This window comes from Dermacentor variabilis, chromosome 2 (genome assembly GCF_050947875.1).
Source record: "Dermacentor variabilis isolate Ectoservices chromosome 2, ASM5094787v1, whole genome shotgun sequence".
Lineage (NCBI taxonomy): Eukaryota > Metazoa > Arthropoda > Arachnida > Ixodida > Ixodidae > Dermacentor > Dermacentor variabilis.
The window spans coordinates 214119026-214261920 of record NC_134569.1 but is presented as its reverse complement, the minus strand read 5'-3'; the positions used below and the strand labels follow the sequence as shown (position 1 = coordinate 214261920).

The following is a 142895-nucleotide window of genomic DNA, read 5'->3' as shown; positions in this document are numbered from 1 at the left end:
GCATATCGCTTTCTTTCGGAGGACTTTAAGGACTTGAGGAATGGCGCGGCGGCGAGCAAGGCATCGTTCTTTGTGACACTTTCGCCGAGGAATTTCAGATCACATATCTCGGCAGGCGGTTTTTTATGCGCAAGAAATAAGAAAGTAAGATGAACTGAGACGACAGAGAAAGACCAGCAATGCAGTACGTGTTTGCAGGCGCGCTATATATAAGCTCTCTCTCTCTTAGCTGCACCACATTTTGAAAAATTACCTGTGGCAGATATCGCAATTCTTACCCTTGACCTAAATGACTTGATGAGGGAGAGAGAGAGAGAATCAACTTTTATACTGAGTCCTTAGCAAAGGTTGGTGCGCGCTGGCACCAGATGGCGTGGAACCTTCTTTTGAGGTTCCATATGCGTCCAACAGTTCCTGGCCCCTAGCCGCCAGCGCGAGCTGGGTCGGTAGGTCGGGGCTGGACAACAAGGTCTCCCATCGCTCGGGGGGGTTGGGGCTGGGGAGGGTTGGGGGTAGGGATGGTAGGAGCTTCTTGAGCTTAGTGCACTTTGCAAGGATGTGTGCTAGAGTGCCTTTTGATCGTCCGCAAAACAGGCAGGAAGTGTCATGCTCTGTTGGGAACATCTTGTGCAAGAGCACGGGATGCGCTAGCGACTCCGCTTGCGTGTGTCGCACGATCGTATGCTGCATTCGACTGAGTTGCGGGTGCGGACGGGGAAGCCTACATCTGCTGTTTCTGTAAATTTGGGTGATTTCTTTGTAACTTGTCACGGGGTGCGGTAGCTCTTGCTCGTCCTCGGCCCGGATTGACAGTTCTCGGTCATAGTGGTCGGCGAGTGCGTTGCCTTCCACTTGCGAGTGAGCCGGGACCCACGCGAGCTCAACGGCCCGTCCCGGTGATTTGCATTTGGTGAGGATCGCTAGTGCCGTGGGAGAGATGTTCCCCTTGCGGTAGCTTGCGTAGGCGGTCTGGGAATCTGTGACCACGGTCCTCACTCCCGGTTGTGCGAGTGCGAGGGCCAGGGCCACTTCTTCTGCTTCGGCTGTATTCGTCGTCCGTATCGACGCGCCTGTGACCAGTTTATCGATGGTGGCGACGACCGCCGTTGCTCTGGTTCCGTGTTTGGGAAGCGAGGCGTACGCGTAGAGAACCTCGGGGTCCTCTTCCAGCTGTCGAGCCAGTGCCTTGGCCCGCGCAGAGCGTCTCTCGTCGTTCTTCCCCGGCTGCATATTCAGGGGGAGGGGCTTTGTCTTAATAATGTCTCTCCACGTTGTGGGGAGCGGCTCCGTTGTCGGTTGCCGTTCAATTTGCCATCCTATCTTGCGTAGGACGGCCCGACCGTGCTCTGTCCGGCTCAGCCTTACTCTCTGGTGGGATACGTGTGCTTCCACTGCAGCTCTTCCACCGTGTTGTGGGCACCCATTTCCAGCAGCTTCTGCGTTGACGAGTAGACTGGGATGCCCATGGCGAGTTTGACTGCTTTCCTTACCGTCGTGTTCAGCGTCTCGCGTTTCACCTTCGCAAGCTGGAGGTACGGGGCGGAGTACGTTACGCGTGACGCGATGTTAGGGTTGGCGTCTGGCATCACGTGGCGAAAGGAATTTCATCCGACCATCTGCGTCGAAACGAAGCGTGACTTCCTAATTCGCCATATGACCGTTTCGAGTGTCTATCTGTGTGCCGGAAGCCCCGCAGTGTACAGGCCTCTTTTGTTTGATTGTTTGTGTGTGTGTGTGTGTGTGTGTGCGTGTGTGTGTGTGTGTGTGTGTGTGTGTGTGCGCCTGTGCGTGTGCGTGTGTGTGTGTGCGTGCGTGTGTGCGTGCGTGTGTGTGTGCGCGAGTTTATAGAGGCCCTTTCCTCGAATTGGACCTAGAAGAGAACTTGCACGAACCCGCAAAGCGCAGAAGAGGCGGACAGGCGTCTACAATTCCAGGAGGCGGGACGACTTGTGCCTTTCAGCAGGCTCGGTATAACCAGAGCAGGAGGGGCCCTCTTTCTGTGCAGGTCACGTGACATTGACGGAAGCAAGATCCCGCCCACGATTGTAGAGAGCCTATTTAAGGGGCTCCGAAATGTACTTTTAATCACTTCATGCTCTTCTCATTTTCTTTCACCTACCTTTGAATAAACCGTGCAAGTTTCGCACTAGAAATCGTCTCGCCCTTGCTTGGTCGCCATGGTCTACCGGATGCCTGCAGCCCACCGACAACGCCACGCTACCCAATAAGTAACGTCGGTCGAGTTCTGATAGGCAGGCGCCGCTACTTCTAGGCTGCAGTAGGATACGCTACCCTGGAGTACGCAACAACGACGAATGCCTGTACCAGTCACAGTGCGTCTTCTTCTTTGATTCCTCTGCTCCGGTTGGTGACTCTCCGGATCATGCTCAGGACCTGCTCTGATGTGGTCTTGATTTTGTTGACGGCTGCGTGCACCTTGCAGTCGCTGCGCAACAGCAGGCCCAGTATCCGGATCTGCTGCGTTGGCTTGATCTCTGTGCCGTCAATGGTGATAATTATGTTCGGCGGCGGCTCTTTCTTTGGTCTTCCGGGCTGTACCATGAGCAGCTCCGATTTCTGTGGAGCGCAGCTCAGGCCGCAGGTCGTGGCATACTCGTGGACGGTCGTTGCCGCTCTCTGCAGGGCTTCCTCCGCCCAGGCATCAGACCGCGCGCGGTTCATCCACACCGTTATATCGTCGGCATAGAACGCGTGGTCCGCGCCTTCGATTTGATTGAGCAGTTCTGGCAGGGGCAGGAGTGCCAGGTTGAAAAGCATAGGCGACAGGACCGACCCCTGCGGGGTACCCCTTGTTTGGATCCGACCTGCTGGTACGATCTGTTGGGAACTCGGCGCTGACGCCCGTGGTTGTACCTGGGTCGCAAGCCCCAAGGGTAGCGTTGGCCTGGCGGCCTGGGGTACAACTCGAAGCATCCGAAGGTCCCGGCAAAGCATGAGTCGACTGGTAACAACAAAACAACTTGTTTATTTTAACATCGCAAAGAGTTGGCGGTCAGGTTGACCGAAGTAGAGAGACGGGAGAGCACTTCACTCAACAGAAGAAATCGGAGCCCTGCTTTTGGCGTCCGGGGCAGCTGTTTTTATACTCTCGCAGTTGAGGGCAAGAAGGAACCCCTCAAAAGACGAGCACGTGAATGTACAATGGGCTAATGGTGACGCACACTGTCGTAGCGATGCCGTAGCACCATGTCGAGCACGATCTCGTAGCACCCTGTCGTGGCGCTGCCGGTCGGACACAATGACTGTAATGAGAGGGTGGTCCCTGCTTTGGCATCGCCTGTTTCGGGCACAATGACTGGAATGAGATCCCTGCTTTGGCATCGCCTGTTTCGGGCACAATGACTGGAATGCGAGGATGATCCCTAGGCGGTCGCATCGCCGCAGTCGCGCCTGGAAACACCTGGCGATGAGTGTTGCGGCGACGACGATCGGGCCAAAATGTCTGCCGCCCCGCCGCAGTCGCGCCGGCAAAACCACGTGTCGCAGGCGAAACGCAACAGACCGCCCCGCCGGGGGAAGGAGATCCCGATGGACAGGGGACTGCATCCGCTGTCCGGAGGGATGTCGCTCGATGATGCTCATAACCGAAGTCGGGCGTCCCTCGACGTTTCTTGAGCGCAGCGCACAGAGAAGGCCTCGTTCTCTTGTTCAGGTTCGCACGGGACACTGCAAAGTGACTTCGGGAGAGTTCACATTTTTGTTCTCGTTCCCGGCAAGCGTTAGAACTACGCTGAAACTCAACCGCTCAGTCAGCAAGCACGGCACAACCCTCACTAAGCCCTGCCAGGCTCTTTCCCCTTTTTATACCACTGCCTAGTTCCTTACAGTAGTCTAGCATCACTCAGAACGCGTCCACAAATTGAAAAATTGCACTAGAAAGCATATCATCACTTTGAAACACTAAACAAAAGCAATATGTTAAAAAAAATCCTGCCTCAGGAAGAAAAACATCAGTAACAAACAATTTTGAGGCTGATTCCTACGTTAGGGGCTTCGACTTAAGCCATCGGCGTTACCGTTGAGACTCCCCTTTTTGTAACGCACCTCAAAGGAATATTGTAGTAAAGCGAGGCTCCAGCGCAGGAGGCGGCCATTTTTGGGAGAGATGGTCTGCAGCCATTGGAGAGGGCAGTGATCCGTCTCAATGATAAACCTCGAGCCGGCTAGATAGCATGACAATTTCTGAACGGCCCACACGAGACACGCACACTCTTTCTCGGTGGCGCTATACGCCTGCTCACGACTGGTCAGCTTACGACTAGCATACAGGACGGGGTGTTCTACTTCTCCATTTTCCCGTTGGCACAGTACAACGCCCATGCCTCGCTCACTAGCATCGCACTGAACAATGAACCCTTTTGTATAGTCTGGCGATCGTAGCACAGGCTGGCTTGTTAGGGCACTCTTTAGGGCGCTAAAAGCTCTTTCCTTGGTCTCGTCCCAGACGACTGTTTGAGGCTCTGTCTTTCTTAGAGCATCCGTCAGGGGAGCCGCGATATCAGAGTACCTAGGGATGTACCTCTGATAGTAGCCGGCGACACCCAAGAACGACCGAATATCGGTCTTGGTGCGCGGTTGCGGAAAGTCTCGCACAGCGGCCACTTTTATTTCAGAGGGGCGGCGACGACCCTGACCAATCACGTGACCGAGGTAGACAACCTCGGCCTGTGCTAACTGGCACTTAGGAGCCTTGACTGTCAAGCCCGCTTCGCGCAGGCGGGTTAGCACTGCCCGCAAGTGTGCCATATGCTCAGACCAGGATGCGGAGAATATCGCTACGTCGTCTAGATACGGTAAAGCGAATTCTTGCTGTCCCCGCAACACTTTATCCATGAGGCTTGAAAAACAGTATGGCGCGTTCTTCAAACCAAAACTCAACACTTTAGGACGGAATGTTCCCATTGGTGAAATGAACGCCGCATACCTACTAGCCTCTTCTGTAAGTGGAACCTGCCAACAACCCCTGACAAGATCTAGGGTGGAAATAAACTGAGCGCTACTAACTTTCTCAAGGCGCTCCTCGATGTTAGGGATCGGATAAATTTGATCCTTAGTGATGGAATTAAGCCTGCGGTAGTCGACGCAAGGACGAGGTTCCTTGCCCGGTACCTCAACTAAAATCAAAGGGGAGGTATAATCACTCTCACCTGCCTCAATAACACCGAGCTGTAGCATTTTCTTTACCTCAGCCTCCATAATATCGCTCTGGCGGGGTGACACCCGATACGCCTTGGATCGTACTGGCTCTGGGGAGGTAAGTTCTATATCATGAGTAAGTACCGAAGTCCTACCAGGCCTCTCAGAGAACAGACCTTGAAACTCTTGTAATAGCTGGTGTAGTTCGGTTTTCTGCTCGGGCGACAGCGGTGCTTTACTGATAAGGTCACTAATGACTTGACCGGTGTCTTCCCTGTTCGTCACTGAGCCTAGTCCCGGAAGCTCGACCGGAAGCTCTTCAGGAACGTTTACCATCATGCACACCACTGCTTCCCTTTGTCTATAAGGTTTGAGCAGATTACAGTGGTAAACTTGCTGTGCTTTCCGCTTTCCTGGCAGACTTACCACGTAGTTAACGTCCGACAGTTTCTGAACAATTCGTGCTGGGCCCTCCCACTGCACGTCTAGTTTGTTGTTTAGCGATGTGCGCAATATCATGACCTCATCGCCAACCTCAAAACGACGGGCCCTGGCTGTCCGATCATAATAAACCTTGGCCCTCTGCTGGGCCTTTGTCATTGCTTCACCTGACAACTCCTGTGCCCTTCTTAAGCGTTCGAGGAGCTTAAGCACGTACTCCACCACGACTGGGTCGTCGCCCCTACCTTCCCATGAATCTCGAAGCATGCGAAGCGGAGATCGAAGCGAGCGACCGTACACCAGTTCAGCTGGCGAAAACCCCGTAGCCGCATGGGGCGCGGTCCTTAAAGCAAACATCACCCCAGGCAGACACAGCTCCCAGTCAGTTCGATGTTCAAAACACAACGCTCTCAACACGCGCTTCATGACGGAGTGGAGCTTCTCAACGGAATTCGACTGTGGGTGGTACACTGAGCTGTGTAGCAGCTTTACCCCACACCTTTCGAGAAAAGTTGTCGTCAAAGCGCTAGTAAACACTGTGCCCTGATCTGATTGAATTTCTGCAGGAAAACCAACTCGCGCAAATATGGACAGTAGTGCATTAACTATCTCAACTGAGCTGAGTTCTTTAAGCGGCACTGCTTCAGGGAACTTTGTCGCTGGGCAGATCACAGTCAAAATGTGTCTGTACCCCGTGGCTGTTACCGGCAGAGGTCCCACAGTATCAATAACGAGCCGTCTAAAAGGCTCCGTAATGATAGGTACCAATTTCAACGGCGCCCTCGATTTGTCCCCTGGTTTGCCCACCCGCTGACAAGTGTCACATGTCCTCACGAAATGGTCTGCGTCCCGAAAACACCCTGGCCAATAGTACTCTTGCAAGAGACGGTCCTTAGTTTTCTTAACTCCTAGGTGTCCGGACCACGAACCCCCATGTGACAAGCGCAACAGATCCTGACGATAGCATTGAGGCACGACCAGCTGATCGAACTCCACTCCTCGGCGGTCTAGATACTTCCGGTACAGGACTCCACCTCTTTCCACAAAACGCGCAGTTTTCCTGGCGATACCTTCTTTGACATTGCAGCGCACGTTTTCCAGGCTGCCATCCTTTTTTTGCTCGGCTATCAAAGCCGTCCGGCTGACTTTTAGCAACCTATCAAGTCCGTCTGACGTAGGCGCGATGAGCAAATCAGTAGATAGCTCTTCTAACTTTCCCGCGTCGGGCGTTTCCTCTCCAGTATCTGGCGCCTTTAACGTTACAGACTCAAGTTTATTCAGTTCGGGCGTGCTCGGAATATCAGCTTGCTGCGCCTCTGACCCTTTTTCGTTGTTTGATAACGTCGGCCCCGCAACTACCGCCTTTGCAGCGAGCTCCCGAACCTTCGATCTGGTTAAGGCCTGAACACTAGCTTCACCAAACAAAAGCCCCTTCTCGCGCAGGAGGTGATCGGACCTGTTTGAAAATAGGTACGGGTACTGGGGTGGCAGCATAGATGACACTGCCGCCTCTGTCTCAAGTGCTCCGAAAGGTCCTTCAATAAGCACCTTTGCTACTGGCAGACACACGCTATGAGCTTCCACGGCTTGCTTGATCCACGCGCACTCGCCCGTGAACATATGGGGTTCCACGTAAGACGGGTGAACTACATCCATCGTAGCTGCGGAATCGCGAAGCACTCGGCACTCTTTCCCGTTCACGAGGAGGTCTCGCATGTAAGGCTCGAGAAGCTTCATGTTCTCGTCAGTGCTGCCTATTGAAAAAAAAACAACTTTTGGTGTTGTTTCCGGACACTGCGCCGAAAAGTGAGCCGGCTTCTGGCACGTATAACACAAGCGCGCTCGCCTCATCTCGAACCGCTTTCTGCGTTTGGCTGCCGCCGTCTCTTTACGTTTGGTCGGACTGCTTTCGCTCGCATCCGCACTACGCGTGTCCCCCTTTGCTCTTATGGGTGTGAACTTCGGCCTCTCAAACTTCGAGCCAAATTCACCCTTTTGACCGTCCTTAGCTCCGCGAGCCCGACGCGTCACAAACTCCTCGGCTAGCTCAGCGGCTTTAGCCACCGTACAAACGTCTGGCCTATCCAAGACCCAGTATCGCACGTTCTCCGGTAACCGACTATAAAACTGTTCTAGCCCGAAACACTGCAGAACTTTATCGTGGTCACCAAACGCTTTCTCTTCTTTGAGCCACTCCTGCATGTTCGACATAAGCCTATACGCAAACTCTGTATATGACTCACTTCTGCCTTTCTCATTTTCCCGAAACTTCCGACGGAACGCCTCCGCAGACAGCCGGTACTTTTTTAGCAGACTCGATTTTACTTTGTCGAAATCCTCTGCTTCCTCTCTATCCAAGCGAGCGACTACGTCGGCCGCCTCGCCGGGTAACAAAGTGAGCAAGCGCTGTGGCCACGTTTCTCGAGAGAACCCCTGCTTCTCGCACGTTCGCTCAAAGTTAACCAGGAACAAACCAATGTCCTCTCCAAGCTTAAACGGCCGCATCAGGTCAGTCATTTTGAACAATACTCGTTCTCCTGCACCGTGTGCCTGACTTCCATTACGAGCGCGTTCCATCTCTACCTCGAGACGCTTCATTTCCAAAGCGTGTTGACGCTCTTCTTTTTCTTTCTGTTCTTTAAGTTCGCGCTCCTGTTTCTCTTTTTGCTCTTTAAGTTCGCGCTCATGTTTCTCTTTTTGCTCTTTAAGTTCGTGCTCCTGTCTTTTTGACCTCTCCTCAATAGTCTCAAGGCATTCCGACAGCTCGTCATCCTCCGCCTCTAACTCAAGAATAGCCTTTAGCAGTTCAGGTTTTCTTAGTTTGTCTGAGACTTCCAGACCCAACTCTCTTGCAAGCTCCAGCAATTTCGGTTTGCGCAACGACTTCAAATCCATGGCTGCTCTGAATGCTGCTTTCTCTACTGCTTACTATTGTCTTGCCGCAAACTAACCCGGCAGCAACGACAACCACAATTACCAGCTCTGTTTCTGACACTAACAAAAGCCTGGCAAAGCTCAGAAGAAGAAAGTCCCGCACTCACCAAACCTCGCAGGCAGGAATTCCGCGCAGTCGTTCCGCTGCAGGCAACCAGTCGTCACACAGGGCTCGTTGCACTGCTCCCGGATCGTCGTTGAGCTGCTCAGCATACAGTCAACTGCATCTCTTCGCTGCTGGCCTCCGTTGTCGCGATGTCACCGCTGGCAGACAGTTGTTTGAAGTCGGAGGTGATCTCACCGCTGCCAACCAGATGTTTGGATCCGACCTGCTGGTACGATCTGTTGGGAACTCGGCGCTGACGCCCGTGGTTGTACCTGGGTCGCAAGCCCCAAGGGTAGCGTTGGCCTGGCGGCCTGGGGTACAACTCGAAGCATCCGAAGGTCCCGGCAAAGCATGAGTCGACTGGTAACAACAAAACAACTTGTTTATTTTAACATCGCAAAGAGTTGGCGGTCAGGTTGACCGAAGTAGAGAGACGGGAGAGCACTTCACTCAACAGAAGAAATCGGAGCCCTGCTTTTGGCGTCCGGGGCAGCTGTTTTTATACTCTCGCAGTTGAGGGCAAGAAGGAACCCCTCAAAAGACGAGCACGTGAATGTACAATGGGCTAATGGTGACGCACACTGTCGTAGCGATGCCGTAGCACCATGTCGAGCACGATCTCGTAGCACCCTGTCGTGGCGCTGCCGGTCGGACACAATGACTGTAATGAGAGGGTGGTCCCTGCTTTGGCATCGCCTGTTTCGGGCACAATGACTGGAATGAGATCCCTGCTTTGGCATCGCCTGTTTCGGGCACAATGACTGGAATGCGAGGATGATCCCTAGGCGGTCGCATCGCCGCAGTCGCGCCTGGAAACACCTGGCGATGAGTGTTGCGGCGACGACGATCGGGCCAAAATGTCTGCCGCCCCGCCGCAGTCGCGCCGGCAAAACCACGTGTCGCAGGCGAAACGCAACACCCTGTCTCCGAGCTCCACAGGCTCTGACCGTTCCTTTCCTATCCGGATACTTGCCGTTCTATTGGTTAGGAAATCTTAATATAGCCGTAGGTCTTGCGGCCACACCCCGTCTTGCGCAGGTTCTCGAGCACGCCGGCGTGGGACACGTTGTCGAAGGCCTCCTTGAGCTCCAAAGCCAGTACACCCCGGGGCGCGTGCCTCGTTGCTCCTTTAATTACTAGTTCGTGTAATTGGATCAGGACGTCTTGGGTGCTCAGCTGCTGGCGGAATCCATACATGGTCGCCGGCATCTGATTCGTCTCGTCCAGGTGTGCTTGAAGTCTTCTGAGAACCATGCGTTCCATGTCCTTGCCCACACAGGACGTGAGCGAGATCGGGCGCATGTTCTCGATCGTCAGAGGTTTGCCGGGTTTCGGTATGAACCGTACCTCCGCCTCTTTCCATTCTGCGGGCAACTTCGAGCTTTCCTATGCAGGTTCTGTTGATGTGACCCAGGAGCCCGCGTACCGCCGCATCACTCATGTTATTGAGCAGCTTGTATGTAATATGGCGTCCGTTCCGGGTGCGCTCGTCTTATTACTTTCGTCTATGGCTGTTAATAACTCCGTGATGGTGAGCGGTTCATCTGATGCCGGATTTTCCGGTCCCCCGTACTCCTCCGGTATCGGAAATCGCCCTCTCTCCGTCTTGAGGTAGATCGCCGTGAGGTCTTCAATGAGCCTTTGGCCGTTGCCACCGTAAGCGTTCTGAACTTTGGTGAGGTTGCGGTTTGTTGCGGTCTTGCTGCTCAACGGGTTGGTCAGGTGTCTGAGCAGGCACCATGTCTTGCGCGCCAACAGCTTTCCCTGCAGCCCGTCGCACGTACTCATCCAGTTCTCACGGCACAGCTTGGTTGCGTATTCAGCGATCTGTTTGTTGAGGAGCGCGATGCGTTTGACGAGCCATTACTACTGCGGGAAATAAAAATGAGTGATTGAATATTTAACATAATTACGCTAACTAACTTTACAATTAATGAATTTACGGCTCATATTGAATCTATGAATTTATAGGCCGTGAGTTCGCAAGGCTTATCCACTTAGTACGAATTTTCAAGACTGCACTAGTTTCGAGTTATTAATTTTCAAAGTGTCCGACGAAATGCATTGGCGTTCCAGCAAGTTCTTTTTTCTTCAAGGAAAGCAATGTTTTATGCATTGAAGCACAAAAGTAACTGGAACACCAATGCATTCTGTCGGAGACATTGTAAATTCATGTATACAAACTGTTGCAGTGCAGATAATTCGCTCCAAGTGGATACCCCTTGCAACCTCTGCACTATGATTTGTAGATTGACATATTGCCATAAAGTAAATAATTAAAAAAGTTAATTAGGTTAATTATGTTAATTATTCAGCTGAGCTTTATTATTTCTCGTATAAGTAATGACCGCCTGATCAAGCCATTTAGATCGAGGGCTAGAATTGTGCTATCAGCGACAGGCAATATTTTAAAACTTGGAGCAGCTTAAAAAAGAAAACAACACGCACACTGCCCGCGCTCCCGGTTGCCACAACACCAGCGTTACGCGAAGCAGCGCAGGGGCGGCAAAGCAGGAGGCGAATGACGAGCGCGCGCGATGAAAGGTTCTTCGCGAAGCAACGCACAGCCGGCGTTCGTCGACGACGAGAGCGATGTCGACGGTACTGCAGCGCTTCGCGTTCGCTGCAGTTGCGTGTAGCGCGATGCGTCGAGAACAATAGCGGGGCGCTCGCGGGAGCAGACTCCCCCACAAAAGGTTGGCGACGGCGAAAACAACAGTCAGTTGAAGGATTGCGTGGCCCGGCATAACGATAATAGAAATCCGAGGACGAGAACTGCGCGTCGAGGCGGCAAGTCGTATAACCACTGAGCACGCCGTGCGAGGCCGAAGGAAAACGGTAGAAAGAAAGGGAAACGGCGCCGTTAGCTCAAGCATACGCGTGGACGTACCCTCTGTCTGTCTGTCTGTCTGTCTGTCTGTCTGTCTGTCTGTCTGTCTGTCTGTCTGTCTGTCTGTCTGTCTGTCTGTCTGTCTGTCTGTCTGTCTCTGTGTGTGTTTCTTTGCTACGATGCCTCCAGCAGTGTAGTGCGGAAGCCATTCAACAACGAAAGGCACATCTCACCTGTCCGCTTTGAGACAACATCTGTTTGGACTCGGGAAAGGTTGCACGAGTCGCCCAAAGCACATAAACAAACCCCCAAATGCGCGCCCTGCTCGCGCATTCACCACACGCTCCTCTAAAATGCCGTGCGAGAAGGCTTGATAGTTAAAGAAAACATACCTTGCTCAGATGTCTCGCTCCTGAAACGACGGTGCGAGAAGAGCAACGAGTCCCACGCGTCATTTTGCAGGAGCAAGTCGCGAATGTGTGCGCAGGGCGCACATTTGTGGGTTTTGTTTGTCTGCTTTGAGCGACTCGAGCAACCCTTTTTGATTCTGGACAGGCGTAGTGTCAAAACAGACAGATCTGCATCCTATCGTCACTAGACTACAGTGGAACATTTTGAGAAGCCCTCTGATAACTTGAATCGTCGACCTGGTTGGCACGCCTGCGAAATAAGCTTTGGGATTCAGCGTATACTCTCGGACCAGCTTCCTGCCGAGCGGTCTGGATGGCCACGGTTGCTTGGACGCGCTTCTGTAGCTCAGATATCGGCCGGCTCATCCACATGTGACATATTTTAGAACTGTGCGGCAGGACGGCGATGGGCGTAGACAGAGATAGAACTTAATCGCACAAGAGCAAACAGCTATATATAGCTGCCTATAACTGTCCACTCCGGCCTAGAAATACTAAAATGAAAGTCGATGTCTGTTTGAGTGATGATGACCTTCCATTCTGCCACCACGTCGTCGTCCTCCTGGTGACGAGTACGGGCTGCCTACAATAGATTGCGCAGTTGTGCATTGTATCTGAACGGTGATGACGACGGTACCTTGCGCCGACCAGTGTTGCTGGTAACGTCGATTTGTGCTTCTCTACAAAGATGGTTTCGCATCTAAATGGAGCACTCGACATGAGGAAGCTTGAACGTTTCACCAAGGATACGAATGAACTAACTAACCTGAGAACGTTCGCGATACTTTGGAAATAAGTTCGAAGACCAACAAGCCAAAAAAGGGAAAGAAAACGAAAAAAGAACGTGGTAGGCGAATGAGGACCTAACAGGAGCTATCTATAGAGCGGCCAAATCGGTCCGCACACATGTCTTCACATGACCGTTTCCCCTGCGGGCGCGTCCGTGGTTGCCCTCGGCTTCAACAACAACAACAACAAACACGCAATTTCGCCCGAAGTACGAAGCATTGAAAGCGTTAGGAACGGTTAGCTTTCCGCGGAAGCTCTTCGAACGGTGTCCAAGGGTTACGCGGGGGCGACATGGTGGCGCGACGTAGCACGTGAGGCGGCTGCTGATGCGCAGGAGAGACAGCGTCCTAGGAGTTACCAGGCTTCTCACTACGCTCGCATGATGAGGAGCGCCACCAGCGACATGGTAAGCGTTGCACCTCGATGGTGCACGAGAGAAGAGAAAAAAGCTTTATTTTCATGTTAGGTATGGTGTTGTGGAAAGGCCCTCTGTCCAGAGCCTCGCTTGCGGCATTCTTCAGTTCAGCACTGATAAATGCTACAAGGTACCATTGCTTGTCGGCGCTGGTGGCTTTTGTCAGCCAACCGACATAGGGATTAGGGAAAAATTGTGGCGGCAGGCAGGATAGGTGGGCGTGATCCGCGGGACCAGAGGAAATGTGAATGTGTTCGGATGTTCGCCACAGTCTCGGCACAGTGGGATATCCTACGCGAACTAAGCGGCGAGTACACAGCACACGCGAAGCTATCAGCACTCATTGCACTATGTCTCCATCGCAGATCGCTTTCTAGATAGGGCCCGCGCGACCGAGCCATACGCAGCCGCTGCCGGAGTACGGTTGGTAATGGTCGGACGCGGACGAATAAGGCGCCAAGGTGCTATAACGGCTCATAATTATCGGACCGTCATCAGTGCACCTGGCGCCGCCACATGCACTACTTTGCTTGCGTCATAAATTCACCTTGTGCCGCCGTCCGCAGCAGTTAATTCGTGTCGCCGCAGCACTGTCGTTTATACTGGTCGGATCAAGCTTCACGACATCGATACTGACACGGGGCTGCGTGGAGATGAGCAAGTTGCACAGTGCTTACGCATACTTAGACAACGCCCAGTGGAGTTTCTGCTTGCATTTCTACCCCCAAACATTTCCGTCGCGATGGCAGCGGCGCGCGCCGCTCGAAAAACAGAATTCGGGCATGGAAGTTTGCTCCTGCGGCGGCCTCCACGCCGCTTTTAGGCCAAGATCGCTTGCATGGGAAACAGGCTTGTATAGTTCAGTGGTGCGGGAGAGGAGAAAGAAGGAAAACCACCGGCGTTCGTATATAGCCGTGGATTCTAAATGTCCGTTCCGCTCAGACAACTAATTCAATTATGATGTGGAATGCACGCGGCAGCTCAGCGGGGAACGCTGGTATAGATTGCTTGTGGCGCGCAGAACGATCGTCCCAGCAGAACGCTGCACTCGCTTCGCTGCCGAGCCGATTGAGCGGAGCGCGACGCTCGTAGATTCGGATTCGAGGTTTTTTTTTTCGCCAATTTGAAAGGCACGGCGTGTCTCGCGTACCTGGAGACCTTCCCAACCTCCACGCGAGGGCAGCGCATGAGCCGAATACGGTGACAGCCCGACGGCGTCGGCGACGCCGCCTACGTCACGAACGCGCCTTCGGGTCCGTGCATGCCGTGATTTGCAGCGCCACGCACCGATGTGCGAAAAGAAAATAACGAAGGGTGACCGAAAGAAGGACAAACACGACCGACGTGTCTCTCTATGTATTTGGTATCGCCGTAAAATAAATGTGTACTCTTGAACAAGAGAAGATGTGAAAGGAGGTGAAGTCTAAAGTAGTCGCCTAGTGCAACCGCAAGGACTGCACATACGCAGTTCGTTCGGGCACGTGGCATGAAAACGATGAAAGTACTAAGAAATTGGGGTCTTCAGTCCCTAGTTCACTAAAGACGTTCAAATGAGAGGAACGACCATATGCAGACACTTCATTTCGAGAATTGAGCCAAAAGAATGTCAGATGCTCGAGAGTCGGTCGAAAAGACGGGTCTATCTCTCGCGAGACGTCTGCTGTTCCTGTATATGTGTCAGGTTTTATACCACTCGGGGCGCATTATTTCGATGACGACGGCAACCGGTAGTCCCCGTCCCGATGACGTCGCAACTACGGTGCACCACCCATCTGTATGCATCGCACGCGTTGCCCGATATCGATCAAGCTCTGTAGCTCTGAACAATAGCTCTGTATTGGAAGAAAGCCGGGATTTCACGCACAAATAAGTGCGCTCCAGCGTCCTGCAGGAACAATGATTGCTTGCAGCTGGAAAACGCGCAGTAGACTTCGCTGGAGATTTTTTATTACTCTCTCTCTCTCTCTCTCTCTCTCTCTCTATATATATATATATATATATATATATATATATATATATATATATATAATCTTTTTCGAGCACCTTGTTGGAGCTCTGCCGCTACGGCAAGAACCGCTCTCGGCCATCGTTCACACGCACCTTCTTGCGGCCTTTTCAGCGATCAACCTTTTTGAATGCGTCTCTCCAGGGTGCCGCTCATTTCAGTGCTCGTTTTGCGAGCGAAGCTGCTGTGTGGACGAAACCGAAAAGCATCTGCTGGTGTTCCGTGTGCGTCCAAAACTTGCAGGTTCTTGAATGCTTTTTTTTTTTCTTACGACTACGACGCGGAATTCTTCTTTTTATTTTTGCAGTTTTTTTTTTTCTCGTCTGACGGACTGTCGGCGGCGTTCGCTGCAGCCGCCGCTTCTTTTGTTTGCAATGAAAGGCCCATCATTCTCTCTAGCTGTGCCTCTTCATCATCGTTTTCTTTTTAGAGTTTCGCACGGCGGAATAATGTCGCCACCCGCGGTGTCGGAGACGCAGCGGCAGTGGCGAAGACTCGACGTTGTGGTTTAGCTTGTCTTTCGCGAACTCAAAGAAAGGGAAAAAAAAAAACGAAACAAAGCCAGAGAGACAGCGAGACGGAGAGAGAGGGCGCGAGAAAGAGAGAAAAGCAGAGAGATGGACGCGTTAGGTTACACGCACGCACACCCACACGCGCGCGCACACACACACTGTAGGATTTTAGGACGATCCCACCGCTGGCATACAGTTGTAGTTGTCGGACGATCTCGCCGCTGCCACCATTTACAAGGGTTGAAGGTCGTAGAGAGGAACTTAGGAGGAACTAGGTGAACAGCGTTTATTTACATATTAACATTTTGAACTAGAGATACATTTACACAGTCTATGCGACACGGTTTCCAAGAGAGAGATAATTTAAATGACAGAAGTCAGAGAGGTCGGCCTGAGCTAAGGCGTTCTAGCTATAGCCTGCTACTCTGCACAGGGGGAGGAGGAACGAGGACCTAAACGTGTGGTGAAGGATGATGATGACATAGCAAGAGGGATGCGCAAAGGTGAAGGCAAGTTCAACATTCTGATGATAAACATTCACAAATGTCATCCATGAAGGCACTATCAGGTTTCTTATCAAGTCTGTAGTCATCAATTTTAGTGAACTTAAAAATACAGGCGCTAGGACGAAGCTGGTGTGTGGGCCTGCCCTGCGTGAACAACACAAGCCCCAAACAAAAGCTTTATAGCACATAAAGAGCTGCGATAAGCGGCTCCAGTATGGCGAGCACTTGTAGGGCACCTTTAGCGGCCCGATTCTCGAAACCACTGAGAATCACGCGCATTGACTCTACCAGTTGGTTCAGCATTTTTTGTACACTCTCCTTCTCATTGTGCTCATCTCCTTGCTTGCCCGTAGTGTCACCGGTTTCATTGGCCCTATAATTCTTGGCTTCATGGCGCGGAGGACCACTAGGGCCCGCTGGCATGGCCGTGGGCCTAGAGGGCAGCAAAGGCCATTCCGTGTCTGTGTCAACCGGTGGAGGTGAATGTTTGCCGCGTGCTCTCGTCGACCTTGAATTATCAGTAGACGCCGTTACCGTCCTCGATGCATGCACGGGCAGAGGTGGTCGTGGTACCTGTGCCACGTTAAGTAGTTCTGAAATGCTTTTGTGATGCTTCTGTCACGAGCGTTGGCCACTTTGGCGAACAGATTGATCAGCCTTTTTACATGAAGATTGGTCTCTTGCCATTTTTCGAGGAATACGAGCCTCTTGTTTCATCTTCGGGCATTCCTTCGAAGTCGCTTCGTAATAGTACAGTTCAAACATTTAAATGAGGACGCCTCACACTCGGTGGTATCATGCTCTCCGTCGCAACGCGAGCAGCTGGCTTTGCTTCTACAAACAGCGCTCACGTGTCCTATCTTGTGACATTTCCGGCACTGAATAGGCCTCGGAACGAATGGTCGTACTCGGTGTATCATGTTGCCCACTTTGACAGACGCTGGTAATGTCGAAGAAGCAAACGTTAACTTGATACATCGGGAGTGCCCCAAGCGGTGAATCTCAAGAATGCGCACCGATGACCTCAAAAGACTCTTGAGGTCCGCATGCTTGATTTCAAGCTCCACGTCTGAAATCACTCCAGTTGTTGTCTCCTTCCCGTAAGTAATAAAGGAGCGGACGGGGATTGCGCTTAACTGTGGAATGGTCCTTAACTTCTCAAGTATTACGGAATTTTTCACATCTATTGTCAGGATGTTCTTGCGAGCGCTGATCCTGATCTCGTTGATTTGCCCAGGTGCCAGACTTTCAAAATATTCGGTTAGAAACTGCCTGCTGAGGGATTTCATGCTGTGTGACGTTGAGAGCGGCACGTAAGAAACCATGACGGATTCCTGCTCACTCTGATTCGATGAAGTCGCCTCAGTCGACATACGGCGCATCTCCTTCATACGGCGGCCCATGACTGCGGTGTATTCGCTGTCAGAGTCCATGGCTCCTGGCGTTGAGCTCTCCCTGGAATCGAGCTGGTCCGAGCTTCCAAAGGCACGTCGTCCTAAAATTAGCGTTGAAGTAGACGACTGATCTTGTTCAGGTGGTCGTGGGAACATCTTCTTGCACATCCTTGATGAAATAACTCTCACGAAAATGGCAAGAACGTAAAATAAATGCATAACAGCGAGAGGCCCAGTGCACCAGTGAGCCCTGGGCACTCCTTTCTCTTCCTCCACGGTTTCCAAAGCAACGCGCACGATTGTGAATGGAGAACGGAAATGCAACTATAGGAAAGAGCACTGCATCAGCGCGGGCAGCACTGGCAAGCCAACTCTCCCTGAAACCATTGCAGACTTGTACACGTTACTGAAAGAAAAGGAAACAGACTGCAATTAGAATTACTTAATTAAAATGTAATTGTTTAGAGGGTCCGATTAATACCCCACGAAAGGGATTGAACAATTAGTAAGAGATAATTGATTATTTTTACGTTACATTCCTACCAAGGTTTATCAACATTGGACAAATACAGTAAATGGCAAGAGCTGGCCTGGAATTTCTCTGCGTGCTTGCTTGCGTGCTCTGCAGCCCTTCACACGTTGTTGATCTTCACTAGTAGTTACGTTTAAAATATTTCGTAGATCATCTAGCGACTATAGTCGCTGGAGAAAAGGACGTTGTTGTAACGTATGCGAACTCCTTGCACGCAAGATTGTGCTATATATCTCAGTGCCGTAACGCTCACGTCTGGGTCCTGCGTGACGCCTAGTGCTTCCTTATCGCTGGGCCTTGGTGGAGGCATTCCTAATGGGGCCAACGAAAAGCTGAAAAAAAAAGCATCATCCACAGGTGATTTTCTGGCTTCAACGTACGTCGCTGGGAATAAGGAGCTTAGCATGGAGGATAAGCGCCAGTTCAATTCATCGGCCACGATCAGGTTAAGATGAAGAAGCAAATACCGAGCGCTCGGGGTTTGCCTGCATCAACGTGCGCATCTGTGAGGATACTTCACGGCACGTCCGCGGGCTTTCTCTGTAGTTATCGCCAAATTCGAGTGATCAAAGCTGTGTCGCCTGTTACAGCTTGTCTCGTCAAAAAATAACTGGTTGCATGTTCATGATTAGCGCCAGCGCAACTGTAATTGCATTAGAGAAAGCGTTACTGAGTAGAAAAGAAAATGTAATCGATCAATTACTAAATGGCCAAGAAATATAATTTATTAATGTAATCAATTACGTGTAATTCGTTACGTAAAAGTCTGTGCCATTTCCTGCGATTTTGTTCCCTCGAGAAGTCGGCCCACCTGATGACCTGTAAGATTCTGCGCATACATTGGCCGATAATGTTTGGTACACCATAGTATTTTAATCGGTGCGCATTCGTTCGGATGATCTGCCTGCGGAGCGATAGCGCTAAAGCCTACCGCGCGCTCTGGCGTGACGGATCACGTGTCGGACCGACTCATTTAGCTTCAGTCGTGTTGCACATTGCAGCCTCCTACTGCAGTTCTGCCTTCATCGTTAGCTGAGACGGGACGCAGCAGGGCGGATGGGTGCGTATCGTCTCCGATAGAGTGCGGGGCGGTGAGTCGCCACGACTGTGTGTTGACGGTCAGTCGCAAGAGGTTGGTGGCGCAACCCACCGCCCCGTTCCAAAGGGGGCGCTCATAACATCCATCCATCCATCCACGAAGTCGCATGTGGTTCCAGTTGATCCGAACAGTTATCTTGCATTATGCTTTCTTTCTTTCCCCATGAGACAATAAATCAGGGAGATTACGATGGGCTATATGCATACAGCCTGTGTTCTTTCTCCCACTCTTGCGTTCAGCACTCTTTTTCTCTCATCTTTATTTTGCACCAGAGTGCGACGAACAGGCATTCCGGCAGATTTTACGTTGCTCCTCCATTGCTGTGGTCCCTCAATGCGCTTAATATGAAGGGCCCCGCCGGTGTCGTGCGTGGCTGATGAACTGCCAAATTTCACGAAACGTTGCCTCTTGCGTGGGTAGGGCACAACCGCGCCAAAAAAATTACATAATCTTCAAGTTCCTGTTTTGTTTCGCACTTTCAATATTTCTCTCTGAGAAGACTTAACATAAAAGGCATGCGCTGTTGGTGTTTTGTTTTATGGCATTTGTTTTTGGGCTGTCATGTTGAAAATTCCGAAAACTAACCTTGTAAAGAATGAAAGACGTGGTATGTCAACTTTGGTGATAGAATGGTGTGGCAATGTAACCCGCATATACCGCAAGTCCTATAGCAAGGCGTGGCATATACATAAACCTAAATATATGCGGGAATTCTTGATCACGGGGACGCGCCGTCGGCGACATGGGACCTTTAACGCTGTCGCGTTAATTTTACGGTGGTTAAAGAAAATACCTTCATTTCGTTAACAAAATTCAGATGACTTTGGATTTTCAAGTCTGAACTAAACGGCAAGTTCTTCGTTTATTTATCACTACATTGTTGTTTTTCACATCAGTTATATCAGTTCGAGTTCCCAACGAGAACTTGAACTCCGGTAGCGACACCCTCGAATACTGAGAGTGGGAAGCATCGCAGGCGCCAAGCCTACTGCGCGCATTTAGGCTCGGGTCGGACTTGGTCGCAGCCGTATGCTCGTAGCCGAGATCGCTAAAATACGTGTTTACGGCTGTTGGATCTGGAGGACAATCTCACCACTGTCCCCCAGATATTGGACCTTGCCATTGAGGGCGGGAGTTAGCCGAGGTTGAGGAGGACTTTTAGATGAAATCTGAAGGTTTATTTACATTATTTACAGTAAAGATACGAGGAAATTAACAGTCATACGGTCATTGCTGGCCTGCAGAAACTCGGATGCCGCGGCCCGTGGCCAGTAACCCGAAAAGAGATGAATGAAGGAATGCTGGCTCTATGCTCTCGGTCTCTGCCTTTTGGCCCCTTCGGTTTTTTTTAATGACTTTTTTTAATGGCTAAGTTTTAATGGCCCCTTCGGTGTCTCGACGTCACGTCCTGTTCGGCCAATCGTCGAGCCCGCTCAGGTGTCGTCATTTTCGGCCAATGGTAGGCGCCCATGCGAGTGTAAGTCCCATTCGGCTCAGAGGGTCGCTCCATGGCCGTTACGGTCCGAGGGATCACTTGCCTCCGGTAGTGCCCTTCGGATCTACAACTGCCGTCACAATATGCGGATGGGGTTTCCGAGGGCTTCATGGTGACTTACTGCCGTCGTTTCCTCTTGGTTTGCAACTCAGCGGGGCGAAGCGGGTTGTTCTCGAGCGTCCTTTCAGAGCCACAAAGCAGCTTTGCTCGGGACCCAGGTTACCTGGAATCGTACCAGGCTCTCGCTTCACTTTCAGGAAGAGTCAAGCAGCGGGACAATAACTACCCATGCGGCGCATGAGGTGGGGGACGCCCACTTGTCTGGACGTGCTGCGCCTCGGGAACGTGGTAGATGTGCTTCTGCGCTCCTTAATTAGGTGTGACGGCGATTCGATGTGGTCTGATAAACTCGAAGGAGGCTCAGGAAAAGTGACTGCCGGGATTTATCGCTCACGGCCAACGCCGCGGACGCCGACGACACCGGCTTTTCTGCGACACGAGCTCCTTAACGCTGTCGCTTTAAAATGTGCCGTATCTAACACGGCTTAGCAGTCACAGGTGTCCAGCAGGTGGCTGCAGGTGCGACCGACCCCGCTCTGGCGTAGCTGTGCTTGCTACGCTAACACCGATTGGCACTAGCGTCGCGGTGACGACAGCGACGCTGATGCGAGGCAACGCTGCGGAAGGAGACAGAGCGCGAGAGAGTGAGGAGGGAAAAGGCAGGCGAGAGTCCCGTGCGCTACCATGAAATATCGTAAAGGGAAAAAGGAATAGCTGTGTGTAGTTGTGTGGTGCAGCACCGGAAGCAAAACGAATCTACGCGAGGGACGCCTGTTTCGACGTGGTAGGTGGACAGCAGGGCATGCAACGGCCTCGGGCATCTGCAGTAGAACGACTGTGCAGAGAGAGAGAGAGAAAATAATGCAGAGAAAGGCAGGGAGGTTAACCAGAGGTAGTTCCGGTTGGCTACCCTGCGCAGGGGGAAGGGTTAAGAGGGATAAAAAGAGAAAGAGAGTGGAAGGGGGAGATAGAAAGAAAGGGAGACAAGCACGAACAAAGCGCGTACACTACAGAACGGTAGGGGGCGACATTCTTAGAGTCTGTCGTGAAGACCCGTAGACCGCAAGAACGTTAATAGCGCGAATAAGGCCTTCAACGCGGATGTTCTTTCGGAGCATTGGCCTAAAGCTTTTAGTTCTGAAAGTGGACGATTGTCCAGCTTGTCCAGTACCCTGCACATCACTTGTCTCTCAGCACTGTATCGCGGGCAGACACAGATAATGTGTGCGAGCGTCTCGTCGATGTTACATGTGTCGCACGTGGGGCTGTCGGCCATTCCTATGAGGAAAGCATAGGCTTTTGTAAATGCAACGCCTAGCCACAGACGGTAAAGCATGGTCTGTTCACGTCGTGGTAATCCAGGCGGGAGGTGCATCCGTATGTCCGGAGACAACGAACGCAACCGACACATGGTGAAAACATTTGAGTCCCACAGGGGCAAAGTACACTCACGGGACATCAATCGCAGCCCAGCCGCAGCGTCTGTTCGCGAAAGCGGAATGAAGACTCGTTGACCACTTTCATGTGCCGATCGGGCGGCTTCGTCGGCTTGGTCATTCCCGCTGATGTTACAATGTCCTGGAAGCCACTGAAAGATTATGTTGTGTCCCTTATCATAGCTTTGATGATATATGTGCCGAATTTCTGAGGCCAGTTGTTCATTGGGTCCGTGGCGCATTGGGCTTCGTATGCACTGAAGGGCTGCCTTGGAGTCACTGAAGACTGTCCATTGTTGCGGTGGTTTCTGCTTAATGAAATCAAGTGCAGCACGGAGCGCCGCGAGTTCTGCACCCGTTGATGTGGTCACACATGAAGTTCTTAACTTGATTTCCTCAGATTGTGCCGGGATGATGACTGCAGCAGCAGCGCTGTTGAGTTTTACTGAGCCATCTGTGTATACATGTTTCCGGAATCTGTGCACGTTGTGAATGTGCTCCAAAGTTGCTTGCTTCAAAGATTGCAGTGGCGCTCCAGCTTTCTTTCTGACTCCTGGAATTGTCAGTTGCACTTGCGGCCGGTGCAGACACCACAATGGATCTGACAATCGTGAAGCGGGCGTAAATTCTGATGGCAAGTACGACTGATGTCTCACAATAGTTTTAGCAAAAGTTGAAAGTGGCCTTTTTGCTGGCAAGCAAGCAAGATGGTGTGAGGGAATCCGAGTCAGGTGTCGGATGTGCGCTCTCAGGACATCTGTATCAATGTAGACTGTCAAAGGCGCGTCTCTGGCTATGGCCACTGTCGCAATCGATGACGTTGTTTTGGGAAGACCGAGACAAGTCCTGAGTGCTTGGGCTTGCACGCTCTGGAGTTTGCGAATATTCGTAGTACAAGTATTACCTGTTACAGGTAAGCTGTACCGCAGGAAGCCCAAAAACAGTGCTCGATATAGTTGCAACATTGACGGTACTGTTGCGCCCCAGGACTTCCCGCCGAGAAACGCAAGAAGGTCCACAATGGCGGCCAAACGCTTCGTCATGTACGAGATGTGAGGGCTCCAAGACAAGTCTCTATCAATGATGACGCCAAGAAATCGGTGCGTTCGTCTATATCGTATGATTTGGTCATTAATCCGCAAAGCATACGGGGACATCGATTTACGAGTAAAAGCAACGACTGCACATTTCTCAGAAGAAAGCTCCAGGCCTTGTCTCCTTAGGTATCTTGACACAGCCGTTGAGGCTTTCTGAAGTCGTGCGCGGACTTGTACACGTGTCACGCCTGAAGCCCATATGCAAATGTCGTCTGCATATACGGAGAGCTGTACGGTTTGCGGTAACGAATCAGCGAGACCAACGAGCACCAGGTTGAAAAGGGTAGGGCTGAGTACTCCGCCTTGCGGTACACCACGACTGGTATAGCTAGATGGCGTTGGTCCGTCTTCAGTCAAAATAAAGAAAGATCTTCCATGCAAATAGTTGCATATCCAGCGAAAGGTGCGTCCACCAATCCCTACAGCTTCTAAGGCGTCCAGAATTGCCTGATGATCTACATTGTCGTACGCACCTTTAACATCAAGGAATAGGGCCGCAGTGATTCGTTTCAGATGTTTCTGGTGTTGTACGTATGTTACCAGGTCGATAACGCTATCTATTGACGAGCGGCCACGTCGAAAACCAGCCATTACCTCTGGATAGACGTTGTAGAATTCTAAGTACCATTCTAGCCGTGCAAGTATCATTCTTTCCATTACCTTGCCGACACAGCTGGCCAGTGCTATTGGACGGTAAGATGATAATTCCAACGGGGATTTGCCAGCCTTGAGGAGTGGAACAAGCCGGCTGGATTTCCACGTTGTAGGGACCAAGCCGTCACGCCATGATGCGTTGTATAGGCCAAGAAGGGCATCTCCGGCCTCTGGACCAAGGTTTACAAGCGCAGAGTATGTGATGCCATCGTGTCCTGGTGACGAAGATCGCCTGCAACCAGCAAGTGCGGCCTCCAGTTCTTCGATGGAGAAGGCAGTGTCCATACGAGGATCCCGGGAGCAAGGGGGCACAATGGGAATAGGTGCGCAAGGTGAATACGTGAGCGCCGTACCCGCAATCCTTGCGCAGTAATCTTCGGCTACCTCGACTTCTCGGCGTCCTTGATGTAGGGCTAGAGACTTAAATGGACGACGCTGTTGAGGAGCTGTTCGAAGACCACGGATTGTTCTCCAGACAACCGACAGAGGTTTACGTGGGTCGAGAGACTCACAAAACGACTTCCAGCGTTGATTGTGGAGTACAGCAAGGCGACGCTGAATTTTCTTTTGAATGCGTCTGGCCTCTCTAAGGTCGTAGAGTGATTTAGTCCGTCGGTACCGTCGCTCCGCTCGCCGGCGGATTGCACGGAGGCTCTGTATTTCCGAATCAAAATCCGTGTAGTTCTCTAATGGCCGAAATGAGCGCAAAGAATCCTGCATAGCCTTGGCGATCTCAAATTCTAGTGTGGACGAAATGCTTTCGTGGCATGCGTCTTCCATAAGGGATTTAAACACGGGCCAATCTATTGCTTGTTTAAAATTTGATGGAACGGATTTGGTGAGGCCTTTTATCTTCAGGTAGGTAGGAATGTGGTCGCTTCCGTGGGTTTCTATATCTGCGAACCAATGGACGCGGTGAGTGAGGCATCGCGAAACAAATGCTAAGTCTAAACAACTACTGTATGTCCGGCCGCGCAGAAACGTGGGACTGCCATCATTTAGACAACAAAGTTCATGGTCGCAAGCAAAGGACACGAGGTTTCTTCCTTTCGAATTTATCTTGTTGCTTCCCCAAAGAGAATGATGCGCGTTGAAGTCCCCAACAACAATCCATGGACCAGGTGTCGCATCTATAATGTCACTCAGTCTCTGCCTATCAAAACGACTTGATGGAGAAAGGTAAGCGCCCACTAAAGTAAACGCAAGGTTTTGTTGTTTCACGGTCAAACACACATACTGATTAATGTCATGTGGCCGCACTGGATGAACAACATAAGTCAATTCACACCGTATGTAGATGGTCACTTTGCTAATGTCAGTACAAGTCGATGACACATGAGGTTCATAGCCTGAGATCCGGACGGGTGTCTGTAGCTTCGGTTCACAGACGACAACAATGGGGAATCGATTGGTGAAAACGTAATGGCGAAAATCACTGCGGGATTTCAGGCCACGGGCATTCCATTGCATAATAGATGCTTCCTTGACTTGTCTGAAGAACGGCTGACGCGGTAGAGCCATTGTGCTTGCTACTCGAGGCTCGCAAGAACCGGATCCAGGCCGTCCAGCACTTGTAGTGCACCTCGAGCAGATGGCATGTCGTTTAACAACACGCGAATGACATTCATTAGAGATCTTATTATGGCGATTACTTGCTTCTCTTGACCTCGCCCATGGTCTGTGCCCTCATTGGTTCGTCGGTAGTCCACCGTCGACCTTTGTTGGGCTGGAGGATTTAATGTTGGAAGTGCAGGCCAGTCGTTTGCAGTAGAGGTATGCACTGCGTCATCAGACACCGTGTTGTTAGTGTGGGTGAGCGCCTGGGGAGCACCAGCCTCAGGAAGTATCGGCTGTCTCGCGACGGTATCAGCATTTCTTGTAGACGAGGATCGTCTACGGTGACGGCGGACACTACGCCGTCGCACTTTGGCGGCGGCCGCTCTGTGAGTTGAGTTGTCTCTCACCATTTGTTTGAGGACTTTCCGCTCTGTCTTGTGTCTCGGGCAGTCTTTCGACGATGCCTCATGGGGACCGGAGCAATTGGCACATTTGAAGTGAGTCGCACGGCAAGCATCTGCACTGTGCTGCTCAGAACATCTCGCGCACACGGTCGAATTTTTGCATATGCCGCTGACATGCCCGATCTTCAAACAATTACGACACTGAAGTGGTCTTGGAATGAACGGTCGCACTGGATGACGAAAAAATCCAACTTTCACGTGGGACGGCAAGCTACCTCCCTTGAAAGTTATCCTCACACAGCGTGAATCTCCTAGGCGACGGATTTCAATAATAGGAACATCTGCTGTGGCGGGTTTGACCAAAATAGGCAGATCGTTGTCGTCGATTGACTCATCGACATCATAAATCACACCTGATATAGTATTGCTGTCCTGTGGTATTATGGTGCGAACATTTATCTTGCCCAGCATTTTCACTGTACTCAAGATATCCAATGCTGCCCTGTTCTTGACATCAACCGCGAGAATGTTCTTACGGGTGTTAACTCTCATATCCGTGATCTCATTTGGAACAACAGCCTCTAGTGTTACAGATACGGCTTGCCTGTTTAGCCGATTCAGGTTGTCGGTCGGCGTCACGGGTAAGAAGAGGATGGTATGAGCCGTGTCATGGGCCTTTGCTGCCGCCGTCGTCCTTGTTGAAGACGAGGAGGCAGTGACGATTCTCCTCTTTCCTTTTTGCCTCACAACTGTCAAGTAGTCGCCGTCATCCGACAGATCTTCTTCGGAAGCAGAGTAGTACAGCAGGGTGTCCTCGCTGCCTGTGTCGCTCATCAGGTGATTGCGCTTCCTCGGAGCGCTCGACGCTGTGACGTCGGTCTCCTCCGGACGTCTAGCTGACTCCGCTTCCATCGCCGAAGGTCTCGGAAGCGGTGCCTCCCGAAAACACGCAAAAATACTCGCAAAAAGAGAACAGTAGAAAACGGGGTTCCACACAAGAGCCACTTCTTCGTCTTGTGCAGGAACGAGACATAGCTTAGCCAAACTTAACAGGTTATATTTACATGATCAACGTCGGAGACGAGAGAAGGAAAGTGGGTGCCGCTTGTTGCATACATTTATAGGCCCCCAAAACGCCCCTAGTTTTCTATAGGCAGGCTATAGTATGCCAATAATGTCGAAATCAGTTTCTTCGGTAGTGCGTTCGACGATTCCGTCAAGTACCGGAAAACCGGAAATGCGAAGCTTCTCGTTCGAACGGCAGCGGCGACAGCTTGACAGGCAGCATCAACGTCATCGATTGTTCACCTAACGCAGAGGCCCGTCAACAAGTGGTCTTGTGAGCGTCGCGGCGTGCGGCCGATGAAACGCAATCCAGAACGCGGGAGACGCACACCTTGGGTAGAACTACACTCCCTTTCATACATCAGGTGCAACGCTATGGATACGAGAGGTACTTTTTGCAGTGTCTGCGTTCGCATTTAGAAATAGTTTGGTGTTTCTCGACCCGATTTTTTGTGAAAATTTTCTTTATTTAAGCTCAGTACTGAATGAAAAGGAAAAGAATTCACCGATAGAAACAATTAACGTACTTATACGGCTGCTAACACGTTGTTCTAAATCAATTTGCTTTTCATTATTTTTTAATTGCAGCCCGTCGCGGCGGCTTCACGTGCATGCTCGAGCGAGCAAACTCAGCTGGTACGCTGCGAAGTATGGACGGAAACGCGTGGAGTAATAAATTTTGGTGACCGCACTTCTTGCGTAGCCTCCACAGCGTTCAACTTGATGTACGAAACGGAGTATAGGGGGCCTCGCTGTTACTTCTCCCCCGAGGGAGAAAGAACGCGTCGAGCCCGTCCCCCCCACCCCCCGCAAAGCTCTGCAGCTATGTTCCTTCTTGTAACGCCAACATTATGGAATCATTTAACATAGCGTCGATCAGTATATCCTCCCGTCACCAAAGTAGTTGTAAGCGCGAATGCCTATGGGACAAGTCGTAACGCGCTTTAGCGTGGTGCGGCTTTATTATCGAGATACCAGATGTGTGAAGCCTGGTCGAAAAACCGATGCCAGTAAACAAGCCGTGCGCGTGAGCAGAAACCAGCAGTGGTGCATATGGAACAAAAACATGCCATAATGTTAAAGCTACTGAGTGGCGGGCGAGGAGGACATCGAGGCACCCTAACGAAGACACAACCGCAGCGCCAATGGAGCAATTCGAGTGAACTTAGTCGGCAAATGAGTGTTCGGTATTGCGAGCCGACGTTGACAGGGGAGCGGTCTACCCAACCTGACCGAACCATAAAGCGTGATTTTCTGCGATCCAGCGGCACCGGAGAAGGCGCCAAAAGCTGTGACCCTAAGGCCAAATTACACTTACGCTTGCCGGCGCGCGCAAGCTGGCGCCCACGCGCCTTGCGTTTGGTGCGCCTCGCACGGAATGACGACTTGAACCTGCAGGACGTGCGCCAGCGCGCGCCAAAGAGGTTAAAAGAAACAGCTGGAGTGAAAGCTTCCGTAGCTTATTACCGGGTGAGGTGAAGCCAACGCTTGCCACTCTTTCAACTGTGAAATGGAGCCTTGCCGGGTGATGTCCACTTGCAGATTAAGTGATTTGCCTCTGTTATTGTAATGCTAGACTAATTAGAAAATAAAGACTGGTTGTTGCCAACGAAAATAGTAACTTCTTCTGAGTATTGAATACGTTGTCTGCAATTTGCCACGATATTCATATTTCATACTTGGCGCTCGCCCACTTGACTGAATATTTTCTCCTTGGTTGACGTCGTTTCGTATTTTTGTGAGGTAGCCAGAGCACCGATATACGCCTGGACAAGATATATTTGGTCGCGCCGCGCTTTCACGCGTACGATCTGTCCCGTACCATCTACGCAGGCGTATAATCGCGCGGGCGCGAGCTTTCGAGCTCCGGCATGCGTGCGTGGAGATTGGCCTTAGGTTCAGCTGCCATTGGCCGTCATGCAAGCAAGGCATTTTTGAGGTTTGCGATGTAAGGAACCAACAAAGACAACGGGGCAAAATGAATACGAAATCCGAACGCAAATGCGTCGCCGCGTGCCACATCTCGCACGCCCTCGCGACGGTAGCAAAAACGCGGCCTGTCACCGCAGCGGCCACTACTTGTCTGCCCTCACGCAAAGAGAACAAGACAAGGAAAAAAAAAAGGAAAGGCGTAAGGACGAAATCGCATAACAAGTAAAAAAGGGCGCCCGACGTCGACGCGTTTCATTTCGCGCGAGAAAAAGAGACGCGCCCACTCCCGCGCGAGCGATGCCTCGGCGAGCTAGCGAAGCGCACACACGCACGACGCGGGAGCGCGCTCGGAGGAACGCGAGAGCGGGGGGAGCGGGGGGCAAACAGGCGAGCGGCGTGTGCGTGCGTTGCGTGCCATCCGCCCGAAGCGGCAGCAGCCCCGCCGCCGCGCTCATTACCATCGCGGCGCCGCCGAAACGGGCGAGCCGCTCCGGCGAGTGCCGTCGAAAGCGCGCGCGGTCCGCTGAGCAGAAAAAGAAAGAAAAAGAGGAGGGCGGGTGGGAAAAAGAAAAGCGAGCGGGCGAAGAGCCGACGAGCGCCGCGGCGCACGCAGCACCCGCCGCGCCGCCGCGGCTCCCGAGAGCAGAGCCGAGCCGTCCTGCCACCCGAAATAAAAAAATGCACAGCGAAACGAGCGAAGAGGCGCTGAGCGGAGCGAGAGCGGCGGCCGCACCGGGTGCCCGCGAAGCCCGACAACCCCGAGGAGCGCGCGTCGTCCGCCGGCGCGCGCGCCCCAGCCTACGAGCAGGCTAGCCTGCGACCCCCCCTCCCAATCTCCCCCCACCCCGCGTCCTCCACCGCCACAGCTCCGTTCAGCGCACCACCCCTCGCTGCCGCCCGACCGACCGAGCCGCCGAAGGAGCGAGCGGCTCCGAGGCGACCAAAGATAAAAACGGTGCGCAACTCCCCCCTCCCACTCTGCCCCCCCCCCCTTACCGCGCCACAGCCACTCGCTCCTGCTCAATCCGCGAACGCGAAGTAAAAAAGGAAAAAGAAGGGAGCGACAGCAGAGCCGGAGGGGAGCGCAAAAACAAGTACTACGCGGCGCGACGCGCGAGCAGGGAAGCGCGCAGGCCGGCAAGCGAATGGTGGGATGTTGGGGGGTTCGGTAAAGGAGAGGGGGCGAAAAAGAGCGGCGCGCTCCGCGTTCTTGGCAAGCAAAGAACACAAAGAAGGAAAAGCAAAAAGCGAGAAAGAACGGGAGGCCCCGAGCGAGCAGCAAGCAAGCAAGCGGGCGCGCACGGCGGCTCGTCGGCGGCTGAAAGAGCGGCGGCGGCGGGGCGCGCGCGCGCGCGCGCGGACACTCCTCGCACAGCGCGAGCGGCACTTCTCTCCCTCTCTGCTCCCCACGGCGCTGCTCTCCGGGGCGGCAGCGTGCGTGCGCGCCCTCCTCCTCTCCAGGCTCGTATCACTTTTACCGCCGCCCGTTCCCAGCTCGCCCCGCGCCTCGGCGGCGCACACACAAACCACCAGCTCTGCTCCTCCGGTCATTCGACAGGGGAGACCCCGGCGTGTGCGGACGTCGCGACGAGAGCGCCTTCTCTCTCCTGTGCCGCGCCGTGCGCGCTTGCTCGGCGCTCTCACTACGCTCCGTTCGCGTTGCTCGCGCGAGCTTGTGTTGTGCGCGACTTCGGCGACTGGCTCGTGCTTTGGTTTTACCTACCCCTTGTCGTCGGTGTGTGATTTCGTTTTTTTTTCCTATATATGTTTTTTTCTTTGAACAACGCCCCATACGTGGATTAATGAGAGCAACGAGACCGGACGAAGCGGACCTCCGTCCTCTGCTGCTTCCGAGTCTTCTATGAGAGCCGCCTGGGACAACTGAAACCCTGTAAGTAATTCGCTGATTTTCTATTTCTTTCTTTATTCCCTCACACGGCCTTAATTCTAAACTTTAAGCGGGGCTACGGTGACGAAAGAAATGCGCAACTTCACTAAGAAACTACCTCTACCGCGTGTTTTTTTCTCAGCAACTCTTGTCAGCACCAGCGACGTAATAAAAAGTTTCTCAACTAGTTCTCGATACTTGTTGAAGTGCAAACTTCTATAAGGAGCTACGCGCGTTCGTGAGAGTCGCGCGCGGCGACGCTTTACTTCCAGTTGTGAAAACTACTTAGCAGATCCAGTTATTCCCAGTGCGGCATAGCGTTCCTTTTGTTTCGCTGTTCGAACTTTTGACGAAATCGGTGAGCACAATAAGTCACGGTGCTTGCGACAAACTTCGTTCGAGCTCTACCATCTAGAGCGTCAATCATCGAGGCTCGGGAAGTTTCGCGCACCATGGAGAACCTGCTATGTGGCGAAGCTGTACAGCTAAAACGAACACAAAGCAAATTAGCGTTAATGAGAGTTACTACTTCAGATGCGTTTGTCGAGTGTGGAAGCCGCTGTTGCGCTTTTCTGACGCCGTGCGCTGCCGTTGTGATCGTGACGAAGTTCGTAAACCGCTGGAGAAGTTCTTGCTGCGTGCACCCGCGTGTGCGACAAATGGTGTTCAAGGAACAACGCTGACATACCACTTGTTCTATTTGTCAAATGGAACGTTTAGGCGCCTTCAAAGGATGTATTCACTGCTTTCTTTCATTCCACGACGCGCTCAAGCTTCCGTCGCCGCGCGCGGCATCGCGCGCCTAGTTACATGTCGCGAAATGTAAATCTAGTCCGTATACAAAGACCTGACGTACCGCAATTCCTTGCTGTTTGTAATTTACGACGTTAGCGCGTTGACGTCTTTTTTTCTTTTTGCTTCCCGCACACCGCATGCGAGTAAAGGGTGTTCCTGCTTCACACGTGACCGATGCTTCTTAGCACTCATTCATTTCTACTTCACTAAGTGGCCCTTACTCTCAAGGAGTGTAAACCAAAACGCGAAGAGTTCTCGGGAAGTGCAGGCTTGTCTTCTGCGTTTCACACCACAGCGAGAGCCGCGCCCATACAGCGCGGTGCGCAAGACGCGCAGGTTGAATGCGTAAAGTTGGTTCCCCGCGATCTAATTTCTCATCAGCACTGACAAATAAATGTTACTTTATAACTAAGCAGTCTGCCGAACTCGTTCCTAAATTTGCTTTGCTTAATTACTGCGCGTTCTGGATATTTCGGCGTTTTTACGGAACCTTCGAGTGCCCGGAAAGCCGGCTTTCCCGCGGCGCCTGCGTAGCTTGTTGGCTTGGCGCTTCTCGGCCGGGATACTCCCACCGAGAAGTTGCATGTCAGTGTAGCTTAGGTGGTAAACGGTCGTTTTTAGCAGCAGTGGACGCTTTCGGCTCTTTCCGTAAGTGATAGTTATGCCTAAATGCTGGTGGTTTCTCCAAACTTTGCGGGGTGCTCGTCCCTTAGACAAAGTCTCCGCAATTGTAGGTTTCAGTTTAGGCTTAAGGATAGACCTTAGCTACGGTAAGCTTCAGTGTCTTTTCCAGTAAAGGATACCCTCCCCACTGAGTTTTCGGGAACTGAACAAAGAAGTTGTATCCGCGGACTTGCTGCTAGTTCCGTCTTTCTGTGGTAATTGTCACTGACTGGGCAAAATAAGTTTCATTGTTTCCGTTATCACCACTTCTAAGACATTACGAAATGAGGTATGAACGTTGCGGAGGGCTGCGCGACGAGAATAAGTTGAGCAATACCTGCGTGGCGACATGTTCGTCGCCTCCTAAAATCCGTATACGATGCGTGATATTTTAAAACCGCATGTGCTGCTCCAGCCGCAAAAGGTTGCTTATTATGAGCCGAGGCAGTTCATAGCGGTTTCTCACTTAGTGCTTCAAAGGCAGTGTGAGTTTCCATGCTGTAGAGGTGTTACCGGCTGGTTGGTAGGGCGTGGCATTTTCAGGCGACTATGCTTATTGTTTTTGTTACGGATCGCCGTTATCTTTACAACACTGAGTACAACTGAGCGCCGGATTCATTACACAACACTGAGTACAACGCTATCGTGTCGTCTGTCCCAGTGTTCTATGTCACTCAATCGCATTGCGGGAGCGCTTCGCGCACACATGCGCCATTTTTGTCATGAGCGAAAAATTAAAAGCGGATCTGCAATGACTCCCGCTGTGAAAGGACATTTGCAGAGAGAGAAGGGAAGAAGGAAAGGCAGGGAGGTTAACCAGACTGAGTCCAGCGTGCTACTCTACATGTTAGGTCTGTAACTGCTTAGTATAGCGGTGTCGAATTGTCCCAGTGTTCCTAGACGACAAGTCCAGATCACAGTGCTTCGGTAAGCGCAAGAATCGGCGTATAGCACATTTCACCCGTAAGGATAAAGTGTTCGACGAGCGAATGGTAACAGTAGGAACCTGCACAAGATAAGCAACAGGAAGATGGCGAGCTGTAGAAGCCGCATTTAAATGTAACCTTCGTTCCGCATGATACTGCCAGAACACGTGCCCAGATAGCCAATCATTTGTAATAGAAAGCATGTTTGTAGCAGCGTTTCAAGCTGTCTTCTGACGAGACCGCGTGACCACAAAATATTCATCGAATAGAGTCGGTACCCTTGACAGCGCAGCAACTGCGGAGTTTAGCTGTACGGACGGAACAGGTCTAGTACCCGGCCGCCGTTCACCGCCGGATGACGAAATGTGTATCGTAGGAAGAACTTGTCTACGCGAGGTTAGGCAAATTTGTTCGAACCCGGCGCTCCCTTGTCTCACTGCACAGGGTGCGGCGGCTTGTATTCGCAAAACTTTTTCATGCCACATTCAGTGCCGCCCACCAAGCCTCACGTTCATGCCGTCACGCCAAAGAAAAAATAAAAGATATACGAGAGCGGTTAAGGTAAAGACATTCAGGCGCCAGTATACGCACAGCTTGGCCCGAGTAATCGGAAACAATGCGCCGCGTACGTGGAAGTGGTGCTGTTGAGCCCATGCGCGAGGATGCTCGTAAATACAGTAGAAATTTCGGTGTGCATGGCGGGAAGGATCGACTTCTGCTTCAATATCCGTTCTCTCCGCATACTATCTGCTAGATAGGACTGACAATCGGCAGCGCCACATAGACATCAAACTAAATGAACAGGAACGCGACGAAAGCGCGGGCAAACACATTCGCACATAGGCACGTTGCCGTAGTACATGGCGTCTGCGGTAGTTATTTCTACAGGCCGGTACACTTTGTTCCTCCTTCTGTACGTAGCCAATTTTGACTGTAGTCACTGCGCTTCCTTCGCTAGGAGCCTCAGTAAAAACCACTGTCGGAGAGGAGTGTTTGTTGCTTGAGGTGCTTGTACGATGTTCTATGCATTTCTAGAGGCAACGATAAACAGGGCGGAAGGGGCGCCGTCATTCGTTCGCTTTGTAACAGGGAGCTAGAATCTCTATTGTTGAACGACTAGACAAACGGCCAGTTCCCGTGGTGATCTCTACCCGGAAGATATCCCGACTAAATCGTTTTCACGCAGCGCAGCCGCGATCGGGCAGCGATTGGACCGGGCCGAAACGCGGAATTTTTCCTCCCGTTTCGTTTGCAAGAATGCTGGAGGAAAGGACAGCGGGGTTGGGGTGCACGTGCGGTGTCTGTGCCAGATATTTCAGCGGGGCCTTATCCGCTCCCTCGAAATCCCGTGCGAACCGATGGCGCTGTCCGAACGTGGCGACGTCGTCGTACGAGTCTGCGACGCGCAGAAGAAAGCGACCCGCCCTGCGGGAACAAAATAAAAACCGAAAGAAAGAGAAGCCACTGTCGGGGCCGTCGTCGACAGTCCCCGGGATGGTGCGCTGATAAGGGGCGGTCGCCGCTTCGTTTTCCGGGGCGACCCGCATCGCTTCTCCCGGCGCTCGCCTTGTACGATCTCAGCCCGCGCACAGCCAGATTGTCCTTATCGCGCGCGGCCTGCCGCTTCTTTCTTCCTCGCGTGAGCTCCTCTCTCTCCCTCGATTTCGAAATTCCTGCGGCCGGGCGTCGACGCGCGCATCGCGCGGTTGTTTATCTTCGCGCCGGCATTCGAGGACGCGCCGCCCCTGTAATGTTCCCACAGGCGCTGTAGTCGTGGCCCGGCCGTCGTCCTATACAGGAGGATGTTAGCACATAGTGCGTACTACTTGTAATTGCGCATTACACTGTCCACGTAGAAGGAGAGAAACCTCGAATGGTTACGAATGAATGTGGACGAGTCATGCGTTGGCGCCGTTAGCCCAAGAACTCGGCGCCCGAGTTTCCTTTGTGCCTGTGTCAAGCGGGCACAGTGTTAGAACGTGGAAACTGCCGAGATAGCGCTCTCGCTTTGGTTCATTCGCTCGTGTTTCAACTTGCGCTTAAAGTGCGATCCAGTAATTCGCAGCGATCCACGGCGAGGGCGAGAGTCGCCGAAACACAACTTTCGCTAGCACGTTTGTAGAACTCTGGCCAAGCGATTGTTTAACATAATAATTTGTTAACCTGACTAAGAATTAGTCTCTGTTGCGCAGACCACGTGTGAAGCTCTGCATTGGTACCGCAGATACAAAAGCTATACAGCTCGGTTATCCGGTGCCGACGCTTCTGCTCTCTTGGGCCAACATAGGAAAGCTATCAAAACACCCGAAAACGCGAGCAATTAGCAAGATAAGTTGCCTGTTGCATGGAATGCGATCGAGCTTTAGTTCTTCAAAAGTGGCCCTTAATGTTTTTGAGAAGCCGGCGGCTAGTGGGCTCGATTGGTGTGACGGCTCGTTCAGGGCGGGGTATCTTCAAGCCGTGTGGCGGTCAGAAAACCAAGGTATGCCGCCTGTTATCTCAACAACACCAATAAAGCCTTTCGAAGCGCAATTCTTTTTCACTGGTCATATGTGTCGTAGATGAAGCAATAACGCGGCTACGTTTATATCTGTGCACGCTGGGAATGTGCTAAATTGTGAAGGTAAAACTTTTCGAGCAGAGCGAGCGCACGAGTTTACTATGTGGCGGTACAGGCTATGCGGCTTTTGTTCACGCCACGGCGTTTAATAGTTGTACGTTATGAGGGCAGAACGAAAAAAAAAGTTTGGAAATAGAGGGTTGGACTGCGTATGGGAACATTGCCTTTCGCGTATTTGACCGCAAGTGTCGGCCGCTACAGCCATATACGACAGCGAACCTTTCGTGTTATCGGACGTCACAAGCCGCGACCTCGGACTGCGTGGTGGGAAGGGTGGCGTATCCGCGTGTTACGCCGTCCCCACTTCCCGCATGTGCAGACGTTGTACCAAGTGGGCGAACTTTGGATTTACTTCCTATGGCCTTAGCTTAAGGGCCGAGAAGTACGAGTGCTCCTGATGTGGTTGGTTTGTGGTACTACTGCGTCACTATAAGCGCGCGATTGCCGCTGCGAGACACTAGAGGGCGGAGGGCTTTCTGCAGATTTCACAGCATTTCCTCGACCTCTCTGCCATCTTATGTTAAAAAAAACAAAAACTCTCTTTAACCGCATCTCCTGCGATTGGCCTACACCAGCTGCCAGTTAAGGTTTCCTGCTCCGCGCGGATACCGCCTAATATTTCGAGGAACATTCGAGTTGTCCACTAATGCGAAAGTGTAGAAAAGATTCCGCTCGGCGCAACGGATAAGCAGAGAATAGAATTTAGTGGAAAGAAGCGTTAAAGAAACGTTTAAAGAGAAGTGCGGCCCCTGCCTTTTGGAGCGAGCGTCACCGGTCGCGGACCGAGGACCACCGTGCGCCCCGATAAAAAGCGCCGCGGCCTCTCTCCGGCTCACGCGCCAGCGACGCGGCGCCACGGAGATAGCGAGCCCGCGATAAAGGCGGCTCGGCTCCCCTAGGGCTGGCGGTGTCGTGCTAGCGCGTGCGTGCGTCGCGTTCTCTCTGTCTCGCCCGCCGTATCAGCAGCGTCGAGGGTGGAGGCTGTGGGGGTGTCCTCCCAACGCCCGCACCGCCGCGAGCGACTGTTTACCGAGCTTCCGGCCTCGCGGCCGCGTTGCTGTCGTCTCGCGTCGATGGAAGCGGGCTGTCCAAAGGTCGCAGCCGCCAGCGCGGAAATTGCACCTCCTCGCTCCCTCCCCACCCCCCCTTCTCTCCCCCCCCCCGCTCCGGGACTGTGCTCGTCTCGACAGAACCGTACAGCGTTTTTGTGCAAACCGATCGGGAACCGAGTTAGCGGCTGTTTTCGGGAGACCGCAACCCTTGGTTATTTGGAAGACGACGCGTTACCGCCCAATCGCGATGGCCGTTGACACGCCGACGAAGCACCAGCCGATCGTAAACGATTCGCAGTCCTCTTTTGGATTAAGCAAGCTCGCGCTTCCGCTCCGCTGCACGCAACTGACGTAACGTCGAGTGTCGCTCGCGCGCAGCAGCGCTAGCCCTCGTTCCCCGCAGTCTCTTCCCGGGACGGCGCCCGGGTTGACTGTGGCTAGGCGGCGCGAGTACAGCTTCGTGCCCTCTGTTGCTCGCTCCCCTGCTTGTCAGCGGTCTCTTTCTCTCTCTCTCTCTCTTTCGGTGTTTTGGCTCTGCTGTGCGGTCGCCGTTTGATTGTCCCCTCGCCGTGCCTGCGGTAACGCTGCGGCGTCACGCGTCCCCCGCGCGAGCGCCGGTAATTACTCTGACGCTGGCCGTCCGCCTGGCTCCGTGGCCCGATATATCCCCGCCTGCCGGTCACCCGAGTGCGCGCTTGCTTCGCTGTAGCGTTTGCTCTGGATCCGTGGGGGTGCTGGAGATAGCGAAGCAATGAACTGAAAACAGGAAAAATAAAATAAAAGAAATATGGACGCGGTGTGCATACTTGTGCTGTGATGGTCTGTGCAGCGTGTCTTCCCACGGCCCCATTTAGTGCGTAGCGCGATGTAGTGCGCAGTGTGCGACTGCCCTTGGTTGGTTGCTCAACTGTATCGCCGTTGCCTCGGTGACCGAGCGCGAACGATTGCGATGCATCAGCATATGGAGACATTCGTCACAGTGGCTAATCACGCAGGATACGCGTGATTCTCAACTATTCCGCTGGAAGGAGCACGAAATATGGCGTACCTCGTCGGCCCGACCATTGCGTAGCTTATTTCAAGGGGACACCGCGCGCGAACGTATTCTCTACAGCCAATCCTGCCATGAACGCAATCCAAAGAAGAGAGTGAACGACACGCAAAAAAGTTTTCTTGGTAGTGTGAGTTACAGGCCATGTTTCTTAAGCACGCTAGGAACAAAAGACATTTACGTGTTTCTATTCATAGTTGCGAAAGTTGACTCCGAAACGCGCGTGACGTCGTGCAAAGATTTTTTGTTGTTGTTGTAGTCGAGCGCGATGAACTTCAGTAACTTCCAGAGGAAAGCTATGTTCGCGTCGGCGTGTCTTACCGAACGAAGGCCGCGGTCCGTCGTCGGCGACGGGAGAAAGCGACGCGTCACGGAGCAGCGGAGTCAGCGACGCGTACACAAGCGAGCGACCGACCGACCCGCGCCGGGAAAAGCCTCCCGCGGCGCCTCCGTTCGCTCGGCAGGGACGACGCGTGGCTGGCGTTGCTTTGCATCTTTTTTGCATGCGGCAACGGGGCGCGCACGAGCAGCGCGGGCGTGCGCGCGCGTTCCCCTCCTCTCGGCGCAAAGCAGCAGACAGCGTGTGGGAATCGCTGGAGCGGTGCCAGTGACCTTTCGCGCCGCTGCTTGCGCGCGTGCAAACGAAGACGGCACTGCGGCATCGAAAGACGAGAAAATGCGCAGCCGACCGACCCGCGGAGCCGTCGGCGGCGCCGCGCGTTTTTCAGGCCTCCAGGAGTTGCGCGGGAGACGCAGGAAAGTCGAAAGCGTGCGCGAGATGGTCGTGCAGACTGACGAACGGCAAGTGAACGGTCCTGGCGGCGAATGAAGGCGCGAACTGGAGATTGTGTTTCCACAGCTAAGAATGGCAGCGCGCAAACGGAAGTGACATACGTAGCAAATTAACCCATACGGGCGGTGGACGCACGGAAAGTTAAATTTTTTATAGTGTCATTCGTCTTCGGGGCCCGCATCGTGCCTTGCAGCGACAAATAAATTGCTGGTCGGAACGGTTTCATTTCTGTTGGCTTTTGTACTAAAGTGAGGAATATCGGCTGTCGCATGTCACACACGCAGCTGAGTACTGGTGCACGACAGGACGAGTGCCGTAATGCATCCTATTTTTACGCGACAGCGTTAAGGAGCTCGTGTCGCAGTAAAGCCGGTGTCCTCGGCGTCAGCGGCGTTGGCCGTGAGCGATAAATCCCGGAAGGCATTTCATAAATAAAAAAACATCTAGGAAGATGGGCTGGAGGGAATCGAACCAGGGTCTCCGGAGTGTGAGACGGAGACGCTACCACTCAGCCACGATTTTTTTCTTTTATTACCGGCTTGGCAAAAGAAAGTACAATGTGAATATTACGTGGCCATAAAAAACAACTTGTCAATGCCGGATCAGTGTGGTGTGATAAGAACGATGTAGGCTAGTCACTTTGTCCAAAGCACTTAGCCAATCAGGAGGATCACTCTGTGCACAGAAAAATTCGCGTATATATAACACACTTTCAATGAAGTATTCATGTGCTGGGGCCTGAACAATGCGCTCATGTCTAATATCCATACGCTTTCGCCACAAACTGTGCATGCACAGAAGCATTAACAGATCGACAGGCACTCCCTCTGTTTTCGCGCATGGCAGAAAGCGTATCCCGAAAGCACCTAACGGCAATTCCTTTTTAAAGCTAAGTTTTAGAATATCCCACAAAAGCACTGCGTCATGGCAGTCCAAAAAGATATGCTCAATCGTCTCCAGTTTTTTGCATATAAAGCAATTCACAGACCAAGGTATAACACGAGTTCAATCGTTCAAAGTGGTACAAAATCGCCTCTAGTGAATGCGGTGTTGCCTTAGAAATGTGCCGTAGAAAGTTATACTGCGGCGTATATCGGTAATTATGACCATGTAAATTACAGAAGTCGCAGTTTCACGAGTAGCGAAGTACGTTTCCGCTACATTTCTTCTGCGCTCTGCGCACACGCAGAGCCATCTTGCGGCAAACACAGAACACCCCCTCCTCGCGATGTACGGCGCTGCCCCGACACGTGGGGCGCCACTCGCCCATGATCGCGTCCGCCTTCATGGCGCGTCGCGGCCCGGCTGTCTGTGCCGATCGCGACGTTTGGCTCGCGTAGATCGTTTGAGTAGGCGGTGCGAACGGGGTGCGATAACGCTATCGCGTTCCACTCTTGAAGGCGAAGCTTAAGCGTCCTCCAATTTTTTCTCGTACACACTAGCCGGGTGACACGAAGTCGATGCGCCTTATGGATTTGGTTACCTCTACAGAAATGATTCGCTCTGTTTTAAGTCTACAGTGGGAGGAGAAATCTAACCCTATCCTGCAGGAAATATCCAGAGGCAAAACTTCCACAGCGTCGACACCGTGTAGCTAGGACAGGGTTCAGCGCTTTCACAGCTTTTGTACCTCGATCCAGAAAAGCCCTGCACGTCCCACCGATGCGTTGCGTTTTGTGTACGACACGCCGAATCTCCGAGCTCGAAACACGCTTGGGATTATGGCGCTGGCGGAAAACTGACGGTTTAAAGCGCGGTTTAACAAGGTACGCAAAAGCGCGTAGGCCTACGGTCAACACGTCCTTCAGATGAAACGGAGCGGCTGTAAGGCGGTGGATTGCACTATCTTTAATAAGGAAGTCTAACGCGCAGCTAGAACTCACTACTGTCCCTTTTTCTGCATGAGACTGCTAAACTGAGAGGTTACATCGATTCCGTCGAGAACGTGCAGTGTCATAGTGTAAGATGTTAATCGAATATCTCCGGTATGAAAGCCGCGCGCGCGCTCAGTGTCTCGCGACCCCGTTTCCGTGGACGCGCTGCTGTCGTCCTCTTGTTTCGGTTTGTCGTCTGCACCAAATATCGCGACGAGCAGCGGCACTTTGCTCCGCTGCTGCGCGCTATTTCGGCGACGGCTCCTTTTCCCGGCGGTGGCGGAGAATGGGCTTTGTTTTTTCGGCCGGACGAGCTGCGCCGCGCCCGTACTTGGGCGCTCCGCGTCGACGGCGGGCCCCATTGTTTTATTGTTCGGCTCTAGCGACCGGAGAGACACGACGCCGCTCTCTGTGCGCGTGTGTGTGCGCACCGACGCGCGACGCCGCTGGAAAGCGCGCAGGCGGCGGCTGGCTTCTTCGGCGTCACCCCTCCTCCCCCTCGCCGCCTGGCTTCTCTTGGCGCGGCAAGCGAGCGAGCCTTGTGTGTCAGCGCAAGCGACCGGCGACTACCCGCCCCGCAGCTATCTCCGGCGCCGTGTAGCTGGGGCCGTAACGATTGCGTGCGCACCCTCCCCTCTCCCGTCCCTTGGGTTCCCTGCCGCCTGACTCTGCGCCGCAGCCTTTGTGTGCTTTTTCTTTTCTCTTCCTTCAGAGCCGCTTCACGCACTCGTGCGAGCTTGAGCGTTGTGCGGTACACCCCGCGCCGGATGCTGAGGATAAGGTTCGCGGCAGCCCCGTTTGGTCGAAACAAAGGCGTCGTGAGAGTAGACGCTGCATATATCAAGCAGCTCCCGGGCTGGTCCTGCTCTTTCCCCGACCTCTTAGCGGGCGCGTTGGCTTTTCCTACGCAGGAAGGCCTTCCGCCTTGAATAAGGCCCCGGGCCTAAAGAGAGGCAAGTACCGGTGGGCGCGTAGATCCGGCAGTCTTTTGTTGTTTTATGATATTCTAGTAGTCCCAGTGTATCGTCCCAGCGATCTATGCGGCACGATTTCACGTAGCGCCCGCAATCCGTTTCGGAGTAAAAACGCGTACGATTGCGTGAATGATTAACCGCGTTGCATGGTTGCCAGATCAGCAGCTTTGACAACGAAATCCATGGAGGGGGGGGGGTGGAGGGGGATGCATCGTAAAGCCAAGCTGTAACGCGCGCCGGAACCGACTCTGTACACCTCTGCCCAGTATTCGCGATTGCGGTCGGTGTCCCAACCTCGTATTTCCTGACAGCTCTATGTGGGCCGCGCGAAAGCTGGACGTCGACGCCAGGCAAAAGAAGCGGCCCGCCGCGCGCCTGTCCCGAAGCGCCACGGGAGAAATAAGGTTTCCGGCCGCGGTGCCGCCCGTCAGTCCACTTCAGGCCCCCCTTTCGCGGTGATGATTCAAAGCCGTACGGCTCTGAAGAAACCGCCGTAGCGTGTAGTAAAAAAAAATAAAAAATAGACCGCCGCTCTTCCCTCCTCCCCGCACAACAGGACGTTACGCGGCGCCGTCATTGAGAACGGCGAAGCGGCGAGTTCCGCGGCCCGAGGAGCCCCGACCGGTCGCTCGGTCGGTCGCCCCCCCCCCCCCCCCCTAACGCCTTCTTTGCTTCCGGCCATTTTTCTTCGTTCTAGCGAAGGCCGGCGCGGCAAAAAAGGACATTTCTCTTCGCGTCTCACGCACCGTCCCGCCACGCTCAGGCCTGTCTGGGTCCGCCGAGCGGAGCCCCCGAAAAAGAAAATAGTAGTGGCGGCGGGTGGTTCTCGCGCGGTCCCCGTTTGAGGAAAACCGCGCCTTGCTCGACGCGAGAAAGGCCGCCGGCGATGACATGGGCGGCAGGCAGCGGCCCCGCGTTGTTGTGTGCCGGACGGTCCCGCGAGGCTGCGCACTCCCGTCTCTAATAGCGCGCGTGACACACTCTTGCAGTGAGAGCGCGCGCTCCAGTCGGAGAACGAGTTTTTTACTACGCGTAAGAAAAAGCGTAGGGGCAAAACAACAGACAAACAAGAGGCAGTACGAAGTGCTTTCTGGACAGGACACTCTGCTGTGCGCGGACAGAGGACAGCGCGCGGTGATTTCCGTCTTTGTTTTCCCCCGACGCTTTGTACGCGCTGTAACAATGCAACGAAGAACGCGTCGCCAACTAACATCCCCAGCAGGCATTACTGAACTAACATTATCGGCAAGTGCCAAACGGCAACTTTTTTTTTGGCCGGCGCGTTGTTTGCGAACGGCGATTGCTGATCGGTAAGCGGCGACTTGAGCACGCGAGGAGGAGTGCTGCGTGCGGATTGGCACACGCATTCTGCGACTTTCTTTTAACGACGCTGCTGCGGGCGGCACTTGTGCAACCACGCGGTCCGGGAACGACGTGACGCAGCAGTCGCACCGCGGCTTCTTTCGAAAAGCCTGTGCGTCGTCGTCGCTGTGGGCTGGCTGCACCGCGCGGCAGCCTCACGCGGACGAGGCCAACGGGGAAGACGCGGCCGGCCGCCCCCGTCTTCGTTGGTCTTTTTTTCCTTCCTGGAGGCGAGGTAAACGAAGAATGAGGAACGGAAGACAAAGCACACGCACGCAACGCAAGCAACCTGCCGTAGCCGGCCAGCCCCAGCCGACGCTGGCTTCTCCGGCGCGGCCTTGAATCCTGGCAAAAGAAAAAAAAAAGGAAGAAAAGAATGGTAAAGTAAAAAGAACATGCGAATCCCGGCGGTCCGGTCCCTTTCGCTTTAGTGCGAGAGTACGTGAAAGGAAAGACAGATGAGCTGACCGCCGCCCGAACATCTCACCCGCGCCGGTGGCGGTTGTGGTGCTGTTCTTCGCCGTTGTTCCCAGTGGAGCCCCCCCTCCGCCCTCCCCCAACCCAATTGTTGCGAGCGCGAGCTGAATGCGAGGAAGGTTGCGATGACGGAGAAGCAAAGCTTATGATTGCAGCTGCGTGATTGGGCTCTCTCTTGGTAGCGCCGTCTAAGGAGCGGGAGGGCTTTCACGTTGGAAAACGGCGTGGTAATCTTTTTTGGCACAAATCTGGGTGCCATGCCTTCCCCATCGCCGCGCTGTTGAGAAGAGTCATAGACACGGTCGCTGCCAAACGCAGCGTTTATTGCACATTTCAAAATTGTGACTGTCAGTACTTCCGCGTGCCTGTAACGGCACCTCAGTTCTGGAAATAACGTGTGAGAAACGAGATATTCACTCGGTAGCACTGCGGAGAAGCCAGCTGTGGAACCTTGCCGCTTTTTGTATCTCGCGCGTCACGGGTTGCTTTGCGAATAATCGAAACAGAGCGGCCGAAAAGCACGCAACACTGGAGCGTCTATATATCGCTACACTTTCTGTATCTGACGTCATCCATCAGCTGACCCGTACTTCTGCGCGGCGTAATGGTAGACGCGCAGCTGCGGCCGCTTTCCCCGTGCCGACCCGCCCGCGCAGCCCACGCAGTGCATAAGCAGCGGCGCCCTCGGCATTCACGGAGTGCAGGGAATGAATGAAATCGTTCCTCGGCTGCCGAAGAACAGAAGGCGTCCGTTGAAAGGGAAGTGGGCCGGCGCGCAGTCAGCCTGCGCTTTCACAAATCCTTTAACACCTCCGCCGGATGTTTCGCGCCTCCGATTGCGCTGAATGCCGTTGAATGGAGCCGTCGAGTTCCTCTCGCTTCGACCGAACGCCTTCACTCTCACTTGTCTCTCTCTCTCTCTCTCTCTCTCTCTCTCCGGCGATTTTCTTTTCAGCGCAAGCGGCTTCCGCGCCGGCCGCTGGCTGTGGCGGCGGTGGCAGCGGCTGAATTTTTTTTAGCGTTTCGCAATCAACTGCCGCGTCGGCCGCGCGAAAGTGCCGTCTGGCACGCAACTGGCGGCGCCTGGCGAAATGTACGCAAGAGAAAAAAAGAAGTTTGTCCGTGTCGGCGGTTCCTCGAAGCTGCAGGAAAGGCGAAGCGAAGCACGGCGGCGTCAGTCGCGACGTGCAATCGCGCCTTCTCAGTCCCGGACTGACTCCCCCCAACCTTGTTATTTTTTTTTTGTTAAACCTGACATAGCGCGAGCAGGCTTCGCGTTCAGCGACCTTCATCAGCACGGACCTACCTTTACAGCACGTCAAAACACTTGGCTGTGCGCAGGGCTCGCCGGGGACGCGGCTTCGTCGCGCCAGCTGTCACGCGATCACAGAACCTTTTATCGGTCTCGATGCGCTCTCTGCGATCGCGAGAGGTCGGTGTCGTCGTGAGGGGTCGGGTGTGGCTTTGCCAGTGGCGATCGCGCACATGTGTGAAACCAGAGTTTGTAGCATTTCGGCAAACACCAGCGCGCGAGCTATACACCCTTCCGATTAGGAAGGTGTCGTTCAGAAACCGGCGATGTAATTCGTGCTTCGGAAATGTAGATATACTTGCTGGTAGCGCAGTAAGCGCTGCAGGCGGACCTCCGTATAGCCTCGCAAAATTGGCGCTCCTGGAATTTTGAAGAATCGCGAGGCCGAAGCCTACAGAATGAACGGTGTTCTATAGCCATGGCACAGGGTCCGTTACCGATTAAGTTAGATGGAGATTTAGGAGGGGGCGGGGGGGGATTCACAAAGTTTCTTTGTAAGTGTTGTGTGTCGTTGACGCCGCTTCGCTAATTGTATGTCCAGTGGCACGAACGGCCGGCATATGTATTCTTACGAATAGTTCTAGCGCAAGATCATCCATCTCAACAGCCTAGCCGTTGAAGGGGCACTAAAGAGAGAGAGAAAAAAAGGTTTCTTCTGTATCAGTAAATTACCGTTCTAGTATATCAAAAACTCCACTATAACCACGGGAAGCCGCTTGGCAAGCCAGAAAACGCGAAATGACAAAAGACGGGTGTCGACGCCTCCTTGAAGTTCCCGCACAATCTCGCTGCGACGTCATGTATCTTGACAGCATTTTCTAGGGCCTAGGTAAGAAGTATAGATTACATTGTATAGAAACTCGCCATGAATGAACATGGCGAGTTTCGGGAACTTTGTGCTGAACCGACGCGGCCTAAACGAGGACAAAAAATATATATATACACTCTTTTACATTCGTGATGTCACAGTGGCGTCCCGGCGTTGTGGTTTCGGCGCGACACTCAAAAATTGAAGGCTTGACGTTCATCTTGTAGTAATCAACCTGCTACTTCGGAATTAACGCCAATGGGGTTTTCAAAAGAACGCTTTATCCGTCTAAAGTGATTTAGTGTTTTGCTTCAGCGTCCCTTTAGAGACGTGTTCTGCCCAGTCGGCGTGATCTCGGTGACGTGTGAAAGACGCGCGCTAAGGACAGCGGATGCGCTACCCGGAGGTGGAGGAGCGAAAAAAGCGTCGAGGAAAAATTCGCGGAAGGCTCTCTTTGGACGAACGGGAAAGTGAGCGCGCGCGCGCCTTCGGGCCCGCGTTTCGCGTTACGACACTCGCCGGGCGCCTCGCTTCTCTTTCTTTCTTTTTTCGGTTTGCTTTCGCGCTCGCGCACGTTTGTTTTTCATCGTTTTTCTGCTTCGCGAACCGTAAGTTTTCTTGCCTGTAGTCGCGTTCGCCCCCAGTCCAGCTTGCGTCGGAGAGGAATGCTGCGGCGGTGCGAAGCGCGGTGATTTGGGTTGCGCCGTCATCTCCCGCTGCGCTTTTCGTGCTTGCTCCTTTCTCACTCTTTCCCTCTCTCGCTTCCTTTGGCCAAACAGGCGCTGCTTGCTCGTACGTAACCTGGCCAACCGCAGGAGAAAGTTCCCGGCCAGCTCGCGCTTACAACGAGTGTAATACGCGGCGACGGTGACCGCGATTATAATTTATGAATCCTGCAGTGTATAAGGCAATTGGCGCGGTGCATTTCATAGCGAAGTCTTTTGCAAATCAATGGCTGGCTCAAATGGGAAATGTTCGCAAGAGCAAACGGAACACGGCCGCTTGCATACGGAGAGATCTTAAGCGTAAGTTCGTCTCGGCGGTCGGTTTGGCTTCGCATGTGACCGCTACGTGTTCTTGTCTCCGCTCACTGACTTATCTCAAAAGCTGAGAAAAAAAAATGGTATAATCATAAACGGCGGAAAGAAGCGCGCAACGGAACTCCGCGAATGAACTACTTTTTGCCTTGCCGAAAGCGAATATGGCTCTCGTCACTTCACGCTGCGCCTCCCCGCGTATAGGTCATCCGCAGTGTGTGACGTTCCTGACCGGAAACCGCTGAATCGCAGCGTCTCCTCCGCAGGTCCCCGCACCTCTGATTTCGGGACAGTGAGAGAGTGCGTGCTTTCACAACGGACTCCCGAGACGGAGCACGAACACGCATACAATCGCCCCGCGGGGGGTGCCTCATTCCGCCGAGGGCGGAATAGCTGGCTCGGCCTTCGTATAGCGTAAGGCTTTTCTCTTCAGAACTCTGGACTTGCGCAGTTTTCTTTCTGCGCTCCCGTTTTCGCCGGGGGTCGCGTAGGGTCGTAGATTCCGGGAGGGACGCACCCAGCCGGCTGGCCTGCGGCGGCGACAGCTCAGCGCATCGCTGTGCCGGGGCGGCGGCCAAGATTAGAAGCAGCACCGGGTGCCGGGTGGGGTAGTTCAACCGCGGCACGCTAATAGCGGCGCGACCGAGTCTTGCCCTCCCCCACAGTGTCGGTGCCAGCAGCCGCTGGGTGCGCGCCGAGCAGAGCAGTTGGCCGCAGTGGTCGTCGACTGGAACGAGGGGAGCCGCTGGCCGACCGCCCCCGCTGCCTGCACCCACCCCCTCGTTTCCTTTCCTGCCGACCGAGGCAGGCAGCGCGTGTAACGCGCTGCTACCGCTGGTCCCTTTCATTCCCACCGCCACGAGTTGCTGGGGTGGACGAGCAGGCTCACTCGCTAGCTACTTGGCGCGCGGTTGACCCTAATGTCGCACAAGCTGCAGCCTCGCGCCCTCGGGCTACTCAAACAGCCACGCCTTCGTCAGCAAGCTCTATCTCTGTTTGCCGACAAGGCTCTGGGGTCACGCGTACGCTTATATCATTTCTTCTTTTTTTTTTTTTTTTGCGGGCGGTTGTCGCGTTATATGGCGTTCTGCTGGCGCCTCAACTCCGGAGTAAACAGCAGCAACAGATGATGCTCCGCACAAAGCCGGGAAGACGAACAAGCGTTAACAAAGAAGCGCCTACGCGGTGTGACGTCAGCAGCGTTGTTGTCGGACCGAAGGGGGAGGGGGGAAAGGCGCTTGCCTCCTGCCTCGCGAGCCGTCGGGCGAACGCTAACGAGCCGCCGCCGGCGCTCCCGTCCTCAGCGTGTGATCGCGCCGACTTTGTTCCCGCGCAGCTAGCCGTTCCATCGTTTGCCTCCGAACGGTGCACGCCTCCCCTTCTGAGCCCTCCACCCCCCCCCCTCCCCCCCGCCCCAACCTTCGGCGCGCGCACCCGTCCATTTCTAGCCGAGCTCGTGGCGGCCCGCCGGAATGATCTGCTGCTGCTGCCCCGTTTCCGCCTCCCTTGGCGAGCCGGTTGAGAATCCCGCGGTGACGCCGGCGACTCGCCACCGCGCACGTCGTTAGGACGTCCTCCGCTGACGGCTTCTCGTCTGCCTAGCCCTTTTTTCTTTGCTTCCATTTCCTCTCCGAGCCTTCGTTTTCTCTTTCTCGTCTTCCTCGCCTCCAGTGGCACGGAAGCGCGGGCTAACGCGCGGTGGCGGGTAACCCGAGCGCACCCCGGCGTATCCTATTTCGCAGAGGAGATAGCGCAGTCCGGACGCTGCAGTCGGGGGTGCGCGCGCGTTGGCCGCACAGGAAAGGAGCCAGCGCGGCCCTGCTTCGAGCGGCAGCCAGGGAGCGGAACGTCGTTGCCAGCGGGGCCACTTTTCCTGCTGTTGCGATAGGAAGGAGGATTCCTCAGTTCGAAACGGCGCGTCCCGTACAGTGGCCGCAACGGCGCGTGGCTTCGTAAATAAGTAAACCAGTCAGGCAGCGACTGCGTTCGACGTACGTCGCGGCAGTCTCACAATCGCCAATTGCTCAGCTGTGCACTAAGTCACGCAGAGGTTTAATGCAGACATTATGCTCGGGAAAAACAAAGGCATGCCGAAAGTTTGTTGCATGTTTCGTTCCGTGTCGGTTGTTTGTGAATGCGTTTAGAAGTTGACATTATCAGAAATAGAACGCCTCCGACTCCTGCAGCGCGCGTATACCAGTGCTTCTTCCGTTAGGCTGCTCGCGCGGGCGCCGCACGAGCCGTGCGGCGCCCGCGTTGGCTCTGCGCCGACGTGTTCTTCGCTCTCTTGCTTGGCCGTGGCCAGCCGCAGCAACCGCGAGTACTGCACGCTTTTAGAGGGACTCGGTGCAGTCCGGGTTCGGCGCGAGCACGCCCTCACGTCCGCCTATTGATCCGAAGATTACTATGCCGGCGGCGGCGTCGCGCGCCCCGCTCGACGACTGTGCGTGCGTGCGTGCGTGCCGCCGGAAAAACAGCTGTGCGCGGCCCGCCAGCGGGGCGACGCCGAGCACCGAGCGCAAACGAAGCAGCGCTCTCCTCGGGGGCGAGGAGGGGAGCCGAAACAGGCGCGGCGGGCTCACGCGCGCCCGACGGGCTTTGAAAAGCGAGGCAGGCAAGGCAGCCGCGTTGGGCCGTGAGCGCTGTCCGCGCGGCGCGGCACGGTCGATTGGCTTTGGGAGCGCTGTGCCTGCGTGTACCGTGTTTGCGCGCGCCTAATCGAAAGCGCGCTCGCTGGCCCGCGCTTGTGGCAACGCCCTGCTTCTTCGGTCGCCTTGCGCTCGTTTGTTTTGTTGTCGCTGCTGCTGCATTTGTGCGCAGTTGTCGGGTGTGATAGTGCCGCCCGGAAACAGGTGCAGCCCCCCTCCGCCCCCGAGTGTGGCCCATCGCTGCGGCGCTCCATGTCGTGCCATGTGTGGAGGTTGCGCCACACTCACGCTCCGAGCGGTTTGACTGTTTGGGTCTCGGTTGACGTCATTCCATTTGTTTTTAGCCTTTCATTTTTTTTCCTGATGGTTGGCGATTGGCGCACTATTGTGCGATACCAGTTGCTGAGAGTTTCGAGTATGTCATTTGGCGTTTCGTTGAAATATGACGTCAGACGCATGTATACGGCAAGGTGCTCGCACATGGACGAGTAAGTTGCAGTGTCGAGCGGATTTAGCGAGAGAGATAGCATATGATAAATGAAAGGTAGTGAGGTTAACCAGGACTGAGCCCGTTCGGCTACCCTACACTGGGGAAAGGGTAAAGGGGACAGAAAGATTAAAGGAAGAGAAAATCCAGTGGGGATATCGTTCCGTCACTCATTCCGGATCACAGACGCTGACTCAATCCAGTAGCTTTCGAACGTCGCAGCAGCGCTTTTGTGGCCTTTTGTAGCTGCGATATGCGAGACCATGGTCCCAAGATCTTGTTCAAGGTGAACTGTTTTCTATCTAACTGGTTGAGAGCTGTGCAGAGGTCATGTCTTTCATTTTCAAAAGATGGGCTTTAGCGAAGATTCGGATTTGCTGGGCGCGCAGCAATGCAGCGATTCACCTAAGCGCTGCGTTTGTTCGGACTCGATCCGCTGCAAGCCGCTGAAAATGGGAGGAAAGCTTCCCACGTGCACGGAGGCACGCGCGTTAATGCTGCCGAGTTGCTGCTTCGGCGACTGCGGTGTGCGTCGCGCTTAGCCAAGTGGGACTTGGCTATAACTTAGGTGATGATCAATCGTGTTCTCTGCGTGCTTACCGCAGCGATTAGATCGCTTCTGCAACACGTTCGTTGTAGCGCGCGACAGGTCTTCGCTTTGATGTTGCACTTTTATTTCAGCGTTCCTCTGACGAGGACACACTTGGCTGAAGCAGCTATTCATTATTCATCATTGGCAGCGTAAGAAAAAAGAAGTTCAGAAGATGCGGTGTGTACTGAACTCTTGTCTTCCCCGCATAGGAATTTTGCCTGTCACATGATTGCGCAATAAGCAACAAGTTGGCAGTAGATAAAAAGCTTTCCTTTTTTTTTTTACGAACCAAAAGATAGTTATACACCAAAGAAGTTCTCTTACATAAATAGTTGGGTACGAGCGTTCGCATCAGTTGCCTTCTTGCGCGACAGTTTTCTGTGACTGTAACGGCATTTGAGAAGATTGAAAGTTAGAAAGACTACATGCCCTATACTCGCTTTCTATAGGCCACTGGAGCTCAAGAACTCCAGTTTGCATGTGTGGCTTGACTGCCGCAGATTGACCTTTTTGTTGTTGCTTCTCTTGTTTCGGTTGCTTACGCCTGCGCTGGCTGGGGCGCCGCGGACCCGATTTCAATCAGCCGCGCGTGTACAGTTGCTGTGACCCGATTAACGTTCATGTTTGGCAACGAATGAAGCTCTGTGCGCATAAGCACTACCTTAATTGTTAGATATATACGAACGGCGTGCGTCTTTCGGTCATTCCCCGAATGCAGCCGTAACATTCGCGCTACGGGTGACCTGTCGTGAGCATGTGCCGGCCGGCTGTTTACTGAACGGAAACGATTGGCAAGAGGCCTTAATTCATGTCTGCTTTGCTGCCAAGAGGTTGAGGCTCCTTTGAGACTCCTGATGAGACTCGTAGCTTGGGATTCTCGCGGCCATGTTGCCGCTACTGGCTGTTCGACCACTGACAACGTATTATACGCATGCATGCGCCGTGTCGCGCGGCCCAGAACGCTCGCCACTGTACTTTCTTGCATCGCCCCTCGAATTTGTGACTAAGCTGGAGAACTCACAAAGCGCTTTCGAATCGTCAATTGCTTCGTGCGAAATAGGACGTTTCGTGACTGCTTTCTGTTCCCTTCGAGTCTCGATGCCAGGCATATATATCTATTGATTGCGTTGGTGCGTTTCTTCCCGCCGGTTGCTGCGGCAAATATATCGCGGGACCTTGGGCCGGTCGAGTTGCCTGCGTGGAGCTCGTTCGTGAGACGCCACCATAAATTTGTGCGAAGCTTTACGGCGAAAATAAAGTCATTCATTCAAAGATGCGGACGTCTAACCATCCGGGCCTCGTCACCTGTTGCGAGGCCGTTAAAACGACCCGCGCTCAACCGCTTTCTCCGGAAGCGCGCCTCGTCATACGAGGGAAAACTGTACGGGCGCAGCTTTGACGCCACACCGCGCAGAAGGCGTTTGGTATGGAGGGAGGGGGGAGAGGGAGCGATGCCGCGGCATCGCGAGCCTTATTAACCGCGCGCTTAACGCTGCAGCATTCCCGTTAATTGCGTTCGCTGCTGTTTTGCGCACCGCGTGTCTTCTGGCCTCCTTCGAGCGCGGGTGCTGCTTTCCAGCGCCACCCTCGTGACGGCTAAATTGTCGGCCGGGGACTGCGCGTTGTTGCAGCTCGAGCGGGCGGCTCTGAAACCAATCAGCGCGCGCGCCGCGTTTTGCTCGCGCTTTCGGCGGGGCGCGCGAGCGAGCGAGCCGTGGCCCCGCTTATGCTGTGCCCGCCGCAATTACTGCTCTAAACGACGACGTGCGCCGCCGCCGGTGATGCCGCTGCCTGCGCTGCGAGTTGGGCGCAGCGCCATTTGAGGCTGGGCCGCGCGCGTGCATGGGGCGCAATTTGCATGCGAGATAGCAACGCGCGTCCGGGCACGCCGCGTAATACGCCGCGCGGTCGCTCTTCGCACGCCTCCCTTGTTCCGCGGCTTCTGGTTTCGAGCCGGATGTGTTGCTTGTTTATGTGTGCGTACAAGCGTCTTTTCTTTTCGCTTTATGCGAAATTCGATACGTTTGCTAGAAACGGAAAGACTTGGAGAGTGACGTACAAAGGTAAAAGACGCTGTCCAGAAGCAACACCGCGTGCAGAATATTCGTAATCTCTGGCTGGGCTTATACGGAACGTGAGACCCCGCGTGTCATGTTCTACGTACTCTGGAAACCAGGATAAGGAAAAAAGAAAAGCTCTGCACTTGAGAATCAGAATCTCGTGCGAAGTATTTACTCGACACCCAAATGGGCGCACTCACCGTTGTGCCGATCTCGCGTTTGTACTGCGCCAATTCCTGAAGCGCGCCCGCTTTTGGCTCTGTTTTGCAGACTTGGGTGAGTCGCGCCATTAATTCTCACTAAGTTAGCGTACAAGTTCGAGGAATCTCAACACTATTATCTCTCACTGCGCACCGCGCCACTGCGCAGTCGATGCTGCAAATCCACAACTTCGGTCTTGCTCGGCGAGCCTCGCAGGATTTTAGGAGCACCGAGGAAATCATCGGTGCCATACTCATTTCGTGGCACAAGCGTTGGGACCCGGCGGTTCGCGCTGAAGAGTACATCACGCGGACGAGGGGCGACACCTCGGGCCGAAGGGGGCACACGCGGGTCGACCCTCGATCGTGTGTGTGTATATATATATATATATATATATATATATATATATATATATATATATATATTGCCGCAGCGAAGCCAGTCTCTGGCGCGGTCGGGCTAGCGACGCACAGCTTCGCCCGAGGCGTCGTCTCTGCTCTCTGCCTTTCGACATTCGAGGCTGGGGGTCCTTACTGGGAGCCAGCAGCAGGAGCGGCGCATGCGGCTCAGGAGAGAGTCGCGCGCACTGCCGCCCGTCGAACGTGTCGCAACGCGCTGTGCCCCCTCGAGCGGCGTCGGTCTTGCGCCCACGGCCCCCTTCGCGTGTGGACTGGCGTGGCCTCCTCTGTATCGTCTTTCAGGCGGCGGCCACTGACGTCACCCCCCCCCCCCCCTCCCAGCTGTCTGGGCTGGCGGGCGAGACGATCGCCATCTGCGCCGTCCTATTACAAGACGCGCGCGCTCGTTGGGGTGCGCGGCTGTTGCGAAGCCTGCTGTGTAGCTGCAGCACTCGGCTGTGTACGGCCGCCCTCCTTTCCGAATCTCCTCACGTTTCTTCGCGTCCCTGCGCATCTCGATCGCAGTCTCTTCTTCGTCTATTGCCGGCGCCCGCCTGTATCGCTGCCGCCGTCACGGCGCGAAGGGTTCCGGTGGAATGCGACGTTAGTGAGGATAATGAGAATGACTGATGGAAGAGCAGAGCGTGTGCGTGGTGCAATGGGCCGGGTGTACTTGAAGAGAGAAAAGAAAGAAAGAAGGAACAATATTTCAGCGCGGTCAACAACAAGAAGGAAAAAAGGAAACCGTCGGAGAACGCGTATCGATTGCGAAAAGAACGATCTCGAGACAGCAGTACAAACTGGTCTTGGATTTCTTTCTTCTTTATTTGGCGGCCTTCTCTAGCCGCGTTTACATGAATACGGTAGAAGCGTATCGTATTATCTTGTCGTATCGCATTCCGCTGATGCACCTCCGTTTATATGTATGCGCATCACACTGGCTGGCAAGCTATCGCCGTCTGGTGTAACATTTGAAAATGAGCCCCATACTTCCGGTAAACAGGCTTCCGCTGCCATACGGCCGCGCCGCTGGTTGGTTGGCCGGTTGTAATACCGCAGCGAATGCTTTCCCATAATTCCTGATACGATACGCTTCTGTTTACATGCGCCGCTGAAATGCGCATTCTCCATCTCAAACTACCCTTGTTTGGCGTATTGGATGCGATACGCCTTCCTAGCGAATTACCTCGTTTACATGAGATGCGATACGCTTGAAAGTTGATACGATACGCGTCTGTCGTATTCATGTAAACGCCGCTTCTGATATGACGGGGCTTTCAGCGACGCGCCTTGCACCAAGGCTCGGAAATCGCACGAGATATTCGCCATTTTTTTCTGGTCGCCTCCCGGGACTGCAGTACAATCTCGAACGCACGGCCTGTCTCGCGAATAGTTGAAAGCGTGAGGCAAACGCGCGTATAGTAATGGTTGGTTGGGGACGTCGCTCTCAGCTTCGCGTCCTCGCGGCCGAATGGAAAGCAGTCTGCCGCGACGATCCGCTGGTTTCGGGCCATTGTCCTGCCCGTCGTATAATGTGGTCTTGTTCGCGCAACAGGCGCGGGCAGAGCGACGGCTGCGAAGTACCGCTCTGGACGCGCTCCGGGTAATCGGCGCGAGACGGCTTCGGTCGTGTGCAGCTCTCAACCTATCAAGCTATATATACACACACATTCATATGAGGCTTGTGCGCGTGAAAAGTGTTCACAGGACTTGTCTCAGCCGTTCCAGCGTTTAGGCGTTTCGGTTTGGTGTACACTGCGCTGAGAATTGATGGCCGTGACTGTGCTGCACTTGAACACACTCGCGTACGTCGGTTAACGGTCTCAGTTAGTGGTGGACCATTCGGATGCAGGTATTCGACTATATTTGCCCATTTCTTGATCGAAACAGGCGCGGAGAGCAGACAGCTACGTCACTGACGTGTGCGGACCATACGCGTACGGCGTGTATTTGTCCACGAGTTTCCTCCGACTGTCGTTTTTCCCGTCACCGTTCATCACTGTGTTGCGCGCCATCCGAAATATGAAACGAGACAGTTGCCGGATCGACGTCTTCAAGTTACTGTCGTAGAAGCAGAGGGTGCCTTTAAGGCATACATTTTCGTACTGGAATTATTAGAGGGAACTGCGCTATCGCCGAGCTACCGTTCCAATGATTAGTGAATTCTGGTGTCTTACGTGCCAAAACCACGATTTCATTATATATGAGGCACGCCTTAGTGCAGGACTCCGGAATAATTTTGACCAAGAGGAGATATCTTCGACGTGCCCCCAATGCATGGGACACGGTCGTTTCTTGCTTTCGCCCCCGTGGAAATGCTGTCGCCGCAGTCGAGATTTGATCCCGCGACTTCAACGTCATATAGCCGTTAAGCCGTCGCGGCGGGTCATTCGAACTGCTATTATACGCATCTGCCCGTACATGTTTCGAGTCTGTCAGGCGTTCTTGCGGCGTTATTTGTCACGTGCGGTTTAGCTATCTTAGTCTCCTAGCAATTATTTCGTGAACGCATGAAGTCAATGGGTTTCCGCGGACACACATAATCGCTGCGAGTGGTTGGATTTATAACCAAATATTTTGTTGAAGCTGATCAACTTGCAAACCCGCTAAGTCGTTTTTTTGCTTACAGCGAGAAAGGCAAATTCATGCACACACTTCCCGCCATTCCCATGCAAGCTAAACCGCTACAAGTGCAGACACTAACGCCAGAGTTATCTTCACTAATATTTGTTTTATATGTAAACGTCATGCGTGTCTTAAACGGTTCGTTCACACTTCGCGAACCGAACGATCGATAGCTGCACGCATCCACGCGCGCCGTGTGACAATTCCTCCCGTTTCCTTTCTCACTTTCTTTTTTCGGTTCCGCGCCATCGAGAGACGACAACGGTGGCGGCGACAAACGGAGATAAACGCTCCCGAATAATGGCCGCGCAAATGGGAAAACGCAGCGCAGGCTTTTCAAGCTCGTCGCTCCGACTGTGTCCAAAAGCTGCCGCCGCACTCGCGCGCCTCTGCGATCACTCAAATGTGCAACCGCCGTCTCCAGAGCAGAGCCGGTAGGTTTCATCTACGGCCGCTCCGCGACATTCAGTTCCTTCGCGGGCTGCCTGTAGGATCGGTCAGTGTCGCGCGGCTGCATGCGCGAGTCATAGGGGCTCGGGGAATGCGACGACGTCTGCGTCCCTGGCCTTATACTGGTCGGTGTTTGTGCGAACGCCGACAGTTTTCTTTGTTTTCTTTCTTTTGTTTTTCATAGTTATCCCACGCAGCGTCGCATCTTCTGCTTCCTTTTTTTTTTGCATTGGTCGCACCAATCTGTCACCTAGAGACAATCAATCACCTCCACATTCGTCTTGCTTGAGAGCGTGACCTTTCGTAATGCTTTGTTGGAGGGGGGGGGAGAAATTTTTTCTATTGTTTTTTTCGCGGCACCCCGTCGATAAAGATCGCATTTTCATGGTGGTTTCGATCGCTTGGAGACATCTATACATCTTGAAGGTGCTTGCAAAAGAAATCGTCGTGAGCTTGGAGAGTGTTTTGGTGAGTTGTATTTGGAGATATTGTCGTACATATTGTACTAGGCGGACTGACGCTCTCATTGTCGTGTTATTTCTAATAGCGTTTTGAAAATGGACTCTTATTCTGTATTTACTACTACTACTACTACTGCTGCTGCTGCTACGACTACGCTCCTGCGTGATCACTGCCGATGCGATTCTGTGTTGATTTTGATGAACGCGGGTCATCAGCGGGAATGCGAAGCTGGTGTAGCCATGTGTGGAACAAGCTGCAGCGGCCTAACCGCGCGGTACTCGGGCATCTGCCAAGTCGAAGGCTGCATTCGGTATTCCGCATGAAACTGGCGTCACCCACGAACCGTTACCGTAGCGTTCATGAGAAATAAATAAAATCGAATGATACCGACGTTGAAACGCAAAGTGCCTAGAATCGAGACCGTCAGTTCTTGCGCTTCCTGATGCGCTTGTGTGGGAGTGCGCGCGCGTGTCTGTGTGTGCGCGTGTGTATCGTCACAGACCAGTTGTTGCACACTTTCCTGTAGCGAAGTTCGAACCAACTCGCTCGGCTCTCCGTGTTCGATAAAGCACCGCTCGCACACCCACCTATGAACTGCGCGTGCTTCTTCGTGTCGCAGGACGGCGGCGACCGCGATGTACTACGCGAGCTTCTTCCCTCCGGCGGTGCGGCCGTTCGACGGCCGCGGCCCGCTGGACGGCGTGACCGCCGCCGCGGCAGCGGCTGCGCTCGCCGGCTCGGCGGGCGTCCGCGGGGAGCGCGGCGAGATTCCGCTGGACCTGTCGCTCAAGCACGTGCGGCCCGACGGGCCAGAGGCCGCGGCCGCCGAGGAGCTCCTGCTCCTCGAGCACCGCAAGCTGGCTGCTGCCTACGGCCGGCACCTGCTCGATCCGGCAGCATTCCTGCGGCTGCAGCACTACCAGCAGCGAGTCGCCGCCGACGCCTTCCTGCAGCAGGTGCGTGTGTCTTCCTTCCTGCGGGAGCTCCGTGTGTGCGCGCGCGTGGTTTCTTTCACAACTCGTCCGGGCGTCGCTCCGGGGGAACGTTTTTTTTTTCTTTTGGTCAGAAGTACTACATATCGACGATAAAATTCGGCACGCAGTCATGAAAGGGCCGAGAATCTTTCAGTGAGAAGTTAGCTCCCCGCTCAGCTGTCATTGCTTTAAGCCTATCAGTGAATTTTTATATTCACGTAAACATTAGAAACGGTGTATTTTTATACAGGTGAACCCCCATAGCTGAGAACGGGGAGCTTTACTTGCGAACGCCAAGGCGGCCTCCTTTGACTTCACTCTGCCACTTCTTACACATCGAACCTCAGTACTAATTAAAGCAGCCGCTTACAGTTTGGTACTGTGCGTGTGGAAGCTCGGTAAGGTGACCGCGACACCGCAATTGATCCCCCCGTTGCAGGCTTTCGGAAGCGCCGCAGCGGCGCAGCACCACGCCATGGCCGCCGCCCGGCTGGGCTGCCTGGACCAGCAGGTGGCCTTCCACTCGACCGCCCGGGCGGCTGCACCTTCCACGGCCGCCTTCCTGGAGCCGGCCGCCGCGCTGGCGCTCAGCATGCGAGGCGCGGGCGCGCCAGCGCTGGCGCCGGGAGACCTGGCCCGGTCGCTGTACCCTCCGACGGCGGCCACCGCGCTGCCCGCCGGTTACTCCTCCGTGTTCGCCGACATGATGCCCAAGCCGGACCCGTGCCGCCTGGCCGACGACGCCAAGGCCGGCTCGTACCCTCGCGCCAACGGCGTGTCCGCCGCGGACAAGGCCTCCTCGTCGTCGTCCTCCTACATCGCGGACCCAGTGCGTTACGCGGCCGAGCACATGCAGAGGCTGCAGGAGAGCCAGACGTCGGCCAAGTTCGCCTCCACTTCGGGCTCGGCGCAGACCACGAGCACTTCCTCCACCTCGTCTTCGTCGTCATCTAGGGAGCACAAGAAGTCGTCCTCTAACCGCCACACGACGGACACGTCTACGTCGTGCACCTCGTCGTCGTCGACGGCTGCGGCAAACGCCGCGGCGGCCGCCGCCGCAGCCGCGGCCCTAAACCTCCTGGGCCCGAGGCCCTCGCTAGGCGGTGGCCTCAGCTCGGCGTTCGGCGAGACGGTCAAGCGGGAAGACTACCTGAACGCCGCTGCCCACTTGCCCTACTACCCGGGATGGGGCCTGCCTCCGATCATCCCCCCACCCACCACGACGCCGCTGCTGACGACGCCGAGCCCGCAGAAGAAGAAGGACTCGTCGTCGCGCTCTTCGGACCGATCGTCGTCCGAGTCACGAAACAACAGCCGCAGCAGCAGCAGCCACCACGGCAAGTCGAGCAAGCGCTCGTCCTTTTCCTCCAACAACGTCGACCACCACCAACACCACCAGCACATAAGCGACGTGGTAGTCATCGACGAAGAGCAGCGGTCCCGGCTCACCTCCTCTCTCAGGCTCGGCTCGTCCAGCGGCGGCCGGCCCCCGCCGCCCCCCGAGCCGGAGCGCGCCAAAATGCCCCGGCTCGAAGCGATGCAGCCTCCGGACGAGGCCAAGACCTCGCACGCCAGCAGCAGCGACGGCGGCAAGCGGCCAGCCGCCAAGAGCCCCCTGAGCCCGCCGCCGCTCATCGCGGCGGTGCCGCCGGCGACGAGTCCCAAGACGGCCGAGCCATCGGCCGCGCCTGGGGCCCTGCTCCTGGGCAAGCCGACTCTGCCCCTGGCTTCGACGGCGAGCGCGACGGCCGCGAGCCTGCACGGAAAGCACGGCAACCACCACCACAGCAAGCTGACCACGCCGCATGACGAGAAGCCGACGCTGAACTTCTTCTTCAGGGACCACAAGGCAGCGACCACGGCGGCGCCCTCGAGCGTCGCTTCGGTGCCGCGCAACACGGCCGCGGAGGTCATCGCGCACGCGCACCAAGCACACCTGCAGTACCTGCAGCAGCTGCACAGCAGCAACGGCGGTCACGTGCTGCCGCCGTCGTCTGCGCTGCCCGCCATGGAGGCCACCTCCGCGTTCGGCGTTACGTCGCCCGTCAAGGAGGAAAGCCCCCGCCCGGCGCATCACCACCACCACCACCACCTCCCAGCGACGACATGCACGACAACTTCGGCGCTTACGTCGGGCAAAGACGCCACGCCGGCGCACGCCAAGTCTTCGCCGCCGCCGCCTCAGGACCGGGTCAAGGAGCCGAGAACAGTCGAGGTCAGTTGGCCACAACCTTATTCTAGTTATCGCGAGCAGCCCGCGATGGCTTTCTGTGAGCGCTGCGAGTTCTTTTTTATCATTTATCATCCCCTGCCTAACAAGGTGCGCGCACCGCCTAGCGCTGCCACGGACCACGCTAGATCCGACCGCAATTAATCGGGTCGGCAGGAGGCGATTTCGAAAGCGAACGTGCGCGCCGCGCGGACGTGGCCTGCGTGAGTGCGCACGCGTTTGACCCTGGTGGTCGGCGCCGCAAGGTCGCCAGCTAAACGGCCGCATTAGCGGAGCCTGGTGCCGCTGGTGCGTCGCGGTGTTTCTCGGGGAGTCGTAGCTTTCCTCTTCGAGTTGTTGCGAAAGGGTCGTTACAGTCGCGCAGAGCGTGCTGGGGTCGCAGGTATTGCGCCGTAAAAACTGCGTAGACCCTATATACGGCTTCAACGTTATTCCTTATATTCAGCCTACTTATCATTTCGCTTTGTTTTCGTGCTTTCACAGAGTTTTTACTGTTCCGCCGCGGTATTCACGCCGCCCTGTAGCTGCGTTTGATGTTTTCAACGCCACGCAGAACTGTCATCCGAAACGTCATGTCTTCTTACTCTACAGACGCGGTGCCGTGATCACGTTAGAGTTGGTGAAAAAGAAATCATCCGCGCGAGGCTCCAAGTCTTTATGTGGCAGCAAGAGGGCTATCGCGGTGAAAACAAGACTCTCGCGTCCACGTTTGGGGAGTGTCATTGCTTTGAACTTCGTGTGTGCACAGTTTAATTGATATTTTGGAACCTAAACTTACTGGATGTCCTGCGATACCAGGTGCGCTCCAAAACTCGTGCGTCTATTCTGGCCTCATGAACGCTATACGTTTCGGTGGCTCCAGAGATCTTCGTCGTTGCTGAGCAGAAACATACGACTCCTTTGGGTCAGGGTACGTCTGCTTCTCGCCGTCGTGACCGCATGCGCTGGCGTTGGCGATTGTATCTCACGGAAAGCACGGGCGGCGCACTGGATTAGCGTTGCCGAGTATTCCCGGATGCCGCAAAACAAAAACCATAATGCCGGCGGATGCCCGTGGTCCCATCTACCCGTCCCAGATGCATTGCGGTCTCCTTTAGGTTGCGGAGGATCTGCCGCCGCAGCTTGCCCGCTGGAGCGTTTCTCGGAACCGCGGCTTTCAAAACGGTCACCGCCGTGCGTAGCGGCATCTGCCCTGCAGCGAGGGGATTGCCAACGAGCGGCGAGAGGGGGTCTCTCCATGCGAAGCACCCTAATGACTTGGGGGGCGTGTGCAGGCAAGGGCGCACGCAAGCGGTGCCGGGTGCTTGGGATGGATACATTCCGAAAGCTCGCCGCGGTCTCTGCCGTCGTCGTATATAGCGCATGTGCCGGCCTTCCTATATCAGTAGCAGCGATAATATGTCCAGTTTGTGCGTGTAGCCGTATTGACGGTTAAGGAACGAAAAAAAAAAAAAACCCCAACTGCATCAAACACTTTATTTCGCCAAATGACGTGAATATAACATGACCCTCAACTTTTAAGCTGCGCAAGACCAGGCAGAACTTTTGGGCGGTGGGTTGTAGACGATTGTGTGCGTATTTCGTATTGGTATTGCCCAGTATACAACACATAAAGAGTTAACCTGTAATTCGGCTTCCGGATCATCCAAAAGGATAGAAGAAAGTTGGGCGAGTTGGTACGGTAACATGATCTTGGATTGTAGCGCAAAGTGAACACGGACACAGAAAGGAGCAGACAGGACGAGCGCTAACTCTCAACTAAATTTTCTTAAAACGAAGAACATATATATATATAGGTGATCACATATAAACCGCAATCACATATAACCACGGTATGTTTAAGTGATGGTTTTTACCTTGTCACGTTCTTATGCTGCGGTTTTTGCAATCACCTATATATATATATGTTCTTAGTTTTAATGAAAATTTAGTTGAGAGTTGGCGCTCGTCCTGTCTGCTCCATTCTGTGTCCGTGTTCACTTCGCGCTACAATCCAAGATCATGTTTCGGTTCATCTGTGGGAATGCGGTGTTCGCTGGTATCAGGGCGGTGTCTAGGGTATTTTTCTTTTTCTGTAAGCGAAGGTACGTAAAAGCTGTACGTCAGCCGAAGTATCGCTATTCGTTTCGGCACTTGCGTCGTGAGGGAGACCTCCTACCCCCCCCCCCCCACTTTCCCCCCCAAAAAGGAAAGTCTACATGAAAGAGAAACACGATTCCTATGACAGCGTCTCCGGCCCAGAAAGCTGACGCTACGCGTCGATGGTGCGTGAGCGCACGTGTCGGTCTGGCGCCACTCGAGAAAAGAACGCTTTTCTTTCGCCCGAGAGCGCGCGCACTTTCGCGTCGTCGTCGAACTCGGGAAAAAAAAAAAAAAAAAAAAGCTAGGAAGAAACCCGTGCGGCGCCGCTTTTCCCCGAACGTCGGATTGAAGGGGGGGGGGGGGGGGTCGTTGGAAATGAGACGCGCGTCGTCGTCCGCGCGAGGCTCCCGCCGACGGCCTCGACGCTCGCCTCCCTCATTTACTCCGCTTGTAGTTTGCGCACTTCTTTTCATTCTTTTTTTTCCCTTTCTTTCTTTTCTGCCCACTCTTCGCGTGTGGCGCGCAAACGAGCGCTGCTCCTGCCGCGCCGCTGGAACGAGCCAACGCCGTTCCCGTCTCGCCTCGCCGTGAAAAGGAGCGGTGCGACGCGGCGCGCTCCCGATTTTTACGTCGCTTGCTCTTGTGGGGCATGGGGGGCCGGGGGGGAGGCAGCACCGCTTTTGTTTCGCCGTTGTAGCCGCGCGGGAAGTGTCCTCCTTCCTCCTTTGCTCTCCACTCTGCTTCGCTCGCTCCTAGTAAGACCTCTCTTTCTTCTCTGCCTCGCTCCATTCGTGGAGAGGACATCGTGGATGGGCAAGCGAGAAAGGCGTGTGTGCGCGCGCAGTTGCCGCTGCCGGCGGTCCGTCCGTGTGTGACACGTCGCTGTGCGCACGCGGGCGCACGCTTTGCGCTGCCGCGTACAAGTGGTTGCGCACCGCGACCGCGCTCCTGTTTTCTCTCGTTCTTTTCATTTTTTTTTTAACATAGCGCCGCTCTTTGCACGCTTTCTGTCCTTTTTTTTTATCTCTCTCTCTCTCTCCTTTGTGTTCGCCGGGGACGCAGCGCGCGCTGGGACGGAACGGGCCCGCGGCGGCAGAAAAGCTCTCCGGCCGGCGTCTGATTAGGCCCGGCTCGCTCCGAGCGAGCCAAGCCGCCCCCGGGGGTGTGATAAAGGACAGGACGTGGCGGGGGGCACCCGGAAGCGGATTCGCCTCCGTGTGTTGGCGACGCTTCGTGAGCTCAGCCTGTCGCACAGCCTGACCGCTCGCTCGCTCTCCGGGGCGACCGGGATACCACGCGCGCGCACTCCTTTTTCTCATGCTACCGGTGACGCAGTTAGGTGGGCGCACGGGTCGGCGCCGTTCGACAGTCGTTTCTTTCTTTTCTCTCTCTTTCGTTTAGTTCGCAGTTACGGGCGCGTGTGACTTTAAATTTGTACCACCAGCGGGGAAGTTTTGGAAGCAGCAAGCCAACCGGGGAACGCATTCATTCTAACGCGCCTTGTTGCTGGGGCGGGCTCGAAGGGCTATCGCGAGTCCGGATGCTGGAGTTATATGGAAAAAAAAAAAGAAAACATTTAAACTATGAGCGTCATTTGGAATCCCGCGCGCGGTCGCTGTACTTCAGCATAAGATACCGCGTCCGCACGAGATGCTATCGCTTTCTTATCAGCATAGCGTAAATTTGGTTCTTAAAGGGACACTAAAGCGAAACAATAAATCAGTTTAGACTAATGAGGCATTGTTTGAGAACCCTCCAGGCAGTCATTTAAAGAAAAATAGTTTAATTATTAGATGAGAAAATGACGGTGCAAGTAACAGTATTTGAATTTCGCGCTGAAACCCCAGCGTGACGTCAGGCATTGCAAAGTATGTTTTCGCATTTGCGCCGCGTTGCTTGAATAATAAAGACGTATTAAAAAAAAAAAAAGGTTCCCGGAACTTGCCACGTTTAATATTTGGTTGCTTTAGAACAAAATATAGTCATTCTGTACCGCTATGTATAATTAGTAGGCCCTAGAAGATGCCATAAAAATCCGCGACGTCACAGTCCCCGGGTGCAGGAACTTAAGTAGGCGTCGCCACCCGTATATCGTTCTTGCGCTTTTTCTGGCTTACCAAACGTCTTATCGTTGTAAGAGTGGTGTTTTTGGTGTTGTAGAACTGTAATTTACTGATGCAGAAGAAATCATTTTTCACTTTAGTGTCCCTTTAATAGCATGACTGCTGTATTCAAGTCTACAGAAGTCTAGAAGCGTGGACAGTGCACTCACGTGTGTGAAGAAGCGCGCACTGCTATGGTGACGACCATAAAAGTTCGCGCCCTTATGCTCTCTCTCTCTCTCTCTCTCTCTCTGCGCGCGCGCGTGTGTGTGTGAGAGAGAGAGTCAGTCAGCGTGGCTGTGGCAGTTTCTTACTCCGAAGAAATGTTGCGCAGCAATATTTGTTTGCCAGATCACGGCGCAGAACTGTTGATAAAACTTACCGCGGTGAGAGAGTTGAAGCGGACGCTTTGTGGATGGCTGTTTGGTCGTGTTCATTTACAGCGCGCACTGCCGTCTCCGTGACATTGGTGGCCGAGCGCGCTAGCTGTTGGTGCAGGGAAGGGCGGAGACCGCGAGATCTCTGGAGTCGGCGCTGTTTACTCTGCCGCGCCCACCGCGTACAGGTTGCGTGCGGCCGCGCATTCGCCGCGCACCCGTGGGTAGCGGCTGCGTTTGCTCGCAGTTATTTCTCGCCAACAGCGCGTTGTTTTCTTTCTTCCCTCGTTTCTGCGGCCAGATGGCTTGCGGCGGGTTCTTGCGAAGCCGCGCAAAACTGGGAGGACTGCATGCACGCTGCATTGCTGGTGAACCGACGCTGCGTGTTGGCGGAGGGCGCCTGTTTGAAAAAAAATAAGAAAAGAAATAGGAAAGAAAATGCGAAGTGGCCCTAGGGGTCTGAGATCCAACCACTGTCTGCGCAGGCGGCGGGTGCCCTTTGGTGTTCCCTTCTTCCCTCTTCCCCCTCTCTTTATACTACCTTTGTCGTTCCTGTCCACGCACGCGCTCGACCGAACAGGGGCTCCCTTTCTTTATTGTTCGTTTCTCCACTTTGGCTTTATCTGCCCGCCCTCGCGCCCTGACCTTGGTCGCACGGGGTTGGCTTCGCTGAACAAAGGGACTGTCTCCGGCGGTGGTGATTGCGCGTGGCGAACGGAGCTGCTGCGTCTCTTAACCACCCCCCTCCTGCTCCCGACGCTCGGCCATCGCTCCCTCGTGGGTGTTCGCGAAGAGGGAGACGCTCGCTCGCCGCGGTGTCGAGGACGGAGACCCTGTTATCTTCAGCGGGGAGGCGACGGCCAGAGGCCGAGTGGTGGAGGGGTGTCCTTTGCCCAGTTCGTGCTCGTTCTTCCAGTACCGCTCATTTTGCTCGGAGTCCCAAAAAGACAGCCGTTCTGACCAGATTGTTTCGCCGGGCGCTTAGGAAAAAGCTGGCAAAAGACCGCTTGACCGAAAACCAAACCGCCGCTGGACATATGTTTTCTTTTCTTGCGGCAAGTTTGGAAAGGGAAGCTTGTTTTCGAATGTTGAAGGGGAATGAATTTGGTGCCGTGGACGTGTTAAAAGTTAATTGTATCTAGATAAATCGATTATCATTATAGTCTAAGCTATTCTCTTAAGTCACGCCTTCACGCGTGAAAAGAATTTTTTTTTTTCAAGCCCGTTCCGGCTGTAGAAACTGAAAGATCACGATGTACAAGCCGTTGCCTGAGCTGTCGGTCTAACGTGTCGACAACTCGGGCAACGGCTTGTATATCGTGATGTTCCTCTTGCTGAGCCCGAATTGGCGTGAAGAAAATTCTTTTCACGCGTGAAGGCGTGCATTAAGAGAATGGGCGTGTCTGTCGAAAGCATCTAAGTTAATGTTGTACAGCGAAGATGCGGTTCATACGCACCATGGTGGATAGGCCAAGAAATGGATCTATTGTTCAAGTTGCAGCGCTGCAGCATCGCGCGCAAACGAAGGAACGTCGCTGCCGGCAACTTCGTGGTTGGGAAGCTCGCGGCATATTGCATCTTCTACGCGCGCCCGTGGTTCTTCGAATCTCCACTCCGAGTGCTTGCGCGTAGGATCGTATCTGTTTATCTTCCGTCCAACTGTTGCCTCGACGTTTCTCTTTTGCTTTCTTCCCACCGCCCGGCTTTCGCGGTGACAAACCGGGATTGAGACTCCGTGTTTCCTTCGACTGTCGGTGTGCCCCGAGGGACGTTGCTGAGCCCCGGTGTAGCGACGGCGGCTCGATTCGCCGCGCGGCGTCGGGGCATAAATAAAGGCGGGTGGTGCGGCAGAATCGAAGGAAGAATCATGCCTCTGTGGGACCGGGCACACGAACGAAACAGCGTCGGTGAATTCGCTGTCCTCTGTGTGAGCTCCTCGAATCCGGGACACTGGGGGGGGGGGGGGGGGGATTTCAGGCGCGGCTTTGGCGCTTGTTCTGGCGTGTTTGCTGCCGCTGCCGCTTCTCGGTCGAAGACCGCCCGGGAGGCTCTCGTAACGTCAGGGAGGGGGCGACGGTTTTGCAGAGCCGGGGCGTGTGTCGTGCGGCAGCGCGTGCGGCGCTCCTTCTTTCCTGCTGGCCGGCAGAGCGCTGATCCCGCACAATCGGTCATGCCTGCCGCGCTTCCGACGGCCGCGTCGCTGCTATCGGGGCCGCGCACCGGCGGCGGGGAAATATTGCGCCGCGGGCGGCCATCCCGTCGCGTCTGGCGAGGAAGATGCGTGCAGTGCTGCGAGCGGGCAAACCGGAGTGCGCGTTGGCCAATCGGGAACCGCAGTTGCGACGAGGATGTATGTACTCGGGCAGGAAAGCGCATGAGGATTGGACGGGTCAATAAGGCTTGTAATGGATGCGAGGAAAGTGCGCTACGCATGTTACCGATAAGCAGGAAGAAACGGAGGCGGTAACGAAACGGAAAACTACAAACTGAACGTTTACCCTCAACAGCGCGCGCTTCGATTATGCCGTACAAGAAGGGTCACGCGATCGCGGTGCTTGACAGGAACCTGTGCGGTGCAGCTTAGATTGAACGTAACAAGTATTCGTCTCAGGTGTAGCCACTGACTGACGCTTCGTCGCCGCTGGCCATTCATTCTTTGGTGAAGCGTTCTTGCGCTTTGGAGCAGCTCTCTGCTTCGCATCCGCGTTGCAGCTTTTCGCAACGCTGCACTGTTCGGTGGGAAAACCGCGGGCGCGTGTCAGTCTCTCTCTCGAGTGTTCTACGAGGACGGTGTCTGGTCGCGCGCGTGAGTGGAGGGGTGGGCCGCGCGCGTCGTGTGGCGTTTCCTTCTTTCTCTTTTCATTCTCCCCCCTCCCGTTTTATTTCGAACACGACCGTGTGTACGCGTGCGTGATGATTGTCTGCTGGCTCGGTCACAGTGCGCGTGGTTAACACAAGGCGCTGGCATTTGCTTATTAGGACTTGCTATACAGCCTGCACAGAGACCACACAGCTCGTGACGGCGAGGAAAAAAAAAAAAAAGGAAAGAAACTCCGTATATAAAAGCTTTGTTTTTCTTGCTTCTCCAAAACTTCACGCGATGTATTTCTAAATCAGATAATTAGCAAGCGCCGCGTTACCAGCATCGTTAGATACGTTGCGTATTTTATATATTTGATTGAGCGCCCTCGGAAACACAGCACGTTATGATATGTGAATAAGCCCAATCTTTGTGTGCATATCGTACCTGTAGTTCATTTTTATCTCTTATGAATCCTCTCCACCATACCTCTTCCCCCTCGCTCTTTCCCTTTGGGCACCGGGAGGAAATAAATTTTAATCAAATGATGCAATTTTTGAAGGGCGAGAGAGTAACATTGATTGAAATTATCACCGGTTGAGATCCTCGTAAGTACGAGGGGAGAAGTTCGCCGAGTGCCCCAAGACAGTAGCCTATCTGCGCGCGCAGCGCGGCGTACCGGCGCGCAAGCGTGCACCGCTCCGTGCTGGCGCGCACACCCGCGGCGGCAACGAAACGGGAGCAAACGCGCGTTCACGTCGTCGTGGCCCGCGTCGTCTTGCCTTTCAATCTGGTCACGCGGCGCGGCGCCAAGAAACAAAGCTGCCGGAACGGGAGAGCGAACAGGAAACGGGCTCCGGAACGGTGGAGGGGGGGAGTCGGCTCCGCGGTTCCTTGCTACGGAAGTAGAGATCGCGAAGAGAGGAAACTTCGCGCGGGAAAGGAGGAGGTGAGAAGAGCGCGGAGAGGGCGGCGCGCGCGAACCGCAGAATGGGAGAGAGACGAGCGACCGCAATCGAAACCGAAAGAGTAACGGAGAAAAAAAAAGTTGGGCGAGCGGTGTTTTTTCTTTTTCTTTCGCTTGCTCGCGATCCGCTCGACCTACGAAGCGAGCGGCTCGCGCGCTGCCGTGCCGCGCGGCAGCGTGTAAAAGCGGTGGGCGCGGTCGGCTGTTTTTTTTTCTCTTCTTTCTTTCATCGTTCTACATCTAAAAAGAGAATCGTTGCAGGTGGGCGCCGTTTATGGCGGCAGCCCTGCCAACAGGCATGGCACGAGCGGTTGCGAATCAGTTCGGAAACGAGTGCACCGCAGGTTCAAGCCTGAGAAGCAACGCACGTACGAATTCACTCGCGAGAATACCATGCGCAATAACGACGACATTCGGTAACCTCTCGGCAACAGACGCGGAGAGGTGAAGGGATGTCTCCTGCCGTAGAAAGAAGGAACAAACAGGGACTCGGTCGACTGGACTGGCAGCATGCGAACGCCACGTGGCACGAGTGGGGAATTTGCGAAAGCTGTACACTGCGCTGTGCGTGCGAGGGTTTCACGCCCATTTCGTCATCTCTCTTCCCCGCGAACCCGGAGCAGTGGCACAAAGTTTAGACAACAAACTCTGCGCTTCTCGGGCGACGCTCACTCGGTTCCCTCTGTCCACTTCGCGCACCGAGCGCGAACGACCTCCACGTCCTTGGCGGCGCAACGAAGTGGGGGCCCGCCGCGCGGACACGACCGCCCTGTGGCGCGTGGCCCCACCTCTCCCTTGATTTCGGGCCCGATCCAGGAGCAATAGCGCGGTGGGGGTCTCGCTGGCTGGCCCGCATCTCGCTGCGCGCACGCCCGGTCGTTCCGGGAAACGCGGCGGGCTATCCTGATTTATCGGCCGCCTTTCGCGCCGGTACCGCGGATCGAGCGCGCGCGCGCCCGTCGAGTGAAGCACGCCGCCGAGGCCGCCGCTCGCGGGACCCGATCCCGAGTGGTTTTTTTTCGTGCCGAGCTATCGGCGCCGACTTTGCAGCGGCGTCGTTCGGAGAGACGCGACGACGGCCTGGTTTGCGGGCGAGGAACGAAGCGTCGGTCTGCGCGGAGGGGATCCTGCGCGCCTGTTCGATGTCGATGAGCTCGCTGCCAGACTACGTTTAGGGTCGAGTGATATTATGACGGGACCTCAAGAAATCACTAAGCACGATGAATCAAACAGATGTGTGTTCGACGCTTGGTGCGTTGTTCTTTCTTTTTTTTTCACCGGTTAATTTAGATTTAGCTGGATTTCCCTAGCAGGACATATTCCTTTTCGTGATCTCCAGGCTTGGAACGAATGACTCCGCGGCGTAATGGAGAGGTCACGTCTGGACATGTAGGTGCCAGGTTTCAACTGGGAACTGACGGCTGGGGACCTTCCCTCCTTCCGCAGTGTTTTAGTCTGTGTGGTGTGCAGCCGGGGCAATGTACAATGTGAGAGAATGCTAGTAGATACCTCAGTCCATGGCGCTTAATTGTCGGGCACGGCGCCCGACTTGGTCATATAAAAACAGCTGTTATACGTGCAAATCCAGGAAAAGCGTTTCCCGGGCGATAAACGCAGCCGTAGACGTTTCTCGTCAACCTTCAAACCGTTTCACGGACGCCGGGACAAGTAATCGGGACAGTAGCCGTACAGGCCCTTCGCTCCTGTGTAAAATGCGCATCCAATTTCTCGCCGGGTGTTCAGTATACCGGCAATTGTAGCCGAAGCGAGCCTAATTATTATTTAACCCCTGGCTAGTTTTAATTATACGCGATCGAAACTAGCGCCGTGTTGCCTACCGCTCGTCTGTCGAGCCTGCGGCCGCAATTGTACGCTCGTAAACAAGTTTCGATGGTCATTAATAACCTGCGCGTGAACACGCAGGCACGTCGGCAGACGGCTGCGCGCTCTCGGGAATTCGGTGGCGCACAAAGCCATGACAGGCTCGACCCCCTACGTAACGGCGCGAGCGAGAAGCCCCTTCATTACAGGCCCGGTTGCTCGCACCAACGCGCTCTCGCGGAAACAGCGGCGTGCTGTGGCCGCAACGGGCTTCGTCCGCGGCAAGGAACAAGAAAGAAAGAAAGAGACGACGGTGCCTGCGACGGGCCACGTCCGGCGCAAGTGCCGAACAGCGGGAGGCCCCATGACGGGCACGTGCGGTCCTCCCGCCGTTGCTCGCGTCTGTGTGCGGCACTCGCTGCAACGCCGCCGTGTATTGAGCGGGGGCCGGCGGGTGGGCAGACGGCGGGAGGTGGAGAAGCGGCGCGGCGACGGGGCCAGACCAGATACGGCGGCCCTGATGGATGGTCCGTTTCACGCCCGGCCGCTGGCGGCGGCGCGCACAACACGCAATTTGGCCCGGCCGCGACCGCCCGCAGGGCTTTTCTTTTTCTTTATCTTTCTCGGGACCGCCGCCTCTGCCACCCGATGGCCTCAACTGCCTTCCCCGCGACTCTGTCCCCTCTTCTCTGTCTGTTCCTGCAGCCCGTGCACTGGCAAGTTCAGTCCGGCCCCTGGAGGAATTTTCGCGCAAGGCTTAGCTCTGCGCCGACGTCGGCGCGCATCTTCTTTCGTCCATTTTCTTTATTTGACTGAGGTGTGCGTGCCGTCGGCTGCCTCGCTCTTAGCAAAAATCAGCGACGCTACGTGCGATGCGCGAGCCCCCACTCTGTGATGTCACTGCTGGAGGTTTTACTCGCTTGCTTTGTCGTACATGTATTCCGTCGTGATTGCGTCGAAATAGTGTGCGTCTCGTATTTACGCACGACAAGAAAGCCCCTCCGCCCCTACGTCGAAATAAGATGCACGCCGTTTAAGCGAGATCCGGCTCCGAAGACTGTCCGGTAATTTGTTGGGGCTTGCGATTCGAACGTAGCCGCGGACTCGATCGTGGAATTGGCGCAATTTAGGACGACCAATTGGCCGACGGATTTAGAAAAGACACATTTCCGCCTTATTTACAAATGACGAGCTGTCGAGGGGCAAACGAGGCTGATCTCACCAGCGTGATATTCGCGCTCTGGGCGGCATAACGCCCGGCGTTAGTTCCTCCCGCGAGGAACCAACTCTTTCCGATGCTTCTGCACGTGGTACAGCCGCTTTCCCAGCTGCGAAATCGCGGCGAGCGACAGAGTCGCGCTCTTATGCAAAGAGCGCGGAGCTTCGTTTCGCCAGCTCCGTGTCGGCCCGCCGCGCTCACTCCGCACAGGCACGCATACCCTGCGTGCCGCGGCGGCAGATAGCAGCTCGCGTTAATTAAGCGCGGCGTGCGGCGACTAATGAGGCTTCGAAGCGGCGGCACCCGACCGGATGCGGCAGGGCTTCCCCGCGGCTCGCGTCTTTGTTTTTGCCCGTGTCGCGTTCGCCCCTGCTTTGACGCGCGCGCACGTGATGTGTACGCGAGGCGTGTGAATCCGCGGCGACTCGGTTGTCGCGAACCTGAGGGACCATGTGCCGTGTTCGTAGACAAGCGTGCTTCGAGTGGTCAGTCGAGGCCGTTGGCTCGTTGTCCAGGGCCCTGAGCATCGCTATATATAGTACGTATGCTTCGTCCGGTGCCATTTCGGGGCGCCCTGGTGTGCCTTGCGTTGTTGCGCTGCGTGGCTCCGTGTCCGACCTGTGTAAAGCAGATCCTGTCGGGTCGAGAAAGCCAGTGGCTTCGAAGCTGGAACTTGGGCTGTATATTTAATTTAGTCTTTCGAGTTACTTTGTCGTTTAGCTAATTCTAGTGCACAGAAGTGCATGGACGAGAAAACTAGTGGCATTAGAGTGGTCGCTTAGATGTGTGCTGTTTTTTTCTATCGGTTATTGAGTCGACTGTGAAGTTGGATGGCGAGAAAGATGCGAGAGAGATGGGACTGTTCCCTGGCTTTGTATATCCGTTTCGACCATATATACGCACTCAAGCGTGTATTTGTGACATGTACAACTGTACCTAAGCGATTTCTGCGCTTGTTTTGGACGCCGGGGGGGGGGGGGGGGAGGGTATATGTATGTATTGCTAGGAGTGTCGGCGTCATCACCGGCGCTTGTTTCTTTTATCGGCTCTAACGTAACGCACCACGTGCTGGTTAACGGCACCGTCCGTCGCACCTAGTATAACTATAGTCCATAAACCACGACAAAGCTTTGTTGGGTACTTATGCCGTCGAGGTTGGCTGTCCCTCATACCTGCTGCATCAGAGATTCTCGATGTTGAACCGCGCCCCTTTATCGCTTCATGCAACTGTCGTGACCCCATTGTCTCTTTTCTGCCGCAGGCAACGACGGTGCGGATCCAGAAAGAAAACGGCGGTGAGTGTTTCCGAATATCATTGTTATTTGTTTTCTTTTTTTCGGCATGCGTGCTGTGGTTGTTTGCTCGCTTCTTTGTGTGACCGCATGCGCCGGTTCGTCCTGGGCAGCTCTACGAGTGAATTCGAGCGGTATTGAACGGGTTAACGAGAAAACGGGAGTGGTGAAAGTGAAGTAGGGGACCCCCATTCTTGTTGGCCTTTCGGCGTCGCGCGTACGGTAGCAGCTGCGTGTTCTTCAAAGAGAGAGAGAAACAGATCATGCAACAGCTTTGGACCTTAACATTTATGTTATTGCGTTACATGTTGCGTTACAGTGCGACACTCTGGCTTGAGTAAATTTAAGTTTCAAGCAATTAAATATGGCAATGGGGGCATCCGTCCGGGTGCCTGCAGCGGTGTATAGCATAGCTGGAAACTCCAGGACGCTCCAGATTTGACGATAGTTTTGTCAGACCTATGCCTCGCATTTAATTATGGCATGATTGTGGGCAACTCGACAACGAGGGAGTGGCTATGCTATTGTAGATGGCCTGTTTATTTCGCGGTTCCACACGATTCGGATTCGGTCGCTCGTTCGCGCGGTCTACATATAAAGCGCGTGGACAAGCGAGGCAAAGTGGTATTTTGAGCTCGCCTGGTTTGTCGCGACGACACGACGCCGTCCTCTTTCCTCGGCGTCGTGAACCATCTTTCCTATCTATCTGGGGGTGCCACTGCGCCGCGGGACCCCCCCCCCCCTCATTGTTCGTCGCTGCGTCGGCAGAATGAGGCGCGCTGTCGCCCGGTGCGCTCCCAATATATTCCGGACGCGGCTGCCTCCCCCCCCCTCCCATTCTTGCGGTGGGCGCAGTCGCAGCACCGAGCCTTTCTCCTCTCCACCGGCAACGCGCTGGCTCCGGGCTCCTCCACACGCACGACTGGTCTCGCCTCTGACGTCGACGGCTAGAACGTTCACCGCGAGGCCTGCGGCGAAGCGGATATGTTACTGCCTCTGTTCCGAAAGCCACGACTAAAAGGCATATGCGCGTCACACACACCCGACCGCGCTTGGCGCTCGCCGTGGTGCGGCATTGCCAGATGCCGCGCACGGTGGGAAGAACTAAGCCACTTAAATTTCTTATTTTCTATCCGGAGTGCAATTCCTCGTTCTGCTTATTGAAAAGGTTCTCTAAGAAGTCGCTGTCAAATCGGTTACCCGCCCTATGGAGTTATTGGTCGCTCCTGTACCCGTCCCGCATGAAACTAGGTGACCGCGCACTCGCGGTCCCGATACTCGCCTGTCATAACGCGACCGCTTTCCGAGTCACGTGGTTCCCGCCGCGCGATCTTTATCCCGCCACGGCGCAGAGAGCAGCAAGGTAGAAAGAAAGAACAAACGGTAGTTAAGCACTGCTACGAGGGCGCCTTAGCACGAAAACAAAAGCGCGAAAAAAAACAAAAAGCGCTCCCGCTCGCGGCTTCCTCGCGCGCAGGCCTTCGCCATTCGGCTGCCCGAGACGAACGTGGCCGGGGCACCGCCAATTAAGGATGCCGGCGGCGAGCGTCGTCTCTGGTATTCGCAGAGACCCCCCCCGCGTCCGCCGCTGCTGGCTCGCTCACGCGCGCGCGCTGCTCATTTGGTGCCCCTGCAACAACCGCCGTGCTCCGGCGCCCTGCCCGCGAGCCGCCGTGCCTGAGTCACTGCCGCGCCTGCGTTCCCTTCCGCCGCGTCCCGCGGGTGATGAACGGCCCCGGCGGCCCCGCGCGACGAAATATAATTAGGGGACGGCGGCGGCAGCGAGGGAGCGCGGCCCGCCGAGAGATCGCTCCTCTCGGAGCGTCCCCCCGCTGCCTCTCGCCGAAGGCCGCGGACGAGGCCTCATTAAATGCGACGGGGCCCGCTTTGGCGGCAACGCATCTCGCGGGGCCGCCGCCGGTGCGCACGGGCCGAAGGACGGTCGGCGGCGCGTTTTTACGGCCGGGGGTGCCTTTTTCTTTCGCTCAGGGTGGGCATTAGTCGAATTGGAGGCGCTCCGCCGGCTCGCTCTGCGCGCACCCCCGAAAGGAGGCGGGAGGGCCGCTTCTCGCAGCTGCGCGCGGGACGGACGTCCGTCTGCCTCGGTTTGCCCCAAGCCGCTGCTGCAGCGCACGAAAAATGTAGCGTGAACGCACCTGAATGCGCTGGCCCACTGTGACGAGGGCAACGCGAAGTGGAAAAAAGATCAAGGCTTCTCCTTTCCCGAAAATTGTCTCGCTCCCGTCCCCCTACCCTGCGTGTGTTTACGATGGACCTGGCTGTGTATTTTTCTACGTTGCTGTGGGAGCCGCGTTATGTGTCCCACCGGCAGCCCTCGGTACCTCGTTGGTTGCCGCGCTTACAGTGGTCTTGTGAACGCGCGCTTTTTGTGTCTTGTTTCTGCCTAGCATTGAAATCCTGTCGTAAAACGTCTAGGCGCAAGCCTCGTTCAACCCCATTTCCGCTAAATCGGCACTCATACGCTGCTGTCAGACTGTCTCGCACCGAATGGTCGCTCGTCTACCCGTCGACGTATCTGTGGACGTGGGCGCAGTAATGTGCGCTGCGCGGCCTTTCGCGTTTCTTGTTCTGCGGGTCACTTAACAGGCTGCCAAGGCTCCGTGTTTCAGCCCGCTGTCGCTCGGTTGCGCGCGGATGAGACGGTCGACGAGTCTTTCCTGCTTTCGCAAGCCCCGTCTCCTCGTTTCCGCGTAAACGGCGCGGACTCTTCGCTCTCCCGCCGCACTCGACACAACGCCGGCAGCGCCCCGACGGACGCGAGGAGCGAGGCTGCCGCGGTTCTTTTGCTTCCTCTTTCTCGAAACGCGCTCGCGCGTGGTCGCCCGCGTCTCTCGCACCGGCGGCACAGAGCCAGGAAACGATCGCGCGCTGGCTCGGCGCGGCTTCAAAGAACGCGCAGTGGCAGCGCGGCGGATGCGACGCTTCGTTGGCTTTGGCTCGGCGCGCCAGCGGGCACGCATCGCGCGAACGGCGGGGGCTACGCACCAGCGGAGGAGGAGGGGAAGGCGAGCGAGGTCGCTTTTTGTCGGCGCTCGCGATGCGTGTGTGCGGGCGCGCACGTTTTCTCTGAACCCGCGGCCGCCGCGGCCTGCTCGCGACGCGCTTTGTTCTTTTTCTTTTTTTCCCAGCGCCGGCGTTCGCGGGACGCTCGTTTTGGGCCGTGCCTGCCGGCGAGCAGGAGGAACGAACGGTGGGGCACTAGCAAGAGGGAGAGGGTGGGTAGCGAGATAACGCTCCTGCGTTATAGAGTGGATGAAAAAAAAAAAGACAAGCGCTTTGTCAGTGCAGCTAACCGCGGCGTTTCCTTATCTCTTTCTTTTTTTTTCCTCCGTTTTCTGCTCGCGGTTTGTCGTCGGGGCTCCCTGCAACGCGACTTTCGATGCCTAGGGCCGACGCTCTCTCGCTCGGTGGCCGTAATGCGCGCGTCGCCGGGGCGTAGTGATCACCGAGCCGAGCGCGGCGGCGCCATTAAGTTCGGGGCTCGCGCCGCGTCGTTGCGTCGAAAGCGCGCGCTCGTACGAGGCGAGCGTTTCTTTCTCGCCTCTCCGCAACAGTGGCTCGTTTTTCTGTCGCCTTGCTGTGCGTTTTTTCTTGCATTTCTGGAGCTTGTTCGCGTGTACTCGGCCAGACGTCATTCGAGAATTCCCCCTTGGACAGGGCGCCAAAGAAACCAGCGCGTCGCATCGTTGTCGTGCGAGTCAATACGTTCGAGCGACTGTTCATTCCGTGGGAGGCAGGCAGTCTCGGGAATAGAGATGGCTGGAGGCGTCTTGCACTTTGAAGCGCGCCGTATGCGACAAACGATTGTGAGAAAATGTGTGTTGTGTCTGTCAGAAACCGGTACGCTTCGAGGTGCATTTGAATATAATTTACATACTATGAAAACAGTCTTGAACTTGAGGGAGAACACTTGTATGCGTCTAAAATAACAAATTGTGGCATTGAAGTTCAGTTGTTTGTTCATTGTCTCGTGTGGACAGAAAGGAACAAATAAATGCTGGTCTTTCTAAGTTATTCAATGGATGTTTCCATGCACGCATTGCCTAATACGAACGTGCCAGTCGGTCTTACAAAGCTGTTTTTCTCGTAACTGTCGCGCTTTCGTCAATGTTGTTACACTTTCACTCGCCAGCCCTGGCTGCCAATGTTGTCACGTAGAATTGTCATCGGGGTCGTGAGAGGAATCAACTTCTGGCAAAACAAGTTACAAGAACTGACGTCACTGGTTTTTTTTTTTTTTGGAGAGCCGTTTATATCGGCCTCATTGAGCACGCAAGGTCGAATTATCGCAGGTGTTTGTTTTGTTCGCAGACTAACAGCGTCCTTGTTCTAACTTCTTCGATTGTGAAATGAGCAAAAGAACGACACACGAGTGACTGTTTTTAGCGGATGATGGTGTCGCGCATTTTTTCTTATATGCGCAGACTATACAGGGTGTTTCAGCGAACAGTTGCAAAACCTTTTTCTTTATAATTGCCTGTGGCAGAGTGGCACAATAATTCTAGGCCATGAGCTGGTCTACTCGAAGAGGCAGACATTATTTGCACAGAAATTTGAGATGCATAATCGAATAATTAGCAAAAAGTCTAAATAACTTTAACTGATTACCATGCTAACGTGACGCCACTCTCAACAAAATTGAGAAATTATTGGTGTAGCAGTCAGAGATGGCTTCGCACGAGCTGAAAATAACAGTCTCGAATAGCGTTGATATTGTTGCTACCTCTTCTGCATCGGAGAGATGGTACGAGCACACAGAATATCTGTATACACGCTGGTGATTCGGTTTAATGGTCGTCAAGTTGCAGGAGCAAGTACTTGTGCATTACTGAGTCGCTAACATGAGAGCGGCACTTGCTGCGACCTTGCCACCTGGTGCGTCCTGCGCGAACTCCTTCGGCGTACAGGGATAAGGTATATAACCCGCCAGGTTGCAGCCGCTGAGGCCACCAGTCGGTATACTTGTTGAGCAGACTGCCGAGGCAGCTGTCAGGCTTTTCACGAACTATGGTGATTATTTACGGTTCACAATAAAGCGAGCGTGCTGATAGAGAATCGCAACTGAAGCAGGAGACTGGTTTCGGAACTTTTCAGAAAAAATAAAGAAATACAAAAAACAAAAACGAGTGCGCCAATGCCCGCCGAGAGTCCCCGAATCCGCCTCTGCGCTCGCGCGATGTAACAATTCCTAGAAAAAGAACAGCGGAGAGAGGGACAAAGGATGGAACACAGACAGATGCGTGACAGTATATGGAAGCTTGCACTCACCCCTATACTCGCCCCCTCTTTTTTCTTCCCGTGTCCGCACAGGTGTCCGGTACTCGATTCACCCCAAGAAGCGCAAGCTCGACTCGGACGAACAGTCTCCGCCGGCTACTCCGTCGTCGTCGGCGCTTGCGGCTTCCTCGGCGCCCGCGTCCTCCGGAGAGAACGACTCGTCTAGTCGTCGGCGCGCCTCGCGTAGCCCCGAGCGCGGCGTCGAGTCGGCCTCGCGGCGCCGGCCCCAGAGTCACTCGGCCGACTCCGTGCTCTCGTCGCTGAGGCCCGAGCTGCGCCAGCGCAGGATGCAGTACCACGCGGTGCGCAGGCGCAAGCTGCGCTCTGGACTCGACATGATCCGGCGCCGCAAGAGGACGAGCACCGCCGCCAAGCTGGCGGGGAGGAACGACCGCAAGGTGACTACACAGGCGTCCCTAGTTTTTGGGGGGTATTTAGGCCTAACTTGTTGGCTGGCGGAGGGCTTGGAAGCGACGTTCCCCTGCCCACTTCTGCGCTAACCAATCGAACGTACCTCCAACGTGGATATCGTTGTCAACTCGGTGCGTTGGCAGTGTTGCAGAAGTCTACGTGGCTTACGCGTATACCGCTGCATTTTTTCGTAGGCACGCGGGCGTCCTTTAATCCGCGCCAACTCGATCGGCATCATAGTGTGTAATATTTGCATGGCAAACGTTTCATTCAGGTAGATAAAAAAGAACATGTCGCCTATTGCGGTCATTTCCAGTCTTGAGCTTTAACCGATGGCGGAGATGTGAAATGCTTCGCTGGACTGATTGGTAGCGCGGGTAGGCTTGCAGCTTGCAGCTCAATATTAATGCGCACAACTGTACAAAGGACTCTACATTCTTCTGGTGTTCTAACTTGTGGCTCGACGCATTTACTTCTCGTCGCGATCGTTCATTCACGTGGTGTCTACAACTGCGCCTCCGTATCCACGCAGCCCTTCGGCGAGCTCAACTACAGCGCGCCCGCGGATCTCAGCAAAATTCCACTGAACAAGTCCACGGGCGAGACTGTTCTCCACCGGGCAGCCCGCCTTGGTCACGTGGTAAGTGCTGGAACACTGCATTATTATCCTTTTTTGTTACCTTCTTTCGGGATAGTGCGTTGCATGCTTCCGCAGTCGGTGCTTTGCCGCATCGCACCCTTGTTGTAAGGAGAAGCTTTCTGCGCGGAGGAACCGAATAATTTTGTTGCCGCCACGCTCTGCCTTTTAAACGCGTGATGTGCAAAGCAAATTGAAGCGCAGTTAAAAAAAGAACACACGGATTGGCGATTGTGGCCATGTTCCAAAGTTCTGGCGCCGATCTGTTAGATACTTGATACAGCGCTGCGTCTAGGCTGTGTCTTAGCGGCTCCCCACGGCGAGCTAGCCAAAGGTGCAAGACAGGCAGAAAACGAGTCTGGGCGATCCCATAGGAAATGACGCCGCGGAATAGGTCATTTGGCTGACCCACGCAAAAAAAAAAAAAAAAAAAGAGTGAGAGCGAGAAATCATGTGCAGACGCTGCAGACGCGCGCACCAAGTTAGGCGTAAGAACTCGTGGGAGATGCGACGCCGTCGTCTCTGAGGAAACCGCGCCGGGAAGACGAGCGGCTGCTTGTTTTCGGTGGCGCGCGGGGCGGTGCCGCCGCCGCCCTCCCCCGAGCGTCGTCGCCGGCTGCAACAGCCGGCAGCCAAGCCAGCTAGCTCTCCAGGTCGCGCTTTGACGCACGGTCGCCTCCGCCGCCGCCGGCCGAAAATAGCTGGCGCGCCCGCCCTCCCCGGACGCGCCCTGTGGGGGCCAAAGATCGAAGCGTGCCGCCGCTCTGGCTTCGGCCTCGTTTCCCAGCGATACGGCGGCGCCCTCGCATGTGGCCCGCCGACGCCTGGAGCACATTTCGGGACATCGCGTGATGCGGGCGCCGGAAGGCTTGCAGCAACGGCTGGCTTCCGCGTCGCCCCACGTCCTAGCGCGCGCGAAAGATTGCGAGACGCGATCGCGGCGGTGTGCATCGTCGTCGCAGAACCACAGCCAACGCGCCACGGCGGTTCTCCGAACGCGCAGGGCGCCGGCCGCTCGCATAGTCGGCGGTGCCGAAGTTGCTCTCGCCTGGAATGTCGCATCCAAGAAACGTCGCGTCCCCTTGACGGCGATTTTCGTTTGGTAAGATTGCTCGTAGGTACGTGACTTGACTACGTCGCAGGCTAACGCTAGCGAGCATCAACTAGTTTGCGCGTTACGATGTTTAGGCGGACAAGTGAGATCTCCAGTTCGTCGCTGTCGGGCGTCTCCCACTACCGCGACTCCGGCGAGCTCGGCATTTGGCGGTTATTGTTCTTCCCGTCGCTGAAATTACCGCCCGCATTCGCTACAGCCTGAGAGAGAGAGAGAGAGAGAGAGAGAGAGCGAGCGAGGGAAAGGAGATGGGAACGGTTCGGTAGTTAACCGTGACAAGGGCTTGCACCATGTCCTGGCAGGACACGGCTCTTGTCCTCCACTATCTTCTGGAAGCGTGCTGTTCCCGCTGGACTCGTGTGCACGGCGTCCGTGTTACCTCCTAGGCTACTGCGAGAAAGCTTACCGCCTTTGAACGTTGTAGCGCGTAGTTTCGCGTTACTGTGTGAATTTTCTCTTTTTTTTTCCATTTTTTTCCCTCTTCTTCTTTCTCCTTTTATTCCCTTTACCCCTTTCCCCAGCACAGGGTAGCCAGCCGGTACTTACACTGGCTAACCTCCCTGTCTTTCCTCTCCTTTATCTCCTCCTCCTCCTTACCCCTCGGGCGAAGCGCGGCCTTTTGTTGCGCCTTCTCCGATCACGCTCGCAGATTTCCACCTGGCGCGCGCCTTTCGTGTCCCCGCCCAGCTCGACCGCCTGTTCGATTGCTTCTTGGGCGGACGGCGTGCGCAAGGGCACGGCCTCGATCGGGTGCTGCAGCCCCGAGCGCCAGAGCGATCGAGGAATGCCGGCGCGCGAAGAGAGAACGCGGCAGCGCAGCAGTGGACGCCCCCGATCCCGAGCGCGAAGGCCGGCGCCACCGTGGCGTGCAAGAAACAAAAGACCCACGGGCGGACAAAAGCTGTCAGCGAGGCGCGTTCTCGCTGGCGCTACAAAACGGGGGCCGTGCGCGGAAAGGAATTCTTGGGCCGCCGTTTCGTCCTAGCGGACGGAGAGGCGCGGAGGCCGAACGACGCGCGGCTTTCTTCGGTGCTCGTTGTTTTACTGCATTAGCGTTGCTTCTGGTCGTAATATTCGCGGTGGCGCGATCGTTTAGATACGACGGCGAGCGGCGGTCGGTTTCCTTTTTTTTTGTTTTTGTTATCGAGCAGGCGTGTTGTCGCTGGATCTAAACGAGGCGCTCGCGTTTACGTTCGGGCGCTTATTAAAGCGGGCGAGAGCGAAAGGGGGAACGTGAAATACAATAGCGACGAAAACGGCGCGTGGAAGCCGCCGTTGGCAACGGCGATTAGGCGCCAGCGTTGCAGAAATGCGTCACGTTTGGAAGAGTACTTCCGTGGTCGGCTTCGGGGCGCGCCAGTGGTGCCGCGCTTGCTTCGGTTCAGGGAAACGCACGCGAAGGGACTTTCCAACAACGGTTTCAGCAATCGCTCTGCGTGGTGCGGGGCGAAGTCCCTGGCTCCATCTTGGTGGCACGTCCTCGAGCGTGCACCGACTCTTGTTCTTGTGCACGCCGTGCGGCGCTGCGACTGTACAAAACAGGAAAGAGAACGAGGAGGTCGAGACGCGAACTTCTGCCAACAGAGGAACGGTTTTGCTCAAGTCTTCCTTTCTCGTCTTACGTGTTCGGCGGCTTGACAATGGCCGGCCGGGAAAGTGACCCGTCCCGAGCCACTGACCGCAGGCTAGCCATTGGCGGGAGGATGTCAGCCACTCCTCGTTGGACCCTGACGTCGCACGCGACAGGCGTACACTCACCGCTTGTCTGCCGTGTATATTCCGCCCGAATAAAAGCGTGCGTCGCTCCGGAGGCTGTAGAGCTTGGTTCAGCCGATCGCAGAGCCGAGTATACAAGTGCCCCCCGAGTCTGGCCAAAGTACTCGCTGTATACCTTTGAAAGCGCTGCGCGGTTTTGCCTGCGAGTGACGAAGAATAGGGCGAAGTGGGTGACCGGGGCGTTTTGTCCCGGAGGCGGGGGTGGCGGTTTTGTTGCGGGAGGTCGAGGAGACGGACGAGGGGAGTGCAGTCGCGGGGGCCCGTCTGCGCGGGCTGCCACCCGCACGAGGTGAATCGGCACTGGGTTAAGCCAGCCCCTCGAGCGGCTCCTTCTCAGCCGGGTGAACCGCAGGGTGCGTACGCGCAGTGCCTCGCACTCGCTCAGTAAACCGAAACCGGTCTTGGGGTTCCCTCCCGGTGCGTTGCGTCGCTAATTGGAGGAAATTGCCGCCGGTTGGTGCTTGCTTTTGCCGCGGCCACCGCTCGTGCTGGGCGCGCGCCCCAGCCAGCCAAACTCCCGCTCTTCTTGGCTTGGGGCGCTTAATGCCGCGGAAAGAAGAGCTCCTCTCACCCCCGCCGCTACGTGTCTTCCCGCTTGCTGTCCGCTGCAGCTTGCGAGCAGCAGAAAAAGAAGGGGGAGGGGCGGCGGTGCAGGCAAGCCGGGTGCCCTAATAAGCAGAGCGGTGCGGGCTCCGGTGTCGCGTTCGAAACCGGACACGGCGGCGAGCAAGCTGGAATAAATTGCGGAGCGGGGTCCGTCGTTAAGGGAAGAACCTGGGCGATCGCCCCTCGGTCGCGGACTCTGCGAGATGGCCAATTAGCGCTCGCTGCTCGCGTTGGCGCGATGCTGTAGCGACCGGTTATATATTATGCGTAAGTCCCCCCCACCCCTCGTCCCCGTCTCTTGTGGTAAGCTGTGCCGCGATATTTTCATAACGGTGAACGTACTTTCTCGCACTACACTTCGCAGTTGGTTACTACGTATCAAATTTATCGCGCTGGCACTGAAGGCCGTTAATATGCGATCTGGTTAGCTGCCGTTAGACGGTTTCTTCGATGCGACAGTACCGTAGATATCGCTGCACCCCTCAGACGATTTCGTTTTGCCACTGAAACCTTGCCTAACTTGACACGCGTAGCATGTATGCATGCATGCATGCATGTGTAACGTAATTTTGACGGCCACTCGTCAGATTCCTAGTTTTTCTTCGGTGAACTCATAACACAAAACTCCAATGTGCTGACCGCTGCGGAATTACTTTGGCCAGGTTGAAGCACATTTTCAGGCATTGAGCTGCAGTTATAGAGCGCAGCTCTTAGGCGCCTGTTACTGCGGCGAGCGTCGACGTTGCCCCTGGTAACCGAGCGCACGAGCTCAGCGAAAGATGCAAGCGAACGCGCAGCGTAGTGGGAGATGGAAGAGAGCGCGAGGAGGAAAGCCGAGGAGGAGGCTACAGTGAGAGCTTGAGGCGGAAAGCGGGGGAGAGTATGATGAAAGAGTGGGGAGGAACAGAGAGTGGCGTGCGAGGTTACGAAATGGCACCATAGTATTTGTAATCTGACTGTATGTGCGGCGCGAATTGTGTGTAGTACTTTCTGGAAGCCACGCGGGCACCAGCGATTACTCTGGAACTTTCGACGATTCATGTATAAAAGTCTATGCGCTTGACCTGCAGATCAGAGTTTTGGCGATCGCGGACTCTGGTCGCCGCTATCGTTGTGCTCGAGTATTAATTGTTTTTCAACGCTTCACTCAGATTCCAACGTGCCGCACGAGACCGATTGTCCGCGACAGCTAATATGCGCGAAATGAGAGCACGTATAGAACTGCGCTCAAATTTCGCAATAGCGAGTGTCGTAATCGTCGGTGAATTTTTCGCCACCCTTAACCGCACAATTTCCATGTGCAGCATACATGTCGTGTGAATAAATAGAGGTTGCCCCGTATCGTTATAGTTTCTTTTTTTCATTGAGCGCTTTCGCATGCATCGTCGTGGTCGCTCCTGCTTCCATCCATCTAAGCGCTGTGGTTTTCATTATGGTGAAAGCGCCATTGGGCGAAGTGACGGGTGAGACCCGGTAGGATAATCTATGTAAAGTGCTCGCGAACACGAGGTGCAAAATAGAAAGCGGCGAATCCGGGATACAGCGAAGGGGACCCGAGCAGTTGCCGTCTCGTTTCCACGGCTCGCGTGAGGGTTGACTCAGCCCCCTTCGTCCGCGTTTTCCATAACCGCGTACCGCCACGTACTTTGCTCGCCGTTCGGAACGGGGCGCCTCGTGTGTCGCCCGTCCGTGACAACCGACCCCGCGCTCGCGATCTGCGCCGTTCTCCCCAGGTGACGTGGCTGAGCCGGCTCGACGCACAGCGTCCCCACCACCACCACTTGTCTAGTCACGTATACACAATACGCTCACAATGGCGGCAGCGGACGAGCCTTCGGAGCGGGGAGTCTCTGCGGCAACGAGCTCGACAGGAAGGAGCGTCGCACGCGGGAGACCGGCCATCTGCCGCCGAGGTGCACAAGCTCGGATGGCTTCCCGGCCCGTAGCTCTACCGCGGGTTGAGGGGGTGGGGCGAGACTCGCGGTTCGCTGCGGGGCATCGTTCTGTGAGTGCCCCCGTGTTCCGAGTTCCTGTCGATTGCCGTTGACTGAAAGTGGAAAAGACGCCGGGTGGGGTTCGACGTTCAAGGCGGCGTACACTTCAGCGTCTTGGAACTTGAATTGCGGCGAGGTGGTTAATCACGCCGTGGGCGAAGTAAACGACAGTTACAGAGGCGAGGCAAACGCTAAGGAGTGTCGTTAGCCGGCGCTTTTGATCCAGTGCTTGGTTAATACGGGCGTGCTCCGTGCTGTGGAAAGCCCGTGCTCAGTATTCTTCAAGTTCGCGTGGCGCACGAAGCAGCCGACCGCAGGCTGCGCATCCGCACAGTCGTCATTAGAGGTTACGTTCGCCCCGGCTTTACGTGTACCCCGAAAGGAGACCACAGCCAGGCTGCTGACAGACGACGCAATCGCCGTTAGCTCGCAGCTAAACATAGTTCTCGGAAGAGGCGCACGCAGATTGGTGCCCCTCGTTGTGCCAGCTATAGCGCGTTTCGCGGCCATCGCAGGCAGTGATGGCGCTCTTCGTCCGAAACGCATTCAGTGGTCCGGCGGCCACTTTATCACTGCTCTCTCCACAAACGGCACCGCCGCCTCGTTCCCCCCGCTCGACCGACTTGACATCGAGGCCGCCTTCGTCCGTCTCGGCATGCAGGGTCTGACCGGGGGGCGAGGCGCACACGCTGTCGGAAGTGATGTCCCGAACGCGGCAGGTACGAGCCCGCCGCGCTGCCGGCCGCTATGCTAATAGAAGCCGTGACGAACGATCCCGTAGCGCCTCTCCTCCGGCGACCGCCTTGGCGGAGAGGCAGCGGACCGCGGGGACGACGGCGCTGAGAGCTGCTGCATCGGCGCTCAGCGGGCGTACGCGGAGGACGATGGCGAGGTGGCAGCAACACTCCGTGCCCCTTAAAACCGTGCAGTGCGCTAGGAACCGTTGAGCTCGCGTAGAACCAATCGGGAAGGGGATATCAAAAATTCTGCCGTTCGGAGCTTAGGCTAGATTGTGATTGGTCATTGCGGAGGCGCACGGTCTTTTGCGAGGCGGTTACGATAACGAGTGACGAATTAACCGCGCGGCCTCGCGATATTAAGAGACTTAGCTTTTTGCACCAGTTTCACGAGTTCGCGATTTGTCGACGCTTGTCATTGCTTCTGCAGACCTGCACACTTCTAGTGCAGAGAGAAAAAAAAAAGGAAAGGAAGCGGGAGCAAGAAATACTGAGCCCTCCCGTCTTGTCTCGTCGTCGTATACTGTGCGCGGCGCGGCACACGTATATATTCAGCCAGCGGGCGTGCATCGCATCGACAGGTGCGCGCCGCGTGAACACGCTCCTCTCTCTCTTCCCTTTTCTCCTCGGGCGCGTTGGGCGGACGACGAGCACGGCTGCGGCCTCTGTATTATTCAGCTGTCCGCCTCCTCGTCGCATCTCGGCCGCGGCGCCGCCTGAGCGACGGCGGTCTTCGCAGCGGCTGCAGGCAGCCTTCTTATTCAAGTGCGTGCTTGCGAGAACGGTGTTGGCTCGGGGAGAGCGCTCGCGCCGCGGCTATTTTCTGCGTGCGCGAGCGAGGTCCCTTTCTTTTCCTTCTTTTTCTTCTGACGCCACCGTGAGCCGAGCGAACGAGTTGGAGCCTGCCGCCTCCGTTGATGGCTTGGCGAGAACGTGTGCCGTGCGTGTGTTCGGTATATGAACTTGCCTTGGCTCGCGCGCGGTGGAGCGACAGCCGTGATTGCGGGCCGATCGAACGGCGGGGCTCTGCTCTCGCCATTATTTTTCTTCTTCCTTTGTTTTCCGCGCCGTTAGGAGCTCTGCAGCTTCGGCGCTCGTGTGTCTGTAGACGGGGAACTGTTTCCGCACAAGCGCCAGAGCACGTTTATGGTATTTCTTTCCTTTCCTTGTTTCTGCTTAGCGGGTCACGCCAGACTTTGTCCATTCTCTTTGCATGGTTATGACGTGGCGGTTCAAATCGAGCGCGCAAAGCGAGGACAGGGCGGGTGTACCTTGATACATAACGCACGAGTGAAGTAACGTAGCGCAACGAGGTTGCTCACTTGTGTCGGCAAGCACTGCTCACAGTGGTTGCGAGAATGACTAATCGGAGGTATCTAGCTCGACGCTTCAAAAATATAGCGCCGCATCGATGAACCCTCGGCTGCGACTCGGATGCGTGCAAAATAGCATCACTCTCCTGAAGCGTCACAATTTCTCTCGTTTCCTTTTACAGTTTGCATAATTCGCTGCAAACCACACTTGCTTATATAGAATGTGAGTGCGAGTGGATCGTAGAATAAGTTTTTTAATGTAGGGCCTTCGGTCTACCGAACGTAATCTGCAGCCTTCGGCGCCACTCGCTACCCGCTCTTTCATCACGTGTGTCGACCGTGTACTCGCGGCGGCGGCTCGTTTGACCGAGGGCCTCGCTTGGCACGCCACCGCAATCGATGCTCGACGTGCGGGGGGTGTTGCAAAGCCTCGCGCTGTGCGCGAAAGCACGCAACGCGCTTCGGTGGGGGTTGGGGAGGGGACGCCTTGCCCGCCGGTCTCGTAGTCTGCGCGGACGCGGCAGCAGCTGGCGGCGGCCGTGGATGGGGCCGCCTGTGTCTTCATGCAGGAAGCTTTTCCTCCACTCCCGAGCGGAGGCCAACCGAGCGGAGAAAAGCGGTGGGGGGGAGCTCCCCTCAATCTCTCGTCGTCGTCGTCGGCGGCGGGGGCCCTTACGCGCCCGCGAAGGGGAAAAAATAAAAAAATATATATACTTGAGAGACGCGCCCGAAATAAAGTCGACGCCACCCGGCCTCCGACGCTCACGCGTTCGCGCAACGCCTTGCGAAAGAGCCCCTCGACTGTGCAGAAGCGGCTGCAGTCGGCTAGGATGGTCCCGCAAGCGCGACGGACCGAAGAGAAAGACGAGCCGAGTGGCTGAAGGAAAAAAAAGAAGAATGAAAGGAAGCGGGTCTCCCTGGCGCCGAGCTCGCTCGTAGCGACGTCTCGCGCGCGCGCGTTTGCGCTTCGTGTCCTCGATACACACCTCCGCACGGGCAGCAGGCTCTTGCCACGCTTTTCAGACCGTCTCTCGTGGGTCGACGCTAGAGACGGCGGCGCTGGACAAAACTTTGCGTTGCCTGTGCATGCGTCGCCGGCGCGTGTGTTTACGCGACGACGTCCGTCGCGGAGGCCGCGTGTTCCGCCGACCGACCAAGGAGCGAGCCTTGACACGGAAACGCGAGGCGCTTTAGCGGCTCTTTAGTGGCCGCCGGCTTCTTCGGCAACCGCCGCACCTTCTTGGAGGCCTTCCCCGAAACGAAAGGGAGGGGGAAATACTCGAGGCTCCTTCTTCTCCAGGTGCCGCGGGTGGAAAATAGCGAGGGTTTGATGCTGTCCGCGCTGCAGCCGACCACAGCTACGCTCGGTAGCCGGCGCAGTCTGAGCGGGCCTTCGAAGTGCGCGCGCGAGGGACATCCTTTATCTCCCCCCTCTGTCGCGCGCCTGGGCCGCCGCTCTTTTGTCGCTAGCCATTTGGTTTAGGTTTAGGAATCGCTGCGTCTATCGTCTTTCCTCTCCTTCCATCTCGCGCGGCGCGCAGATCTGGCAGCTCTTGTCGAATCTCCGCTAACGCTGCGACCCAGACGTCGTCGTCCTTTCGCGTTCAGACGTTCCTGCCTTTTGCGTATTTTTTATGCAGTGAAAAGCGCTTTCCGGGAAAATACAGTTGCAACTAAAGCAGAGAACTTCGCTCTTTTCACACTGACTATGCGGGAGCACCTCTTTGGTAAATAGTCTATCGTTTCGATATTGTAAACCATCCCGAACGGCCTCAGGAAACGAGTCTAGACGGACAGTCCGAAGCGCGGTTGCCACTGTCGTCGCTGCTACGGATGATCCGCCCGCACTTGGCCGCAACGGCGCCAGTGTACCCTACTACTTAGTACCACCAAATAGCGGGGCCGTTATATGCCGGCTACCGCTCGTCGTCTCTTCAGCGAGTGTTAGGGAGGCGGTCCCGAAGCGGGCGGCTGTGCGGTACCCGGCTCGCTGCGACGCCCACATTTCCAGCATTCTCTCGCTGGCGGCCGCGATCAGCGTGCTTGCGGCACCGCCTCAGCGCTCACGCGGCTACGATGATCGCCAAAATCGCGCGGAGCGGCGGCGGTGGACCGCGCTCGCAGGGAAATGAGGTCGTTTGGAGGGGCGCTCGCTCCTCCGAACCCGATGGCTTTTTTTTTCTTTCTTTCTTCTCATCGTATTTTTGTGCCTCTTCTCGCCGGCTCACCCCTCCCGCGTTCGGCAGCTTTGCTGCGTCCGGCCGATAGCCGCGGCTGGATGTTGCCTGCCGCTGATTGCGGCGGCCCGGGCGGCGGTTGATTGCTGCCGGCGACGCCGAAATCGCGCCTGTGCCCTTGCCGGTCGTCGGGGCGGGGCGAGTTTGCCGCTGCTCGCGCGCGGCTTCCTTCGCGGTCCCGCGCGGTTACTGCTACGTTTGCTTTTGCTGTTTGCCGGGGCCACTCCTTTCCTCACGCCGCCGTCCTTCGTCGCCGCCCCGGGGCCCTCGTTGCTGCTTCTTTCATTTTCTTTTTCTCGTTGTTGTCAAGATTGGATAAACGCCTGTTGGTTCGAGCTTCAAACAGCTGTAGGGAGCGTTCATTTTGGGGCCGGTTGGTGCGCTGTAATTTAATAACGTGCTGCCGCAACAAAATATTACATTGCGCGGGGATTTGACCTATCCGAGTCGGAACACCTGAGCGCAGGAAGCAGTGTCGCTTGTCAGCATTCTTCTACAATGAGAAAGTGCCAAGCGCAATCAGACACTCTCTCATTGATGTTTCCATACATACTGTCGCGAAGACAATGTAACGCGGCCTTCTTTGCTGTCTTTCGGGGAATTTTGTGGGGTCCTTGACGCGGGGCAAACCTTTGTACCTCGACGGCGCCGCGGACAGTGCTGCCGCGCGGCCGCCGCCCCCGCCGCACCTGACGTCACACCTGCACATGTCGCGTCGTCTTCTCACGCTCGGCTGTCAAAGGCCAATTAGTTATGGTCAGAGTGCTTTTGTGTACGGAGTGTTGACGCGACCATTTCTTGACCCCTTGAACTCTGCCGCTTATTGGATGATGTCGGCTTGCCTGATTGGTCGGAGTAACGAAGTAGCCCATTGGTGAAGAAAAGTGTCTCTTGGATGCTGGGGAAACTTATTTAAGGAATAGTTTGGGGTAGTTTAGAGTGAGCAAAGAGACAGCAGCAGACGGCGCATCTTCACCAGGCCGGTCAGGCAGGCCGACGACGACGGGTATGACATCGTTTTGCTTGTATATATTTTGTACAGTTTAAACTTAAGGTAAATACCAAGAGAATAAATCTAGTTCAAATGCTACTCTCGTCGTCGTACCTGCGGATTTGGACTTCCCCTGCCGGAGCTCATCCCCATTCTTCCGTCTCCCTGGTGAGTTGATGCGTCTGATATTTCACGGCTGCGTCACTTCGCTACAAAGTGGTGGAGTGTGCTGGGTACCGAAGGCCACGCACTAATATCATCGGCCGTGGCAACAAACCCGAAGAACCTAGCTCTAACAGCTCGACCATGACCGAACCCCCTACTGTCCTCGCTACCATGCCCATCCCTCAAGCGGAACCTTTCATCGGACCGCCAGTCTTTAGAGGCACGCCCGAAGAGTCAATATGCGAGTGGCTGCTTTGCTACGAATACGTAGCCTCCCTCAACAACTGGGATGAAGGGACGAAAGTAAAATTTTTATATTTGGCATTAGAGGGCAATGCAAAGAAGTGGCACACCACGCAAATTTTAACGGGTGCCCCTAATACATGGAAAGAGTGGACGACGCTTTTAAAAACGTCTTTTACAAGTCGCCACTCAGTTGAGATCGCATATTTGCGGCTCCAAAACCGAACGCAGCTGCCATCAGAATCTCACGAAGATTATTATTATGACGTTGTGCAGCTGTGCGCCAGAGCCAATCCATCTATGACGGAAGAGGAGCGGATGCGGCACCTCATGCGCGGATTGCGTCCGGACGTGCTGGAAAAAATTCTCATTGCAAACCCGGACAGCTGCTCTGCTTTCCTCGAAATTTTACGCCGAATTGATTGGGCAGCTTTTTTGATAGAAGTGACCGGCACCCATTTCTCTGCCGGCCGGCAGTCATGCTACCCATTCGCCTCGGCACCTGCCGCCGGAGTGACACCCGCTGGAGCAACAGTGCAGCCGCCTCCAACATGTCTCGCCACCTGCGCTGCGGCAGAGCGTCACTGCCCGCGAGAGGCCACCCACCGCGACAGGGACTTGAGGACGATTGCGGACTCTATAGCCTCATTATTTGACCGCCTGAAAGGTATCGAACAAGATGTACGTCGTCCTCCAGTGCCTTGGCCAGCGGGAAATACCCGTGACGACGACGAGCGACCACGCTGCCAGCTATGCGACCGCATCGGCCACTTTGCGCCCCAGTGCCGGCAATGGCTCCAGGAAAACGGACCCCAGGGGAAGGAGCAGCGCTCTAACTTTGAGCAAGGCAACTCCCGCACGCTTCCCCGACCGCCGCACGATTCCGCGCCAGCAAGCGACGAAAATCCCTTACCGTTGCTCGTGCTGGATCATGTGGACATCGGCGAAAAGCAAAGAGAGGATTCCTGGTTGCAAGAAATAATACAGCACCTAGAGCAGCCGAGTGCGCCCGTTGTCAGAAAAATGAAAAGAACGGCACGGAGCTTTCGGCTGGTCGACGGTGTATTGTACAGAAGAGCGAAAGGCTTTCAAGAAGATCGCGCAGCACTCGTTGTCCCCAAGTGTTTGAGATCGGAGGTTCTGAGGCACTGCCATGACGACATCACGGCAGGCCACCTCGGTGTCAAGCGCACATGGGAGAAAGTTCGCCGCCGCTATTTCTGGCCAAAGATGTTTTGCCACGTCACCAAGTATGTCCGCTCCTGCTCTGACTGCCAGAAAGAGCCACTCGCCCCCAGGAAGCCAGCCAGTATCGCCCCCTTTGTGACCTTCAAAAATGAGCCACCACTTCAGGTGGGCCAAGGAACTCAACGCGGAACCGAGGATGCCAAGAAAGCGGCCCACCAAATGGACTCTGCTCAGATTCTAGCCGACCAAACCGGCAACAAACGCGACGCTTTTAATGTTGCGCGATTAGGACCGTGCCACGTCAGGGAGTGCTCCGATGATGACGACGCAGACGGCAAATCTGATAACGAACGTCCAAAGAAAAAGAAAATGTGTTGTGTTCGTCGCGTTGTGCGTCAATGTAGTTGTGGTGACCGGAGGCATGCCACGTGTAATCGTGTGTGTGAGATGTCGACTAATGATCGAGGACAAGCCAAGAAACCGCACGGGACTGAACTTTACTCCAACTGGAGGACATTTCATAGGGAGGCTGAGCCTCGAACCATCGCTTCGTATGACACAGACATTGATGTGTATTACAGCTCAAGCGAATAATCTTCATTGTTAATTTTCTTGTGTAGCGCGCGCGAATGAACTTTGGTGTTACTTTTCTTGTCCACTTTGTTTCCATTTTGTTAAAACGTGTTTGGTGCTTTGTTTTATGTGATGTTCCATTTTTCTAACGGTTACTTCAGTTTTCTTATATGAATCCCCAAATGTACGTGTTTAATTTGTACGTGTTTAAATTGTTAATTTGGTTTTGTAGTAGTGCTTTGTGACGAGTGGGACACTCTTTTTCGTAGGGGGGAGGTGTCGCGAAGACAATGTAACGCGGCCTTCTTTGCTGTCTTTCGGGGAATTTTGTGGGGTCCTTGACGCGGGGCAAACCTTTGTACCTCGACGGCGCCGCGGACAGTGCTGCCGCGCGGCCGCCGCCCCCGCCGCACCTGACGTCACACCTGCACATGTCGCGTCGTCTTCTCACGCTCGGCTGTCAAAGGCCAATTAGTTATGGTCAGAGTGCTTTTGTGTACGGAGTGTTGACGCGACCATTTCTTGACCCCTTGAACTCTGCCGCTTATTGGATGATGTCGGCTTGCCTGATTGGTCGGAGTAACGAAGTAGCCCATTGGTGAAGAAAAGTGTCTCTTGGATGCTGGGGAAACTTATTTAAGGAATAGTTTGGGGTAGTTTAGAGTGAGCAAAGAGACAGCAGCAGACGGCGCATCTTCACCAGGCCGGTCAGGCAGGCCGACGACGACGGGTATGACATCGTTTTGCTTGTATATATTTTGTACAGTTTAAACTTAAGGTAAATACCAAGAGAATAAATCTAGTTCAAATGCTACTCTCGTCGTCGTACCTGCGGATTTGGACTTCCCCTGCCGGAGCTCATCCCCATTCTTCCGTCTCCCTGGTGAGTTGATGCGTCTGATATTTCACGGCTGCGTCACTTCGCTACAATACGTTAACCGGGGCCGCGGTACAAATAGCCGGTTTTCATTCGGAATCGCAGTTTCCCGAAAAATCTTTTTCTCCACCGCTTCGCCTTTCGAGATCTCTTTGCACGCACCCAAATGCTTCCGGGCCGAGGTCGACCGACGGCCGCTACTCACGAAACTGTAATTGCTGTAAACAACTGCGCTGGTGCACCTGCCATCTGTCGCGCTGGGTTTCGTCTTCAGTGGGCGGACGCGGCTGACGGATTTGCCGCTTTTATTGACCAGAATCCCTTTGAACAATAATTTGTCTTCTCCCACTCATTTTCTTCTGCTGCTTACTCTTCGCCACGTCGCTCTGCGCAGGATCTGGCCTGGTGCTGCCTCGAGTCCCGCGAGGGCGGCTCGGTCGAGTCGTGCGACGTGAACGGACAGAGCCCGCTTCACGAGGCGGCATCCCGCGGGCACCTGCGCGTCGGGCGAGCCCTGCTGCAGTGCGGAGCCGACCCCAACGCGTGCGCACACAACGGAAGGCGGTGAGTGTAGTGGTTGCTTTGTGCGTCAACGGACGATGTGTGTGTGCTGTGCTGTGTGCTCTCTCTCCCTCTCCCCCATCTTTCATCTTCCCCATCCCTCTCCCATGTGTGGGGTAGCAAACCGGTTAAGCCAAACTGGTTAACCTCCCTGCCTTTCCTTCTCCACTTTTTCCTTCCTTCCTTGTGCGTCAAGTTTTGCCGGCGTGTGATCCGATCTATCGTTAGTCGTAGGAATTGCCTGCAACTAATAGAAGTAACTCGGGCGCTGGCGTGAAGGGAAGCGGCAAGCTATGGCGGCTCAGACAGCGTGCCGAGAATTATGGCTGCGCGGATTCGGGTAAACGTTGTCCATCTGGCGTGAGACGACTCTGACTTCGCAAGTTCATCGCTTTAAACGAGCGCCTTTGAGTTTACCTCGCGACATTCCTGTGCTACGACGGACGCGTCAAACGTAGACTTCCCAACTCGCCTGCGCGCGCATTTGAGACATTTCTAGACGCAATGCTCAGAATGCTGATCGGGAGGCTTCGATTCAGTGTATAGTCACAAAAGCATGCCGGTCGTCTCGATCCTTCAGAAAGTCACGCAGCGTACTCGCCGGAAGTTCCGAAGCGGTGGAATAAACACAGAGCACGCTTGTGCTACTCTAAGTTCACACCCTTTGAACCGTATCTTGCCACACAACAATAAACGTTATCTGTGCTGTCCGCATTTCCTTTCTTCAACGCTGCGAGCCCGGTACTGCCCAGTAACGAACGGCATGCGCGTTATCAGCATGACGTAGCATTGCCGACAGGAAAGTAGCGGGCGCGGCGTTTTGAAGAAGGGAAACGCAAGCAAGGCAGATGTCGATTATTTTTGTGTGGCAGATATACGTGCCAAAGGTTGTAAAATTTTTTTAGTGTATTCTCAAGGGCCAATGCGTTGTGTACACCAGCGCTTTGGGTGTCGGGATGTTTTGGTGCCACGGTCGCTATGGAGGCCGCCATTTCTTAAATCGACGGGTAAAAATATTTTAAAGATAAAAAATATAGACAGCCGCCTCGCGGGCCTCGCTACCCTGTCTCGCTGAGCTCAGAATCATGACAGCCGACGGCGCGCGCTTAGCGAGCGAGGAACGGTCTGCTTTTGCGCTTCCTTTTGCTGTGCAGTGTCGTTATCGCGCCGCAGCCTTCTTTGTGCTTTTTTCTTTTTTCCCCTCTCTGCGTGCGCGCGGCGGTTCTGCTTTCCCGTCGCAACCGGAGCTTCGCCGCCGCTACTCGGCCGGGCGCCTCCGTCACCGACACGTGCGTGTCCCCCGCGCTCTCCTCTCGGGGCGTGCGGCGCGGTTGCGTGTCGGGGAAAGCGGCGCGCTGGCAGGAAGTTTGCCGACGCCGCTGCCGCAGCCGGCGCGTAAACACCGGCCTTCGTGCGCGGGGCCAACCGTCCTCTCCCTCCTTTGCCGCGCTATCGCCGCCGCGTAGGCCGACGAGAGAAGCGGCTGCCCTCCCCCCCCCCCCCCCCCCCCCGCGGTAATCCCGCACCCGCGCGGCCCCGAAAGGAAACCCGTGTGCGCAGCCGGTGACGAGGCTTCGTTTGCTGGACTGCGACGGGAAAGGGAGAAAGAAATCCGGGGAGAACAAACAACGGCTGACGCTCTTTGCGGACGCCCAACAGCGAGGCGCGGCCGTGTGTCGTTTTCCTTCTCCACTTGTTATCCTCCTAGCTGGGGCCACTGCAGGGCGGGAGAATTTAACCCTAGCACGGTGGTGCTAATCCTGTAAGCCCGACGGACAGCGTCGGCGTATCGGTGCAAGTCATTTCTCGGACGTCTTCGACTTGCCTTGTGATGGTGGAAAGACCATAATTTCGCCATCAGATGGACACGGTCCTCATGAATATTATTTCATATGTGGGTGTCGAGAATTGCAGCGCCATTAATTGCCCATCGCGACAGTGTGGTGGTTTCGCGCATATCTGCGCGCGATGCACCTGCATTCGTGCTTAACGGCACCGGTGTAGCACTGGTCTTGGCGTCCACGCGTGAGCTGGTGTTCGCTTGCGATCAGCTGTATGACAACGAAGCTCGGTTATTTTGCACAGCGCGCTGTTTGCGTGCCCTTCGTAGTTGTTTATTTCCGTCTTCTGCGGCACTTCGCTCCGTTGCGATACAGTGAACCGTTCATTTGCTTGTCGATTGACGCCAACCGTGACAAAGTGGAGCCGTAAAAGTTCGACGATTCGAAGTGCAATCGAAGCCCGAGTGTCGCAATTCCAGAAAGAGCACTACACGCAGCTACAGCTCACCCGCGAAAGGTCGCAGCCGACGCCGCGGCAGGCATGCTGATCTCGTCCTTGTTGGCAGGCGCGCGAGCTTAGCGGTGGGGGCTTACTTCGATTCAGACACGACGCGCTGGATTGCCTGGCGCCACTGGCGTCAGTCCGGCGCTAGCCACTGCGCCATAATCCGGCCAGATGGCCGCTTGGCTCGCGGCAGCGGCTGGAATGACCCTCAGTCCGGGGGAAGCTGTAAGAGACGGCGGCGGCAGATGCCCCGCCGATAGGCAGCCCCGCCTGGTCGGTCGACGCGGCCGGACGTGACTTTTATCGCGGCAGGCAGATAGTGTCCGCCGCCACTCCTCGGCCCACAGTGGGGGGAGCGACTGAAATACGAGTTTCCCCGAATGGAGCCCGCCCGCGTGTTCAAACAACTGGCGTCCGGGGAAAAGAACGAGCGCATAGCACCCCTTGGGAACCGTGCGAGCCGTCTGTGTTTGCTGTCGGGAAGATGCCTTTCCTGTCCCCCTCCTAAAGTCTAGCAAGTGCCTCACAGCTTGGGTCGTTGGCGAAAACCCACCAGAGCGACAACGCACGCGGACCCCGCGTAGCGAATCAAAAGGCTTCCCACCGCTGCTGTGCCGCCCCCTTCTCTCCACCTAATTGATTCTCTGAAATTCACGAACAAGGCTTTGAGCTAAGCAAATTTGCTGTATACGCGAGCTTAGGTGTCGCGGCGTCAGACATCCTAGGGGTAATTATCTAACTGGCGAGTCTTGAACCGTCCTATGAAACGCCTAAACCATTCAAGTTACAAAAAGCCAACAACCAATGGCTGATATAAACGTATATATATATATATATATATATATATATATATATATATATATATATATATATATATATATATATATATCGCCCTTATCTCCTGCCGCCTCCGAATGATATCACCGAACACGTATTCCCCATTTATCTCACAATCCGTGACGTACACACAAATTCTAATATGCCTGTTTCGGCATACAACCCCCGCTTCCCTCCACCCTGCACGTGCGTGCGAGTATCGCACGGGAGAAGGCTCGGTACGGCAAGAAAGCTTGCACAGCGGAGGGAGTTGCGCTGAGCGAGGATCCCGCTCACGTCTCGCCGATAATTACGGCGCCCTTCGCACGGAGCAAACAACGCGGAAAGCTTCGCGCTGCCGCCGCACGAATGCCCGCCCTCACCTCAACAGACCAACCGCTTCCCACCGCTATCGGGGAGGCTCGTCGCGCCGGCTTCTGGCAGCCGTGCCGAAGAGGCAGGCCACGCCAAATGGCGCAATGGAAGCGACGGGTCGCGCCATCTGTTATTGATTTCGCGAACCAATTTCCGTTGGGCCCCGCATGCGCTAGCACTCCGCGCTATCCCTCGCGGCCGCTTTTGCGCTGCTGTTCTTTTCGTTTCCTCATTTTTATTCCCTCTGGCAGTTCACGCACGGGAAGCAGGCAGCCTTCGGCTCCGGCTGTGCCCCCCCCTCCCCCTTCCGCACCTCGTTTCTCGAGCCTGCGTGCGCGAGGCAGCGCTCGTACTTAGCGCGGCCGTGGGGGCTTCCTGCCTGTTCGCGGGTCTCTGGATCGCGCTAGGCTGCGAAGGGTGGACGAGGGGGTTCGGAGAGGCGCAGGCGTGTGCACCCGCTTTTATCTCCGCGCGACTCGGCCCAACGGGTACGCGCAGCCTCCTCTGCCTGACGCGCGCGATGGATCTTTTCTCCTCGCGCTCTCTCCGCCTCTCTCTTTCTCTTTTTTAATATTCTTCGTAGCGCCTCTCTCCCTCTCTTGACGGGTGCTTCTCCTCGCTCAACCTGTGGTGCTTTTTCTTCGTGGGAATTCGCCGCTTCGTTCGTTCCGCGGGGTGCCCGCCGCCGCCCCCGTTCCATCTTGGCTGGCCGCGCCGCGCTTTTCTTTTTCTTTTTTCTATCTATTCTCTCCCTTCATTTTTGCGCTGCGCGGCCGTTCGAGCTCCCTCCGGTCGTAAAAAACCGAGCTTGGCTCGCGTCGCGGTGGGAGCTGCTGCGTGATCGCTGGTGCCGCGGAGGCTTTTTGCAGCCGCCGACGGGTGAGCGCGCGCGTTGCGGCCGGCCCCTGGGCGCCCATGATTCATCGGCGCGGCTTCTCGTTTGTCGCTCCTTGGTTCCCGATCGTCCGCCGCGCTTTACTTGTCGCCGATCCGGCAATTTCTCCTTGCGTTAGTTCAGAGCGCTGTTAGCGGTCGCGGGTTTGCCTTTATATTCGAAGGTCATGCGTTGTTACTTAACCGAAACTGACCACTGTGTGTTTGAGAGTTAGCCATTTTGTGGACTTCCTAACTGTAGCGGTCCTATTCCTGTTCTTCGGCCTCTGTAGCCTGTTCTGGCGCATCTGTACCGCTGATACGACAATGAACTGACAATTGAAGCTACGAATAAGAACCTAACATTGAGGATCTCTAGGCTACGTGGGCCTTCTTGAAAACGGTTGTGGCTGCTCTCGCTTAGTTTTCGTCGCTGCATTAATTCGAAGCATGTGTCGATCAAGTAACCAAGGTATTTTTTTCGCGTGCTGTCTTCTATCTCGAGCTTGCGGTCAAAGTCATGCGAATAGACCCCCCTTCTCCCCCCCCGCAGGCGTCACCCTGGAACAATGGCCGGTTTCCTTTATTGTCTCTCTAGCACGATGGATATATCGAGGGAGACATATATCCGCTTGTTTACGTCCAAGGCAGCGGTGGGAAACAATGCCGCCGCCTCTTAGATGTACGGCGTGTGATGCGTGAAAGTCCAAAAGACAGACGGTTTTGCCTCTCGCCGCCTTGCACATCAGCTCGTCGCGGAGCTTTCTGTTCATTGTGCTTTGTTTTCCTCGCTCCTTTGTGCGCTGCTGCTGTTGCGCTTTCGTCGTTTTGTTTCCCAGGAGACAGTGGAGATCGGCCGTCGCGCACTATTTTCCTTTCTTTCGTTTAAACCTACGCGGCAGTAATGCTGAGTCAGTTAGGCGTAGTTTCAAGTGCAGTTGTCTCAGAGGCTGGCGTCGGCAGTTGCGCGGACGCGACATATCCGGCCAGAGAAAGATTTAAGTCTCACTGGGGGCTTCTGCTATGTTAGGTACGAAAGCAAGGACTTTAATCATTGGGTGTATTTATAGATGTCGTTGCGGCATGCATCTCGTGCGGATAGGCCAGGGGTAGAGCACCGCATGTGACGGTTGTTCTTTCGGAGCACAACTTTTGGAGCTGGTCGTGCGTCCGGTTAATGATTAAGACGTCGCCTCCGTGACGTGTTCGGCAAACGGCGACTGTAGGAGGTTCCCGAGCGCGACATAAGAATAAAGCTAAATAGCACGTACCTTCCTTTGTTTTCTGAACGTGACGTTTATGAAAGTCGCACCTGTCGGCGTATGCCGAAGCACTTTTTTCTTCTCCCTCCCCTCTCCTTTTTCTTTTGTCGTCATCAGTCGCGCGCGACGCCCTCACGCTGTTTCTGCGAGCTTATTCTCTTCGCAGTCCCGGACAGCCTTCGGTCGATCGTCGTGCCATTCTGATGACCGTCCTGTTCGCCCGCTGCGCGGCGCAGTGAAACAACCGAAAGCGAATAAAACGCCAGGCTCCCAGCGAGCGCCGCGCGTGCATTTTCTCTCGTTTTTTTCCGCCACCCCGCGAGGCGCGAAGCTCGGCCCCGAGGGGAAGAGAGACGCGCACACAGAGCGCGCGCGCGGCCGGACACAAAAGAGCGTCGCGACGGCGGCGACGCGTCGCCGCAGAAACAAGAAAAGACGGTGGGCGCATGTATGCGGCTGTATAGTACTACGGCGGCACCGACCGCCGCGCCGTTGTCGAGGCTCTCGGTGCACGCCGCCTCTGTAGCGCCGGGGTTCCCCTTTGTTTATTGTGCGCGTGTGGCGTCACCGAGCTCGAGCGGCGGCCATCCCCGCTGCTGCTTTTTTGCCCTGGCCTGCGCGCCGCTATGTGTGCGTCGGCGTCGCTGGCGGCCCCTTCGTACCGTGATGATCCCGCGTTTACGTTTCTTTCTTTTTTTTCCTTGTACCGCCCCCCCCCCCCCCCCACTCCTGTTCCTTTTTTTTGTGTGTGTGGTCGTGTGGCAGTCGAGGCGAAAGGACGGCAGGGAGAGGGAGTGGCGCAAGCTCTTTGCCGAGGCGTGGAAGGAGTGCCTGCCGGCTGGCCGACCGATCGGCCGGCCATTCTCGATTGCCCCTCGGCCGTTTTTATCTGTTTTCGCGTTTCTTTTATCCCTTCTTGAGTTCTTGTGACGGGAATCTTGCAGTAGAAGTGATGCGGCATCATTCTCCAAGGTGTCACGTGGTACGCCTGCATCAGGAATTGAGAAGGGGCGTTGAAATTATAATAAAACATAAAAAAATACTTCATTAAACCGATTGATCACGCCGGCGGTTGTAGGCCCGAGAGCGCGCCCCTTGGTTACACATCGCGCGCGCAAAAAAAAAAAAAAAAAAAAAAAAAAAAACCGTTGGAAGTGTGCAAGTATTCCAGCGTGCCATCAGAGGAAACTGCAGTATCCGGTGTTGCTGGTTCTAGATGACTTCACGATGTAGATTTGTGGGACGACCCAGCAGCTTTGTCGATGTTGCAAGAGATAAAGCGGCGTCAGAGATGAGGTCGACGTCAATGAGCTCTGTTTTCTTTTTTTGTGTTACTTTTTTCTAAGCCTGTTCCTGTTTACAAATTTGTACTTGCTCAGCGTGAGCCATACGAATTCTGCGTCACGCCATTGATCTCTGTGTACTGTTGAATAATAAAAAAAGCGCGTTGCATCGAGGAAGCGTAATTTGCGCGCGAGGCCTTGGCAGTTAGACAGCGTCTGATGATCGCCGTACTTTTTTCGCACCTTTTGCAGGCCCCTGCATGACGCCGTTGAGAAAGGTCACGTAGAGATGGTGCGACTGTTGTTGTCTTATGGCGCCGACGCCATGCTCACGACGGGCTCCGGGCTGTCACCTCTCGAGCTGGCCAGGTCGCCCATCATGGTTGAACTGCTCAGAGGTGAGTCGCCGCGCTGTATTTCACAGCTGTGAAAAAAAAAAAATGATTGGACGAGAGAGGTTGCCCTACTTGTGTCTCGTCTTTGTCGCTCTCTGCACGTGAACTAACGAAGTGTTCCCCCTTGGTGCTCGCAGGCTTCCTCTCTGACATGGCCGGCGAGAGTATCGACGGAAGCCCCGTGCTGCCGTGGCACTTTGCAGGCACAGCCTCTCTCATGGGTGAGTACGCCGTCTTGCTCGTAGTGTTGATTGGGGAGAGTTCGTAGCTCCGCCATGTATTCGCACGAGCGGCGCGGTAACGTGCCTCTTACCTGCTCGGTTTTCGCGGGGGAAGAGAAAGTGAAATCTACCTACGGGTTTTTTCCCGCATGGTAGCGAGGGCGAACGTTTCGCGAAGGCCAGCAGCCGCATCCGCTTGTTTCTCGCCGCAAATGACCCATTGTTCGGGACCGAAATTGCGGGCTCAGCGGTGCGCTTTTATGTCACATGCACACGTTAGCACCTCTGCCTGTAAGCGCCCGATTGCGATGCAAATGCGGGACCTAAACGAGAAAGTAGCCGAGCAGTATAAACGAAGCGGTAGTTGAAGGCGCTCGGAAATTGCGAAAACGAAAGCTTGAGGGACAACATAGCGGCAACTTTCGTTAAAGCTACAACGCTCCGCTATCTTAATTTCTGACTAGACACAGCGATGATTGCGGTCGCACACGTCTCACGGAGGTTACTTCTTTTTTTACGTGTAGATCCGAAGGATACCGGCTTCGACGTGCTGGCCGGTGCGCCAGCCGAGGACTCTGGCGATGACATGCTGTTCCAAGTGAGCGAGTCGGCGCAGATAGCCACCTACCGGCTCAGCCCACACCTGGCCGGTACAGCGGAACGAAGGTGAGTCTGGCTACGCGATTTGTTTGGCGAGGTTCGAGATGCAGACAATACCTTCGTCTTGCAGCAGCCTTCAGCTGGTGAAGGGAGAAGGCATGGGTTAAGTGACGTGTGCTCTGCGTGTATAAACGACGCAGCTTTAAACACGGTCTCCGAGATCGTGCGGCGCATTGTCTTGATACTTCACACAGCGCGCGCCGACCGATCTCGGAGGCCGTGCTTGAAGCCTGCGTGCAGCACTTCGCCACATTGCGTTGCACTTCTCATGCGCAGCCTAGCCTTTTGTCGAAGTGCGCATCTTTTTAGTCAGCGTGGCCACGGAACTTGCTTGTGTTGCTTACTTTAAGGGTTCTCACATTCCATATTGTTCAGTGCGGTCATCGCCATAGCATCGCGTGCACATGATTGCCTGCGTTTAGCAACATCTGGGTTTGTGCTGGGTGGTGTAGGTAGGGGAAATCGACATCTTGCTCACTGAGTGCAACCTACGTCGCAGTATACCGTAGGCATTCAGCAAAGCGGACGGCAGTCTGCTTTTGCTATTGTACTTCCGCGGATTCTGGCGCTCTGCGTAACGTCACCTCCTATACTACTTCAACGACGCAAAACGTTGTCGCCGAGCTTTGACAGTTCTTTGCACCAGAAAAAAGGCACCACAAATGTGTGGTGTACGCGCAGCAGTCGCGCTGCCGCGCACTGGCGCTCGTCCAACGCTCGTCCTCCTGGCGTAATCGACGTCTTCCGCGGCGCCCCTTTCTTCCTCCTCCGAACGGCTCTTGCTAATGTCGCACGATGCCGCACCGCGCAGGAACGCGCTACATCGGGGTCGCCGTCGTCGTGCGCACGAGGAGCCAACCAAAAAAAGAGTGTGAAAGGAAGAGGGTGTCTCTCTCTCTCCCCCTAGCCGAGCCGTGAGGCGGAGATTGCTTTTCGCCGCCACGCGGTCGACTACGACTTTGCCGCGTGTTGTAGGGCGCGTGCATCGCGTAGGGTGGCAAGCCGTCGGTGAGGGGGCGAGGAAGAAGGCGAGAGGGGCGCGCGTGGAGGCGACGCCGCCGCCACGTTTCTCCGCGGCCGGACGACCCTAATGACAGAATAATGACAGCCTTCGCGCCCGCCGCTGCCGCCGCACCGTGGACGCAATTCGTAGGAAGCGCTCGCCGGAAGCTCGGCTCCGGGCGAGTTCAGATAGGCCTTCTGCGGGTGTCCCTCCTCGCGTCTTCGACTTGCCACGGCAAATGCGTGCAACGCTGTCGATGGCCAGAGCCGTCTCGCCTCGGCCGACCAGGCAGCCAGTACAGAGGATCGCGGTGCCCGCTGAACATGCGAACAACGGTGGCTCGTACCGGATGCTCTAACCGCGTGTTGGGTCAGTCGCGGCCGGCAGACGATGCGGTCGTTGGTGCGCCAGCCAGTCACGCAGTATTCCAAGCTGTCTAACGCCCGTTTAAATCCGGCCTCTTAATGGTTCGTGCGCACCTAATAATAATATTTGGGTTTTTACGTGCCAAAACCACTTTCTGATTATGAGGCACGCCGTAGTGGAGGACTCCGGAAATTTTGACCACCTGGGGTTCTTTAACGTGCACCTAAATCTAAGCACACGGGTGTTTTCGCATTTCGCCCCCATCAAAATGCGGCCGCCGTGGCCGGGATTCGATCCCGCGACCTCGTGCTCAGCAGCCCAACACCATAGCCACTGAGCAACCACGGCGGGTGTTCGTACGCACCTGACGTTACAGAACACTGCACCGTTTTTTTTTTTTTTTGTGAGACTTAGCGTAGGAAACTCTGCTCTCATACACACGCTTGAACTGAGCTCACTTGACGCCCGTACAGACCAGAAATACGTCGCGGTCGCTAACGGAGGCAAATGTATGTAGTGACAAAAGTAAGTAGCTAGACGACACTGTGGCAGATACAGTGCGTCAGTGAGAATGTGGCTGGTTAGCGCTGTCACTACAGTGGCACTCGGAAGAAAACTATAGCCGTGCACCAAGATTTCGGTGCACACTATGAAGAATGTTGAGCAGGTCAAAATTCCTTCGCTTCTCATATCCTGTATTAGCCAAAACGTAATTCTGTGGTGCAAATCGAAGCGAATCGAGCAATCATTTTCGTTTATCTCCTCATGTGCAGCTGCAGCGAGTGCGTCCGGCTCGACGACGTCCTTCAGCGCCTGCGCATCTCGGCCGAAGAGTTCCGGCAGCGGTTCCCGGCCGTCGAGGTGCTCGTGCTACCCGCGCACGAGCTGCGCGCCAAGACCACGACTCCGTGGCTGGACGCCGAGGCGACCGCGAGCCCGCACGAGACCAGCGGCGGACCGGAGGCCTCGTCCTCCTCGCCGCCTTCGCCGTCGCAGCCGGTGGCCGCCGTGCCGGCGCTGCGGTTCGACGCCACCGTGCGCAGCATCCTCGGCCTCCACAACCCAATCCCGCGATGAGCGACCGCCGACAGTGTTGTGCTGCGTCATCGCCCCTCCTCCGCCGCGTAGTCACTACCGCCACAACCAGAGTGTCGCCCTTTAGGACCACCGCTCTTCCTCCCGTCCACAGCTCGTCCGAAGCGGAGCGCACGGCGGTACGCCGGACCAGCGAGTAGCCGTGCGCGGCCGCCGCTACCCTCGAAGAGGGGATGCAGACACCCCCGCTTCCTCCAGACACCGCCGCTGGCGCTGGCGCCAGATGAGACACTGCAAGATCTCGCAACCGAGTGCGCGCGGCTCGCGAAACACGCTGTGCAGACACTGAACGAAACCGTGACGCGTTGTTGCCGCGCGCAGCGTGTGTGTGCGTGTCATCCAGGGGGCGCTGCGTGTCGTTTTCGCCGCTACGGACGACGCTGCTGCTCACCGGCACGACGACCGCGAGGAAGGAACAGTCTGCCGCAGTTTGCGCGTGTGGGACGTTTCCAGACGTGCGCGCAGAGCTGCCACTGACTGTAGTCGCCGCCGCCGCTCCGTTTGTCGGGACGTTGTGCAAACTGACGTGCAGCGGACGATTTCTCGCCGTGTCGTATAGCGTCCGGCGTGTTGTATTTCACCTGGCGTTGGGAGGCGCCATAAGGCAACGCTGTGCGCGCACCCATGCTTGGCCTCCGGCGTTTGTCGTAGTTTGTGCCGTATTCCACTTGCAAGTCATTTCTTCCCTGTACCGGTCAAAACTGGCCACCCGGGTTTATTACAAGTGCATCGCTTTTTCCCACATCATTGTGTGTCCTTGATGGTGCGTGCTATATACAGCTCCACGCTGCGTCTTATTATGCGTCCGAGGATGCTCCTGTAAAAAAAAAAAAAAGACAGAAAGGGAAAGAAAACGAGAAGGGCATTTTAGGGAATGTTCAACGCTTTGCTTTCCCCGTGGCCGTTATTTATATGTTGGCGTGCGTGCTTCCTGCTATAGTAGCGCGCGCATCCTGAAAAGCGCCATTAGCGCAACCCTTATTTCCCTGCTGTCAGCATCTATCTCTCTACACTCGCGCCTGTTGTTCCCGCACGATGTTGCGCTATCCCTTTTCAAGGTAAACGAGTGCCGTGATCATTGTTGCGTATAACTCCAGCAAGATGTCCAAACAGCCTCCGCGCCTTTACGCCACCTACAAGTGCCACTCACGTTAGCTCTTGTGGACGAGGAAGGTGAGGGGACGAGGGCTCGCCTGTAAAAAACAAAACGCCGCGTGTATTCCTTACATGTTTTCCCACGATCACCCGACACGTCGTTGAGAGACTCCATGTCCATACGCGTACAGTTTCCGTCACGATATCGTCTAGTTAGCTGTCTCGCACGGACAGCAGCCCAGTCACCAGTAATGTCAGTACATGAGCCTGGTATATGAAATTCCGCAAAAGTTTCCTCTATTTCTGTTTTTCCCCCCCTGTCGGTTGGCGAAGAGCTTTCAATGGCCGCAAGGTCCTTCAGCTGTATTCTTCTTTTGTAACATGCATTCTTTCGCGGTAAAAGGGAACGCACAAGCGCTGGTGTGCAAATTCACAGCCAGCCCTAGTGAGCAAACACGCGCTGGTTGATCATGACCGTCATTTTAAGCTGCAAGCGGCTTCCTGTGTTATTGCGAAGCCTAGTCGTCGCGAGTTGAAGCGACGGCTTCTAAGTCCATGTTGTAGCGTAGCGCTATGTGTGTGCTGTATGTGCGTGTCAACCCATCTGAGAAAAACAAATGTTACGCGCAGCAATTGCAGAGCGATGATGTATCGAGAAACTTTTCTTTTTCTTTTCTTTTTTGGTCACCGCGAGAGAGCGAAGCATTTTTCGCCGTAGCGTCGTCGCATTGCCCGTTACTCACTCCGCTAAATAATCTTTGGTGTCGCCTCTGTTCTTGGCTTCTGCGTAAGCCTACTTTTTTTTCGTCTTCTTGGTTTCGTTCTTAAGCAGACTTCCTATGAGCCGCGTGTTGATGTTGCTTCGCTCCTGGCACAAGTTCTCGCGAAATGTGGGCATAATTTACGCGACCGTTTATCTCTCTCCGTGCTCGAGCAAGACGACATTATTCTTTGCGCTTAGTCAAAATCTTGGGCGCATTCGCGCCTCGTTTCTGAACCTTTCGCCACGCGTCCTGTATTGCTGGTACGTGTTCCTTGGCGTAGCCTTATCGTTGAGACGCTGCGCTAAATCAAATTCCCATCGACACGCTTGGTTTAGAACGGTCGCATACGAACGTTGTTTTAATTCCCATTTCTTAATTTTATGGCTTGTACTCCAGGCTGCTTAGGAGGGAGTAAGATATGAGAAAAAAAGAAAAACATGTGGCCTGTAACTTTGACAACAGACGAAGCATTGTCGAAACGTTTTGCTTACTTAGTTGCCGACTTCTCCAGTTTGGAGTAATTAATGTCCGAAGGATAAAAACCTTGCAATAGCAAACAGTCTGCATTTCTACCTGCCATTATGATTTTTTAAAATTTCCTATTTTCATGCCCCCTTGCCTTAGGGCCTGCCTCGCGTGTTAATTGAGTGTGCCCTTGAATGCCGCGTGCATCGTGCCTGTTTGGCTTTAAAGCCCGCGCTACACAGAAAAAAGGAAAAAAAAAAGTGTAAACGTCGTTGCGCATCTCCCAGCTTCGCCTCGAGCATTCAGCGCCTTTCGCCCGCAGATGTTCCCGCGGCAGTTTTTTGCAGTCGACATGTAGCCTTCAAGAAGAAAAGCTTCGCGATCTTCCGTTGTTTAAAGCGTACGGCTTTGGTCGCCGACCTTCGTATCATTCCTTGCTTTGTTGTGTTCGCGAGCCCTTACTATATGACCACTTCCAGGAGGAGTGAAAAAAAAAAAAGAACACCTGTACTGCTGTCAACTTTCGCAGAGTGTCTTAAATGTAAGAGGAACATTTAAAGAGAGAGGAAAAAAATATCTACTGGTTGCTGCAACTACCTGCAGTGTTCGTTGTTTCGGACTCTCTGTCCACGTGCCTAGAGGAAAGTTTCGACTATTTGACATCTCGTTCTTTCTCATAGCCGTGTTCCGCCGTGTGGTTGTGCGTGGGTGTGTTTTGGGTGTTGTCTCCGTGTACACCCGCGCCATGAGCCGCAGCACAGGAGGTGTCGGCCGTAATGACCCACGTAGACGAATTGCCTGACGTTGTTGACCTCCCCGTCGTAGCGGTGACGATTGCAGCACGTGTTTTAGAAGAGAAACGCGCGTGCGCACAACGCGCTTTCCCTAGAGCCTCGGCATTTGTTTTTTTTTTTCTTTTTTTTGAAATTACTTGCGCGTCGTCGGCAAATAAAACAATTCAAAAGGTGTGTGCGTCGAGCTTTCCCTGCTTCTATGAAAATTAAGTTGGGAAGGCCCGATAGGAAAACAATGCTAAAAGAAATATGTTTGGTATAGAACGTATATCGAGTACCCGTTATTATGTGTCAAATTCTCCACGCTGCGGAAAACGCCGAGGTTCAAGGCTACGTGGCGGTGACGTGCATCCGGCGTTATCTGCTAGCTGAACGGACGACTTTGTAACCGTGGGTTGCATTAGGAGAATGAATCGAGGAGAAAGTGCAGATTTATGTATAAACATGCCGACCGTCCTTCACTGCCCTGGTCTGTATGTCCTATACCGAAAAGCGCCAGTAAATTTCACATATTGCATTGTTAACCAGTCCAAGGTTTCCATTTGAAGAAACGTTCTATTGTTTCTTTCTTTAATTTTCTTTTTGAAATTTCGAAGTGGGATCATCCCATTTGTATGCTGCTGCGACAGAACGAACCTCCTCGGCCTTGTCCTCTGTCCAAACTAGTGCAGCATTGAAGGAATTGCCGGATTTCAAAATTTGTCAATCTAGAACTTTGTTTTCTACTGTGTAAAAGTGTTTGTCGTTAGCGAAAGTCCACTGACAGCTCCAAATTTTCCGCTACCAAGTTGCCTTGAATACTTTCTCCCCCTTGCTTTTATCAGACAGACATAAATTCGCGCGTTGACGTTGGCACACATTTTACTTTCCGATTGACAGCTTTTCGAATTAAAGTCGCAAGCGTAAGGCTTGCTGGTATCACCGCTTTGTTTCTCCCGATTGTGCGACGTTGCGAACTAGTCTTAACAGTGTTACGTTTGACTAAACCTGTTCTACTGTTTACCCCTTCCGTCTGTTTGAACAGGCCTAGCTTGAAATGTGTGTTATCTGAATTTCCATTTGCCGCATTGTGATGAATGGAGCGGTCGCCAGTGGACATTCGCAGGCGATGTGCATCGCATCGCGCCCTAAGTGTGTGTGTGTATGTGTATACGTGCACAACATGTATCGTATTTCCATGTACGAATTTGTTCGTGTCGGCGTACGTCTTCAGCTTTCTCTGCGAACTTTTTTTCTTCTGGCGGGCGATCGACGCTCTGAACATCTCTCCTGCGGATGTGCTGTTCTTTTTTCTTTTGTTTTTTTGCCTAGTTTCCGGAGTCGCTTACTTTGCTCGCTGTATTTTTGGATGTACCATATATGAATGTATTTTGTAAATAATGCCGTGTAAATAGGAAACATCAGAAGGATTATAATATACTGTATTCACCTGGAAAAATGATAAAAAGGTGTCCAAATGAATCTGATCGTGTCCGTGCGTCAATTTTGCCGCGCCTGAAACCGTCGTAACGCCCCGCACTGCGGTGGCGACTGCGTGGTTCGGTGGGTGAGTGACCGGGAAAAAAGATATCTGGGAGTTTATTGTTTTAAGGAGTTTCTTACTTTGCTAGCTTAACGTTGCAAGAAACCTATAAGAAGCCATTGGCGCTCAAGAAAACGTATTTTTTAATGTGAAGCTTTCCTTGCCTCATCTCCCGACTTTGCGGGCGCTGCTGCTGTTGTGGTCTGGCTGGGCGGCTAAAATGCAAAGTATCTGTACCTAAAAAGCGTGGGCACAGAACGGAGGAAGAGGTAAAGAAAGTTGGCAACCAAGTACAAGGTTATTGACAGCGTAGATAGACAAGCAGGAGTAATCAGAAAGGGAGACAGAGACAGCGAATTGGATGCAAAGAATGGAAACGAAAAAGACCATGGGGATTTATAAGAACGAGAAAAAAGAAATTAGAAGGGAAAATCTGTACGTTAACACGAAGGGAAGTACCTTGCTATTAGAGGCCCGAGCTGCTTGCTTGCCCAAGGACAAAAAAAAAAATTGTAGGACGCATAAGCTTCGCGTTTAAAAGTGGAACGCGATAACATTCAAAGATCCCTGACTGCTTCTCACACTTCCCGGCAACTGCGGCGTGTGTAGCCGTAATATTTACCGGGATACGCTCGCGTCGAATGCTATGCGCGAAGCCGGGCTTTCTGGTAGAAATGCACGGCCGCGATGCGGCGGAGGCGAGCGCCATCTGGAAAGCTTCGAAGGAAGCGGGCGCGCCACTTCGTGGACTACCGAGATGTTTACGCGCCGGCGTGCGCAAACAGTGGACGCCGTCTCCGGTCTATGAATCGTAGAAACGCCGGAAAAGGGGTTTGAGTTCTCGCGTAACAGAATAATGTTTTCTCGCATAATAAAATTACAAACCGAGACTATCATGTCTGTAGGTTGTGCGTAAGTCATAGTTTACGATTTTTACACGTATTTTAGCCTGAGAAATTCAATTAGTTCACTCAGTTCTTTGCGTCACATGGAAGGCATGGGAATGGATGGTTCGAAAATCTTTTGGCCGAAGTTACGTGCGACGCCGGACTTGGGACGTAGACACCGGATTTTCTGCGACACGGGCTCAACTATATCGCGTTCAAATATACCGGAGCAAATATTCGCAATTAGATGTAGCATGTGTTCGCTGCAGCAAAAATCCGGAGACCATTTGGCACATCCTAATTGCATCCGAAGGGATTCAATCAGCGAGAGCAGTACGTAACGTACAACTTCCGGAAACGCTTGGATTTAAAGTAGACGGAATTATAAACCGATCAGCACTCGAAATAAGCAAGATAGGTTTGGAGTGTTGATGAAAAAAAAACAAAGCAGGGAGGAAACTGATACGACCGGTTCCATTACAGGCATAGGCAACGGTCAAAGGTAGATAGAGAAGGTTAAAGATGTGTGTACAAATTCTGAATACAAGAAGGAAAAACATTGATAGTATACCTGAGTAACTAAAACAGGGCAAGTGACGATTTGTCCCCACCCCGTTTCAAAGGGGATGCCAAATCATGATCATCATCATGGTCGCGCGCGCGGCTGGGTTTTTTGCAACGCCACCAGATGGCGCTCGCTTCCGCGCAACACGGCCGGTGCCGCAGCGGCAGCGTTTCACACTTTGTGCGTATGGCGCATGGTGCGCTTGCTTCCGTGATGCGACAGAAATGCTGAGCTGTGGAGGTCTCATGCTGGGCTATGATAGTCTAAACATTACAATCGTCCATAGCCTGAAGAGAGCGCTTGTAGCTGGCGTCTCAACAGCGCAAGTTTCCCATACCAAGTCTTACGTTTTTGATTAAATTGTTCATCAGAATTTTGGGAATGGCAGCCCACAAAAATGTCACGAGACATAACATTCACAGCTCACGCCTTTTATCTTAATTATACTCAGGCAGTTAAATGTTCAAAGTGCAAATCAATATCAGCGCTCAAATCTAAAAGTAATGCAATTTTACTGCCGCGGCTCTTCATGGGTAGCGTAGTGGCGCCTGGGCGATGTGATTAAAGGCCGTACACGGCATGTTAAAGCTTTTCATGGCGGTAGAAATTTTGCCGCACCCGCGTATGTCGCCTCCGCATTACTCGGACCCGCGTGTAGCTACAACTAGTTAGAACACCGTCCGACAAGTTGAATCACAACGCTAACCAGTCTGCTGTCGCAGTCAATTATATATTACTTTGCCCTTTGGGTGAAACTGCTAATTTTTTTATCAGATCCCGCAAGAGTAGAACGATGATTCCACACGTTCACGACTCAAGTATAAAAAATAAGTCACCCTTAGTTCATGCAATGTCCGGTGAAGACTGAATGCGAAGCGCGGCAGCAAAGGGTCAGAGAAAAGAGGAAAGAGAGGGAGGTTAACCAGACAGACGCACGTCCGGTTTGCTACCCTGCACCGGCTGGCATTGGGATATATAGGTGAAAAGAGAGAAAGAAGCAGAGAGTGCTTGTTGCGCGTACACGTGAAGATGCGCAGCGAGTCAATCAAGGACATGCATAACCATCGTCCAAGGGTGTTGGATTCGAAAGAGCCGTGGTGTCTGCTGAAATCATGCATGTACATGGATGGAAGGCGTCCAGTACTTGTGAGGCGCAGCTCGCAACTTAGTAAAGAGCATGCGAAGAGCATCATAGTCAGTGGCGTAGCAACGGGGGGGTGGGGGGGTGGCGTGGGCCCCGGGTGCAAGGGGCCAGTGGAGGGGGTGGGGGAGTAATGTACGCCTGAAGAAACCCGGAAATTGTCGATATTCTTGCCTTCCTCGACTACACCCGGGAGGGGGGGTGTTGCGGAGGGGGAAGGGGGTGACAGAAGACCTATGGGCCCCGGGTGCCAGACGACCTAGCTACGCCACAGATGATAGTAACTCTAGTATTACGGGGACCCTTCGGTCTTTTCCCGGCAATTTACCGGCAGCTGATGGGGAGTACCATGTTATCGCGGTGCCTTGCTAATAGGAGGTAAGTTGTCGCGTCCTGGGAGTGTAGGCTAAGAATCAACATCCGCGCTTTCTGCAGCTTTCTTGTTCTTGGTGTACTTGTCTTTGGCATACTTACCCCCGGAGTCAAGTCTGCTTGGCCTGAGTAGCAAAGGAGGCGATGTTGACGGATATGACATGCACGTAATAGAAGCTGTGGAGGTCCTTGATGAACGTCGGCGTCAGGAGCGTAGTAGGCGTTGTTTTCTAACAATACACAGTTTTAGTTTAGCGTACGCTGTAAATAGCGGTTTGTCACTGCGCATGCGTAGAACGCTAAGCGGCCCATAGCGTATAGCGTACGCACGCTATTTCTCATATTAGCGTTACCATCTTTGCGTGGTTTAAGTAGTTAACGTAAAACATGGCGGCGGTCCCGGCTGCCAGCTTCGAATCGAATTTGGCGTTGTTGCTTTCGTAAAATTCACTTAGTTCATAGCAAATGACTGTGTAAACAGCTTTCGTTTAGTCTCAGGCTCTTCGACGACAGATTATTACGGATAACCTTGTGGATATTTCGAGATCGCTTCTTGTTTCGAACGAGCCGAAGCTTAACGAGAGAAATGGATGAATGGATGGACGGATATAAGTTATGAGCGTCCCCTTAGGAATGGGGCAGTGGGTTGCGCCAACAAGTAGGAAACATTCGAGATGTCAGCGCCACCTATCGTTGAAGTGGGGAGATAGCCGCGATGAAGGCATATGGCCTCTCATACCGGAAGATCTCGCAAGGCACTAACAGGTGCGCAGCTTAGCGTACGCTATACTATAGCGTATAGGGTACGTACGCTATAGTTGCGTACGCTATGTTATAACTGCCTAATGTTGGCAGCCTCTCGATGAGACGAGTGATCCCCCACTATCTGGTTCATTAAGGCCATTTCTTTCTGAAAGCGAGGACACTCCTTGGAAGAGGCTTCATCGGTCCCAGACAGGACAGTTCGGAGCGGTGTCCTTGCAGCTGCCGTTTGAGAGTTTTAGCTTGTCCGGTATTCGGGTAAACGCGGGCGGACGGGGGCGTTGGGGCGGAGACTTAAACGGGAGCGGCCTGCATGGTGCAGCCATCTGGTGGCGCAGAGCTCAAAGAAACAAAAACAGCTAGTATCAATTGCCTTAACCAAGTGTATTCTACTTCGCTGGTGGTGTAAATTTTCGGCACCGGCGTAATTGTGTTGTTGCCGAAAATTGGCTGTTCTGATAAGCAAATGTTGTAAGGCGCGGAGCAGCGGGAGCGCGTCAATGCGTTAGGGAACACACTGCTGACGTGTCGAAGCTTCACGCGTTTCCTGCAGTGGAGTGGTCTTGGCATGAAGGAATGAACTATTCGCTGAAATTGCGCACCTTGGGAATGGTCGCTAGTAGTATACATAGTGATGGCTTGCGGCATGGGTTGTGGTGCAAAGATGGACGAACGATGGTGAGGGAGCACGTATATTGCATTTCGATCGGCCTCATGCGAACGCCAGGTACAATCATCAGGAACACTTGAAGAAGCAGTGCAAAATCACAAAGACAGAAAGCAGGAAAGACAGGACAGCGCCAGTACAAACTTGCCCAAAAGTCGATTCGTCAAACGAACACTAGTCCAAGGGAAGGCAAGCAGCGAGGGGGACATCGCGCTTGACTTCGCTCGAGTAGAGTTGCGAAGCTCGGGCGTGGAGCCCATCTTGCTCCTGCAGACGATGCAGCGGCGGCGTCTTTCCTTCCGCTTGGCTTGTCTCGCATTGCAGCAGAGCTAAATGCACCTTTTCATACTCCATAGATCTCCGAGGAGATAATCTACCGTGCACACCTCCGAACTTTCTTCCTCTGGGCTGTGTGGATTATGACACGGTTGTGGCCGGTAGTGCTTCCGTTTCAGCGCTCAAGGTTATCGCGAACATTTCCGCGCCTGAAAACCCCAGTTTGATGAAACGGCTGCGCAGTGTATACGCTGAGGCCCGCGGAGGCTATTTCGATAGTGCGTACAACTTTCAAACGCACCTCCAGTGATGGAAAGTCTGGCCGATGTTGTCGTACACGGACCAGCTTTTTACTTCAGGCCATAGAAGTCTAGTGACTATTTTGTGCGACTGTCAAACATTAATTGCTGCGACCAAAGCGGCGGATGATTCAGTGCGCGCTCTATACAGAAAAAAAAATCCACGTCCGGGAGGAATCGCGATATGTGATACGGGTAATTAACGCACTATGGATTCGCACGAAATTAGAGAAATGGCGTTTTCGTGAACTGCATGCCAAGACTCTCTTGACACATCTCCAGGCACAACGTTTCGTGTATAGATCAACGACAAGGGTGTAAGGCTTGCTGACTGTTGGGCCCAGTACTCAGGCACGTTGCCTGCGCCCCTTTCCGCCACCTCGCGGCGCTACCCGAATACCGGCCCAGTGCCTCTTTTTGCCAGAAGATATCGGCGTACAGTGACCACCTCCCTAGAGATTATACGCCCGCCGAGAGGCTCCGTGCACCTTCTTGGTGTTTTTTTTTTTTTTGCTCGCCCACAAGTTCGGTTCTCAGTACCGGGAATCCGAACGAAAGCAGGACTTTCGTCGCCAGCTCTCAGCCAGCTATCTCTACCTATGCTGCACGAGACAGAGACCATCTCCAGATTCACACTGATGGCTCGACAACTATGGACGGATATACAGGAGCTGTGATCTTTCCCCGAAAAAGCCGTGACCATTCAGTTTAAGACATCTCACCGGACAACGTCGAGGAGCTTGCTGCACTTCTCAGCGCACGTCACATGATCCACGAAGACCTACCACGAAGATGGAGCATATTCACCGACTTGAATGACGACGACGAGGAGGGCGGACGCGCTCCGCATCGGCTCCGCACACAGACCTGTTCAGCGGTCAGCGAACCCGCCGTGGAACTTCACTGCCTACCTCAATCAACGCAGCAAGGTGAGAGCTTCCCGAGGACCCCACATTTTTGGAGATCCGACGCTCTCCGGCTGAGCCGACAGCCTTCCTTTCTGGCAGCGGCGCAGCCGCCGCACTAGGCCTCGCGCGGCCACTTCCCAGACTCCAGCATGCAGGTCACAGTGTCCGCAGAAGACTTGAACCCGTCCGAATACAACCCCCGGGACTGGATGCATGTCCTGTCCATGCACGCGTCCCGTCGGAACACGGCCAGAGCCTCCAAATCGTCTCCCGCATGCCCAGGATCCAGCATGGGGACGCCTCAGAACGCAAACGCCACGACGCCGTCACCGCCCGCGTTCCAGCCTCGCCAAGAACAGCTGCGCGCTGCGAGAGCAGCAGCGTGCAAAGGTCGCCAACTCGCGCCGTTGCCTGCAGACGCTTACAACATCGTCTACAGATCGCAGAGGGGGCTCGCGCTTCTCGACATCCCACCACGCTCGCTACTCGCCACAATCATGCAAGCAGCGCAGCTACAAGGCCAACAAGACATCCAGGCCCGAGTACATCCCACAAACAACACGTGCACCATCGCCACAACGTGCCAAGAGACCGCCCTCAAACTCGTCAATCTCAAAGAAATTACACTTCGCGACCGAAAATATGCTATCACAGCCTACATCGCCCCACCGGCCGGGGCGGTGCGCGGAGCGATCACGAACGCATTTTGGGATGAAACCCCCCGCAAGGTCATCGCAGACCTTCAGGCCCGAAATTACGAAGTTCCCATCATTGATGCCCGACGTATGGGGAGAACACGCTCAATCCTTATCACTTTCGCCTACGGATCAATTCCGAGGAAAATCATCTACGGCGGTGGTGTCCACCTATGCACGGTCTGCCGGGGACACATCGACGCCTGTGCGAACTACAGAAAACCAGGACATCGAGCAGATGTATGTACCCTGCCCCGCTCCCACCGATGCCCCAGATACACAACAACTTCCTGACGCCCACCGGGATCGGCAATAGCGCCAGTATGGACACCAGCCCGGACCTGGTGCTGACCCACTCTCTCCGAGGCATCACCTGGACCAGAACACAATACACACTAGGCAGTGATCATTACATTATACAGGTCACTGTCCCATACAAACAACCCTGTCACACTTACATGACACACAAACTCATAAACTGGGACTCTCCGCACCACTCGGGCGGCCCGCTCTGATACCCCTATCTCCGATATCGACACCTGGGTGAAATCACTCCAGGATGACGTCCAACGCAACACAAAAATAATTGAAACCCCTACAGAAACCCCTACATTAGACACCCGACTCGCCCACCTCTGGGAGGCCTATCACAGCCTCCTAGAACGGTGGAAGAGGAATAAGCTAAACAGGACACTTAAAAAGCGGCTGGCCGCGTTGCAAACCCAAATCTAACAACATTCTGAGGAGCTCTACCGGTCCAACTGGGGCCAGATATGCGACGGCATTGCTGGGAACCTGTCCACCAAGCGGGCCTGGCAACTCCTCCCCCACCTTATAGATCCGACGCAGACAAAAACAGCAACACAACACCATGTAACAAGACTCATCCACGCACACATAGACAACCCTGAGAGCCTTTTAGAGACACTTCAAAAAACCTACACCTCCCCAGGCACACCGACTCGCTTGCCTCCATATACAGGGCAGCCCAACCCCACACTCGACACGGACATAACGGAGACGGAAGTCAGAGCGGCCCTCCTGACTCTCCGTACCAGCTCCGCACCTGGCGCCGACCAGGTAACCAAATCCATGCTTCCTAATCTGGATGATCAATCCATCACACAGATTACGGACTACTTCAACCAGTGTTGGAGGGAGGGCTCCCAGTCCTGCGAAGGTCATTTTCGTACCCAAACCCAAGAAACCACTTACACTCCAAAACCTTAGCCCGATCTAGCTAACCTCATGCCTCGGAAAGCTTTTCGAGCATGTAGTATTATCGACTCTCACACAACACATGGCGGAAAACGACCTTTACCCTCATAGCATGGTGGGCTTCCGCCCTCATTTATCCGCGCAGGATGCCACGCTACAACTTACGCACGACAATTTCGACCCCCTTATCCCCGGTCACACAAAGGCAGTCTTGGCTTTGGACCTCTCCAAAGCATTTGATCGCGTAGAACACCAAGCGATCATGACTACCCTCTCGCCACTGAATGTAGGTGCACGTAGGTACACCTACATTCAAGCATTACTGACCGACCGCACGACTGAGATACACTTTGGTCCATTCACCTCCCTCTCTTTTACTTTACGGAGTGTTGGCACCCCACAAGGGTCCGTTTTGTCCCCCTTTCTATTTAATATCACACTAATCTCCCTGGCCCGACAATTGGCAATCATACCGCATCTCAAACACACCCTCTATGCCAACGACATCACGCTGTGGACTACCCACCGCAGTGACGGCGGCATAGAGGACACTCCAGTCTGCAGCTATCCTGACCCAAAATTATGCTGCCAGTATCGGTCTTTCTTGCTCCCGAGAAAAATCCGAACTACTACTCATCAGACCTCGTAATCGCTGCTCCCCATGCTCCCCCATCACGATTGAGCTGGACGGACGCACAGTGCCGGAGGTTGAAACCCTCCGCATACTGGGACTCCATATCCAGAGTGATGGTAAAAACACCACCACCCTGAAGAAACTCAAGCAGATTGCAGGTGCGATTTGACACCTCATTCGCCGGGTTTCAGCCCACCACAGAGGCATGAAGGAGCGCGACCTATGTCGCCTCATCCATGCCTTCGTCCTCAGCTTTGTGCTTTACACAACCCCATATTTACACTTATCCTGACACGATACTAATGCCCTAGATGCCTTAATACGCAAGGCGTACAAAGTAGCACTAAAACTGCCCATTAACACACCCACAGACTGACTACTCGGCCTGGGCCTCCACAACACTATCGGGGAACATGTAGAAGCCCATCGACATGCGCAATATATTCGCCTGACACAGACACCCACTGGGCAGCACATCCTGAACTCCCTCGGGATCCGGATACCGGCCAACGACCATACACTACTCGCCACCCCACGCCACATCCACCGGGAGCTTCTTATTAAGCCGCTACCGAGGAACATGCACCCACAACACACGAGCTAAGGCGCTCCATCGCTATTACGGCCCTGAACCGGACGCCTCATAGGTGGACGCCGCATGCATGGGAGAGCAAGCGGTTGCCGCCGTGGTGGACTCCTTCCTCTCCCTACTCATCACACTACCCCTCCCCCCACACACTTCCCCAGAAGCTGCAGAGGAAGCTGCGATTGCCATTGCCATCAACCATACGGAAGCCCGGTACATAATAACAGATTCAAAAACAGCTATACTAAATTTTGCAGGAGGCCGAGTCCATGTTCCTGCTTTTTGCATACTGGACCCGCCCGTTGCACCTCCACCCCGCCATGTGGAGCTGATATGGGTGCCTGCGCACTACGGGAATCCCGGAAACGAGGCTGCCAACCTTTTAGCCCGAGGTTCTATTTACCGGGCTCATGTGGCCTCCGATCCGGGATTCACGAAGGAGCGCATGCACTCTTTCGGCGGTCTGACGCAGGCTTATAGAGCCGCACGTCATATCTACCCCCCCCACCTCACCCATCCCTAGACAACAGGCATGCGACAGTTTGGAGGCGACTCCAGACCCACACACTACCCTCCCCTGTCACCCTATCCCATTACCATCCCTCGTTCCCCACCCCCGCCTGCGCCCTCTGTCCCGAACCGTTCGCATCCGCCATCCACATCCTCTCGCTTTGCCCGGCGGACCCTCCCCCGCGGGGCCTGGAGTACTTGACATCGTGGGAGGACTGGGAGACCGTGCTCCGCTCTGAGGACCCGGCAACGCAGACCATCGCGACCAGCCGGGCTGCCAGTGTTATGGACCTACAGCACATAAACCTTTGAGTGGAGAACGGTCGTGCGGGGGCCCAAGGGCCTGCGTGCCCCGAACACCTTTGTTTGAATAAAGTTTTTAACAACAACATCACCAGCTAGGAGAGAAAGGACATGAAATCACTTTTCAGTGGCTCTATAGCCACTGCGCCATCAAGGGCAACGAAAACGCCGCTGAAGCTGCAAGGAGGGCGCACGAAAATGCCGTGAAGGAACCCATCCCCCTATCAAGAACTGACGCAGCAGCAAAGCTTCGCATACTAGTGCGTGATGCCACACGATCCTTGTGGAACGCGCCAGCTTTCCGACATACTCGACTGCACTGCCAGCTGGACCCATCCCTCCGACTACGCATTCTATCTGGATTATCCCGAATCGAGACAACTGTTCTCTGCCGACTATGCCTATGAGTGCCTTTCACGAATGCATTTGCTTGCCGAATCGGAATGACTGACAGTGCTATCTGTGATCGTTGCGGCAGCGAGGAAGCAATCGAGCACATCCTCTGTCATTGTCATCGCTACAGCTCCGAGAGACATTCGCTCATTACGGCGTTGGCACGCCTCGATGACCAGCCGTTTTCTGAGCAGACGATCTTGGAGTGCTGGCTTATGCGACCTTCACACCAGAAGGCGGTGAAGGCGCTACGGAGGTTTCTCTGGTCAAGCGATCTGCTTGAATCATTGTGACACTCCTGTGTTCCTTTGTGCTTGTGTGTTCCTATGTTTTCCTTTCCCCTCTCCCACTCTTTTCATGTGCGTGCATGTTTTTAAAGATCATCCTGTCTCGCCTCACCCCCTTCCCCAGTGTACGGTAGCAAACTGGATATCTGTCCGTTAACCTCCCTGCCTTTCTAATACTTTTATCTTTCTCTCCCTCTCTGGGTATAACCAAAGCGCGAATAAAAATGCAAATTAAGCACAAGAAGTCACAGAAGGCGCGAGCATTTAGTATCCTGCATGATTTACACAAAATACACGCTAAGCTGTGGACGCCGTAATGTGGGAAAGCGGCTCATATACTCACCAGAGTGTCGAAGCAGAAACAAGCTAGACACTGGTGGAAAAAAAGGAAGAAGAAAAAAAAATTGCTCATTTCTGCGCGAACAGCGAGGGATGCGGTACGTTTTGCAGGGATCGCTTTCTGACTGTCATTTTATAGGGGTGTGTTTTATTTCTTCCAATGAATCTTATTTGTCAGAGTAGAGGTTAATCTGTAGGCTACCTCAGGCTTGCGTCATGTCTGTTGGGCTGCAGTATATAACGCTCAGTCCGTACTATTAGCCTAATTTCCTGTTCTGATAAGCAAATATTCGAATTTTTCAGTTCGATCCGAATTATATTTGCTATTCCATTCGTACTACATTCGAGACTCCACTATTGGAACCAATCATGTTATTACCAATTTCAGCGACTGTCCAGCATGGACCACAGAACACACCGGTTGTGGGATGTTGCGTTCTCCAGGGTGGCGTACCCCACCGCTGCCGACCAGTTGTCGCGACGCCTGGTCCTCGTAGCTCGACCGACGTTACTATTGGGTAGCGTGACGTCGGCGGGCTGCAGGCGTCCGGTAGACCATGGCAATCATGCAGGGACGAGACGACTTCTAGTGCGAAACTTGCACTGTTTATTCAAAGGTTGGTGAAAGATGTAATAGAAGATAGTGAATGAAGTCAAAAGGTACATTGCGGGACCCCTTGAATAAGCCCCCTAAATCTTAGGCGGGATCTTGCTCACGTCAACGTCACGTGAAATATACTGAGTCCCCAACGGTGCTTTGCAGTGATCCTTTATTCCTGGGCGATGCTGCATGTCTCCGTCAGTGCTTTGCGGCTGCTCCTTTTCTCCTGGGCGAGATTGCAGGTCCCATTGGTGCTTTGCGGCTGCTCCCATATTCTCAGGTGAGCCTGAACGGGCCCGCCTCCACAGGTGGCGACCCGCAGGTTCGGGATCGTCGGCGCTTATCCTTTCTTCCAGGCGACGTTGGTTCGCTGAAAGGGCGTCTGGTTGTGGATGAGCGGCTGACTCCCTCTCCCAGGTGACTTTTCAAGAGCTTGCCGCTGCTGGTGGCAACCCGTGGGTCCTGGGGATCGTAGGCGCTTATTCTTTCTTCTAGGCGACTTTGCTTCGCAGAAAGCGTTAGCACCTAGAGTTGGACAGTTCACGGAAATGGTTATTCTAAGGTCGCGCACACACAAAGGGGCCTGTAAGTATTGCGGGGAACCAGCCAGACCGGCAACCCCACGAGACAACCATAACAAATTAGGAATGCACCCTCCCTTTCGATGAGGCATGATGGTTGAGCATCCTTTTTGCCCGGGGTGTTACACGCCAACCGTAACAGGGCTCAGACCTACTGTCATAGCCATAGTACTGAGTGCGACAGGGTGCGGAGTTGTGCTGCGTTTTGCAGTATTCATGAGCCAGACGGTAAGACAAGTCTATTTCTTTTAATCAATTTTCTTTCAGCAATCTCCGCATCGCAAAAGCTGTGGCAGCGGCGATGACTGTATTCCCAACATTTTGTCCTAGACAGCTTTGTTTTCCAGGCGAGGATGAGTGTGTTCTTAGTGTGAACAGAACGAGGAGCTGTTGCTTGTACTATACTTGCAGTAAAGCGCTTCGGCGAACTTGAAGAAGTTGGCGTTGAGGTTGTTAGTGCCATCATGATAACGTCCGGCGTATGCGGGTTTCATGTGATAGCCGGCACGATAATGCAGCTTGTGGTGCAAATGTTTCTACCGTACTGAGTCTTATCTTGAACGAGGCTGTTATATCGGACACATGCCGCGTGCAACATGGGGTCACCACATAAGCGAAAATCGGAACAATGGAGTTTCTGGTGATCCTGAGTAACGTCGACAAATAGTTCTGTTTAAGTAAAACACGTATACGCGCCACCACGCAAACTAACTATTGGGCAGCACAGCAGGACGCCTTTTTTGCAGCCTGCATGGACACGCTAACAGATTATCTAGTGTAGATCAGTAGGTGCTTATTTGAACATGTGTAATTATCGATGCAATTGCGTCTTATATTAGCGTCTGAAGGAAATAGGCAGTTCAGAGGTGAGCCCAGTTTTGGCTTGTTGACCTGCAGGGTACTTCAACTGCAGAGAAACGAGCAAAATTAGTTCAGATTCATGCAAGAGGTTAGCTAACATTAATTAACTCAAATGCAGATTTTTATCTTTCATTAGTTTATGTGTGCAGTGGCCATGTGCAATGGTACGAAAAGAGCTGTGAGTGACCAGTCACGATGAGGGCATGCACCACAAGCCAAACTTGCACATGATTTGCAAATGTTTTTTATTGTAAGGAGATCCTTCGGGTTCTGTTTCTTCTATTTTGTTCTCTAAGAGCGAAATAATGAGGCAAACTACTGCAATAACTACGGCTAAGCCAACCCGCCGTGGTTGCTCAGTGGCTATGGTGTTGGGCTGCTGAGCACGAGGTCGCGGGATCGAATTCCGGCCACGGCGGCCGCATCTCGATGGGGACGAAATGCGAAAACACCCCGTGTACTTCGATTTAGGTGCACGTTAGAGAACCCCAGGGAGTCAAAATTTCCGGAGTCCTCTACTACGGCGTGCCTCATAATCAGAATGTGGTTTTGGCACGTAAAACCCCATAATTTAATTTAAAATTTTTTACGGCTAAGCCATGCAGCAATCACCTTGCGCATACATGAATGTAGAATAGATAACGGGAACGCAAAATGAGCGGGAAAATTACAAAGCTCGATTATAGGTTCAGCGTGTCTTCGGACGGAAAAAGGTTGTGCAAAGCTGGCGCCTTCGTCAGACGAAAGAAGTGTTGAGGCAACAATAACACCAGAGCGCTCGCTCGCCGCGCACTTACGCACATACACAGCGGCAACAGCTGATCGAACTAGTCGCTGTGCTTCTGCGGGCCACGTTCAACGTGCCGAACTGTCAACGGGTAGCATATTTTCGGCAATCCTGGCGCCGCCGCCGGGAGGTATCCGACAGTGGATCAAAAGAGCAGAAACGCGCTTGCACTTTTCCAACAATGCACCAATGCGCGAGTAAGATTCCACGATCAATGGATGCCGGAAAACATCGGAATTTTCGTAAAAATCTCGCGCGGGTCCACTGTCACACCGGAGGTTTGCGCACACAACGCGACTACTTCCGCCTCGTTACCCACCGCACCTCTTTCTTCTCTTGTACACCGACTGAAATCATGTGCTCGGCGTCAAGCACACGCTTTCATTCCCCAAAACAGCGCAAACCGGCATCTAGAAAATCACCAGACAGCGGCTACGGGGAGACGAAGACCTCGATGCATGCGCCATGTTGCTCAGTGTAGCACGATTTCGCAGCGCCACCTGGCATTCATATTAGTTGCGAGTAGAGAGAGAGAGAGAGAGAGAGAGAGAGAGAGAGAGAGAGAAATGAAATGCGAAAGGTGGAGAGGTTACATATCAGCAGTGGGGATGGCAACCCTGCAGTGGGGATGGCAAGAAAAAGAATCGAGAACGCCGCTAGTACTTCGTTATCCATTTGAAATGAAACTTAAAACCAATCTTATGACTTACTTTTCTATTTTTTTTTGCAAACACGACGGAGAGCAAGTCGCTGACCGGAAACCAGACATAAGTGGTTGCCCTGGCATCTGCCGTGTTCTTTGGCTATAGCCATACGCAAGTATGGCTATAGCTACGGCATTGATGGGCGACTTCAATGCCAAGGTAGGCAAGAAGCAGGCTGGAGACAAGGCAGTGGGGGAATATGGCATAGGCAGTAGGAATAGCAGGGGAGAGTTATTAGTAGAGTTTGCGGAACAGAATAATATGCGGATAAGGAATACCTTCTTCCGCAAGCGGGATAGCCGAAAGTGGACGTGGAGGAGCCCGAACGGCGAGACTAGAAATGAAATAGACCTCATACTCTGCGCTAACCCTGGCATCATACAAGATGTGGACGTGCTCAGCAAGGTGGTAAGAACTCGAATTAGCCTAGACCTGAGGAGGGAACGGAAGAAACTGCTACATAAGAAGCCGATCAATGAGTTAGCGGTAAGAGGGAAAATATAGGAATTCCAAATCAAGCTACAGAACAGGTATTCGGCTTTAACTCCGGAAGAGGACCTTAGTGTTGAAGCAATGAACGACAATCTTGTGGGCATCATTAAGGAGTGTGCAATAGAAGTCGGTGGTAACTCCGTTAGACAGGATACCAGTGAGCTATCGCAGGCGACGAAAGATCTGATCAAGAAACGCCAAGGTATGAAAGCCTCTAACCGTACAGCTAGAATAGAACTGGCAGAACTTTCGAAGTTAATCAACAAGCGTAATACAGCTTACACAAGGAAATATGAATATGGATAGAATTGAACATGCTCTCAGGAACGGAGGAAGCCTAAAGGCAGTGAAGAAACTATGAATTGGCAAGAATCAGATGCATGCGTTAAGAGACAAAGCCGGCAATATCATTACTAATATGGATGAGATAGTTCAAGTGGCTGAGCAGTTCTATAGAGATTTATACAGTACCAGTGGCACCACGACGATAATGGAAGAGAAAATCGTCTAGAGAAATTCGAAATCCCACAGGTAACGCCGGAAGAAGTAAAGAAAGCCTTGGGAGCTATGCAAAGGGGGAAGGCAGCTGGGGAGGATCACGTAACGGCAGATTTGTTGAAGGATAGTGGGCAGATTGTTCTAGAGAAACTGACCACCCTGTATAAGCAATGCCTCATGACCTCGAGCGTACCGGGATCTTGGAAGAACGCTAACGTAATCCTAATCCATTAGAAAGGGGACACCAAAGACTTGAAAAAATATAGACCGATCAGCTTACTGTCAGTTGCCTACAAACTATTTACTAGGGTAATCGCAAATAGAATCAGGAACACCTTAGACTTCTGTCAACCAAAGGACCAGGCAGGATTCCGTAAAGGCTACTCAACAATAGACCATATTCACACTGTTAATCAGGTGATAGAGAAATGTGCGGAATATAACCAACCCTTATATATAGCTTTCATTGATCACAAGAAAGCGTTTGATTCTGTCGAAACCTCAGCAGTCATGGAGGCATTACGGAATCAGGGTGTAGACGAGCCATATGTAAAAATACTGAAAGATATATATAGTCGCTCCAAAGCCACCGATAGTCCTCCATAAAGAAAGCAACAAAATCCCAATAAAGAAAGGCGTCAGGCAGGGAGATATGATCTCTCCATTGCTATTCGCAGCGTGTTTACAGGGGATATTCAGAGACTTGGATTGGGAAGAATTGGGGATAAAAGTTAATGGAGAATACCTTAGTAACTTGCTATTCGCTGATGATATTGCCTTGCTTAGTAACTCAGGGGACCAATTGCAATGCATGCTCACTGACCTGGAGAGGCAAAGCAGAAGAGTGAGTCTAAAAAGTAATCTGCAAAAAACTAAAGTAATGTTTAACATTCCCGGAAGAGAACAGCAATTTGCAATAGGTAGCGAGGCTCTGGAAGTGGTAAGGGAATACATCTACTTAGGGCAGGTAGTGACGGCGGATCCGGATCATGAGACGGAAATAATCAGAAGAATAAGAATGGGCTGGGGTGCGTTTGGCAGGCATTCTCAGATCATGAACAGCAGGTTGCCATTATCCCTCAAGAGAAAAGTGTATAATAGCTGTGTCTCACCCGTACTCCCCTACGGGGCAGAAACCTGGAGGCTTACGAAAAGGGTTCTACTTAAATTGAGGACGACGCAACGAACTATGGAAAGAAGAATGATGGGTGTAACGTTAAGGGATAAGAAAAGAGCAGATTGGGTGAGGGAACAAACGCGAGTTAATGACATCTTAGTTGAAATCAAGGAAAAGAAATGGGCATGGGCAGGACATGTAATGAGGAGGGAAGATAACCGATGGTCATTAAGGGTTACGGACTGGATTCCAAAGGAAGGGAAGCGTAGCAGGGGGCGGCAGAAAGTTAGGTGGGCGGATGACATTAAGAAGTTTGCAGGGACGACATGGCCACAATTAGTACATGACCGGGGTTGTTGGAGAATTATGGGAGAGGCCTTTGCCCTACAGTGGGTGTAACCAGGCTGATGATGATACGAAAGTATCCCGCTGCGCTAAGCGCTCCAAGATCGTGTGCAATCGTAAGCTTCACAGCTCACCAATGTGTTTTGCACATGCGTGCTTTCGACCATAGATTTACACAAGGGCTTTGCGCACGCTTTACTGAGCCGGTTTTACATATGGATAGAAGATGAATTTCAACTGCCAGCGCTGATGGCACTATATGAGTAAAATACACTAGGCGTCTCTATTTCAGGTAAAGGTTTCTCCTATACCAGGTTCCTTTGGGGCTAGAGAGAGACAGATAGGGAAAGCAAGGAGAGCAAAGGCAGGGAGGTCAACCAGACGGGCGTCCGGTTTGCTACCCTACACTGGAAGTAAAGGAAAGGGGAATAGAAAGAGGAAAAGAGTAAGCCCTGAGTGCACGTGGGAGGATGTACAGGAACACTATAAGCGCTATCTCAAACCGATGCCCTTCAGTACAGTACTAGTGCACAAATTGCTTGTTGTGTCAGTGGCGGACGTGGCCACAGTCCGAGTACCTTTGATTTGGAGAACGGTCGCGAGTCCCGTCGGTTTCGGGCCATGAAAAGAACGCCTTTGACAAAAAAAGGAATGTAAACCCATGCAAAGCAGCGATAGTCGCCCCGGCGAAGACGCCAAATATAACCACAGTGGCACGATGACGACAACACCGACAGTGACGACGGTGGTAGCGCGTGACGTCACGATGACACAAAAACCGTAGAAGCATGATCAAGTTGTGGCCAAGGCCGAATATTTAGGGCGTAAGAATAGCACAATGAATACATGGACCATAAAGACAGGGCAGCTGTTACACGGGGCAGGATTACCGCCTGTATACTGGCCTTCTAGTCCACGTTTGTCTTGCGATATTCTTACGAGCAACATTTAGCTCGAACTCAACTCCGATGCCGCCTATCCAAATGCATGTAAAACGCATAAATACTATTGTGAGACAACCCCTGATCCGATTTCAATGACGTTTGATGCATTTGAAAGAAAGGGTTAAATTCTACTGACTTGAGGAAGCAGAATTTTAACGCAATAGCGTTAAGGGCCCCGTGCCGCAACAAATACGATGTTGGGGTCGGCCGCCGCTGGGCAAAAAGTCACTCCGAACCCCAACCACGGAGGCACTCAGCATGGAGCAGCGGCATTACTCAAATAATTGAGAGAGAGAGAGAGAGAAGTTTAATGATACGAAATGCAGAGAGGTTGGCCTGAAGTATATTCCTCTAGCCAGCTACTCGGCGTTGGGGGAAGGGGAAGAGGGAAGAAAGAGGCGCATGATGGGTGATGATGACGATATAAGGAAGATGTAGAACATATGGCAAGCAATTTAGCAAGGTCAAAGCCTACAATCCAGGCCCGTAATTTTTAAAAAGTTCAGTAGCGCCTGGATGGCCTTGAAACTCGAAGGAGCGTCTGGCCAAGGGCCTAAAACAACGTCCTCCGACAACGGTGGGCTGTCGAGACGCGTAAGGTCGTTGTCCAACTTTGGCGCTCTTCCACGTACTTAGGGCAGTCACAAAGCACATGACCTATAGTCTTAGTCACATTGCACACCTCACAGTGTGGAGACTCGGTGCGTCGCTTGAGGTGCCCGTATCCGCTCGTAAACGCTACCCCCAGCCTTAGTATGTGCAGGAGACTGGCACAGCTGCGTTGAATTTTCGGTGGTAGCCTAAAATTCATGGGAGGGTGCAATTTCTGGAGTTGTCTGTGGCGATTACCCGGATTGTCCCAGTGCTTTGCTGTCAATTTTGGGATGACACTGGAGAGGAGACAGTTGGCGTCCGCTCTTGAAAAAAGGAATTGAAAGCAGTGACTCTCGTTCTTCGAGTGCTTTCTTCGCTTCGGCGTCGTCCAGTTCGTTGCCGTGTATACCACAGTCACTGGGAATCCACTGAAATGTGATGTGGTGGCCGTTTTCTTGCGCTAAAGTGTAGAGCTCGGCAGTTTGAAGAGCCAACACTCTGTAAGCGCTTTCTTTCAACACCACTCTAAGTAGTTGAAGAGCCGATTTTGCGTCACTGAAGGCTGTCCATATTTGAGGAGGCTGTCGCAAAATATATTGAACGGCCTCTCTGATTGCCACTAGTTCCGTAGATGTTGTAGTCGTCTTGTTTTACAGACGAAACCGTCGAATGACTTGATGCGCAGGCACGACGAAAGCCGCACCAGACGCATACGACGAGACCGATCCGTCTGTATACATACTCACCGAGGAGTCATATTCTTTCGACATATATTCGAGTGTTCAATGTCTGAGGCCGACGGTAGATATTCGCGATTTTTGAGAAATTCCTGGAATAGATAGACGTACCTGTATTTTGGTCATTACCCATGGGGGCATAATTGGAAGGTCAGCCGGGGCAAGGTATGCTGGTATGGCAGATTCTTGGCATTTAACGGCTCTTGAAAAAGTGGAGTCCGGCCGTATGTCGGGAAGTGTCGATAAGCGATGGCGTCCATGACGGCACAGCAGTCGCAGGAATACTCGAAGAGGTTCGCATTGTAGATAGACAGGTAAAGGGGTGACGCGAGCCTCCACAATTTTTCTGTGGGTTGAGGTGCAACGGTGGAACACTGAGACATGTTTCCAGCATCTGTGCCTGGGCACTTTCCAGCGTACGCAAACATGACGGGCTCATACTTGATAAAACTGGCAGATGGCAGACTATACCGAATGTAACCGACGTAGAGAGCCTGGGACAGCCGGAGTAGCGAATGCTGAGATGGACCCCACTTCATACCGGCCAGAAAGCGAAAAACTTGAGCAAGCCCAGTTAATTTTTTCTTTAACATTGCCGCATGTTTCGACCATGAAACACCGCGGTCAATGACAACGCCGAGGTATTTGTGGTGGGTGACATACGGGATGGCATTTCCATTGATCATAATTGGATACCAACACATAAGCTTCCGTGTGAACGCTATCGCAGCGCAATTATCTGGGGCCAGTTGCAGTCATTGGCAATGCAGGTACTGAGATGTTAAAGAAAGAGCTCGCTGCAATCTGGCACGAATTTGCGGTCGCGTTACTGAGGATGCCCATATGCATATGTCATCTGCGTAGGTACTGATGCGTACTGTATCAGGAATTATTTCCGCAAGGCCAATAAGGGCAACATTGAAAACAGTCCGGCTGAGAACTCCTCCTTGAGGCACTCCACGGACCACAGCGGGTATTGTCGTTTCGTCATCATTCGTGGACATGAAGACTGTGCGACCATCTTGGTAATTTTCAATCCACGTGTAGAGACGGCCGCCGATGGCCAAATTACTGAGGGCATCAAGAATGGCTTCGTGCAGTACATTGTCATAAGTTCCTTTTATGTCTAAGAACACTGCTCCTACAAGTTGGTGTCGCTCTTTTTTCGTGTTCGATCGTGGACACGAGATCAATGACCCCATCTGTTGCAGATCGGCCACGTCTAAATACGGTCATCATTTCAGGATAAAGCTAATTCTTTTCCATGAACCATTCTAATCTAGTGAGCACCATCCGTTCCATCACCTTACCGACATAGCTGGCTAAAGCTACTTGCCGGTAAAATGACATTTCTTAAGGCGATTTTCCCGGCTTTAGGAGGGCCACCAAACGGCTGGTTTTCCACTGCTTCGGGACTGTATTGGATTACCACGTGGCGTTATAGTACGACAGCAGGACTTTCCGACCTTCCACACCAAGGTGGCACAGAACACTATATGAAATACCGTCAGGTCCAGGTGCAGAAGATCGTCTCGACGCAGCAAGTTCAGCTTCCAATTCCGGCATCGTGAAAGGAAGGTCAAGACAATCATCTTTAGGAGGTAGCACGGGTCGATTCAATGTTGGACATGCTGAAACATCGTACGGGTGACTCTCTTACAGAAGTCTTCGGCAACCTGCACTTCCGTCAGAGATTGGTGAAGTGCTAGAGCACGGAAAGGATGTTTTTGCTGAGGAGGGGCACGAAGGCTTCGTACTATCTGCCAGATCCTAGAAAGTGGCTTTCGAGGATCCAGAGACGAACAGAAGGTCCTCCACCGTTGTTTTCTCATTTTTTGAAGGTGATGCCGTATTTTTCGTTGAGCTCGTCGACATAAGACAAGGTCTAATGACGATTGAGTTCGCCTAACCTTCCTTTCCGCTCTACGACGGATCGCTCGGAGCCGTTCATATTCAATATCAATCGCTGTTCTTGATGTAGGTGCACTGATGAACTTAGTTGTCTTCTGCACTGATGATACAATAATATCTTCTATATCAGATGGTGAAGTGATGTCTCCGCAGTACTCTTCGACAGATATAGAGTATGTGGACCAATCAGTGCAGCGTACAGCAGATGCAGTTGATTGCACAAACCACTTCATCTGCACATATGTTCGTATATGATCGCTCCCATGCGTTTCTATGTCCAAGCACCAGTTGGCTGAGGGCAGGAGGCTCTGAGATACAATAGTGAGGTCTAAGCAACTTCCGTAGGTAGTGCCGCGGATGTAAGTTGGAGATCCATCGTTGATGGAAGTCAGACCTTCAGTGTCTATGAGGTCCATCAAGCTCCTACCCCAACAGTTCTTTGAGGCACTCCCCAGTAAGGATGATGAGCATTGAAGTCTCCATGAGGGCCTGGGGAACATTGTAACATAGTGGATAGGTAAGAGAGGTCAAGTCTTTGTCTAGGATGTATGTAAGCGCCGATGATCGAAAACACATGTAGTGTATGTTTTAGTGTCACACACACATATTCATTGCTGTCATGTGGAGTGATCGTGTTCCGAATAAACGTCATGTCACTGCGTATCACATTAATAGTTTGCTCGTCTGTCCATCTTCACGTGATCAGAGCTTAACGTATCCGGAAAGGCGAAATTCCGACGTGAAATTTGGCTCCCATATCACGATCACTGGGAAGCGGTATTTGAAGACTCATTGCCTAAAATCAGATATGCGGCCGCATAGACCTCGAGCATTCCGTTGCATTATAACAGAATGATGCATCTTCTGTTCTAATGTTCAGTGTTTTATCGCGAGAGCCATGACTGCCACCCTTATTTTAGAGCTGCTAATAGCGGCTCCGTAGCATCTATCGCCTTCACGACCGATAGTGCAGTTGGCGTTGCCAATCCGGAGAGTAATAGAGGCATAGTGTTTACTAGCTGTTTAAGCATGTATATCACCTTCTCATTTCGAAGCCTTTTTTTTTCACTTGCAAGCAACTAATTGAATTCCGAAAAGTAAAATACGTCAGAAAAATTGCAATGTACCACCTAGACACAGCCTACAGGCATGATAGCGTCCGAGTTTAATTTGAATATACCAGAAAACGTAACGATGTTACGCGGAAACTAAAACACAAACCCCTTTTTCCGAGCGGCGCCGGCAGCTCGGTTCCTTGCAAGAACACCGTCGCACTCTGCTTCGCGCATCCGCAAGGAAGCTGCGGTTTCCGGGAAACGTGACAAGCAGTCAGTGATCTTTGAAATTTATCGCGTTCCACTCTTAAAGGCGAAATTTAAGCGTCCTCCAAGATTTTGACTCGGGCCCAAAAATTACAAAAATTTTTCATGAAATTGAAGACCGACATTTGCAAGTCCTTACCTCGGCACTAAAGACAGGTATCGCAGTTCCGCAAATTGCGTTCGTTAGAGCTCTAAAGTGCAGAACTCTGATGTATGAATTCAAAGCTTACGTAAAGTCGTTACCTTGTTTATGATGGTTATGCAAAAGTCGTACTCACAAATTGGTAGCATATTTCAGAGGTGTGCATGATATATCAATATTGTCTACTTTATATGTACTATTAGGGGAGTTTAAATAGCCGTGATATCTCTTTCATAGCCGAATTACAGTTGCGACCTTGACAGCTGCGCTTCTCTATAACTATTGTAATTTTCAACATTTTCTTCTAGTAAATTACCAGCCTAAAGAAAAGATCTACTTGCTACCGTCACTATAGAGTTTAACATTTCCTTTTGAACGCGAAAGCCTCATCAACATCGGGGCAGTGGCTGCTGAGAAAAACGATTTCTCTGTTCTCGTGTATTACGATCATAACAGCTCCCTAGCCTTAAGCACGAATTGATTAGCCTAGCAGCACGTATTAGCGATGACAAATGTTTTCATTTTTTGTTAGCTTCTTTACAAGGCAACAAAACAATGACGCAAAAAAGAAAAGGATGATGACAGTCGCGAGAAACGCCAGGAAATGTGCATCAAATGTTCCCCAGCATGTCGCCGTGGACGAGGACGTTTGTCTGCACGGCGCCAGAGCAGAAAGCACGCGTCCGACTGCTCGAGTCTTCCGAAGTTCCGTGCACGATGTCGGTCGTTGCGTCAATCGACGCTTTAAGCATTCGTCCGGCAACGTCGCCCGCGTGTCCATCAGCGCTGCTCCACGCGCCGAATCGACCTTGCGTCGTCGTCGTTGTTTGCCGCACCTGTACGAGTGCGCGCGCCCGGCGGCATCGTGGCTGCCGCCTACGCTGGGCCATTTGGCGAGGGAGCGTCGCGCACTCACGCCAAGGCGGCCGAACGAGGTCAAGCCGGCCGACGCGGCAGGCATGCCGCGGCGACAGGTGGCCGTTCCGCGCCGACCGGTAATGATGATGGCATCGCGTGCGACGGCTGCCGAACACGCGAAGCTGTGCGGCACGTGTCCCCGGCGCAGTCGCCGAAAGCGACGGTTGTTCCGGGGAGGAGAGGAAGGCGAGAGGTGGGGGGAGGGAGCGGAGCAGTGCGGCGCAAGGCTTCCGCCATAAATGAGCGGCGACACGCAGCCTGACGCATTGCGCAATGCTCGACACAACTACGTGATGTTTGTATACAGAAAGCTTGCAGTCATACGAGAGCTTCTCGATGTACTAAGAGATTTGGCTCTTCAAATTATTTGTCTTTCATTCAGTATTTCTCCGTGTTCTAGGCGATATTTTAAATGTTTTGGTAGATTCTGCGGCTACAATTACCTGCAAAACAACTTTGTCGGCCAAGAACGGCTCGTGGAGGCGCTCCAGGTTCTTGGCGGCGGTGAACAGTGTTCGAGGGCCCTTCAGCAAGCGACGTGCATAGGTCAAGCTGTGACAACTTGTGTCTGAAAAAGCGTAACATTCCGCGAGAACACCTGAAAATCCAAACGAGAGCTCGCGTTCTCTCTTTGGAAGCGACTCACCCCTCTAAATTGAGTAGCCTCTAAGCGCAGCGACTGCATTGAAAGCACAGACAGCACTAAGAAAACTTAATTTTCTAGTTGGCTCACTCCGAAACTATAGAGACGGCTGCGAGTAAGCCCGTACAAAGTGAACTGGGTCCCGTCCTCGTTGTACCTGTACCGTCTGTCGCATTTTGTGCGCAGCCACTAGCAGCGTGAACTCGGGGTTTCCCGCAAAACAAAACCACGCGAAACCACGCTTGGTAAACATGAAGGGATACACAACAAACAAATATTGGAGCTCCCTACGTATGGTCAAACGAATGTCAAACTGCTTTTGACGCCCTCAAGCGTGCCCTCACGTCCGAACCTGTGCTTTGTCGTTTTGACAACTCCGCACCCACTATTCTACATACTGACGCCAGCGGATCGGCGCTGTTCTTCTGAAACGTCAGAAAAATTCCGAAGAACGTGTGGTCGCCTACGCAAGTCGCAGCAGAGAAAAAAAAAATTATACAATTACCGAGCAAGAGTGTCTCGCCGTTGTTTGGCCCGCCCAAAAATTTCGGCCTTATCTACACGGCAGTATCCGGAGCGTAGATCAAGGCTGGAGAAATTCTCAGCGCCTTGTAATGAATCTAGCGCAACATCGATTCGGGGCAGTGGATATACATCCTTGCGGGTTATTTTGTTCAAGGCACGGTAGTCTACGCAAAATCGCACTGAGCCGTCTTTTTTACGAACCAAAACTACAGGTGACGACCAGTGGCGTAGCCAGAAATTTCGTACGGGGGGGGGGGGGGGGGGCTCACAATGCAGCTCGGCCTCCTCCTAAGACAAAACAGGTCGGGTGCTCCTATCTCAATACACGTAGAAGGATAACTCGTTTTTCTCGGCAACCACTGCACGAAATTTGATGAGGTCTGTTGCATATAAAAGAAAAACTTACATTCTAGTGATTGTTTGTTTCGAATTTTCGATTTAAGTCGTCAATACTTTATTGAAAAGCGGCGAAAATTGAACATTTTCTGAAAACGATCAAATGAAGTTTACAACTCTGTAAATCAGCAATGAAAATTGTTATCACAATTCTGTGAATTGCACATAATAGTTCATCTGCAGCGGACAAAATTGATGTTACACATGAATCTAAAAAAATTAAGCATTATGTAAATACGGCTTTTGCAGAACCCTTGCACATAATATGACCAATTCACGTAAGATACAAATAGACATGTCGAATTTGTCCGCTTTGAATAGTGTAATGGGTGCCATTTACAGAACCGCGATATCTGTTCTTGATGCAGAGCTATTAATTTGTAAACTTCGTGCTTCTATTTTTTTCGAAGTTTAAAATTTTTCAAAATATTTTAAACAAAGTTCGGGCCCTAAATCGAAATTCCGCTTCCAACAAACACTAGACTTTAACTTACTCTCTCAAATGCAACAAATTTGATTAAAGGTGATTCAAGAGTTATCTTAGAAAAGCGTTTCTACGTTTTACGTGTATCTGAATAGGCCGCGTCGGAGTTGGGCCCGAGCTAAAGCTTCCTCTTAAACAATTTGCCTAGGGATCAAATACATTAATAATAACTTCATTTCCAGTGCCAAAGTTGCTGCAAACGAATTATTGAACGCTACGCACTGTCAGTACAAGTAAAATATGTATTTTGTCATAAAATATTATACTCGTATGTGCCAAAAATTGTGTCCAACATAACTGATGTCAATGCTTCCATGTTTTTTGTCTATTTAGTAAGTAAGGAAAATATCACACGAACTTTAGAACTACATCAGTTCGAAACCAGCAAAGCTGCGCATGCTACTGATATGAAAAATGTAAAGGAAATGAATTGAACAAGTTGAGGACAAATATGTTAATGAAACTTTGTCATTCAAGATCCTTGTTTACATTCTTGTAGATATGCGAAGGCCAGTGAAAAATCTCAATGACGCTGTCATTTGTTCCAATGTATTACGCGCAGCAGCTGTCACCGGTCATGTATCGTGAGTAATTGCACCGAAATTATAGTCGCAACAGGGAGCACGTATAAAAAGCAGGAGTTCTGCAGAATATACGAGGGCGAGTAAAATGAAAGTGAGCCCATGCGAATATATGACCAACGGGGTACTTTATTTAAAAGTAGCCTCCATGAGCATTGTTGCGTTTCGCCTGCGACACGTGGTTTTGCCGGCGCGACTGCGGCGGGGCGGCAGACATTTTGGCCCGATCGTCGTCGCCGCAACACTCATCGGCAGGTGTTTCCAGGCGCGACTGCGGCGATGCGACCGCAAAGGATCACCCTCTCATTCCAGTCATTGTGCCCGAAACAGGCGATGCCAAAGCAGGGATCATCCTCTCATTCCAGTCATTGTGCCCGAAACAGGCGATGCCAAAGCAGGGATCACCCTCGCATTCCAGTCATTGTGCCCGAAACAGGCGATGCCAAAGCAGGGATCGTCCCCTCATTACAGCCATTGTGCCCGACCGGCAGCGCTACAACAGGGTGCTACGAGATCGTGCTCGACATGGTGCTACGGCAGCGCTACGACAGGGTGCTACGAGATCGTGCTCGACATGGTGCTACGGCAGCGCTACGACAGTGTGCGTCACCATTAGCCCATTGTACATTCACGTGCTCGTCTTTTGAGGGGTTCCTTCTTGCCCTCAACTGCGAGAGTATAAAAACAGCTGCCCCGGACGCCAAAAAGAGGGCTCCGATTTCTTCTGTTGAGTAAAGTGCTCTCCCGTCTCTCTACTTCGGTCAACCTGACCGCCAACTCTTTGCAATGTTAAAATAAACAAGTTGTTTCGTTGTTACCAGTCGACTCATGCTTTGCCGGGACCTTCGGATGCTTCCAGTTGTACCCCAGGCCGCCAGGCCAACGCTACCCTTGGGGCTTGCGACCCAGGTACAACCACGGGCGTCAGCGCCGAGTTCCCAACAGATCGTACCAGCGGTGCGATCCAAACATCTGGTTGGCAGCGGTGAGATCGCCTACGACTTCAAACAACTGTCTGCCAGCGGTGAGATCGCGACAACGGAGGCCAGCAGCGAAGAGATGCAGTTGACTGTATGCTGAGCAGCTCATCGACGATCCGGGAGCAGTGCAACGAGCCCTGTGTGATGACTGGTTGCCTGCAGCGGAACGACTGCGCGGAACTCTTGACTGCGAGGTTTGGTGAGTGCGGGACTTTCTTCTTCTGAGCTTTGCCAGGCTTTTGTTAGTGTCAGAAACAGAGCTGGTAATTGTGGTTGTCGTTGCTGCCGGGTTAGTTTGCGGCAAGACAATAGTAAGCAGTAGAGAAAGCAGCATTCAGAGCAGCCATGGATTTGAAGTCGTTGCGCAAACCGAAATTGTTGGAGCTTGCAAGAGAGTTGGGTCTGGATGTCTCAGACAAACTAAGAAAACCTGAACTGCTAAAGGCTATTCTTGAGTTAGAGGCTGAGAATGACGAGCTGTCGGAAGGCCTTGAGACCATTGAAGAGAGGGAGACTGCAAAAGAAAAAGAAATGCGTGAACGTAAAGAACAGAACGAGCGAGAGCAACAAGAGCGTGACCGTCAACACGCTTTGGAAATGAAGCGTCTTGAGGTAGAGATGGAACGCGCTCGTAATGGAAGTCAGGCACACGGTGCAGGAGAACGCGTATTGTTCAAAATGACTGACGTGATGCGGCCGTTTAAGCTTGGAGAGGACATTGGTTTGTTCCTGGTTAACTTTGAGCGAACGTGCGAGAAGCAGGGGTTCTCTCGGGAAACGTGGCCACAGCGCTTGCTCACTTTGTTACCCGGCGAGGCGGCCGACGTAGTCGCTCGCTTGGATAGAGAGGAAGCAGAGGATTTCGACAAAGTAAAATCGAGTCCGCTAAAAAAGTACCGGCTGTCTGCGGAGGCGTTCCGTCGGAAGTTTCGGGAAAATGAGAAAGGCAGAAGTGAGTCATATACAGAGTTTGCGTATAGGCTTATGTCGAACATGCAGGAGTGGCTCAAAGAAGAGAAAGCGTTTGGTGACCACGATAAAGTTCTGCAGTGTTTCGGGCTAGAACAGTTTTATAGTCGGTTACCGGAGAACGTGCGATACTGGGTCTTGGATAGGCCAGACGTTTGTACGGTGGCTAAAGCCGCTGAGCTAGCCGAGGAGTTTGTGACGCGTCGGGCTCGCGGAGCTAAGGACGGTCAAAAGGGTGAATTTGGCTCGAAGTTTGAGAGGCCGAAGTTCACGCCCATGAGATTAAAGGGGGACACGCGTAGTGAGGATGCGAGTGAAAGCAGTCCGACCAAACGTAAAGAGACGGCGGCAGCCAAACGCAGAAAGCGGTTCGAGATGAGGCGAGCGGGCGTTTGTTATACGTGCCAGAAGCCAGGTCACTTTTCGGCGCAGTGTCCGGAAACAACACCAAAAGTTGTGTTTTTTTCAATAGGCAGCACTGACGAGAACATGAAGCTTCTCGAGCCTTACATGCGAGACCTCCTCGTGAACGGGAAAGAGTGCCGAGTGCTTCGCGATTCCGCAGCTACGATGGATGTAGTTCACCCCTCCTACGTAGAACCCGATATGTTCACGGGCGAGTGCGCATGGATCAAGCAAGCCGTGGAAGCTCATAGCGTGTGTCTGCCGGTAGCAAAAGTGCTTATTGAAGGACCGTTCGGAGCGCTTGAGACGGAGGCGGCAGTGTCATCTATGCTGCCCCCCCAGTACCCGTACCTATTTTCAAACAGGTCCGATCACCTCCTGCGCGAGAAGGGGCTTTTGTTTGGTGAAGCTAGTGTTCAGGCCTTAACCAGATCGAAGGTTCGGGAGCTCGCTGCAAAGGCGGTAGTTGCGGGGCCGACGTTATCAAACAACGAAAAAGGGTCAGAGGCGCAGCAAGCTGATATTCCGAGCACGCCCGAACTGAATAAACTTGAGTCTGTAACGTTAAAGGCGCCAGATACTGGAGAGGAAACGCCCGACACGGGAAAGTTAGAAGAGCTATCTACTGATTTGCTCATCGCGCCTACGTCAGACGGACTTGATAGGTTGCTAAAAGTCAGCCGGTCGGCTTTGATAGCCGAGCAAAAAAAGGATGGTAGCCTAGAAAACATACGCTGCAATGTCAAAGAAGGTATCGCCAGGAAAACTGCGCGTTTTGTGGAAAGAGGTGGAGTCCTGTACCGGAAGTATCTAGACCGCAGAGGAGTGGAGTTCGATCAGCTGGTCGTGCCTCAATGCTATCGTCAGGATCTGTTGCGCTTGTCACACGGGGGTTCGTGGTCCGGACACCTAGGAGTTAAGAAAACTAAGGACCGTCTCTTGCAAGAGTACTATTGGCCAGGGTGTTTTCGGGACGCAGACCATTTCGTGAGGACATGTGACACTTGTCAGCGGGTGGGCAAACCAGGGGACAAATCGAGGGCGCCGTTGAAATTGGTACCTATCATTACGGAGCCTTTTAGACGGCTCGTTATTGATACTGTGGGACCTCTGCCGGTAACAGCCACGGGGTACAGACACATTTTGACTGTGATCTGCCCAGCGACAAAGTTCCCTGAAGCAGTGCCGCTTAAAGAACTCAGCTCAGTTGAGATAGTTAATGCACTACTGTCCATATTTGCGCGAGTTGGTTTCCCTGCGGAAATCCAATCAGATCAGGGCACAGTGTTTACTAGCGCTTTGACGACAACTTTTCTCGAAAGGTGTGGGGTAAAGCTGCTACACAGCTCAGTGTACCACCCACAGTCGAATTCCGTTGAGAAGCTCCACTCCGTCATGAAGCGCGTGTTGAGAGCGTTGTGTTTTGAACATCGAACTGACTGGGAGCTGTGTCTGCCTGGGGTGATGTTTGCTTTAAGGACCGCGCCGCATGCGGCTACGGGGTTTTCGCCAGCTGAACTGGTGTACGGTCGCTCGCTTCGATCTCCGCTTCGCATGCTTCGAGAATCATGGGAAGGTAGGGGCGACGACCCAGTCGTGGTGGAGTACGTGCTTAAGCTCCTCGAACGCTTAAGAAGGGCACAGGAGTTGTCAGGTGAAGCAATGACAAAGGCCCAGCAGAGGGCCAAGGTTTATTATGATCGGACAGAAAGGGCCCGTCGTTTTGAGGTGGGCGATGAGGTCATGATATTGCGCACATCGCTAAACAACAAACTAGACGTGCAGTGGGAGGGCCCAGCGCGAATTGTTCAGAAACTGTCGGACGTTAACTACGTGGTAAGTCTGCCAGGAAAGCGGAAAGCACAGCAAGTTTACCACTGTAATCTGCTCAAACCTTATAGACAAAGGGAAGCAGTGGTGTGCATGATGGTAAACGTTCCTGAAGAGCTTCCGGTCGAGCTTCCGGGACTAGGCTCAGTGACGAACAGGGAAGACACCGGTCAAGTCATTAGTGACCTTATCAGTAAAGCACCGCTGTCGCCCGAGCAGAAAACCGAACTACACCAGCTATTACAAGAGTTTCAAGGTCTGTTCTCTGAGAGGCCTGGTAGGACTTCTGTACTTACTCATGATATAGAACTTACCTCCACAGAGCCAGTACGATCCAAGGCGTATCGGGTGTCACCCCGCCAGAGCGATATTATGGAGGCTGAGGTAAAGAAAATGCTACAGCTCGGTGTTATTGAGGCAGGTGAGAGTGATTATACCTCCCCTTTGATTTTAGTTGAGGTACCGGGCAAGGAACCTCGTCCTTGCGTCGACTACCGCAGGCTTAATTCCATCACTAAGGATCAAATCTATCCGATCCCTAACATCGAGGAGCGCCTTGAGAAAGTTAGTAGCGCTCAGTTTATTTCCACCCTAGATCTTGTCAGGGGTTATTGGCAGGTTCCACTTACAGAAGAGGCTAGTAGGTATGCGGCGTTCATTTCACCAATGGGAACATTCCGTCCTAAAGTGTTGAGTTTTGGTTTGAAGAACGCGCCCTACTGTTTTTCAAGCCTCATGGATAAAGTGTTGCGGGGACAGCAAGAATTCGCTTTACCGTATCTAGACGACGTAGCGATATTCTCCGCATCCTGGTCTGAGCATGACACACTTGCGGGCAGTGCTAACCCGCCTGCGCGAAGCGGGCTTGACAGTCAAGGCTCCTAAGTGCCAGTTAGCACAGGCCGAGGTTGTCTACCTCGGTCACGTGATTGGTCAGGGTCGTCGCCGCCCCTCTGAAATAAAAGTGGCCGCTGTGCGAGACTTTCCGCAACCGCGCACCAAGACCGATATTCGGTCGTTCTTGGGTGTCGCCGGCTACTATCAGAGGTACATCCCTAGGTACTCTGATATCGCGGCTCCCCTGACGGATGCTCTAAGAAAGACAGAGCCTCAAACAGTCGTCTGGGACGAGACAAAGGAAAGAGCTTTTAGCGCCCTAAAGAGTGCCCTAACAAGCCAGCCTGTGCTACGATCGCCAGACTATACAAAAGGGTTCATTGTTCAGTGCGATGCTAGTGAGCGAGGCATGGGCGTTGTACTGTGCCAACGGGAAAATGGAGAAGTAGAACACCCCGTCCTGTATGCTAGTCGTAAGCTGACCAGTCGTGAGCAGGCGTATAGCGCCACCGAGAAAGAGTGTGCGTGTCTCGTGTGGGCCGTTCAGAAATTGTCATGCTATCTAGCCGGCTCGAGGTTTATCATTGAGACGGATCACTGCCCTCTCCAATGGCTGCAGACCATCTCTCCCAAAAATGGCCGCCTCCTGCGCTGGAGCCTCGCTTTACAACAATATTCCTTTGAGGTGCGTTACAAAAAGGGGAGTCTCAACGGTAACGCCGATGGCTTAAGTCGAAGCCCCTAACGTAGGAATCAGCCTCAAAATTGTTTGTTACTGATGTTTTTCTTCCTGAGGCAGGATTTTTTTTAACATATTGCTTTTGTTTAGTGTTTCAAAGTGATGATATGCTTTCTAGTGCAATTTTTCAATTTGTGGACGCGTTCTGAGTGATGCTAGACTACTGTAAGGAACTAGGCAGTGGTATAAAAAGGGGAAAGAGCCTGGCAGGGCTTAGTGAGGGTTGTGCCGTGCTTGCTGACTGAGCGGTTGAGTTTCAGCGTAGTTCTAACGCTTGCCGGGAACGAGAACAAAAATGTGAACTCTCCCGAAGTCACTTTGCAGTGTCCCGTGCGAACCTGAACGAGAGAACGAGGCCTTCTCTGTGCGCTGCGCTCAAGAAACGTCGAGGGACGCCCGACTTCGGTTATGAGCATCATCGAGCGACATCCCTCCGGACAGCGGATGCAGTCCCCTGTCCATCGGGATCTCCTTCCCCCGGCGGGGCGGTCTGTTGCGTTTCGCCTGCGACACGTGGTTTTGCCGGCGCGACTGCGGCGGGGCGGCAGACATTTTGGCCCGATCGTCGTCGCCGCAACACTCATCGGCAGGTGTTTCCAGGCGCGACTGCGGCGATGCGACCGCAAAGGATCACCCTCTCATTCCAGTCATTGTGCCCGAAACAGGCGATGCCAAAGCAGGGATCATCCTCTCATTCCAGTCATTGTGCCCGAAACAGGCGATGCCAAAGCAGGGATCACCCTCGCATTCCAGTCATTGTGCCCGAAACAGGCGATGCCAAAGCAGGGATCGTCCCCTCATTACAGCCATTGTGCCCGACCGGCAGCGCTACAACAGGGTGCTACGAGATCGTGCTCGACATGGTGCTACGGCAGCGCTACGACAGGGTGCTACGAGATCGTGCTCGACATGGTGCTACGGCAGCGCTACGACAGTGTGCGTCACCATTAGCCCATTGTACATTCACGTGCTCGTCTTTTGAGGGGTTCCTTCTTGCCCTCAACTGCGAGAGTATAAAAACAGCTGCCCCGGACGCCAAAAAGAGGGCTCCGATTTCTTCTGTTGAGTAAAGTGCTCTCCCGTCTCTCTACTTCGGTCAACCTGACCGCCAACTCTTTGCAATGTTAAAATAAACAAGTTGTTTCGTTGTTACCAGTCGACTCATGCTTTGCCGGGACCTTCGGATGCTTCCAGTTGTACCCCAGGCCGCCAGGCCAACGCTACCCTTGGGGCTTGCGACCCAGGTACAACCACGGGCGTCAGCGCCGAGTTCCCAACAGATCGTACCAGCGGTGCGATCCAAACAGCATTTAGACATTTGTCCCATTGATTCATGAGTCGCGTAATTCCCGTCTCATAAAGCTCCTTGGGTTGTTGCTTCAAAACATCTGCAACTGACTTTCACGTCATCGTCCGGGACGAATCTGGTTCCCTTGAGCTGTTTTTTCGGTTGCCCCAAAATGTGGAAGTCGCAAGGCGACAGGTCTGAGCTGTATGGCGGATATTGCAGCGTTCCCCACTTAACTTCGCCAGTTTTGTGTTAACCACATCAGCGACGTGGGGACGGGCATTGTCGTGGAACAAGATCACCCCATTCGTCAATTTTTCACGTAGTTTGTTCTTGATTGCGACACGCAGCCGATCCAGCGTTCCACAATATCGGAAACAATCGATAGTCTCTCAAGATGTAGCAAATTCTATCAGTAATGGCCCCTGACGATCGAAAAATAAAAATCAACAACACCTTTCCGGTGGGAATGACGGCCTTTGCTTTCTTTGGGGGTGGTGAATTCGAATGTTTCCATTGTAAGCTTTGCTGTCGTGTTTCAGGCTCGTAGTAGTTGTATGATGGTTCGTCTCCGATCACAATTGCAGACAAGAAATCGTCACCCTTATTGTGATACCGGATCAGATGAGCAAAGGTAGCGCCGAACATCTCCGTATTCTGGCGGTGGTTCAAAATCTTGGGTATCCATTGCGCACACAAAAGCCGATAACCGAGATGTTCATGAATTATAGCGTGAACGGTGACGGTGAACAGAACCGTGACTGTAGTTCACACGATCGATACTTATCCTGCGTTTATGTGTCATCAGATCATCAACCTTTGCAATTTTGTTAGGGGTGATTGCACGATGACTTTGGTCCGGTCTGGGATTGTCTTTGCAACTTTCACGTCCTTCTTTGAACCGTTTGTTCTAACGCTGCACAGTGACCAATGAAATGCAATCTTCAATGTACACGGCAGCCATACGGTGACTAATTTATTTTTGGGAAACACCTTCACCTGCCAAAAAGCTCACGGCACCACGCTGCTCAACTTCTGGAGCGTCCATTACGTCACGCAACTATGTTCAATCCAGTGTATGAGCGCATTAAAGAACATTTATCCTCACACCTGCGTGTCACTTTTGAAAATGAGAGATGCTTGTGTGCTATGCGCAGGCCTTGCAGATAATGAACAGAAGCATAATTACGCAGGGTGGGTAGTCTCACTTTCATTTGACTCGCCTTCGTACATTGTAAATGCGAAGATACAGTATACAAATGCGAAGATACAGATTGATAAAGGCCAAAAAAGTGCCACTGGAAACAAAGTTCACTACACGTATGCACAAAACCTCGCAACAAGATATCTAAACATACGTATAAGTCTCCAATAAATCTACGTATTTAAGAGAAAGTCACGGTATATAATGGGTCAAGCAAGGCAAATAAACATGTTTCGCAATCACAGATTCACAGAATTCTAGATCCCGCCTCCATTCCATCCATTCCCCCCGATGTATCGCGCGCGTCGGAAGGCGGCGCGCTTGCTCCTCACTTTTCTCCCTTGCGCACACAAGACTGAGCCACCATCGTCGG

The 142895-nt window shown here is 53.6% G+C and overlaps 1 protein-coding gene across 1 annotated transcript; it reads left to right on the top strand.

The window, feature by feature from the left end:
- The first annotated feature begins 30276 nt into the window (after positions 1-30276).
- Positions 30277-108184, top strand: LOC142573096 (uncharacterized). The gene is made up of 11 exons (XM_075682617.1): positions 30277-30721; positions 57005-57341; positions 57799-59574; positions 72219-72252; positions 77581-77945; positions 78491-78598; positions 92804-92973; positions 100118-100263; positions 100398-100481; positions 101006-101147; positions 103284-108184. Exons 2-11 carry the CDS (start codon positions 57021-57023, stop codon positions 103585-103587), a joined length of 3450 nt encoding a protein of 1149 aa, XP_075538732.1. The 5' UTR covers positions 30277-30721; positions 57005-57020; the 3' UTR covers positions 103588-108184.
- The last annotated feature ends 34711 nt before the right edge of the window (positions 108185-142895 follow it).

Excerpts from the sequence above, each read along its gene's own strand:
- LOC142573096 (XM_075682617.1), top strand. The coding sequence starts at position 57,021 with ATGTACTACGCGAGCTTCTTCCCTCCGGCGGTGCGGCCGTTCGACGGC. Across the intron at positions 59,575-72,218 it reads AGGAGCCGAGAACAGTCGAG|GCAACGACGGTGCGGATCCA; the intron begins GTCAGTTGGCCA and ends TTTCTGCCGCAG. Across the intron at positions 92,974-100,117 it reads TGCGCACACAACGGAAGGCG|GCCCCTGCATGACGCCGTTG; the intron begins GTGAGTGTAGTG and ends CACCTTTTGCAG.